This window comes from Ammodytes marinus (assembly GCF_949987685.1).
Source record: "Ammodytes marinus genome assembly, chromosome: 16".
Classification (NCBI taxonomy): domain Eukaryota; kingdom Metazoa; phylum Chordata; class Actinopteri; order Uranoscopiformes; family Ammodytidae; genus Ammodytes; species Ammodytes marinus.
Genome location: NC_137220.1, coordinates 3,222,618 through 3,362,633, shown reverse-complemented (window position 1 = coordinate 3,362,633; position 140,016 = coordinate 3,222,618). Strand labels below are relative to the sequence as shown.

Here is a 140,016-nt window from a genome sequence, read left to right as displayed (position 1 = left end):
TGTGTGGACTTTTGAGACTGCCCTGAGGTCGCTGGTTTCACAAATGTGTTTTTTTCAACCAGGAACTACCTATAGCCAATCGGATGTCTTCCTCGTTTTCAGCCAATCACATGAGCGCAGTCTCACAAGGGTCCGTTTACGCCCAGAGACAGAGGACGGTACGGTACTGCACGACTGAATGAGCTCAACCTCAATGCATTATTTTTAAAACTGCCGTGGAGTTGTTTTGCTGCAGTGGACCACGTTTTTGGTGAATCATAAACGAGTCACCAAAAATTCCAGCATTTGCAGCGTCCATTTCTCCAAAGAATAGTTTAGTAACTGTTATGGTTACGATGCTGGACCCAAGAGCAGACAGAGACAAAGTAAGATTTAAATAAAAAGGTTTATTTTAACGAGGTGGGGAGCAGGTGGTGAATGGGGAATCCAGGGGTAGTGCAGCAGGTAGGTAGACTGGAGGTAGTGATCCGGGTAACTGCAGGCAGAGGAAAACACAAGTTAAGAAGGATCACAGAACTACACTAGAAACTAGAACGAGCGAGTTACTATCAACTGGAGCCAGGCGTGAATAGTTACCACTGTAGTGAATGATAACGATCTGGCGACGACAGCAGGGAAACCAGGAGTAGATGTAGGTGAGTTGATTGGTGATGAGAACCAGGTGTGGAGACAGACAGGGGGAGTGGGAGTGGCAGAAGGAGGAGGAGCGCACAGCAGCCAGCTGTGATCACGACAGTACCCCCTCCTCAATGGACGCCTCTTGGCGGCCTAGGCCAATCTGGATGGGCCCGGTCTCCTTGACCACCTGGGGAAGAGGTTCAGGCTCAGAGAGGGGAACGTGGGGCTGAGGCTCAGGGTCCGTCACTGGAAACGAGGGCTCGGAATCCCAGACAGGAAACTGGAGATGAGGCTCTTGGTCCTTGACCACTTGGGGATGAGGCTCAGGGTTGAAGTCAGGATACCGGGGATCATAATAAGGCTCCCTCGAGTGGCGCTCAGGAAGAGGCTCGCGGTCCCAGAAAGTCACCTGGAGATGAGGCTCCGAGTCCTTGACCACCTGGGGATGAGGCTCCGTCTCCTTGACCACCTGGGGAGCAGGCCCGGTCTCCTTGACCACCTGGGGAAGAGGTTCAGAGTCCTTGACCACATCCGGATGAGGCTCGGAATCCTCCAACACCTGGGGATGAGGCTCTGGCTCATAGAGGGGAAACTGGGAATACACAGGGGGCCCCACGGGCACCGGGGAATCGTCGGACACCTGGGGATGAGGCTCTGTGCCCCAGAGGGGAATCGGAGAATATGGTTTATGCTCCAAGAGGGGATGAGGTACCGGCTTCTGGACGGGATACTGCGGATAAGGCACAGGGCGCTGGACGGGATACTGCGGATAAGGCACAGGGCGCTGGACGGGCACATGGAGATCAGGTAAAGGCTCCTGGAAGGAATACTGGGGATGAAGTACAGGGTGCTTGACAGGCACCTGGGGATGGACTGTGTGGCCATTAGAGGCCCGAGCATCAACCGTGCAGGCCAGCTTGAGGCAGGAAGGAGAGAGGATAGTGTCAGGGAGGACCGGTGTGTTCACAGCGGTGAATTGACGAGAGAGGGCGTCAGGCTTGACGTTGCGGGACCCGGGCCGGTAAATGAGGGTGAAATTGAAACGTCCAAAAAACAAGGCCCACTGGGCCTGACGGGAATTTAGGCGCTTGGCCGTCTGAATGTAAGACAAATTCTTGTGGTCGGTCCAAACCACAAACGGCTGTTCTGCCCCCACCAGCCAGTACTGCCATTCCTCCAACGCCAGTTTAACAGCCAGCAGTTCTCTGTCACCCAGCTCATAGTTACGCTCAGCAGGAACCAGCCGGCGAGAGAAAAAAGCGCAGGGGTGAATCTTCTCATCAGAAGCTGAGCGCTGGGACAGGACCGCCCCCACCCCAGTGTCAGATGCATCAACCTCCACGATGAACTGCCTGGAGGGGTCCGGTTGGATAAGGATGGGAGCAGACGAGAAAAGCCTTTTAAGGTCAGAGAAGGCAGCGTCCGCCTCAGGCGTCCAGGCAAATGGGAGGGCAGGAGAGGTGAGACGGGTGAGAGGGGCTGCAACCCTGCCGTAGTCACAGATGAACCTCCGGAAAAAATTGGCAAATCCCAGAAACTGCTGCAGTTTCTTGCGGGAATCAGGGATGGGCCAGTCTGTCACTGCCCTGACCTTCTCCATGTCCTCCCTCTCAGGACGGGACAAGTTAAACAGGTGACTAATGGGCAAAGGGGCGCCGGGGAGGAGATCAGTGGCACAGTCATAGGAGCGATGAGGAGGCAGGGTGAGCGCACAACACTTACTAAAGACCTCTCCCAGGTCATGATAATGTGAGGGAACCAAGGAGAGGTCGGGGGGTTCCTGTGGCAAAGGAACACCTCCCTCTGCTGGAGACAGAGCAGATTGTAAGCAGGTGGAATGGCAAAAAGTGCTCCAACTCACCACCTTGCCAGAAGACCAGTCAAATTGGGGATTGTGCCGCTTGAGCCAGGGGTTACCCAGCACCAGGGGAGTGAGGGGAGACAGGATGACATGAAACTGAAGAATCTCGTGGTGATTACCAGAAACAATTAACTCAAGGGGCTTGGTACGGTGAGTAATAAGGGCCAGGTGGCGGCCATCTAAGGCGTTAACAGTTAAGGGAGAGGGTAATTGTTCCAAACCCATGCCAACCTGAGACGCGAAACCGGCGTCAATGAAGTTCTCCTCCGCTCCAGAATCCACCAGGGCTGACACAGGAAAGGGATGACCGAGGGACAGGAGAGTGGCATCCAGCAGTGAGCGAGAACAGTGAGGAACGGGGACGGAGGAGGCGTGGCACAGCAGGGCCCCGAGTCTCACGGCAGAGCCCTGCCCCTCGGGCAGGGACGGACAGGTGGAGATGAGATGCCCGGGCAGCGCACAGTACAGACACACTCCGGTCTTAATCCGATGACGCCGCTCTGCCTGGGTGAGACGTGTGACCCCCAGCTGCATGGGTTCCTCTTCAGTGACAGCATGCGTCACGGGAGCAGAGAGGGCAGTTTCAGGGAAGTGTGGAGAATGGGAAGCAGCGGATGCCGGGGGCACGGAGCTGACTGTCTTCTCCCTACGCCGCTCGCGTAGGCGATTATCCAGCCGGATAGAGAGGGAAATCATTTCATCGAGAGTGTCCGCTTCCTCCCTAGTAGCCAGCTCATCCTTGATTGTCTCACTGAGACCGGAAAGAAAAAGCCCACGTAGTGACTTGTCGTTCCAGCCTGACCTGGCGGCATAGGTCCTGAACTCAACGGAGAACTCAGCTACACTGCGGGAGCCCTGACGTAATGAAATAAGCCGTTTGGCGGCGTCCCCCCCCTCTACTGGGTGATCAAAAACTTTCCTCATTTCAGCTACAAAAAGGTCAAAATTGTCATTAACTGGGGAATCACTGTCCCATAATGCTGAAGCCCACGCTAGTGCATTACCCTTAAGTGACCCCATAATGTAAGCGATCTTCGCCTTTTCAGTGGGGTAGGTGAGAGGCTGCTGACTGAAAACTAGGGAACACTGGATCAAAAAGGCTCTGCACGTACCCATGTCTCCAGAATAGCGCTCCGGCGCAGGAATGAAGGGCTCACGAGCTCGTGGCAGGTGTGACGGGAGAGTGGGAGCAGGCGGAGGTGCCGCTGGTAGTGGAAGCGCTGTGATGTGGGAGGCCAGTAAGTCCAATTGCGCACCCAACTGAGTAACTCGAGTAGCGAGATTCTTAAAGGCTTCCATAGCGTCCCAGAGGGCTTTGCTGTGCTCCGCAACCCGAGAGCCTTGGGCGGCGAGAGCTCCGCGGATAAAGTCCATGTCCGCTGGGTCCATTTTGGCCAGATCGTTCTGTTATGGTTACGATGCTGGACCCAAGAGCAGACAGAGACAAAGTAAGATTTAAATAAAAAGGTTTATTTTAACGAGGTGGGGAGCAGGTGGTGAATGGGGAATCCAGGGGTAGTGCAGCAGGTAGGTAGACTGGAGGTAGTGATCCGGGTAACTGCAGGCAGAGGAAAACACAAGTTAAGAAGGATCACAGAACTACACTAGAAACTAGAACGAGCGAGTTACTATCAACTGGAGCCAGGCGTGAATAGTTACCACTGTAGTGAATGATAACGATCTGGCGACGACAGCAGGGAAACCAGGAGTAGATGTAGGTGAGTTGATTGGTGATGAGAACCAGGTGTGGAGACAGACAGGGGGAGTGGGAGTGGCAGAAGGAGGAGGAGCGCACAGCAGCCAGCTGTGATCACGACAGTAACTTTGGCTAGAAGGCTGCTGGCTTTGCAGAGCGGCTATGTCTAGCTGATGCCTGCTGGAGCTGCCTTTCTTTCCTTCAGACTTCACCGACCCCGTGCTGATTGCCGATCATGTAAGTCACTTATCAGCTTAGCTGTACATTACATTTTACTGTCTCATTAGCTTTAGTTATGCTACTACAGTGTATTTCACTTGTGTGTGTTGCTAACATTTAGCCCTAGGCCCAGTGTTTGAAGCTAACGTTGTTATCATAGTAGCCTACTACCAAATGTTTATTTTTAGCATGTCATGCTAGCTACCTTGATGACAATCACACAAAATATAACCACTGAATTAAGAATTATATTATACCCTAACAGAATATCTCTGTATTACAGCATTACAGTCAGCCTGTGCCAGAGTGAATGCCAGTGTGTTGAGGGCTAATGCGACATTGAGCCTGAACCTCTCATCTCAACCCGGGACCCTGGAAGACAGACGATGTGACCTACACCTGCAGTACCATGGAGAAGAAAAGGAACAGAGGTATGATGAAGAATCTACTCATGCTAATGTAGTTAAAGATATCCTAAACTGCATATAACTCTCTGTATATTCTATTTGATTATTTCACTTAATAAGCTTATTGGGTGAACAAGCACACTGCATTTATTCTTCTCATAAGGACTGTTTTCTTCAGTGTCATCATTGTAAATATATTCAATTTCTTCTTAAAAGCAGAAACAAGGTTTTACTCAAAGACATCTCGAAGTGCATCTTCACAATCTCACAAAAGTATTCATACCCCTTATACCTTTCCACATGGATAAATCACACGTACATTTATTTTATTGGGATTTCATGTAATAAACCAACACAGCATTGCTTATAATTGTGATGTGATGATACATAGTTTTACATTTTTTATATTTAAATAAATAAAAAAAACTGAAAAGTGTGGCTTGTAAAATAAATTCAAGTGGTCTGAATACTTTTGCAACCCACTGTAGATCATTTGACAACAGTTAGCCAGGTCTGTGTGTGTTAACCATAAGCAAACCTTTACCTATTTTCTGTCACTGTGCTTTTGTGTTGCAGTTATCAAGAACTGGACGAGAAAGGACAAAGTGTTTTTGTGGAAGTGTCCTGCTCAAAGACCTACTGACTTCAAACTCTTTAAATAAAGCCTCACATATTTTCATTCAACACTGTGTGCATGTGTATTTATGCATTTTAAAATAATTATTTTAATTATAATATAATTGAAGTGTAATAAATGATGACGCATTTTCAAATAGTAGATACAGTATTATTGAAGAATGATGGATATTGAGTTATCTAGTAAGCTGCTTTCCCTCTCAAAGGCAGGGTTCCATAATGTTCCCTATATATACGTAGAGCAGCTTCTAAGGCATAAGGGTTGAGAAACATTTGGTTCAAGGCCTTGAAGAAGCGTCCTGCACCTTGGATGCTCCAGAAGCACCTCGTTCCTGACCTGGAGAAAGTATTATTGTAAAGGGACATGCACTGGTACAGCAACAATGTTTTTCATAGTAAAAGTAATTTAGTTTATGCTCCTTCAGCCAAGGTAAGCCATCACAGAATATAGATAGAGATTTGAGAGGTATAATACATTTATTATTTACTGCACACCAATGTTACAAACTGCGACATACAATTTCTAATAGTTACTGTCGTCGTCTGGCACTCTCCACGGGAACACCTGCAAGTACAATATGTTGTTTGTTAATTGTTTATTGAGCATTTATTATACATACACTATAAGATTAGCATATGTATTCATAAGTACCTGATCTGCATCCAAAGTATGAAAATGAGACAACCAGAGGACACTCCTGGACAACACCTTGAAGACTTCCAAGTTGGAGGTCTGGTACAGTGGGCTGAGCTTCAAGATGTCTTTGAGTAAAACTTTGTTTCTGCTTTTAAGAAGAAATTGAATATATTTACAATGATGACACTGAAGAAAACAGTCCTTATGAGAAGAATAAATGCAGTGTGCTTGTTCACCCAATAAGCTTATTAAGTGAAATAATCAAATAGAATATACAGAGAGTTATATGCAGTTTATGACATCTTTAACTACATTAGCATGAGTAGATTCTTCATCATACCTCTGTTCCTTTTCTTCTCCATGGTACTGCAGGTGTAGGTCACATCGTCTGTCTTCCAGGGTCCCGGGTTGAGATGAGAGGTTCAGGCTCAATGTCGCATTAGCCCTCAACACACTGGCATTCACTCTGGCACAGGCTGACTGTAATGCTGTAATACAGAGATATTCTGTTAGGGTATAATATAATTCTTAATTCAGTGGTTATATTTTGTGTGATTGTCATCAAGGTAGCTAGCATGACATGCTAAAAATAAACATTTGGTAGTAGGCTACTATGATAACAACGTTAGCTACGTTAGCTTCAAACACTGGGCCTAGGGCTAAATGTTAGCAACACACACAAGTGAAATACACTGTAGTAGCATAACTAAAGCTAATGAGACAGTAAAATGTAATGTACAGCTAAGCTGATAAGTGACTTACATGATCGGCAATCAGCACGGGGTCGGTGAAGTCTGAAGGAAAGAAAGGCAGCTCCAGCAGGCATCAGCTAGACATAGCCGCTCTGCAAAGCCAGCAGCCTTCTAGCCAAAGTTACTAAACTCTTCTTTGGAGAAATGGACGCTGCAAATGCTGGAATTTTTGGTGACTCGTTTATGATTCACCAAAAACGTGGTCCACTGCAGCAAAACAACTCCATGGCAGTTTTAAAAATAATGCATTGAGGTTGAGCTCATTCAGTCGTGCCGTACCGTACCGTCCTCTGTCTCTGGGCGTAAACGGACCCTTGTGAGACTGCGCTCATGTGATTGGCTGAAAACGAGGAAGACATCCGATTGGCTATAGGTAGTTCCTGGTTGAAAAAAACACATTTGTGAAACCAGCGACCTCAGGGCAGTCTCAAAAGTCCACACACAAATACAGACCAATTCACACATGAATGCAAGGAAGTTCACAAATTAAAAGCATTTTGTAAATTCAAATGTAACAGTTTGTATATAAATGTAATAACATCCAAACACATTTTTGATGAAAATTGCAAATCTTTTTTAAATTAATATATTTATGGATTTATATAACATTTATTTAAAACAATACACATTTGTGTGTGGATCGGAAATGTGTTTGTGAAACGTTTTTCTTATAGATGGATTTATTTTACATTTATATATGACGGTTTTCATTTGTGTGTGCATTGAAATGTATTTGTGAGAAGAGAGTCATTTATATATAAATCACAAAATACAAGTGTGAATCCTTCTCTGTGCATTCATTAATATTGAGACTGAATTCATTCCATAGAAAACAAAGAGCCGAAAAAAACTCTTACTGCAAATAAGGAGAGTGGAATGTTGTCAGAAAATTGGGCTACTGAATTGATTAATTTATTTTACAGATCGTTCTCGCAGTGCGTAACGTGACATTATAAAGCAATTAAAGGTTGAACTCGGATTTAAACAGTACACCATTTAGCCTAGTTGAATGATAATCCTACACTTAATAATCTGATTTAAATCTGACACTGTCCCCTAATGAATAGCATAACCTATGTGGAAAACCACTGTAGTTTTGGACCACATCAAAATTAATACAATTTTGATTTTGATTTAGGCTAATAGCCCTTTATTTGCATCTTATAAATACCATTAAAATAAATAGCCTAGATACAAAACATGTAGTCTGTATTTTCCGGACAAATATGAATCTACTGTGAGAAGCTTAACCTGCGAGTCTGCAGCGATGTCCGAACTGTGACAGCTGTCACCTGTCACGTCCCAACTGTAATCGCTACTGATGAAAAGAAAGAAGCCCACAGTGAAATAATGTTGCAAACTGTGATTTTATAGAACGCTTCATTAAGAGCCAGTGTGTGTAGATCGCCAGGTAAAGTCATTTGAGGTGAGAGCGAGTGGCGCTGCATAGGTCTAGGCTATTTTAAATGTTCTGCATCAATAACTGTATGTGGCAAAAAGCCGCAGCGCGATGTTACAATTCACTATAATGTAAGCCTTATGCCACGGCCTCGTTTTGTTCATTTACTTACTGATCAATAAGTTTACTGATTTAACTAGTTTACTCAGTGAGAAGTATCGCTCAGACAATATAGTCAGGTCCGCGGGATTTCAAAATGTGTAGTTTCCTTAAAGGGCAGCGCTCAAAGAGCCGAATTTAAGCTTGAACTCTGCAACAAAAACTCTGGGCAGGTTAGCCGTGCAGCCTCTGTTACCACGGTGATCTAGCCAGGTAGAAAGAGAGCCACCTTTCGTGATACTGAAAATGCTGGCTTTAGACCGCTTTAGACTCAACAGACCTCGCTCAGCCCTTAATCTCGCTTCGTAGTATACCCCCCTGGTGTCCGTACTGCTTTTGGGTCCAACCTCGAGCAATCACAACATCTAGACCCTTTTTACTTTTGTCCCAGCTGGCACAACTCACCCCACTCTCCCCTATATACTATATATTCTTCTGAACATTTTTCATTTTATCGAGGGAAAAAAAATAAGAAAAAAATATTTATACTCATTAGAACAGTTTGGTAAATTCCGTCTCCTATAATGGCTAACTAAGTAACTCCTTTCTCCTGTCACACACACACACACACACACACACACACACACACACACACACACACACACACACACACACACAAAACACTTGTTACACCTACATGTGTCACTTTGTAGTTTGGTTTATTTGAAGCTATAGTACTGACGTGATTCTTGTTGTTCTGAGTTTGTACCTTCAGGGTTAAATTCACTTACTGAAAGTATCTTTGGATAAAAGCTTCAGCTAAATCAAATGTAATGTAATATTTCTAGACCCTTTTTACATTTATTAAGGACCTTTTCCCCGTGTATTTACTTTCAGTTTTACATAGTGTCTGGGAAAGATTGAAGATAAAACAAATAAACAACAGTCATCTTTTAACCCTTTCATTGCCTGGATCATCAGTTTAGCGACATGTCACTGGTGTAGAGCCACACACAGGGCAGAATAGTCTGCATTGCCTTTTTGCATTTTAATCCTGGCCATAAAATATGATAAAACATTCATATATAATTATTATTATTATTATCATTATTATAATAATAATAATAATAATAATAATAATAATAATAATTTATTATTATTATTATTATTATTATTATTATTATTATTATTATTATTATTATTATTATTATTATTATTATTATTATTATTATTTGTAAGTGACGTTGCAAAATACGTTTTCTTTCAATATGCACAATTAATAATCAATACTTTAATTTCATGTAATAAATAAATAGATAATAATACATGTTGGGTTAAAAGGTTAAAATGTTAATATAATGTAACTAAAACCAATGTGTAATGTGTAACCTGAATATTAGAATGTGTTTATGTGCTGCAAGCGCACGGAACTAATGTTTTTGTTCCTAGTTTGTGGGGCGGCAGTGGCGAAGTGGGTAGGGAGATCGCCTCTGGAGTGCAGGGTCGGAGGCTCGATCCCCCGTCTCCCCGCCACATGTCGAAGTGTCCCTGAGCAAGACACTGAACCCCAAATTGCTCCCGATGGTTCAGAGAGCGCCTTGCATGGCAGCTACTGCCATCGGTGTGTGAATGTGGTAAGAAATGTAAAGCGCTTTGGGGCTGAGAAAATCGGCTAGAAGGCGCTATATAAGTCAAGTCCATTTACCATTTAGTTTCCCTACGTCATTATTGTTGATCGAAGTTGATGCAAGGGAGGACCAAGCGTGTGTGAATGTCGCTCGTTAAGAGCAGCGATATTGTAACAAGTTGTCTCTGAAGCTAAAGCAGACGGCCAAGATATAAGGACAGTTAAAAGAACTTTCAACAAACCTCTTTTCACAACAAGCGGCCAGCGAGGTATTTTATTGTCATTTTTAATGCACTTTATTTCCTGTTTTATGCATGTCTTTTTCACGTGCCAATTAGTGTCATATTTCTGTGTTTATTTCATGCTTATGTAACTGCTGTATAGTTTGCTGATTTCTGTATTGTGTTTATTTGTGATAGTTTCACGGCGTAAAGGAGTAAAGAATCACGAGAACTGCGTGATCATTGTTTGGAGGCAACGTGTCAATAAAGTTCGCCCGTTTCAAAGAAGCCGACCTGTGTCTGTGTGTCGTGACGAGAGCTACATCATCATTATTAGGGGGCCAAGCCCGAGCGGGCTGGGACCGCTGTATGCAAAGCAACGCGGTTCCCAAGCCCTGCGGGGCAGGGAACCCTATTGTTTTAGTGGCGATTATTATTAGGGGGCCAAGCCCGAGCAGGAGCTGGGACCGCGTTTTGCACAGCAACGCGGTTCCCAAGCCCTGCGGGGCAGGGAACCCTATTGTTTTTGTAAGGATTATTAGGGGGCCAACCCTGAGCAGGAGCTGGGACCGCGTTTTGCACAGCAACGCGGTTCCCAAGCCCTGCGGGGCAGGGAACCCTAATGTTTTTGTAAGGATTATTAGGGGGCCAAGCCCGAGCAGGAGCTGGGACCGCTGTATGCAAAGCAACGCGGTTCCCAAGCCCTGCTGGGCAGGGAACCCTATTGTTTTAGTGGCGATTGTTATTATTAGGGGGCCAAGCCCGAGCAGGAGCTGGGACCGCGTTTTGCAGAGCAACGCGGTTCCCAAGCCCTGCTGGGCAGGGAACCCTATTGTTTTAGTAAGGATTTTTTTTATTATTTGTACCTCCCTAAAAGCGTGTCCACAGCCCAAACCGTAAAGGGTGCAGACATGCCAATTGCATGACTAGATCCAGGTCCGTCCGGACTACGACGACAAAAAAAATCAGACATGCCGGCCACTAGGTGGCGCTACAACAAAGGAAAAAGCGTTTGGGGTCATAACTCCCACACCGAACGTCCCACAGTGAAAAACTTTATATCCACATATTCACTGGAGTCAGCTGCATCATTTGGCATAGGCCACGCCCATTTGCGATGATATAGATTTTTTGCAAAATCGCGAAAACTGCAAAACTGACTTTTCGCTACTCCTCCCACAATTTTTGGACAATTGACACCAAAGTTTGCACAGAACATCTACCGACCCACACGGAAAGAAATCATGCTAAAGCATTTTGATCCGACCATGGATAGAGAAACGGTAGCGTTTTAAATATTTGTTGATTAGCTACGTTTTACGTAGAAATTCATAAATCTAAAATCATAAATTGGATCAAGTCCAAATTTTAGACATATGTTGGGGCTACCCTTAATTGCGTTCAGTAAAAAATTTGGAGAATTTTGCCATAAGGGGGCGCCATAAATTAGGAAATTTTATATCTCCTAATTGGCCAATGGAATTTTCTTAAAACTCACGGGAAACCATCAAGGGGCATACACGAGTCTATATAAAAAATATGGCCAAGAAATATTAATGTGTAAGGGACTTTTTAATAAAATGAGATTTTTTTTTTTTCCATCAAAGAAAAAAGGCGGGATGCTAATCTCAGCTAGCATGTCCATTGACATTACATTGTGCAATTAGCTCCGGCCGCCATTTTAATCTGCTTTTGCTCATAACTCGCCAACCGAACATCCCACAGTCAAAAACTTTACATCCACAGATTCTGTGAAGTGAGCGGCCGGCGCGGCGGTTGACGACGAGTTGCGTCGGAGGCTTGGCCCCCGGTAAAAACTGCTTGCAGTTCTAGTTATTATCATACTTACCTCCCTAAAACTGTGTCCACAGCCCAAACCGTAAAGGGTGCAGACATGCCAATTGCATGACTAGATCCAGGTCCGTCCGGACTACGCAGACAAAAAAATTCAGACATGTCGGCCACTAGGTGGCGCTACAACAAACCGTACGCGTTTTGGGCCATAACTCCCAAACCGAACCTCCCACAGTCAAACACTTTATATCCACAGATTCACTGGAGTCAGCTGCATCTTTTGGCATAGGCCACGCCCATTTGCGATATTACAGATTTTTTGCAAAATCGCGAAAACTGAAAAACTGATTTTCCGTTACTCCTCCCACAATTTTTGCACAATTGACACCAACCTTTGCACAAAACATCTACCGACCCACACGGAAAAAACTTGTGCGAAAGAATTTTGATACAACCTTCGATGACGAAATGGTAGCGCTTTGAATATTTGAAAATTAGCTAACTTGTACTACCTTGTTCGTAAATATTCATAAATCCAAAACTGTACATCATATCGAGTCCAAATTTTAGACGTACGTTGGTGCTATCCTTATTAGCGTTCATAAAAAAAATTGGAAAATCTCGCCATAAGGAGGCACCAAAAACACAAAAAGTTTATATCTCCTCATCCACTATAGCCTATTTCTATGCTAGTTCTTAGCTTTTTGGTCTGTAACTCCCAAACCGAACATCCCACATTCAAAAACTTTACATCCCCTGTTTCCGTGAAGAGAGGGGCCGGCGCCGCGGACGACGCCGCCGGATCCCGAGTCGCGTGGGACGCTTGGCCCCGGTAAAAACTGCTTGCATTTTTCAAATTAACAGTATAATCCTGTCAATTTTAGTGACAGTCAAATAATGTTAATTTAACAGTAAGAAAATGGCAACCCTGCTGCCAGTTGATTACTGTTTTTACTGAAAAAACAGGTTCATACAGTTTTCTTCATTAACAGCATAATCCTGTCAATTTTATTGACAGTCATATAATGTTAATTTAACAGTCAGAAAATGGCAACCCTGGGGGCGCCCTTAGCTCAGTTGGTAGGGCGTCCCCCTCCCGGGCCGGGCCCAGCAGCAGACCCGGGTTCGATTCCAGCCCGCGGTCGTTCTCTGCATGTCACTCCCCTCTCTGCCCCATTTCAACTCTGTCTCTGCACTGTCAATAAAAGCATAAAGATGCCCAAAAAATATCTAAAAAAAAAAAAAAAAATGGCAACCCTGCTGCCAGTTGATTAATGTTTTTTTACAGGGAAATTTCTTACAGTGCACAGCCCGGCTGAAGACAGAGCAGCGCTGCACACTGATGAAGGTCACGGCTCAAAGTTCGGTAAGTGGAGCTCTGATTGGTTGGAATGTTCAGAGTGACATCAGTGATTGTTGCTGTTGGAGAAACGGTTGAATAGATTAATTTGAGCCGCTTTCAAACACAAACGTTATTTGGGAAACTCTCCTGGGGCCTATTGCATAAAACTAGGATAAGGGATTAACCTAGGATTTTTCGGTTATCCTGGCTTGCGTTAGCCATGATCCGGTTGCATAAAAGCGGAGGGACATAAATTACCATGGAGATTTATCCTTTACGTTTGGCCTGGTCCCGACCAGGCTAAACGTAAAGGATAAACTTATTCTGTTGCCTGATTGGCTCAGTCAGCTGTCACTCCGATCTGAAATCAAGGTGTTTAACAGTTATTCCATGACCTTCTGTGTACTGCTTTATTTGCATTAGCCTGTTTTACGGTACCACATAAAAGACTGCATTGTCATTTTGTTAAATAGTTCTTATTTTTTATTTTATTTAACCTGAACCATTTATAATTAACTTAATTATAATTACATTAAGATGCAATGATTATAATAATTTATGTGATACTCTGTTCATATTGCAGGCTATATTTATACAATTGATCATCGATGGCAGATGACGTTGCATATGTGGGTCAAATAAATTCATCTAAAACAAAATTCAATATCAATGAAAACATTTTTTTTTTCTGTAATTGAATTCAAAAAGTGAAACTTAAATATATTCTAGAAATTCATTACACATGAAGTGAAATTAATCTAGAATAAGCATACTTTTCAGGAGGTCGACATTTCTGTATTATAAATCCTTTTTCTGATTGGTTGTAAGTAATATTCTAATATTTTGAGATACTGGATTTTTTTATTCCATGATCAATCAATCATCCAAAAAAAAAGGCCTGACATATTTCACTTTGTGTAATGAATCTATGAAAGTTTCACTTTTTGAATGGACTTTCCATGATATTACATTTGTTATATGCACCTGCAGACTGCTCATTGTCAACTATTTTATCATAAAACAATGCAGGGACATCAAGATGAGTTAGCAGAGAATACATCTGCTGTATGAAATGAACTGCCCCCTCACTTACGGTTTAAACTAGCAAGGCATTGTGGGAAAATGGGCCGTCTTTTCCATTTTTCCATCAGTAAATCTGTGTTCGATCTCTGGGTCTACTTCTGAAAGCTGTGGGCTGGCACTTAACAGAATGGGTACGTTCCAATACCCGTTCATCAGGCCCTCGTTCACTTGCCCTAGGCACTTGCCCTCGGGGGAATCCCCGCTGCCATCTTAAGTGTCGTTCCAATAGTCTGGAAACTGAAGTGAACTTCGTGAGATAGACCCTCGGAGGGCTGAGTGATCAAGTCAACATGGATGGTCACTCCGAGGTGGATATCACCCACAGTGCATTGCAGTTCGTCTTCTTCTTCTTCTCCTTTTATTTTCCGGTAGACTGTATGCTTTTAGGGACATCGCGGCCACCCGCAGGACAAATATATATAAATATATTCCAAAACGCCTCAATTAGGCTATCCTATTTCCATACGAACAATCCAGTGAATGTATTGCAGTTTACACATTGCTGCTATAACACCGATGGCTGCCAATTAGAGGACTATTTAAAACAAATGTTTTTGGTTGAAAGTATAAATAAGAAAATATGTCGGAGCAAACTATTTACATGTGTAAGTAACAATATCTTGATAATCTGAGTTACCGTGTCGAAATTCAATGTTTGTTATGCTATGGAAATGGCTTTCTGCAACATAGGCTACTTTAGCAGAATGTTATAATTCTGTATTATTTGCATTCAGATTTACCTATGTAACTGACGGTCCATTGCGACTACAAGGGCAAGTGGGCAAGTGGGTTCCATTTAAATCCTCCGCTCCTCCCCCGCCCAGTCTCCCTCCGCTCTCCAAGTTCCCTCCGTGCAACGTATGCTGTTACGTCATGCCAAGGGCTGAGGGTAAATGAACAAGGGGAAGTGCAATTACTATTGGAATGCAGGGAATGACTTACACCTGGCTTGACAAAGCGGGCCCTTTTGATCCTGGATTGGCGTTTATGCAACTGACTAATCCAAAGTGCCCAGGCTAGACTTTGTCAAGGCTGGCTTTATCAATCATCCTGGATATCTTTATTCCACTTTTATGCAATAGGCCCCTGTGTGGGATTGAATGTTGATGCTGTGATTATAAGATGAGCTCAGTCTGATCTGGGGTCAGAGGTTTAAAGGTGCCAACACACTGCACATCGCCGCGTGGCGAGTTTACATAGAAAGTCAATGTATTTCGAGCGCCGCCGCGCGAATCGGCGGCCGGCGGCGAGCGGTTCACGCGGCGCGGCCAGGGACGGCGCGGCCGCTGCAGAAGTTGCAAATATTGAACTTTTCGCCGCCGGCCGCGCCGCGATAGCCAATCAGCGTTGAGCTCCTCCCGACGTCACTCGGGTGAGTCTGCTGAGCTACAAGACACGTGAAACCTGGCTGGCGGTGCTGTCGGGAAAGGAGGGATGAAGGGAAAAAAGAAGGAAAAGACAGAGAGAGAAAGAGAGGGAGAAAGTTCCAACACATCGATAAAATGTATGACAGCAGTTTAATGAGACACCTTTTAGTAATAGGAGCAAGGAATAGACTCACATTATAGAAGAGAGAAGGAGAGAAAGCCAGGGAAGACTACTGCAGATGAGTGAATATGCAGAGACAATGCAAACTAAATACGACAACTGACACTTCCAAACATTTCCCTAAACATCACAACAATATCAGAGGTATTATGAAAACAAATCTGGAAAAAGGGAAAATCTGTTTGGGTTTTCTCTAGGCTACATGTTGATATGCCGGCGTGAATGTGTAGCCTATATGCACGGCCATGGATACATATGTGCGTGTGTGTGTGTGGGCGGGTTGTGTGTGTATGTGTGTGTGGGCGCATGCGGGTGTGTTTACGAAGCTTGGGTGGCAGGTGGCGGGGAGAAATGTGTGAGAGGTGCAGTGAGACCAATACAAGGGCCGATGGCAGAGATGATGAAGGCAGAATACTTCAGAGACGCTCCCAACAAAAACAAATCAGTGAGGATGACGACGATGATGAGAGAGATGTAATTAGCGGGAAGGAACTGGGTGTGCACATTCAATGAGTCATCGGGCGGCGGCCGGCGGCGGACACAAATGAGCCAAAATGATCACGCGGCGCGGAACCTGCGATTCGCGCGGCCAACCGCCACGCCGCGGTGTGCAGTGTGTTAGCACCTTAACCCTCGTAATGTACTCCCGACAGACTTACACCCATGGTCCTCTGGGGTCATATTGACCCCAAACGGTTTGGTATTTTTTTAAAGCCTAAAGTATAAATTGTCAATTAATTTTGTGTTACACCTTTAGTCTGACTTGAGTCCAACCCATTACCACAAATATTTCCCTTAGTTTTGGAATTTTAGGCCAACGGACCTTGTTTGCATAAAAATATACAATTTCTTCGAGTTGAAATAAAAAAAATAAAAAAAAAATCCCTAACTTGATTTTGACTATATGACTCATTAGAGAGTGGCTTATGTCAAAGGTTAGTGAAAAAACTGTTTTTGAATCACTTAGATTTTTTTAATAGGAGCAAATACAAACACCCATGGTCCTCTGGGGTCATATTGACCCCGCCCAGTTCGGCTGTTTTTTAAAGCCTATAAAGTATAAATTATCAATTAATTTTGTGTTACACCTTTAGTCTGACTTGAGTCCAACCCATTACCACAAATATTTCCCTTAGTTTTTTAATTTAGGGCCAACAGACTTGTTTATATAAAAGTATGCATTTTTGGATTTAGACAGTCAAACCAGGCAGGGTCAGTTCTCGTCTGGTTTGACTGTTTCTAAGGCAAAAAGCATAAATAATCACTAACCTCAGTTTTTCAGATTTATACTCAACTTTATCCTCACTCTTTATCTGACATAATAAACATCACAACACAACATTACAACATGTAAAACTTTGCAAAAATGTACTTTTTAGACGTGAGTCACCCTCGATTTGTCCCTCAGTTTCATGCGAGGCCGGTAGTTATGGAGTGATCTTTGCTGATTCACTTCATTGCATTTTGTTGAACTTGGTTCAAAATGAGCTCACAAGCCTCTAAGGTAAAGCCTGCTGCCTACTGATCATGCTGCCTGTCTCAGACTAAGGTTTGAAATGGTGCAGAGTCTGCCAGAAACGATCTGTTTATGTGTTTTGTTTTCCTAACCATTGCTTGACCCCACACATCAAAGGCACAGGTGTTGGTTCTGTTTGTGTGTGTCTGTGTGTGTTTTTTTGGGGGGGGAGTGCTCATGTGTGCGTGTGTGTGTGCGTGTGCGTGTGTGTGTGTGTGTGTGAGCTCGTGGGTGTGTGCTCATGTACAGGTATGTGCATATGTGTGTGTGGGTGTGTGTGTGTGTATGTCTGTGTGTGTGTGGGTCTGTGTGTGTGTGGGTCTGTGTGTGTGTGTGTGTGTGTGTATGCTCGTGTGTGTGTGTGTGTGTGTGTGTGTGTGTGTGTGTGTGTGTATGTGTGTGTGTAGGTGTGTGTGTGTGTGTGTGTTTGTGTGTGTGTGTGTAGGTGTGTGTGTGTGTGTGTGTGGATGTCGTTAGAAGAAGGGGGGGGCGGGTATTTCCTCTGTTAGAAGCAGTATAGTGTGACATTTTGCCCCATTGCACCATTGTGTGCTGCGGGGTCATATTGACCCCAGAGTACAACAGGTGTTATAAAATTCAATAAAACACCCATAATTTTATGAAAACACTTCAAATGTATAGGAATCATCAAAAGCATAGTATTGAACAACCCCTATAATTTTCAGACCATTTGGTGAATGACAAACATGTTTTCCCCTCAAAAGAAATGTCTTGTGGGGTCAAATTGACCCCAGTACAATAGGAGGGTTTTAATACTGTCAGGACTTTAATACGCTGTATGACGTTTAGACTTGGATATTCAAATTATTATATTATAATGCAGCTTTTAAATCCATCAGATTATGTTTAAAGGCTGCTGTAGATCACACCCAAATACCATCACCGAAGCCTCAGGGGAATAACAGGGCGTTGTTATTGTTCTAATTAAAAGTCTCAGATAATCTAGTTGGGACTAATTCCTGTCGGGACACGTTGCTGCAGGTTCTCTAAAGCTGCTGCACAGTATCAACTTCACATTTGTCGTTATTATCCTCAAACTGCACAGACTTTGTAATTAATTAGTGATAATATTCAATCAATATAGTTATATATAGGCAGGCAGGCAGGCAGGCAGGCAGACAGACAGACAGACAGACAGACAGACAGACACTGACACACAGTCCCTTTAACATGGGTTCAGTTTTAATTTGACTAGAGCGAGATGCATCAACAGACAGAACAGACAGACTAGAGCGAGATGCATCAACAGACAGAACAGACAGACTAGAGCGAGATGCATCAACAGACAGAACAGACAGACTAGAGCGAGATGCATCAACAGACAGAACAGACAGACTAGAGCGAGATGCATCAACAGACAGAACAGGTGTGTTGTTCACTGACTGACACAGTCATGGATTGTTTGTTTTTTGTCTCCATTTCCGTGACGTGCAGGAATGTTTTATCATCCATCCAAATTTAGAAAGATTGACCACAAGATGAACACGCCCCGTACCACAGGTATGTGGCTCTGCATTCTAGATCAGAGCAAAAAAGTATATGAAGAAGAATTTTCCTCTCCCGACACAAACACCTGTCAGACGTCGCCACAGCAAAGGTAACAATTCATTTTCCTTTATTTATTCTCGAAAGATCAATTATTTTACAATGACGTCAAGTCAATTACAGATACACAATATACAATGAGAATACACAACAAGCTTACAAAGAGACAACAACAATTAAAACATTCAGATCAATTGAATAAAGCAGAACAATAGCCTAATTAAAACAGTTACAAGTGGAGTGGGGCTGATTCAAAATAATAACTTTAAATTGGTTAACAGTTATGAGTGTATTTATTTTAATTTGATGTTGTAGGCTGTTCCAGGAGTCAGGGGCACTGTGGCTAAAAGCAGTTTTACCAAGGTCAGACCGGGCGTATGGAACATATAACATGAGCATTTCAGTTGAGCGGGTTTGATAAAGCCCATCTGAAATATGCAGCATTGTTGTCAAATAGAGTGGTAGCTTTCCGGTCAGGGCTTTATATATAAAAATATGCCAATGTGCATCACGTCTCTCTTTAAGACACTGTTAGAAATTAAGACTAACTTTTACTGTTCCGTAAAATAACAGCAAATGACCGTAATTTAACAGACTGCCTTTTATATTAACAGTTAAATGCTGTTTTTATAAATAACAGGTTAATGCTGTTGAAATCCTGCTGTAAATGTACAGCAATTGTTAAAAGTGCAGCTTAACTTCTTTCATATTTCCATAATTCAATAAAGGTGAGACACTGCAGGTGAATAGGGAGAAATGTTTAACTTATAGATTTTATCAGGAAACTTTGCCAGTTGATTACTGACATTAAAACAGTCTTTTTTTGTATTTAAACTTTTGTTCAGAAATGTTTTGATGAATATACAAATTATGGCTTCAAGCGATTACATTTTTTTATCAAATTCATTACAGATATATGACACTTTTATGCCTGTTTGTAATATAAACAGCTGTATATCCTACAGTTAATTTCCCTCTCTCTCTCTCTCTCTCTCTCTCTCTCTCTCTCTCTCTCTCTCTCTCTCTCTCTCTCTCTCTCGTAACTTCTGTCTCTTCCCCTCAGCCAGGTTTCTACACAAAATAAAATTAGGAACTAGTTTTCTACCTAGAACCACAAAAAAACAAACAGGCTAGTGATGTCTGTCTATCTATATAAACATTCATATTAAAGTGTCAGTTACAGTTTTGATGTTTTTCTCACATTAACTTTATAAAAATTGGCAAAAATATCCATGAAAAAACACTATTTGATCACTCCATGAAGTCATCCATCTTGGATGTCTCAATTGAAGGCTATAGGGTTAATGTCAGAAGTTATCACAGAACATATTTTGGATACAGCCTTTATTAATGTTATGAATACAAAATATTCTAGTGCATTTTCAGCATGTTTTTAAAGAGAAAGTTGATTCAATAATTCACAGGACAAATAAACAAGGTTGAAACCAATCTTTACTTAATACAAGTCAAAGTTTGACCATGAATCACTTGTTAATTAGGGGGCCAAGCCCGAGCAGGAGCTGGGACCGCGTTTTGCACAGCAACGCGGTTCCCAAGCCCTGCGGGGCAGGGAACCCTATTGTTTTAGTGGCGATTATTATTATTAGGGGAACAAGCCCGAGCAGGAGCTGGGACCGCGTTTTGCACAGCAACGCGGTTCCCAAGCCCTGCGGGGCAGGGAACCCTATTGTTTTTGTAAGGATTATTATTAGGGGGCCAAGCCCGAGCAGGAGCTGGGACCGCGTTTTGCACAGCAACGCGGTTCCCAAGCCCTGCGGGGCAGGGAACCCTATTGTTTTAGTGGCGATTGTTATTAGGGGGCCAAGCCCGAGCAGGCTGGGACCGCGTTTTGCACAGCAACGCGGTTCAGCCCGAGCAGGCTGGGACCGCGTTTTGCACAGCAACGCGGTTCCCAAGCCCTGCGGGGCAGGGAACCCTATTGTTTTTGTAAGGATTATTATTCTTATTATTTGTCGCCGCTAGAACTGCGTCCACAGCCCAAACCGTAAAGGGTGCAGACATGCCAATTGCATGACTAGATCCAGGTCCGTGAAATCTCAGCATACAACAAAATTCAGACATGCCGGCCACTAGGTGGCGCTACAACGAAGTAAAACGCGTTTGGGGTCATAACTCCCACACCGAACGTCCCACAGTCAAAAACTTTATATCCACAGATGCACTGGAGTCAGCTGCATCATTTGGCATAGGCCACGCCCATTTGCGATATTATAGGTTTTTTGCAAAATCGCGAAAACTGCAAAACTGACTTTTCGCTACTCCTCACACAATTTTTGGACAATTGACACCAAAGTTTGCACAGAACATCTACCAACCCACACGGAAAAAACTTGTTCAAAGGAATTTTGATACGACCATCGATAACGAAACGGTAGCGTTTTAAATATTTGTTGATTAGCTACGTTTTACGAAGAAATTCATAAATCCAAAATCATAAGTCGGATCAAGTCCAAATTTTAGACATATGTTGGGGCTACCCTGAATTGCGTACAATAAGAAATTTGGAGAATTGTGCCATAAGGGGGCGCCATAAATTAGGAAATTTTATATCTCCTAATTGGCCAGAGGAATTTTCTTAAAACTCACGGGAAACCATCAAGGGGCATACCCAAGTCTATATGAAAAATATGGCCAAGAAATAGTAATGTTTAAGGGACTTTTTAATAAAATTAGATTTTTTTTTTTCGTCAAAGAAAAAAGGCGGGAATGTTAGCATGACCATTGACATTACATTGTGCAATTAGCTCCGGCGGCCATTTTGTCAAGGCTGACAATCTTCTTTTGCTCATAACTCGCCAACCAAACATCGCACATTAAAAAACTTGACATCCACTTGTTCTGTGAATTGAGCTGCATCGTTCCACCGTGGCACTTTTGCGAAATTCATCCGTAAACAGCGATACCTATACAACTCCCGCACCGAACATCCCACGGTCAAAAACTTTACATCCGCAGATTCTGTGGAGTGAGCGGCCGGCGCGGCGGTTGACGACGAGTTGCGTCGGAGGCTTGGCCCCCGGTAAAAAATGCTTGCAGTTCTAGTTATTATTATTCTTATTTGTCGCCGCTAGAACTGCGTGCACAGCCCAAACCGTAAAGGGTGCAGACATGCCAATTGCATGACTAGATCCAGGTCCGTGAAATCTCAGCATACAACAAAATTCAGACATGCCGGCCACTAGGTGGCGCTACAACAAAGGAAAACGCGTTTGGGGTCATAACTCCCACACCAAACGTCCCACAGTCAAAAACTTTATATCCACAGATGCACTGGAGTCAGCTGCATCATTTGGCATAGGCCACGCCCATTTGCGATATTATAGATTTTTCGCAAAATCGCGAAAACTGCAAAACTGACTTTTCGTTACTCCTCCCACAATTTTTGGATAATCGACACCAAAGTTTGCACAGAACATCTACCGACCCACACGGTAAAAACTTGTGTAAAAGAATTTTGATCCGACCATGGATAACGAAACGGTAGCGTTTGAAATATTTGTTGATTAGCTACGTTTTACGTAGAAATTCATAAATCCAAAATCATAAGTCGGATCAAGTCCAAATTTTAGACATATGTTGGGACTACCCTTAATTGCGTTCAATAAAAAAATTGGAAAATTTCGCCATAAGGGGGCGCCATAAATTAGGAAATTTCATATCTCCTAATTGGCCAGAGGAAATTTCTTAAAACTCACGGGAAAGCATCAAGGGGCATACACGAGTCTATATAAAAAATATGGCCAAGAAATATTAATGTGTAAGGGACTTTTTAATAAAATTAGATTTATTTTTTTCCGTCAAAGAAAAAAGGCGGGAATGTTAGCATGTCCATTGACATTACATTGTGCAATTAGCTCCGGCGGCCATTTTGTCAAGGCTGACAATCTACTTTTGCTCATAACTCGCCAACCACACATCGCACATTAAAAAACTTGACATCCACTTGTTCTGTGAATTGAGCTGCATCGTTCCACCGTGGCAGTTTCGCGAAATTCATCCATACACAGCGATACCTATACAACTCCCACACCGAACATCCCACGGTCAAAAACTTTACATCCGCAGATTCTGTGAAGTGAGCGGCCGGCGCAGCGGTTGACGACGAGTTGCGTCGGAGGCTTGGCCCCCGGTAAAAACTGCTTGCAGTTCTAGTTATACTTACCCCCCTAAAACTGTGTCCACAGCCCAAACCGTAAAGGGTGCAGACATGCCAATTGCATGACTAGATCCAGGTCCGTCCGGACTACGCAGACAAAAAAATTCAGACATGCCGGCCACTAGGTGGCGCTATATCAAGGAAAACGTCGTAGCTCCCACACCGAACATCCCACAGTCAAAAACTTTATATCCACAGATTCACTGGAGTCAGCTGCATCTTTTGGCATAGGCCACGCCCATTTCCGTGTATATAGATTTTTCGCAAAATCGCGAAAACTGCAAAACTGATTTTTCGCTACTCCTCCCACAATTTTTGGACAATTGACACCAAACTTTGCACAGAACATCTACCAACCCACACGGTAAAAACTTGTGCAAAAGAATTTTGATACGACCTTCGATGACGAAACGGTAGCGCTTTGAATATTTGAAAATTAGCTAACTGTTACTTCCTTGTACGAATGTACGTAAATATTCATAAATCCAAAACTATACATCGGATCAAGTCCACATTTTAGACATATGTTGATGCAACCCTTAGTGGCGTTCAAAAAAATAATCGGAAAGTTTTGCCATAAGGGGGCGCCATAAACGGGAAAAGTTGTTCTCCTGTAACTAGCCGCTTAAAACTCAAGTAATATTATCAAGGGGCATACCCGAGTCTATATAAAAAATAGGGCCAAGAAATAGTAATGTGTAAGGGACTCCCACGGTCAAAAACTTAACATCCACAGATTCTGTGAAGTGAGCGGCCGGCGCGGCGGTTGACGACGAGTTGCGTCGGAGGCTTGGCCCCCGGTCAAAACTGCTTGCAGTTCTAGTTAGGGGGCCAAGCCCGAGCAGGAGCTGGGACCGCGTTTTGCACAGCAACGCGGTTCCCAAGCCCTGCGGGGCAGGGAACCCTATTGTTTTTGTAAGGATTATTATTATTAGGGGGCCAAGCCCGAGCAGGAGCTGGGACCGCGTTTTGCACAGCAACGCGGTTCCCTAGCCCTGCGGGGCAGGGAACCCTATTGTTTTTGTAAGGATTATTAGGGGGCCAAGCCCGAGCAGGAGCTGGGACCGCGTTTTGCACAGCAACGCGGTTCCCAAGCCCTGCGGGGCAGGGAACCCTATTGTTTTAGTGGCGATTGTTATTATTAGGGGGCCAAGCCCGAGCAGGAGCTGGGACCGCGTTTTGCACAGCAACGCGGTTCCCAAGCCCTGCGGGGCAGGGAACCCTATTGTTTTAGTGGCGATTATTAGGGGGCCAAGCCCGAGCAGGAGCTGGGACCGCGTTTTGCACAGCAACGCGGTTCCCAAGCCCTGCGGGGCAGGGAACCCTATTGTTTTTGTAAGGATTTTTTTTATTATTATACTTACCCGCCTGAAAGTGTGTCCACAGCCCAAACCGTAAAGGGTGCAGACATGCCAATTGCATGACTAGATCCAGGTCCGCCCGGACTACGCATACGACAAAAATTCAGACATGCCGGCCACTAGGTGGCGCTACAACGAAGGAAAACGCGTTTAGGGTCATAACTCCCACACCGAACGTCCCACAGTCAAAAACTTTATATCCACATATGCACTGGAGTCAGCTGCATCATTTGGCATAGGCCACGCCCATTTGCGATATTATAGATTTTTTGCAAAATCGCGAAAACTGCAAAACATATTTTTCGCTACTCCTCCCACAATTTTTGGACAATTGACACCAAAGTTTGCACAGAACATCTACCGACCCACACGGAAAAGATTTTTTCGAAAGAATTTTGATCCGACCATCGATAACGAAACGGTAGCGCTTTGAATATTTGTTGATTAGCTACGTTTTACGAAAAAATTCATAAATCCAAAATCATAAGTCGGATCAAGTTCAAATTTTAGACATATGTTGGGGCTACCCTTAATTGCGTTCAATAAAAAATTTGGAGAATTTTGCCATAAGGGGGCGCCATAAATTAGGAAATTTTATATCTCCTAATTGGCCAGAGGAATTTTCTTAAAACTCACGGGAAACCATCAAGGGGCATACCCAAGTCTATATGAAAAATATGGCCAAGAAATAGTAATGTTTAAAGGACTTTTTAATAAAATTAGATATTTTTTTTTCCGTCAAAGAAAAAAGGCGGGAATGTTAGCATGTCCATTGACATTACATTGTGCAATTAGCTCCGGCGGCCATTTTGTCAAGGCTGACAATCTTCTTTTGCTCATAACTCGCCAACCACACATCGCACATTAAAAAACTTGACATCCACTTGTTCTGTGAATTGAGCTGCATCGTTCCACCGTGGCACTTTCGCGAAATTCATCCGTAAACAGCGATAACTATACAACTCCCGCACCGAACATCCCACGGTCAAAAACTTTACATCCGCGGATTCTGCGGAGTGAGCGGCCGGCGCGGCGGTTGACGACGAGTTGCGTCGGAGGCTTGGCCCCCGGTAAAAACTGCTTGCAGTTCTAGTTATTATTTGTACCTCCCTAAAACTGCGTGCACAGCCCAAACCGTAAAGGGTGCAGACATGCCAATTGCATGACTAGATCCAGGTCCGTCCGGACTACGCATACGACAAAAATTCAGACATGCCGGCCACTAGGTGGCGCTACAACGAAGGAAAACGCGTTTGGGGTCATAACTCCCACACCGAACGTCCCACAGTCAAAAACTTTATATCCACAGATTCACTGGAGTCAGCTGCATCATTTGGCATAGGCCACGCCCATTTGCGATATTACAAATTTTTCGCAAAATCGTGAAAACTGCAAAACTGACTTTTCGCTACTCCTCCCACAATTTTTGGACAATTGACACCAAAGTTTGCACAGAACATCTACCGACCCACACGGAAAAAAATCATTCGAAAGAATTTTGATCCGACCATCGATAACGAAACGGTAGCGTTTTAAATATTTGTTGATTAGCTACGTTTTACGTAGAAATTCATAAATCCAAAATCATAAGTCGGATCAAGTCCAAATTTTAGACATATGTCGGGGCTACCCTTAATTGCGTTCAATAAAAAATTCGGAAATTTTCGCCATAAGGGGGCGCCATAAATTAGGAAATTTCATATCTCCTAATTGGCCAGAGGAATTTTCTTAAAACTCACGGGAAACTATCAAGGGGCATACACGAGTCTATATAAAAAATATGGCCAAGAAATATTAATGTGTAAGGGACTTTTTAATAAAATTAGATATTTTTTTTTCCATCAAAGAAAAAAGGCGGGATGCTAATCTCAGCTAGCATGTCCATTGACATTACATTGTGCAATTAGCTCCAGCGGCCATTTTGTCAAGGCTGACAATCTGCTCTTGCTCATAACTCGCCAACCAAACATCGCACATTAAAAAACTTGACATCCACTTGTTCTGTGAATTGAGCTGCATCGTTCCACCGTGGCAGTTTCGCCAAATTCATCCATAAACAGCGATACCTATACAACTCCCGCACCGAACATCCCACGGTCAAAAACTTTACATCCACAGATTCCGTGAAGTGAGCGGCCGGCGCGGCGGTTGACGACGAGTTGCGTCGGAGGCTTGGCCCCCGGTAAAAACTGCTTGCAGTTCTAGTTCTCATTGTATCCTCCTTGACAAGATATATTACTTATTAACTGTTAAAAAGTGTTTAATAAAGGACTTATTAACCTTAAAGAGGACCTATTATACTACTTTTCTGGTCTTAATTTCTTGTTTTACACTGCTATAGAGCAACCTGACACGAATCACATCACAAACAACTATGTAGATTTTCGGGAAGCTCTTTCTCTTATTTTGGCGATCCAGCACGTCCTGTCAACACTTGAGTGTGTGTGCTTCGGCAATCTCCGCTCCCTCCGCCTGTGCATCGGCCATCTCCGCTACCCTCCCCCCCTCCTGCAAACCCCACTCCGTTGTGATTGGTTACCTTCCTTCCGGAACACTTTCAGTGGCGGGAAGCGCGAGCATGGACCTATAAGGGCGCGAGGCAGACGCGAACAGGGAAGTGACAGCATCACCATACATGGAAACATTGTGGTGACTTCACAAAGTTACATGCGACGTCACAAAGTTACAAAGGGTAGACTGCTTTGAAGACGTGACTTCTCGACTGGCTAGAATAGTGTTTAGTGCTCTGCACAGCCACCCCAGACGGTCAGCAGGGAATACGTCGAAATGCATGTAAGTCATTATTTGATAATTTAGTATGGTTAAGCATGACTATGAATCATCATAACAACGTTTATAGGTCATAAAAGTCAAAAAGCATCATAGGTCCTCTTTAATAAGCATTGTTCATAGAGCATAGTTAACTGTTATTAATTGATTAATAAAGATGTGTTTACCTTCATAAAGCAACAAACAATGCTTAGTAAAGGTTTAACAATGACATAATAGGCAAGTTAGTAAGACTCAATAAATAGGTTTGTAACGCTTTCATTAACAGCTATCAGAAACTCATAAGAGTTTTATTAATGATATTAAGCAATCAATAAATAGTTAAGAAGTGTCTTATAAGTGCTTATAAAAGTCTTATAATCACACTGTCAACATGTTTATTATGTTATTATTAACACTTATATATAGTCTTATTAACACAAATTAATGTTAATAAGCATCTAATAAGGTCCTTATTACCTATTTACTAAGGCTTATAACAAGAACCTTAATATAAAGCGTTACCCTTTTCTTTACTGACATGATGCTGTGGGGTCACGCAGGTGTATGGTGTCTTTTCTTCCTGGCTGCCGTTATCCAGGTCAGTTTGATAATATTCAAATCTCAATTCAACCTCAGATAAGAGACTCTAAATGCACTCTACACTGTAAGCCCGGACAAGTAGAGTTTACTCAAACTTTCCAGTAAACCGGTTGCCTTAAAAAAGTAAGTAATGTAAAACTAAAACTTGAGTTGATTGCAATTGTTATTTTAAGTTCAATACAATAAATGCAAAGTTGATTTAAATTAAAATCTTTTGTAGTATTAATTGCTTTGCACAGTAACTTCACTTGAATTCTTAAGTTTGTGTGAATATTATTTTTAAGTTCAATAGATTATATGCAAATTTCATTTAAATTAAAATCTCTTGTAGTATCAATTGATTTACCCAATTTCTCCACTTAACATTTTAAGTTTGGGAGTAATATTTGTATTTATACTTTAAATGATTGATTTGTTAAAGAAAAAAGTACACAAAAGTACATTCTTATTTAGATTGATTTAAATCCAACCATATTCTTGGAAATAAAACTTAAAATTCAAGGAACATTATCTTTAGCTGGATGTACCGTGCTGATCTGCTAATATCACTGGATTCACTTCAGGGGTGTCGGCTAAAACACCACTTAAGGCCAAAAACGTCAGACTATGAAGCATGAAACAATGAGAGGAGGAGGAAGGATTTATCCGCTGTTTATTTCCTTCTTTAACATGCACAGCAGCATACAGATCCCAGGAAAATAACAATAGCAATATTCGGCTCATGATGACACGCTAAACAGCTGTTGCAACCGGCGAATCGCGGCCGTTTAATAACGTGCATAAATTATAATTTATAGAGATCGGGAAACTCAATGCACTTACTCACAAGGGCGATGCAAAAGAACTCGGGGAGAGCACGTTTCAACCGTGGATTGATAGATGGTTACTGCGGGAACGTGCACGCTCACACAACAGAGAGAGAAAGAAAAATAAACTTCCCTAAACAGGCGCTCCGGCTGACTGACGTGATGGCGCTAACTGACAGTTAAAATGTCATCCACACTGAATAAAACACATCAAAACAATATAAGCCGTTATTTTAAACAGCGTTATTCCCAACTCTAAACATGTTACTATAAAAGTGTAAGCCCTCAAGCTCGAAAACACCCCTGCCCCCTATCACATTCCTTCCAAGGTTGAGCATTACATGCTGGATGAAGTGGAAAGTGTTCTTCATGTACTTAGGATAGTCCAGGTGAAGGGCATAAATCAGTCCGAAAAGGGCACAGAAGTCTTGAGGAAGGTTGGCCAGATCTTCCACTACACTCCCCTCCAAGACGACTCCTACTCCGGAAGGGTTGAGTTGAGGATGTTCTTGATCGACGCTGAGGATCCCCACTGGAGTTTGGCTGTAGGAGTCATTGTCGTCCACATCCTAACAAGAAACAGATTCACAGGGAGAAGACATAGTGAGCTAATGCTGTGTTTTTCACCTAAAAGTACCTCTGAATGTTTATAATGAAAAGCTTTGTACAATATAAATGGCACTGAAAATTATTATTAAAACAATACTGGTCTTAAACGGACCTTTTGTCAACTGCCATAGTTGGATATGTACATTAAAATGAATGATTTTGTAGCTTGGCAGCCAAGGAGCTATTACCAAGCTTCAGTTGACATGAGTGCAACTTTTAACCACTGACAGTACGGGGTGTGTGTGTGTATGTGTACATGTGGATAAATATTAAAAGGGAGTCATACAACATAAGTTTCTGGGAGAGGTTTTTCAGAACTTGGACTTAAAAGTGGGTTAGCTCTCCTTAGCTGCCAATCTACCAAACCATATTCGATGGCACACTAGCTAGAAAATGATTTGACAGACACACAAAGTAAAAGACAGAAGCAAGAATCCAAGATCAAAATGATGTCCAATGTTAATTTGAGCTCATTTTCAAAAGTCAAATCTTTCCAGTTTCAGCTATGTCATAAATAAACAACGCAGATACACGAAAATCTTTGTTAAAATGCGTTTGTCCATAAAAAACAAGTCTAAGTCTGGGAAATACTGAAAGCCAATTAAATGATTCTGAGAATTAATAAACAAGTCCTCATTAACAAACTAAATTAAATGTACAACAATTACTTACAGAGCAGGTCTTGAAAAAGGCAGAAGGATCATCCCCCAAGATGACAGGTAATCCCCGAAGGCAAAGGCACCTGATATCCGTTGGATGTGTTGTCTAGAAGATAGTGAACAGTACAACACAGTTTGCTGGGATATTCACATGTATTTATCAAATAAATTCCAGAACTGACATACCATCTTTTATGGCTAAATTGTGCATTTTCAGGACTGCAAGTATAGAAGAGTACAATAGCAGATGTTAAAAAAAATAAGGAGAGGAGATAAGAGGAAATAAAAAACTGTGGAGAAAAGAGAAGAAGAGAGAAAAGACTGAATAGATAGGAGCAAGGATGAACAGAGAGAGTAGTCAAATGAACCCACCTTTGTCTAACTAAAGAGTTGAGTCAAAAGCTGTCCGGTGGAACCTTTCTTCTTCCTGAAGAGGTCCATCAGGCCCGGAGAGAAATGGTCACGTGCATCAAAGAAGTTTTTTTCCCCACCACTCTGTTGAAGGAATCAATTAATTTTCCTTTTCTAAAATGTATTTGCTTTCGATGTAATCCAACTGTGGCACAGTAAGCTTAAAACTTTTACTCCGACTAAAAAAATACATACAAATACTGAGTATAACTGTTAAATGCACAGCTGACATACCTTTAACTGCTTAGATCAATTTGGGGAGTTTGGGATGTCACCCTCTGTTTGAGCCTGAATAGGAGGTAGTTAAGAAGAACACAAACATTTTAGGCAACTATTCAAAAGTACACACTATCATCAATACACCTCAAATGTTGTTTTAAGTGCAGGTGAAAGATATGAGGCCTTAACCACACAGTGCCCAGTAATGAAATATGGATATCAAGGACAGCAAGGAATGACAACATTTTGGGTCAAAGCTAAACTCGTATTAAATGCTCTACCATAATACTTTTTTCCACACATAACATGTGAGAAAGTAAAATGTTGACAACATCCCTTTGAATTAAAGACATTGACCATCAGAAAGTAAAAAAAGGGGAAAATAGGCATAGCAGAACACATCATAGTAATTGACAAGTAGGCTAATCTATATGCACAAAAATAATATGTTTTACTGAAATCTCAGTTACAAATACATTGTATGAACTAAAAAGGCGAATTATCTGCAGATCAAGTCGATTTAATCTATTATTGAAAGCTGATGGCGACAGAAACTGTCAGCGTTAAGAGAGATGGGAGATGAGCTTCACGTTCAGAGCTTTGATAAAAAGGACCGTCGAGCTGACGGTGACTCAGTGGAGCGGAGCGGGGACTGACTTTACTTTAGGGGGGAGAGGGGCTCGGAGACGGACGCTCTGCAATGACCGAGGTTGCGCTGAAGTTAAGGCGGATCGCGCTGCTTCAATATAGTGCATAAATTGAAAACGACGAAGACTATTCAGCTATAAAAAAAAAATAAAAAAAAAATAAATGAGAATCTCTCAAGTCACACAATTGTATGGTTTAAGTAATTGTGTCGCAGCAATTTGCTGTATTCATTTTCCACAGACAAATGTAAAAAGCTGGTAGGCCTACTTAGGACACACAATCATATAAATCACATAACTAATACTATCTATAACCATTTTAAGGTAGACCTACGTTTGTTTTACTCATTTTAAGCTATTCCGACACACGTGATTAAGGGCCTGCATCATCTGCACGTGGATATACACAGCGCTACAGCATGACATTTTTTTTTAAATAAATGCTGGGGGAAACACTCCATATTCTGCATTAATATTAGGTTACTTTTGAATCTTCTGGCACATGTTTATCAAAATTACGTTATCAAAGTTGAGTTGAGCTCCGACCATGATGCTAAACTATTTAACAGCATGGTTGGCTATCAGCAACAGTTGCAAGTAAGCTAACTAGCTCCGCGACTAGCAGTGAGCTAACGTAGGCCTAAACCTCGTGCATTAGGCTATTACAACAAGATAGCAACACGGTTTGCACAGGGATAAAATAGTTACTCACCACAGCAGTGTGCAGAGAACAAGAAGCACGATAAGTCCGATGAAAATAACCGTAGCCTCTAAAGCGAGGACCAGCTGCACCACCTCCTGCCCAACCATGTTCCGTAGAGTGAGAGTCACGTAGCACGGCCAAGTACGTGACGACCGATCTGCGCATGTCCGAATGTTTGAAAAAATAGGCTCCATCTCAACAGACTGTCTAAAACTTAAAAATTCAGGTGACCATGACTAAAACTTTAAAATGTCAAGCCATTCAACTTAAAATCATTCACACATACAACTATGTCTACAAAAAAGTACAATATACTAACATGTATTAGTTATGCAATAAAACTCAAATCATTAAGTACATTCTAATAAATATTTTACGTAGATATAACATCCGGGCTAACAGTGTATCAACTGTTCTTTGTCTTTTCTGTTACTAAGAAAAGAATACGGATCTGAAGATTTTTTCAAATAGGAATATAGTTATGTTTACACAAACTCTTTGCACAAAGTGCTGAATGCCTAACACACACACACACACACACACACACACACAGTGCTGAGTCAGATCCTCTAACCGTCTTTTGCATGACGATGTACTGTACTCCCACAGTGGCTTTGATGCAGGGTTTACCAGCAGGGTTCTTCACAGTGTAGGTCCCTGTGCACAAATATGCAGGTCATTAACACACACGGACATACCAAAGAATCATATAAACATTACATTGCATTGGTCACATTTAGGTATATGTTATCTTTAACAAACACTATTTGACAGTAAGACTGTAAACCAAATTGATTTTATCTTTAAATGAAAGTATTACCTCATGGGAATACAACTAGCTTCATGTTGGGTATATGTTTGACTTTTTGCTGCATTTATCTGACTCTGTTTTATGATATTGAATTGTGTGTACTAGCTCTTCAAACAAGCTATTTTTTAACTTTCCTTTATCACAGTATATGTTTGAAAAAAAATCCTTTAGAGACCTACTGTATATTGTATTAGCTATTTCCTCTATAACTACAGAAACAATGACTTTGTAAGAATAATTTACTTCAGAAAGTGCCAATATATTTTCACACCACTTGTGCTCCTTTACTGCAGCTATTCATGACTTGTGTTCTTCTTTGTAAAATAGATGGACAAATAACGCTGTTTGTTTTTTGTTCTTTTTTCATATGTTTGTTATGAATGTAGTTCTGGTTCTGGTGTTTACCTATTGGAGGTGCGGCTTCAGAGCGCTGTAAAGTGACCGACTGGTAGATGTGGGGCAGACCAGGTGAATGTAACTAACAGGGAGCACAGAGCAGGAGGGAGTGGCCGGGTCTGAAATGACATGAGAGTTAGAAAGGAAACCAGGAAAACAGACATATGAAAACAAACTAAATACTGGCTGAAGTTGTGACACCATCATACTACAGACTTGGACTTTACCTGCCATGGAGGACCCTACTGAAATAATACTTCATTATTCGATTACGCAATAAGGAAATACTGAACTTTTATTGTGTTACAGTGTTCAACTTGGGAAGTAAGTGATGTTTTTTTGTGAAACAATCTTTTCCCATTGCTCCAGAGTCCAATCTTTAGTCCCAATCCCTTGAGTTCTCTTCACATTTTCTCTCGTGGAAATACTCGTACTTTCACTTTTAAACATAGCTGTGAGTTCTACTCTTGTTTTTTATGATTTGATTTTACCAAACGTTTAAGTTTTCTTGATCATTCAAAAATAAATTCTGACCACATTTCTTCCTTGAAGATGATGGTTCACCAGGATTTAATAATGCGTTGGACTGTTCTCAACCCAATTTTAGTAGTTTCAGCTTCTCCTTAGTTGTTTTCTTTGTTCGATGCAGGCCAATAATCTGACCCTTCTGAAACAGAGTAACATATTTTCCACTACCACAGGATATGTCTTCCGACATGGTTGTTAAAGAAATAAGAAGCTATTCACTGCATCAATTAGGGTTGAATAACTTGTTGGCAACTGAAACATATTCATCACTGCAGTTTTTGACCGATGGAGGGCTCTTGCATATTTGCTTAGTTAAATCCAGTTGGTGACTTTTTTTTGCTGGGCAGTGTATATGGCTCTTCCATTCTTTGACTGGGACTTTTATTTCAAACCCAGACTTTTCTTTTCCCTGATGAAGCCAATGTGTCATCTTGCACATAACAAGATCTTTATTTAGTTGACAGCTGAAATCCCTCACGTCCAAGGGGCTGCTCGTGGTGTAGTGGTCAGAGTGTCCCCATCGTGCATCGATTTTCTGGCTAACCTGCTCCAGCAATTTTGAAACAACACAGAAAACTAACGCCTTTTGGTTAAGCTGCCAATACTATTTTCTCTGTATTTTTTTCTCATTTCAGATTAGAGAGAGCAAGCACAGAAGAGGTGACAATTATCCAAACCTGAAGAAGATGAGACGTAGAGCATTGTGCTCCTAGCTCCATCAGGGGCCCTTTTAACCTCTCTGTAAGCTGCACTGTGTGAGTCCACCAGTAGGCTCACTCCAACCGATCCACCAGCTCAGATAACTCTCTTACTGTTGGCAACCACATGTTTAAGGTGACTGTATGAGCAGCTACTCCAGCAGACGCAACTTTCTGTGACCCTGAACACCATGCAGTGGACCATCAAGCACTGGCTCTTATGGACCCATTTGGCCGGCCTCCTGACTGTGCTCTTCTTCTTCATCATCATCACCCACCAGCAGGATTGGTTGCCTGGACCTAGTGGACCCCCGAAGAACCAGAGCAGCTCCCTGAGGAGCCTGTGGTGGGGAACCCCAAAGCCTCTGCTCAACATCAGTTCTAAGCAGGTGGATGGGTTTGCTGGCGAGGCAGCTGGAGGAGGAGGAGCCACGGTGGGAGTAACTGGGCTTGGGCACGCCATGAGCACTAAAAACAGTTTACAGAAGCAGATGGGTGTGGGAGGGCCGTACCGCTACATCCTGAACGAGCCCTTAAAGTGCAGAAACAGCACACCCTTCCTCATCCTCCTTATCACTTCAGAAGAAGGAGGGGTAGAGGCCCGCAACGCCATCCGACAGACATGGGCAAATGAGACCATAGCAAAGGGCCCGGGGTTTGTCCGTCTTTTCCTCCTCGGCACAAGAAAGATCTCAGGCACCTACAAGCCTAGCAGCATAGAGAATGAGAGCCATGTTTACCACGACATCATCCAACAGGACTATCAGGACACCTATAATAACCTGACCATCAAAACCCTGATGGGGATGTACTGGGTTACCACGTATTGCCCGAACGCCTCATATGTGATGAAGACAGACACTGACATGTTTGTTAATACTGAGTATCTTATCCAGAATCTGCTGAAGCCTGACCTGCCTCCCAAGCAAAAGTACTTCACTGGCGTTCTCATGAACAGCAATGGACCAATTCGAAACAAAAAAAGCAAGTGGTACATGCCACCAGAGCTGTACCCAGGTGAGCGCTACCCACCATTCTGCTCGGGCACAGGGTACGTGTTCTCTGGGGATCTGGCCAAGCTGATATACCGGACCTCTCTCAGCATACCCATGCTGCACTTGGAGGACGTTTATGTGGGGATCTGTCTGGCGAATCTGCAGATTGAATTAACGCCATCTCCCAATAATCCTTTTAACAGTTGGCGAGTGCCTTACTCCAGTTGTGGGTACAGAAACCTGGTCACATCCCATCGGATCTCCCCCAATGACATCATCAAGTATTGGAATGACATGCAGAGAAACAAGAACAACATGTGTTAAGATAAAGGGGTTTCAAAGAGAGAGGCCTCCTTCATGCATCCTGTGACGAGTACCCTGATCCACAAAGGGAAGATGGTCTGCAGCAGTTGGGGGATGGTGAAATCAGACCATACACTATTTGGGGAAATTAGTTTATGTAAATTCAGGTGCCAACCAAAGTCTGGTATTTCATGCTATTGTTAATGCGTAGTACATTATAATGCCTCACTACAAATAAAGTAAAATAAGAAATTGTTTAATAAAAATACATTTAAAAAAGACAATTGTGTTTTCAGAGACAAGGGAAAATGCACATGCATTACGATGAAAATTGCATTAAAAGTGTATTTTCTCTCAGATGGCATTATTTAAATAACAAAACAGCTTTATAGAAGACAAATAATGTGAAATGTTTCACTGATGGTGGTTTCTAATTTAAATGTATTTATTTTTTGCTTGGGATCTCCAGTGACCCTGTCAGTAGTCCATGTTTGTAAAATACGTCGGTAGAAAGAGGGTTAAGGATAGTTTTACTGAACAATGTTTTAAACACTCTGTCTTCATTTCATAAATGTGGCATTCCATTTAACTTCTTCTAATTGCTAATTTAAGTTTCACACATTCGAAAGTGAAGTTTTATGATTTAAGCAAGCACAGAGATAGGATCCTACCGCAGACACAGGGAGGACAGTTGAATGAAGTGGTTTTGTTGAAGAAATTGACTTAAATGAGGCCTGTGTCGGCACTTTACAGTAAATAGCATTGTAGACGGCAAATCGTTTACTAAGTGAAGATGATGTGACCGCGCTTCTCCGAAGTGTAGTTGGCGTGACCGCAGTTTTTTCGCGCAGTTGTCTAGTGACTTACTCTGACGTATTGTCCAGTCCGCCACATATTACACTCGGGATTTTTCGGAAGTTAGAGGGGCAAGAAGCAGGGGAGAATTCCCATCCGTCAGTGATGGGTGACCATTTAACTCGGGGCGTTACCTTATAAAAATTAATCACTTCCTCTTTAATTGAAAATGTTTAGAATTTTTTGGGATGTTTCAATACATAACTCAAAAATATATTTTACATTGGTTATGTCATTTTGTGAAGTTTTAATGCAAAATCATTACATATTGTACCTTTAATGTAATTATTTTCATTCAGTTATTTGTTTTTATTTATTATATTCCCACTACAAAATATATTAATATTACAGGAATGCTGAACAACATGAACAACAACAGTCTAAGATGACAATTGTATTATGACCAGCATGGTATTTTATTTACTTATTTAATTGATCGCACTTTATATTTCTGTCATATTTGACACATTTTACACTGTTGAGAGTCAGTTCTCCATTTATAAACATGCACTTTGCATATTTTATACATATTTACATATATTTGTGTATTTGTAGACACCTGTGCTTGTGTGTATTGTCTGCCAGGTAGCAACGCTGTGTTTTTGTTTGTTTTTGTTTGTTTTATGTTTGGACATGGCCTTGTCCTTTGTAATGCTGCTGCTCTATGTGCCTTCAATTGCCCCCTGGGGACAAATAAAGTTTTTTTGAATTTGAATTTGAATTTGAATTTGAATAACTACTTTGATGAGACCTGCAATAAAGTATTTTTATAAAAAATAACAGGAGTGAATAAAAACAGACACGTGATGCTATTCTAAGGATGAATGCTAGTACATGTTCATGTTGTATTATGTAGGGTGGCTGACAGTGTTGTTTCTTCTTGTTGGCAGTTTGCAAGGTACCATAATATCAGATTGTATAGGTAACACCTGTACAGCTCGATTCTTCTTTAGGATTCAACACTTAATTAATTAACACACTTTCTGTTTCATTTCACTGAACAAAACACATGGAATTAGTTTGTGGTTATCTTTACACAATACACTAAGGAATGTTGCCCTACTCTATAGCCAACTTCTACAAAGTAAGTTACTGATAATAACCTTCAACAGTGTAAAATTAGCCATCACTGATAGCAGCCAAATGTACTGTCTAATATGTTTCTTTGTTTACCTGCTTCCTACGGGCACTGCACTAGTACATCAAATACACAACAACAGGTGAAGAGAAGAAAAAAAAAATTAAACATTTACATAGTGGTGAAGAGTGGCAGCAATTAAAATGAAATTAAATTGGTGAAAGTACAATATAGCCTAATTAAAACAGTTACAGGTAGAGTTTGGCAGATTTAAGATAGTTTGTTTAAATTGATTAAAGGATATGAAGGTATTTAGTTTAATTTGTTGCTGTAAGTTGTTCCAGGAGTCGGGGGCACTGAAGCTAAAAGCTGTCTTTCCCAGCTCAGACCGGGCTTGTGGGACATAAAGCATGAGCATGTCAGTGGAGCGGGTCTGATAAAGCCCATCTGAAATTTGCAACATTTCTGTTAAATAACGAGGAAGCTTACCGGTCAAGGCTTTGTAAATAAAAATATACCAATGTGCATCACGTCTCTCTTTAAGGGAGTACCACCCAACCTTTTCATATAAAAGACAATGGTGTGTGTCATAAGCATCTCCTGTGATGAATCTTAAAGCAGAGTGAAAAACAGAGTCTAGGAGTTTAAGACATGAATGAGATGCATGCCGGTAAACCACATCACCGTAATCAAGGACAGACATAAAAACTGCCTCAATAATCCTTTTCCTACTAAATAAAGGGAAGGTGGTTTTGTTCCTATGTCGTAGTCGACAAACAAGATTTTTTATATGGAAATTAAAAGTGAGTTTATCATCTAACCAGATTCCGAGATGATATATATATATATATATATATATATATATATATATAGTATGATGGGACATATAAGTAAAATGGCCTCACCTTTCTTTACTTGACCCATGTGAAACTCCTGAAAAAACTGATAATTACATAACAATCAGCTGATAAAGAGTTGCTAATAAATGGAATTTGTTACTAAACAGAGGCGAGCTTGTCTTTTCCTCTGTTATGCTAAACTAAACTAACTGCTGCTGGATGGAAGAGCGCTAGCGTATCAGTCATGTACTATAGCTCTCATGCAGAAAGTTGAATCATAGCCTATAATACTTGAATATTCCTATGAGTTCTTCAGAGGTCAAATAATTCAATAATGAAAATGAAACAAAACATTAAAATAAGTGGAAGGTTTAAAGAAAATAAGCAAAACTTTTTGTGCTAAAAATTATGTGTTTATTATTTTTACCTTTTTCAGATGTGACACCGTGTGGGACCCACCTAAGCATTTCAAGATGTATATGTAACCACTAGAGGGAAGTATTATGCTTCTAAAAACCAGCTCTTGTCTACATGTTCACACTATCACAAGTATGTGTTTCTTTACAATCTCAAACATATCTGTAATGTAATATAATGCATAATGCATAATAATAATAACAACAATAATAATAATAATAATAATAATAATAATAATAATAATAATAATAATAATAATAATAATAATAAATTGTATTTATATAGCGCTCTTCTCTCACTCAGCGCTTTACAAAACAAACATAAACAAACAAAAAGAACATGTAGAGTTGGGTTGGTGGGTGAACTATTAAGTGCAACATAGCCAATGATCAGTCCGGGAAGTGTGTGGGATTAAGGCATGTTGTCATCAGTTTGACTGGTGTGCTGACCTCATCGTACTTGTTCTGAACAAGACAGAACAACACACAATGTCTGCATGAGACATCTGTAACATATAGGGGAGAACGGGGGAATCTGAGGCATCGGGTAATGTGAGCCACCCCCTGTATCTAGGCAACGGAAAACATTTGTGGTCATGTGAGATATATGTTTTCAAGCCCCTCTCATTTCCCCATGGCCCTGAAAGAGAGGACCTCATGGTGCTGTGGTAAGCATGTTTTTTTTTCACCAAAATAGGTATTTTGCATGTAAAAGTAAATTTTCTTGCTGTCAACTTAATCAACTGTTGTGCCAAAGCAAATGTATTCACGTAGAAAAACTTCTATCATACGTGTTGATGAACTGCCAACATATGAAACCATGTGATGATATTAGCTAAAGATTAGCCTGAAATGCTAAGAGAGGTAGTTTCTTCTCAAATTGTGGTGGTGGGGGAAAGTGAGCCAAATGCTGTGGGGGAAAGTGAGCCACTGTCTCACTTTCCCCCACCATGAGGCACAAGTTAAGTTTAGTCTTAAACATATTTTAATGTAATATTACATGACATATGTTTTATTTTAATGTCATACACATTGTAGAAAAGCCATCATGCCAAGGAAATACACCAGGAAGACGACCTGGGGCAACCACATGGAAAGAGCACCTTCTCATCTTTCCCTGTAACCTTCAGGGCTGGAATGTAGAGTAGGCCTAGTTGTAGAGTATAACAGGCTGATGTTATAATCCAGTTGGGTCTTCTCCTGTGTTCTGAGTCCCAGACTGTTCTTGCTCGTTCTGATTTTCCTATATGCTTTGACCCCCAGACACTAGCTGGCTCTAAGGGTACTGTGTTCTGACCCCCAGACTGTGTTCTAATCTAACTGGTTCTATCTTTCATTTGAATCTTATTAAAACCTTTTGAATTATAATATGTTGTATTTGATTTTGTTCAAAGTTACTTTCAAGTGTTTAGAAAATGTGCTTTGCTTAATCGACCAAACCCCATCATTCTTTTACTAGTCCGACATTAGTTCTGGAATGTGTGGCTAGCTTTCAGGATTCTTACTGTTACAATATGTGTTGTTAAGGTAGTTTCAGAGTGGAAAAAGTAAGTGGATCAGTTTACCCCACAGCTGGGGTAAAGTGAGCCACATGACAACTTTTTTTAAAACAATCATATTTTCACTGCCCTTTGTCTTGAAAAAATTCTGCCAATGCCCATTTCTAGGAAACATCCTGAATTAATGGGAAATGTGTAAATTTGAGTGATAAATCATTTTAGCTAGCTTAGAGGGGAGCAAGTGTAAAAAGTGGCTCAGATTACCCCGTTCCCCCCTATATTGAGAGTGACATCTGAGCAGCAGTTCACCTCATTTAACAGAGGAGCTGTGGGGAAATCAGAGTGGATAAGGCTAAAGGTCGGCAGGGACAAAGTACAAGCTAAAACACACAAATCACACACACAAACACACACACACATGCAACGTCCCCTAAAAAAGTACTGTTAAGGATTTTTTTGCTAGCTTACAGTGAGTGTCCATCAAGTCTACTTATTGTGGTTTCATCTGTGTATGTGACCATGAAGTAGGAGATGTTTGCCTATTCAAAGTCACTCATAAGGAAGTTGGTAAATCTTCTTACTTGCTCTCTTTTCGCTCTGATACTGACTGTTGTATTGACTTGACAAGTAGGAGTGCAAACAAAAGAGCAAACATTTACTCTCCTTTCCCGACTGAGCGCTTTAAGCATTAACGTGTGTGTGTGTGTGTGTGTGTGTGTGTGTGTGTGTGTCCTCTGTACCCTCCTGTCCTCTGTGTCTATCAGTGTGTCATCATCTCTCTCAGGATTCACAGTTTGAGGAAAACTAAACTCAGCAGTCCATCGACAGCAGGCCACTCCATCTGCAGAAACCGTAAGTGCTAAATGTTTAATTTGTTTTTGAAGATTTGACAATAATAACCATTCTTGTTTTTTTTAAATAAGGAATTTGATATTGATCCGGCAAACACTGCCAGAGTTAGGAGGCCATGTGGACATGCAATGCACTCTCATTGCACTGATAAAGTGTTCATTTTCTGGTTTACCTGATTTACCATAAGTAGCAGAGCAGAGCCAACATCCATCAGCATCAGACCATGAGGAGCCGATAGGGGCTGTGTGTGCTGGGCCTGCTGTGCCTCCACAGCTCAGTATTTGGGCAGGTAAGGAGAAGGAAAATCAAACATTCCAATGTCTGACTGGTTTTCTGGTTTACGATTTAGATTATACTGTGAGAACAGATGATGATTATGCTGCAAAGGGTTAAAGCAGGGCTGGAAGAAGTATTTAGGTCCTTTACTTAAATTGTAGTAGTAATAACGCACTATAAAAATACTCCACTACAAGTAAAACTTTACTAAAGTAGCAGGACAGCGTTATCTACAAAAATGTAAACCAAAAGTACTCATACATAACTGGCAAGTTACCGTCCTATAACAATTACATAATTTTATATAATTAAAGATGCAGGATCATGTAAAAAGCATTTTAGCTTACACACTGCAACATGGTGTATAACATATGTGTAATAACAAAGTGCTGCCTAAGTGGGGTTAACTAGTGACTACTTATAAAAATGCATCATATTTTGCAGTATGCATATTTATTCTATGGAGAGGATTTTTTTTTATAAATAGTAACTTGTTAGTTTACAAGTTGTATTGAGTAGAATAACCATAATTCCCATTGTATAAAGTGGTAGGATGTTTATTTGTGTAAATAATTGTTTCTGACTTTTCACCACTGCAGCAATGTTTGTGTATTTTTACAGCTTTCAGAGAAAAAATAAAAAATAATAATCCCAAGCAGTAAGGCAGAACTAATTTTGGGCATAATTGCGTTCAATAAAAAAATTGGACATTTTCGCCATAAGGGGGCGCCATAAATTAGGAAATTTCATATCTCCTAATTGGCCGGAGGAAATTTCTTAAAACTCACGGGAAACCATCAAGGGGCATACACGAGTATATATAAAAAATATGGCCAAGAAATATTAATGTGTAAGGGACTTTTTAATAAAATTAGATATTTTTTTTTTCCATCAAAGAAAAAAGGCGGGATGCTAATCTCAGCTAGCATGTCCATTGACATTACATTGTGCAATTAGCTCCGGCAGCCATTTTGTCAAGGCTGACAATCTGCTTTTGCTCATAACTCTCCAAAAAAAGGCGGGATGCTAATCTCAGCTAGCATGTCCATTGACATTACATTGTGCAATTAGCTCCGGCAGCCATTTTGTCAAGGCTGACAATCTGCTTTTGCTCATAACTCTCCAACCAAACATCGCACATTAAAAAACTTGACATCCACTTGTTCTGTGAATTGAGCTGCATCGTTCCACCGTGGCAGTTTTGCCAAATTCATCCATAAACAGCGATACCTATACAACTCCCGCACCGAACATCCCACGGTCAAAAACTTTACATCCACATATTCCGTGAAGTGAGCGGCCGGCGCGGCGGTTGACGACGAGTCGCGTCGGAGGCTTGGCCCCCGGTAAAAACTGCTTGCAGTTCTAGTTAGGGGGCCAAGCCCGAGCAGGAGCTGGGACCGCGTTTTGCACAGCAACGCGGTTCCCAAGCCCTGCGGGGCAGGGAACCCTATTGTTTTAGTGGCGATTATTATTATTAGGGGGCCAAGCCCGAGCAGGAGCTGGGACCGCGTTTTGCACAGCAACGCGGTTCCCAAGCCCTGCGGGGCAGGGAACCCTATTGTTTTTGTAAGGATTATTATTATTTGTCGCCGCTAGAACTGCGTGCACAGCCCAAACCGTAAAGGGTGCAGACATGCCAATTGCATGACTAGATCCAGGTCCGTGAATTCTCAGCATACAAAAAAATTCAGACATGCCGGCCACTAGGTGGCGCTATATCAAGGAAAACGTCGTAGCTCCCACACCGAACATCCCACAGTCAAAAACTTTATATCCACAGATTCACTGGAGTCAGCTGCATCTTTTGGCATAGGCCACGCCCATTTCCGTGTATATAGATTTTTCGCAAAATCGCGAAAACTGCTAAACTGATTTTTCGCTACTCCTCCCATATTTCTTGGACAATTGACACCAAACTTTGCACAGAACATCTACCGACCCACACGGAAAAGATTTTTTTGAAAGAATTTTGATCCGACCATCGATAACGAAACGGTAGCGCTTTGAATATTTAGTGATTAGCTACGTTTTACGTAGAAATTCATAAATCCAAAATCATAAGTCGGATCAAGTCCAAATTTTAGACATATGTTGGGGCTACCCTTAATTGCGTTCAATAAAAAAGTTGGTCATTTTCGCCATAAGGGGGCGCCATAAATTAGGAAATTTCATATCTCCTAATTGGCCAGAGGAAATTTCTTAAAACTCACGGGAAAGCATCAAGGGGCATACACGAGTCTATATAAAAAATATGGCCAAGAAATAGTAATGTTTAAGGGACTTTTTAATAAAATTAGATTTTTTTTTTTCCGTCAAAGAAAAAAGGCGGGAATGTTAGCATGTCCATTGACATTACATTGTGCAATTAGCTCCGGCAGCCATTTTGTCAAGGCTGACAATTTACTTTTGCTCATAACTTGCCAACCAAACATCGCACATTAAAAAACTTGACATCCACTTGTTCTGTGAATTGAGCTGCATCGTTCCACCGTGGCAGTTTCGCGAAATTCATCCATAAACAGCGATACCTATTGACGACGAGTTGCGTCGGAGGCTTGGCCCCCGGTAAAAACTGCTTGCAGTTCTAGTTAGGGGGCCAAGCCCGAGCAGGAGCTGGGACCGCGTTTTGCACAGCAACGCGGTTCCCAAGCCCTGCGGGGCAGGGAACCCTATTGTTTTTGTAAGGATTATTATTAGGGGGCCAAGCCCGAGCAGGAGCTGGGACCGCGTTTTGCACAGCAACGCGGTTCCCAAGCCCTGCGGGGCAGGGAACCCTATTGTTTTTGTAAGGATTATTAGGGGGCCAAGCCCGAGCAGGAGCTGGGACCGCGTTTTGCACAGCAACGCGGTTCCCAAGCCCTGCGGGGCAGGGAACCCTATTGTTTTTGTAAGGATTATTAGGGGGCCAAGCCCGAGCAGGAGCTGGGACCGCGTTTTGCACAGCAACGCGGTTCCCAAGCCCTGCGGGGCAGGGAACCCTATTGTTTTTGTAAGGATTATTATTAGGGGGCCAAGCCCGAGCAGGAGCTGGGACCGCGTTTTGCACAGCAACGCGGTTCCCAAGCCCTGCGGGGCAGGGAACCCTATTATTTTAGTGGCGATTATTATTAGGGGGCCAAGCCCGAGCAGGAGCTGGGACCGCGTTTTGCACAGCAACGCGGTTCCCAAGCCCTGCGGGGCAGGGAACCCTATTGTTTTAGTGGCGATTATTATTAGGGGGCCAAGCCCGAGCAGGCTGGGACCGCTGTATGCAAAGCAACGCGGTTCCCAAGCCCTGCGGGGCAGGGAACCCTATTGTTTTTGTAAGGATTGTTATTATTAGGGGGCCAAGCCCGAGCAGGAGCTGGGACCGCGTTTTGCACAGCAACGCGGTTCCCAAGCCCTGCGGGGCAGGGAACCCTATTGTTTTAGTGGCGATTATTAGGGGGCCAAGCCCGAGCAGGAGCTGGGACCGCGTTTTGCACAGCAACGCGGTTCCCAAGCCCTGCGGGGCAGGGAACCCTATTGTTTTAGTGGCGATTATTATTATTAGGGGGCCAAGCCCGAGCAGGAGCTGGGACCGCTGTATGCAAAGCAACGCGGTTCCCAAGCCCTGCTGGGCAGGGAACCCTATTGTTTTTGTAAGGATTTTTTTTATTATTATACTTACCCGCCTGAAAGTGTGTCCACAGCCCAAACCGTAAAGGGTGCAGACATGCCAATTGCATGACTAGATCCAGGTTCGTCCGGACTACGCATCCCAAAAAATTCAGACTAGCCGGCCACTAGGTGGCGCTACACCAAGGAAAACGCGTTTGGGGTCATAACTCCCACACCGAACGTCCCACAGTCAAAAACTTTATATCCACAGATGCACTGGAGTCAGCTGCATCATTTGGCATAGGCCACGCCCATTTGCGATATTATAGATTTTTCGCAAAATCGCGAAAACTGAAAAACATATTTTTCGCTACTCCTCCCACAATTTTTGGACAATTGACACCAAACTTTGCACAGAACATCTACCGACCCACACGGAAAGAAATTATCACACAGAATTTTGATCCGACCATCGATAACGAAACGGTAGCGCTTTGAATATTTGTTGATTAGCTACGTTTTACGTAGAAATTCATAAATCCAAAATCATAAGTCGGATCAAGTCCAAATTCTAGAAATATGTTGGGGCTACCCTTAATTGCGTTCAATAAAAAATTTGGAGAATTTTTCCATAAGGGGGCGCCATAAATTAGGAAATTTTATATCTCCTAATTGGCCAAAGGAATTTTCTTAAAACTCACGGGAAACCATCAAGGGGCATACCCGAGTCTATATAAAAAATATGGCCAAGAAATAGTAATGTTTAAGGGACTTTTTAATAAAATTTTAAAAAAAAAATTCCGTCAAAGAAAAAAGGCGGGAATGTTAGCATGTCCATTGACATTACATTGTGCAATTAGCTCCGGCAGCCATTTTAATCTGCTTTTGCTCATAACTCTCCAACCAAACATCGCACATTAAAAAACTTGACATCCACTTGTTCTGTGAATTGAGCTGCATCGTTCCACCGTGGCAGTTTCGCGAAATTCATCCGTAAACAGCGATACCTATACAACTCCCACACCGAACATCCCACGGTCAAAAACTTTACATCCACAGATTCCGCGAAGTGAGCGGCCGGCGCGGCGGTTGACGACGAGTTGCGTCGGAGGCTTGGCCCCCGGTAAAAACTGCTTGCAGTTCTAGTTATTATTATTCTTATTTGTCGCCGCTAGAACTGCGTGCACAGCCCAAACCGTAAAGGGTGCAGACATGCCAATTGCATGACTAGATCCAGGTCCGTGAATTTTCAGCATACAAAAAAATTCAGACATGCCGGCCACTAGGTGGCGCTACAACAAAGGAAAACGCGTTTGGGGTCATAACTCCCACACCGAACGTCCCACAGTCAAAAACTTTATATCCACAGATGCACTGGAGTCAGCTGCATCATTTGGCATAGGCCACGCCCATTTGCGATACTATAGATTTTTCGCAAAATCGCGAAAACTGTAAAACATATTTTTCCCCACTCCTCCCACAATTTTTGGACAATCGACACCAAACTTTGCACAGAACATCTACCGACCCACACGGAAATAAATCTTGCTAAAGCATTTTGATCCGACCATGGATAACGAAACGGTAGCGTTTTAAATATTTCTTGATTAGCTACGTTTTACGAAAAAATTCATAAATCCAAAATCATAAGTCGGATCAAGTCCAAATTTTAGACATATGTTGGGGCTACCCTTAATTGCGTTCAATAAAAAATTCGGAAATTTTCGCCATAAGGGGGCGCCATAAATTAGGAAATTTTATATCTACTAATTGGCCAGAGGAAATTTCTTAAAACTCACGGGAAACCATCAAGGGGCATACACGAGTCTATATAAAAAATATGGCCAAGAAATATTAATGTGTAAGGGACTTTTTAATAAAATTAGATTTTTTTTTTTCCGTCAAAGAAAAAAGGCGGGAATGTTAGCATGTCCATTGACATTACATTGTGCAATTAGCTCCGGCGGCCATTTTGTCAAGGCTGACAATCTGCTTTTGCTCATAACTCGCCAACCACACATCGCACATTAAAAAACTTGACATCCACTTGTTCTGTGAATTGAGCTGCATCGTTCCACCGTGGCACTTTCGCGAAATTCATCCGTAAACAGCGATACCTATACAACTCCCACACCGAACATCCCACGGTCAAAAACTTTACATCGGCAGATTCTGCGAAGTGAGCGGCCGGCGCGGCGGTTGACGACGAGTTGCGTCGGAGGCTTGGCCCCCGGTAAAAACTGCTTGCAGTTCTAGTTATTATTATTCTTATTTGTCGCCGCTAGAACTGCGTGCACAGCCCAAACCGTAAAGGGTGCAGACATGCCAATTGCATGACTAGATCCAGGTCCGTGAATTTTCAGCATACAAAAAAATTCAGACATGCCGGCCACTAGGTGGCGCTACAACAAAGGAAAACGCGTTTGGGGTCATAACTCCCACACCGAACGTCCCACCGTCAAAAACTTTATATCCACATATGCACTGGAGTCAGCTGCATCATTTGGCATAGGCCACGCCCATTTGCGATATTATAGATTTTTTGCAAAATCGTGAAAACTGCAAAACATATTTTTCGCTACTCCTCCCACAATTTTTGGACAATTGACACCAAAGTTTGCACAGAACATCTACCGACCCACACGGAAAAAAAAATTGTAAAAGAATTTTGATCGGACCATGGATAACGAAACAATAGCGTTTTAAATATTTGTTGATTAGCTACGTTTTACGAAAAAATTCATAAATCCAAAATCATAAGTCGGATCAAGTCCAAATTTTAGACATATGTTGGGGCTACCCTAAATTGCATTCAATAAAAAATTCGGAAATTTTCGCCATAAGGGGGCGCCATAAATTAGGAAATTTTTTATCTCCTAATTGGCCAGAGGAATTTTCTTAAAACTCACGGGAAACCATCAAGGGGCATACACGAGTCTATATTAAAAATATGGCCAAGAAATATTAATGTTTAAGGGACTTTTTAATAAAATTAGATTTTTTTTGTTTTCCATCAAAGAAAAAAGGCGGGATGCTAATCTCAGCTAGCATGTCCATTGACATTACATTGTGCAATTAGCTCCGGCCGCCATTTTAATCTGCTTTTGCTCATAACTCGCCAACCAAACATCCTACATTAAAAAACTTGACATCCACTTGTTCTGTGAATTGAGCTGCATCGTTCCACCGTGGCAGTTTTGCCAAATTCATCCGTAAACAGCGATACCTATACGACTCCCGCACCGAACATCCCACGGTCAAAAACTTTACATCCACGGATTCCGCAAAGTGAGCGGCCGGCGCGGCGGTTGACGACGAGTTGCGTCGGAGGCTTGGCCCCCGGTAAAAACTGCTTGCAGTTCTAGTTTATTATTATACTTACCCGCCTGAAAGTGTGTCCACAGCCCAAACCGTAAAGGGTGCAGACATGCCAATTGCATGACTAGATCCAGGTCCGTCCGGACTACGCATACAACAAAATTCAGACATGCCGGCCACTAGGTGGCGCTACACCAAAGAAAACGCGTTTGGGGCCATAACAACCCACACCGAACGTCCCACAGTCAAAAACATTATATCCACATATTCACTGGAGTCAGCTGCATCATTTGGCATAGGCCACGCCCATTTGCGATATTATAGATTTTTTGCAAAATCGCGAAAACTGAAAAACATATTTTTCGCTACTCCTCCCACAATTTTTGGACAATTGACACCAAAGTTTGCACAGAACATCTACCGACCCACACGGTAAAAACTTGTGTAAAAGAATTTTGATCCGACCATGGATAACGAAATGGTAGCGTTTTAAATATTTGTTGATTAGCTACGTTTTACGTAGAAATTCATAAATCCAAAATCATAAATCGGATCAAGTCCAAATGTTAGACACATGTTGGGGCTACCCTTAATTGCGTTCAATAAAAAAATTGGACATTTTCGCCATAAGGGGGCGCCATAAATTAGGAAATTTTATATCTCCTAATTGGCCAGAGGAATTTTCTTAAAACTCACGGGAAACCATCAAGGGGCTTACCCGAGTCTATATAAAAAATATGGCCAAGAAATATTAATGTGTAAGGGACTTTTTAATAAAATTTGATTTTTTTTTTTCCATCAAAGAAAAAAGGCGGGATGCTAATCTCAGCTAGCATGTCCATTGACATTACATTGTGCAATTAGCTCCGGCCGCCATTTTGTCAAGGCTGACAATCTGCTTTTGCTCATAACTCTACAACCAAACATCGCACATAAAAAAACTTGACATCCACTTGTTCTGTGAATTGAGCTGCATCGTTCCACCGTGGCACTTTTGCCAAATTCATCCATAAACAGCGATACCTATACAACTCCCACACCGAACATCCCACGGTCAAAAACTTTACATCCACGGATTCTGCGAAGTGAGCGGCCGGCGCGGCGGTTGACGACGAGTTGAGTCGGAGGCTTGGCCCCCGGTAAAAACTGCTTGCAGTTCTAGTTAGGGGGCCAAGCCCGAGCAGGAGCTGGGACCGCGTTTTGCAGAGCAACGCGGTTCCCAAGCCCTGCTGGGCAGGGAACCCTATTGTTTTAGTAAGGATTTTTTTTATTATTTGTACCTCCCTAAAAGCGTGTCCACAGCCCAAACCGTAAAGGGTGCAGACATGCCAATTGCATGACTAGATCCAAGTCCGTCCGGACTACGACGACAAAAAAAAATCAGACATGCCGGCCACTAGGTGGCGCTACAACAAAGGAAAAAGCGTTTGGGGTCATAACTCCCACACCGAACGTCCCACAGTGAAAAACTTTATATCCACATATTCACTGGAGTCAGCTGCATCATTCGGCATAGGCCACGCCCATTTGCGATATTATAGATTTTTTGCAAAATCGCGAAAACTGCAAAACTTACTTTTCGCTACTCCTCCCACAATTTTTGGACAATTGACACCAAAGTTTGCACAGAACATCTACCGACCCACACGGAAAAAACTTGTGTAAAAGAATTTTGATCCGACCATGGATAACAAAACGGTAGCGTTTTAAATATTTGTTGATTAGCTACGATTTACGTAGAAATTCATGAATCCAAAATCATAAATCGGATCAAGTCCAAATTTTAGACATATGTTGGGGCTACCATTAATTGCGTTCAATAAAAAATTTGGAGAATTTCGCCATAAGGGGGCGCCATAAATTAGGAAAATTTATATCTCCTAATTGGCCAAAGGAATTTTCTTAAAACTCACGGGAAACCATCAAGGGGCATACACGAGTCTATATAAAAAATATGGCCAAGAAATATTAATGTGTAAGGGACTTTTTAATAAAATTTGATTTTTTTTTTTTCCGTCAAAGAGATTTGGCGCAATGCTAATCTCAGCTACCATGTCCATTGACATTACATTGTGCAATTAGCTCCGGCCGCCATTTTGTCAAGGCTGACAATCTGCTTTTGCTCATAACTCGCCAACCAAACATCGCACATTAAAAAACTTGACATCCACTTGTTCTGTGAATTGAGCTGCATCGTTCCACCGTGGCAGTTTTGCAAAATTCATCCATAAACAGCGATACCTATACAACTCCCACACCGAACATCCCACGGTCAAAAACTTTACATCCACAGACGACGAGTTGCGTCGGAGGCTTGGCCCCCGGTCAAAACTGCTTGCAGTTCTAGTTAGGGGGCCAAGCCCGAGCAGGAGCTGGGACCGCGTTTTGCACAGCAACGCGGTTCCCAAGCCCTGCGGGGCAGGGAACCCTATTGTTTTTGTGGCGATTATTATTAGGGGGCCAAGCCCGAGCAGGAGCTGGGACCGCGTTTTGCACAGCAACGCGGTTCCCAAGCCCTGCGGGGCAGGGAACCCTATTGTTTTAGTGGCGATTATTTTTATTAGGGGGCCAAGCCCGAGCAGGCTGGGACCGCTGTATGCAAAGCAACGCGGTTCCCAAGCCCTGCGGGGCAGGGAACCCTATTGTTTTTGTAAGGATTATTATTAGGGGGCCAAGCCCGAGCAGGAGCTGGGACCGCGTTTTGCACAGCAACGCGGTTCCCAAGCCCTGCGGGGCAGGGAACCCTATTGTTTTTGTAAGGATTTTTTTTATTATTAGGGGGCCAAGCCCGAGCAGGAGCTGGGACCGCGTTTTGCACAGCAACGCGGTTCCCAAGCCCTGCGGGGCAGGGAACCCTATTGTTTTTGTGGCGATTATTAGGGGGCCAAGCCCGAGCAGGAGCTGGGACCGCGTTTTGCACAGCAACGCGGTTCCCAAGCCCTGCGGGGCAGGGAACCCTATTGTTTTTGTGGCGATTATTAGGGGGCCAAGCCCGAGCAGGAGCTGGGACCGCGTTTTGCACAGCAACGCGGTTCCCAAGCCCTGCGGGGCAGGGAACCCTATTGTTTTTGTGGCGATTATTATTATTATTATTATTATTATACTTACCTCCCTAAAACTGCGTGCACAGCCCAAACCGTAAAGGGTGCAGACATGCCAATTGCATGACTAGATCCAGGTCCGTCCGGACTACGCATACGACAAAAATTCAGACATGCCGGCCACTAGGTGGCGCTACAACGAAGGAAAACGCTTTTTGGGTCATAACTCCCACACCGAACCTCCCACAGTCAAAAACTTTATATCCACAGATTCACTGGAGTCAGCTGCATCATTTGGCATAGGCCACGCCCATTTGCGATATTATAGATTTTTCGCAAAATCGCGAAAACTGCAAAACTGACTTTTCGTTACTCCTCCCACAATTTTTGGACAATCGACACCAAAGTTTGCACAGAACATCTACCGACCCACACGGAAAAGATTTTTTCGAAAGAATTTTGATCCGACCATCGATAACGAAACGGTAGCGCTTTAAATATTTGTTGATTAGCTACGTTTTACGAAAAAATTCATAAATCCCGTGGCACGGCGCTTGACGACGAGTTGCGTCGGAGGCTTGGCCCCCGGTAAAAACTGCTTGCAGTTCTAGTTATTCTTATTATTATTTGTCGCCGCTAGAACTGCGTGCACAGCCCAAACCGTAAAGGGTGCAGACATGCCAATTGCATGACTAGATCCAGGTCCGTGAAATCTCAGCATACAAAAAAATTCAGACATGCCGGCCACTAGGTGGCGCTACAACGAAGGAAAACGCGTTTGGGGTCATAACTCCCACACCGAACGTCCCACAGTCAAAAACTTTATATCCACAGATGCACTGGAGTCCGCTGCATCATTTGGCATAGGCCACGCCCATTTGCGATATTATAGATTTTTCGCAAAATCGCGAAAACTGCAAAACATATTTTTCGCTACTCCTCCCACAATTTTTGGACAATCGACACCAAACTTTGCACAGAACATCTACCGACCCACACGGGAAAAAATCAAGTAAAAGAATTTTGATCCGACTATGGATAACGAAACGGTAGCGCTTTGAATATTTGTTGATTAGCTACGTTTTACGTAGAAATTCATAAATCCAAATTCATAAGTCGGATCAAGTCCAAATTTTAGACATATGTTGGGGCTACCCTTAATTGCGTTCAATAAAAAATTTGGAGAATTTCGCCATAAGGGGGCGCCATAAATTAGGAAATTTTATATCTCCTAATTGGCCAGAGGAAAATTCTTAAAAGTCACGGGAAACCATCAAGGGGCATACACGAGTCTATATAAAAAATATGGCCAAGAAATATTAATGTTTAAGGGACTTTTTAATAAAATTAGATTTTTTTTTTTTCCGTCAAAGAAAAAAGGCGGGAATGTTAGCATGTCCATTGACATTAAATTGTGCAATTAGCTCCGGCGGCCATTTTGTCAAGGCTGACAATCTGCTTTTGCTCATAACTCGCCAACCACACATCGCACATTAAAAAACTTGACATCCACTTGTTCTGTGAATTGAGCTGCATCGTTCCACCGTGGCACTTTCGCGAAATTCATCCGTAAACAGCGATACCTATACAACTCCCGCACCGAACATCCCACGGTCAAAAACTTTACATCCGCAGATTCTGCGGAGTGAGCGGCCGGCGCGGTGGTTGACGACGAGTTGCGTCGGAGGCTTGGCCCCCGGTAAAAACTGCTTGCAGTTCTAGTTATTATTGGTGTGAATGCTGAAAGCATTCACAGCTTTGATATTCACCGCATTTATTATTATTATTCCGCCCGCTTTTCATGCACGTCCATATCTTCAACATGCTTCATTCCACAAACTTCCTTCAACTATCCTCATATTCAGCCCATTTTCCACATGTGTGCTTTCATTCAAAAATTTCAAAAAAATTAATAACTTCATAATTAATAGCAATTAAACAAAAATTATTTAACATTGAAGCGGATAGGAGCAGCATTCCAAACCGCTAAAACTTCTTCTGCTTTGAAACCTATCTCCTCCCGCATTTTTTCAGCTAGAGACTCCATTCAAACGTTAAACAATTCACATTAATTACAGCTATTAAACACTTATTCAACTTTTTAAAATCTTCAACTGTCTTTGAACAAACACAGTTTTAGTTTTAAGCTTTTTTCAACCTCTTTCTAAATTTATAATGGGATCCGGATGGGACGGAATGTTCAGAGGCAGAGTGGGGAAACCAACTGTTACAGTGTAGAACTGGTGTAAAAATACACCAAAACCTTCCACTTAACTGCCTCTCACTCCCACAAATTAAACCCTACGTGGATAATTTTTACATCAAAATGTAGGACATATTCTGCCGGTCGCATAGATGTGACTACTGAAGCAATCGGACTTACACAATGGGAGGTCTGGGCTTCCAAGCTAAATGGTGTCCAACCAACTGCCGCCTTGATAACTGAGACATGACATTTCTGGAGAAAGGCAGACTGTACCACACCTTTGAAATGCTCTGGTTCTCATATTCTTCACATTACAGACATAATCTTCACACTGTGTCTTCATCAGATTCTTCTGGTTCTAACAATAAAATAATTTTGTCAGTTAGACTCAGGGTCCGCTAGTTAGAGGCAGCGGTTTGAGGTGACGTTTTGGATGAAATGACCTCTCTGAGGCCTCTAAAAGGTGGGATTTCTGCCTGATCACAGACCCTCAATAAGACATACACTCACCTTGGTGACTCACTCTGCCCATTAAAGGGCAATTTCACTTTTTTTTCTTGATTCTTTTTTTCTTTTTTCCGCTTTATTAGACAGTTCGTAGAGGCACAGTTGAAATGGGGCAAACACTCTGCTCTTTGAAGGCCTATTTCACACATACATTGTTTTTCATGTCTTTCAATTGTAATTTTATCTAGACATTTTTAAATATTCAACATCATTCCTATTAGAGTTAAACAATTCACTACTGTTCATATTTAAGACTGTTTCTTACTTTTCCACATCTTCATACTCCTTTAGCTGATTCATATAAATTCAAGCCATCAAGGTAGTTTAGCTCCAAGTCTATTCAATTACTATTTCATAGTTTTAAGATTTGTATCCATGTCTTTCAACTTCTTCATAACTTCAGCAAGAAATGTTATTCAAACCTCTATATATTCAACTTTTCAACTCCTTTTAAGGATTCAAATTGTCCCATGTTCGTCTTGCATGGGAGCACATTTCCATAATTCACAATTTTTTCATAAAATTCATAACTTCAGAGATATTTAAAGGTTTATTACACCCAAAAAAGACATATTCTGCCGGTCGCATAGATGTGACTACTGAAGCAATCGAACCTACACAATGGAAGTTTTGGGCTTCCAAGCTAAATGGTGTCCAACCAACTGCTGCATATCAGTGTATTACAGGACCAAAATAACTGAAGACACTGTCATCAACTGTTGCCATAGAAACCAGTAACATCCCATGTGAAACTGTGTGTGTGTTTGTGTGAGTGAGAGAGTCCGTGTGTGTGTGTGTGTGTGTGTGTGTGTGTGTGTGTGTGTGTGTGTGTGTGTGTGTGTGTGTGTGTGTGTGTGTGTGAGTGAGAGAGTGTGAATGTGAAGAGACGTGCAGTGAGGTTTATGGCTGGTGAGGCACTGTCTTTTTTTAATCCTAATGTTTTTTGGGCTTTGGGGTGAAGAGGAGAGATATGGCACAGTTCTAAATGAAATAGTAATTTATTTACTTGATTAAATATGCAATAATATCTAATATTAATTGCATAGTTTGTCTTGCTGCAGTTATACCATTGTGTAGGCTATTTGAAATAGATAATTAAAAAAAAAACTCATCTCCTTTTAAACTTATTTTACACAAGTATGACCTTTATAAACTTCGACTTTATAAACCTTTAGTTTTTCCACTTTTGTTCAACTTTTCAATACAATATTTTGTATTCATAATTTTTTTTTTCATGTCTTTCAATTATAATTTGATCTAGACATTTTTAAATATTCAACAACATTCCTATTAGAGTTCAACAATTCACTACTGTTCATACTTAAGACTATAATTACTTTTCCACATCTTCATAGTCCTTTAGCTGATTCATATACATTCTCTCTCTAGGTCGTCCTCAGGCAGCAGTTTAGACTTATGCGTTCATTTAAAACCTCTGTCTGTGTGATCTGGTTGGGGACAGAAGTGTCTGTACGTGTGTAGATTAGCAGCTGTTTACACTTGACACTGATTAGCTCTCTGTCACCATGGTGACACCATTGGCACGTGCACCTGTCTTTGACTCAAAACTCCAATCCCTTAAAGCCTGTTACATACTCCGCGAGAAGAAAGAACAAAGTTCTCGGTGACAGAGTTGCGAGAAGAAAATGACGTTCGAGACCTCCCCGGAGTAAGACATTTTTAGAATTTAAAGTGCAGGTAAACTTTGCACACATGTCAATCATGACTCAAAGATGACCTCATATGATTGTAGAGAACCAACATTCCAAATAATACACATTTTTTTATACATTGTATTATTCACCTATGCTGCAGTGTCTAATTTTTTCACTGTAATATTTGGCAAAACTGTCATAGTAGCCATTCAGCTATATGTAGGTGAAGTAGTCTGAAAATATTTTTTCATCACTTTGCTCCCCCCTGCCTCTGTGTGCTGCCCCCTAAAATTGCCACCGCTCACGTTAATTTTGACCAATCAGAGCAGGCTCAGATACTCCGTTCTTATTGGCTGTGGGACTGTCTGTTCACTTGGCAACGACGTTGATGCGTCAGTTGCGTGAGCGTTCACGACCCTAGCAGTCTGAAACTACTGTTTGGCCCTACTAAGGCAGACAGCGAATAGCAATGTCTTCACCAACGAACTATCTATACTATACTATCTATGCAACGAACCCTCAATTTACCATTCCCCGGATACCAACAACTAACACGGTGGGAGGACAGTGTGTACACAGAGACTGAGAAACACCGAGGAGGAAATGTAGTCGGGCGGCTGTTGCTGTATGAAGCCGAGACGTGTGGAAAGTGAGCCAGGAGAATGGGCTTCCTTTGGCTGTGCTTTAGCTGATAAACCAAGTTAGCACCGGTCGGATAGCATTAGTTAACTCACCCGGTTGACGCGTTAGCCAGAAGCTAGCTCCGCCTGCACGGGACTCCCGTGGCTCCTCTCCGCACTGTATTCCACATTTTTCAAACATTCTATTGTTCAACCATTCTGTTCATTCAGATATATTCATCCTTCGTTCTTCATCAACATTCAGCAGTGAAGTTTATTCAGCAGCAGCGCAGCATTCACACCGCAATTTCTTCAGGAATTGCATTTCTAGTTATTATACTTACCTCCCTAAAACTGTGTCCACAGCCCAAACCGTAAAGGGTGCAGACATGCCAATTGCATGACTAGATCCAGGTCCGTCCGGACTACGCATACAAAAAAATTCAGACATGCCGGCCACTAGGTGGCGCTACACCAAAGAAAACGCGTTTGGGGTCATAACTCCCACACCGAACGTCCCACAGTCAAAAACTTTATATCCACAGATGCACTGGAGTCAGTTGCATCATTTGGCATAGGCCACGCCCATTTGCGATATTATAGATTTTTCGCAAAATCGCGAAAAATGCAAAACTGATTTTTCGCTACTCCTCCCACAATTTTTGGACAATCGACACCAAAGTTTGCACAGAACATCTACCGACCCACACGGTAAAAACTTATGTAAAAGAATTTTGATCCGACCATGGATAACGAAACGGTAGCGTTTTAAATATTTGTTGATTAGCTACGTTTTACGAAAAAATTCATAAATCCAAAATCATAAGTCGGATCAAGTCCAAATTTTAGACATATGTTGGGGCTACCCTTAATTGCGTTCAATAAAAAAATTGGACATTTTCGCCATAAGGGGGCGCCATAAATTAGGAAATTTTATATCTCCTAATTGGCCAGACGAAATTTCTTAAAACTCACAGGAAACCATCAAGGGGCATACATGAGTCTACATTAAAAATATGGCCAAGAAATATTAATGTTTAAGGGACTTTTTAATAAAATTAGATTTTTTTTTTTCCGTCAAAGAAAAAAGGCGGGAATGTTAGCATGTCCATTGACATTACATTGTGCAATTAGCTCCGGCGGCCATTTTGTCAAGGCTGACCATCTACTTTTGCTCATAACTCGCCAACCACACATCGCACATTAAAAAACTTGACATGCACTTGTTCTGTGAATTGAGCTGCATCGTTCCACCGTGGCAGTTTCGCGAAATTCATCCATAAACAGCGATACCTATTGACGACGAGTTGCGTCGGAGGCTTGGCCCCCGGTAAAAACTGCTTGCAGTTCTAGTTATACTTACCCTGCTGAAAGTGTGTCCACAGCCCAAACCGTAAAGGGTGCAGACATGCCAATTGCATGACTAGATCCAAGTCCGTCCGGACTACGCAGACAAAAATATTCAGACATGCCGGCCACTAGGTGGCTCTACACCAAAGAAAACGCGTTTGGGGCCATAACTCCCACACCGAAACTCCCACAGTCAAAAACTTTATATGCACAGATTCACTGGAGTCAGCTGCATCTTTTGGCATAGGCCACGCCCATTTCCGTATATATAGATTTTTCGCAAAATCGCGAAAACTGCTAAACTGATTTTTCGCTACTCCTCCCACAATTTTTGGACAATTGACACCAAACTTTGCACAGAACATCTACCGACCCACACGGTAAAAACTTGTGCAAAAGAGTTTTGATACGACCATCGATAACGAAACGGTCGCGCTTTGAATATTTGAAAATTAGCTATCTGTTACTTCCTTGTACGTAAATATTCATAAATCCAAAGCTATACATCGGATCAAGTCCAAATTTTAGACATATGTTGGGGCTACCCTTAATTGCGTTCAATAAAAAAATTTGACATTTTCGCCATAAGGGGGCGCAATAAATTAGGAAATTTCATATCTCCTAATTGGCCAGAGGAATTTTCTTAAAACTCACGGGAAACCATCAAGGGGCATACACGAGTCTATATAAAAAATATGGCCAAGAAATATTGATGTGTAAGGGACTTTTTAATAAAATTAGATTTTTTTTTTTCCATCAAAGAAAAAAGGCGGGATGCTAATCTCAGCTAGCATGTCCATTGACATTACATTGTGCAATTAGCTCCGGCCGCCATTTTAATCTGCTTTTGCTCATAACTCGCCAACCGAACATCCCACGGTCAAAAACTTTACATCCACAGATTCTGCGAAGTGAGCGGCCGGCGCGGCGGTTGACGACGAGTCGTGTCGGAGGCTTGGCCCCCGGTAAAAACTGCTTGCAGTTCTAGTTATTATTTGTAGTCACCTAAAACTGTGTCCACAGCCCAAACCGTAAAGGGTGCAGACATGCCAATTGCATGACTAGATCCAGGTCCGGGCCGTGTACGCATACAAAAAAATTCAGACATGCCGGCCACTAGTTGGCGCTATAACAAAGGAAAACGCGTTTGGGGTCATAACTCCCACACCGAACGTCCCACAGTCTAAAACTTTATATCCACATATGCACTGGAGTCAGCTGCATCATTTGGCATAGGCCACGCCCATTTGCGATATTATAAATTTTTCGCAAAATCGCGAAAACTGAAAAACATATTTTTCGCTACTCCTCCCACAATTTTTGGACAATCGACACCAAAGTTTGCACAGAACATCTACCGACCCACACGGTAAAAACTTGTGTAAAAGAATTTTGATCCGACCATGGATAACGAAACGGTAGCGTTTTAAATATTTGTTGATTAGCTACGTTTTACGAAAAAATTCATAAATCCAAAATCATAAGTCGGATCAAGTCCAAATTTTAGACATATGTTGGGGCTACCCTTAATTGCGTTCAATAAAAAAATTGGACATTTTTGCCATAAGGGGGCGCCATAAATTAGGAAATTTCATATCTCCTAATTGGCCAGAGAAAATTTCTTAAAACTCACGGGAAACCATCAAGGGGCATACACGAGTCTATATAAAAAATATGGCCAACAAATATTAATGTGTAAGGGACTTTTTAATAAAATTAGATATTTTTTTTTTCCATCAAAGAAAAAAGGCGGGATGCTAATCTCAGCTAGCATGTCCATTGACATTACATTGTGCAATTAGCTCCGGCCGCCATTTTTTCAAGGCTGACAATCTGCTTTTGCTCATAACTCGCCAACCAAACATCGCACATTAAAAAACTTGACATCCACTTGTTCTGTGAATTGAGCTGCATCGTTCCACCGTGGCTTTTTTTGCAAAATCATCCATAAACAATGATACCTATACAACTCCCACACCAAACATCCCACGGTCAAAAACTTTACATCCACATATTCCGTGAAGTGAGCGGCCGGCGCAGCGGTTGACGACGAGTTGCGTCGGAGGCTTGGCCCCCGGTCAAAACTGCTTGCAGTTCTAGTTTTTATTACATTTATAATTTATACACAATAGCTAAAATGGGGAAGAAAGGGGGTTTAAGTGACTTTGAACATAGCATGGTTGATGGTCAACGGCAGGATGGATCCATGCTTTCATGTTGTTTATGCGAAATTCTGACCCTACCATCTGAACTTGGCAACTGAAATCGAGGCTCATCAGACCAGGCAAGATTTTTCCAATTTTCTATTGTCCAATTTTGATGAGCCTGTGTGAATTGTAGCCTCAGTTTCTTGTTCTTAGCTGACAGGAGTGGCACCCGGTGGGGTCTTCTGCTGCTGTAGCCCATCTGCTTCAAGGTTGGTCGTGTTGTGCGTTCAGAGATGGTATTCTGCATACCCTGGTTGTAACGAGTGGTTATTTGAGTTACTTTACCTTTCTATCATCTCAAACCAGCCTGCACATCTTCCTCTGACATCAACAAGGCATTTTCAACTACACAACTGCCGCTCACTGGATATTTTTTCTTTTTCGGACCATTCTCTGAAAACCCTATAGATGGTTGAGTGAAAATCCCAGTAAATCAGCAGTTTCTGAAATACTCACACCAGCCTGTCTGGCACCCTCGACATTGCAATGTTCAATGTCACTTAAACACCCTTTCTTCCCCATTCTGTTGCTCGATTTTAACTTCAATAAGTTGTCCTCTCCAGGTCTACATGGCTAAATGCATTGAGTTGCTGCCATGTGATTGGCTGATAAGTTGTATGTGTTAACAAGAAATGTAACCGCTCTACCTAATATAGTGGCCGGTTAGAGAGTGTGTGAGTGTGTGTGTGTGTGTGTGTGTGTGTGTGAATATACAGTATATAAAAATAAAAACTTATTTAATTTGATATGAAATGTAGCAGGCATTACATTTTAAATTTCAAATAAACTTCAAATTCTTTTTGAAGGTGTAGTAAGTAGATCACACCCATATACTATTACACAACACCTTTGTTAACAATGGTCTATAATTTATTTGCATGACGTTTACTTGGATGTGTAAGCCAAAAAATCTTTAGTCTCTGGGTGCGGTCCATCACCACGTTCCAATACACTGAACACAGCATACCGTGACGATCGAAAGTCTTTCAAAGCAACCATGTAAAAGGTACACTAGATAGGGCTTATTCCTGTCAGGTGACAGGTCATGTGAAGTATATGTTGTTGTAGGTTCACTAAACCCGCTGCACATTAACATTTATCTGATATATAAACGGCCCAGACTTTGTAATTAATGAATCTATTGCTATTTATCACAGATACAATTCAAATAAATAAAATCTGTTCCACTTTCATGTAGCCCAAAAAGTTATTCCCACGTATCTTTATGGGACAGTGTCAGACCTAAATGCAAATTCTGAGTAGGACTATAGTGTTTAAACAAAGTATAATATACTGTATATTTAGTGTTTAAATCCGTAAGGGAGAGTGAGTGGCAAAATAATGTAATAATTTAGCAATTGTCTGACAGCACTTGACTCTTGCCTTATTATGCAGCAATAGTTTTGCTTTCAGCAGCGATATCTTTTTTAAATTCTTCAAAGCTGACAACCTGTTCTTCCTAAGGGAAGAAAGCGGCACTCACACAAACACAGGGTTGAAAGCTCTAAACTGGGTTTCCAGATTAAACAGTATACTGTGTTCATTTGTATTTATAAAATTCTTAGAATACTTTCTGGTACTTGAGGTCTTTGCTTTGTTAATAATGGTATAGAGTATCAAACAACCATTTAAAAAAACTGTTAATTCCAGCAAAAAGGTACTAAAAGCCTTATTAACGAAGCACTGGGTGACAGGATTGGGTACAGCAGTCTAAAGTGTTTCATCATAGAGCTGTGAAACGGTTGTTTTACCTCAAACAGAGCCAGTCCGAAGGGCCGGTCCAGGTAGCCGTTAGACTCTACCACTGCTTTACGATGACGGCCGTCTAGATCTACTCTGGAGATACTTCTCGTTCCCTGGTCAGCCCAGTACAGCAGCTGGCGTGGCATATCTAGGGGGGAAAATCACACCAAAACAAGACCTGCATTATGTACAGCAACACTGAGGCCACTTTACTTCTGCTGGAAGGGCAAAAGATACATGCGTTATTTTTTTTTTAAGGGAGCCAAGGGGTTTTCCACATTTTGAAACTAAACTTAAGAATTTCGAAAGATCATGCCGATTTTAAATACCTTCTGCAAGTTCAACAGAGATCTTGAACTCTCTCATTAATTACTTATCCATCTACTATATATATCAGATATATATATCAGAACATACCCAGAGAGAGGCCGACAGGGTGGCGTATTGAGCTGGTGACCAGAGCCGTCCTGTTCCGACCGTCCAAACTAGACCTCTCAATCTTTGTGGCGCTGCCACACTGAGCCCAAAAGAGAAGCCTGAGAAAACAGTTATTCAGAGTGTGCTTTTTATTATCTTCAAGATGTCAAAACAAAGGTTGCTTTTGCTTTGCTTTTACAAATAAACAGATATGTGAAATGAATAGGCCCCAGCCCATATGTATTTGACTTTAGGTTGACATGTATTTGAGTTGATTAAAAAAAATTAAATTAAAAATAAAATAGCTCTCTTCATTGAGCAGCTGCGAGCTATTGTAGGAATTTGCAACATATTTATGTTATATTAAAATAAGTTAGCAAGGTTAATGGGTTAAGCATAACTGCCTCACAACACATACAGGTCAGCACTCAGAACAGGATGACCTTTTAGGCCACAAACTGCAACAACAACTGTTGCAGACACAGCAGAATATAGAACATGATTGCAAGACCTGGCCCGGACAGACTATCATTTGATTCTATTTAGAAGCACACTATTGCTAATAAGGCTTGATATAAGATCTGTCACACACAAGCACTCACACACACACATCCACACACCCCCACACACACACACTCACATACACACACCCACACACACACACACTCACACACACACACCCCCACCCCACACACACACACACACACACACCCACACACACACACGCACAGACCCACACACAGACACACACACACACACAGACCCACACACAGACACACACACACACACATACACACACACAGACACACAGACACACAGATAGTATAAAGCCGAAGGGCTTTCACAAGATCGGGGCCTTTGCGCCCGGGGGGCGCCTTTACGCCCGAGGAAGAAAACTGCTGTTGGGATTTCCCCTACCCCCAAAGTTGAGGCTAGATAACTAGGATAGGGTGAGATAAGATCTGAACTATTGTAATGAATAAGTACCTTTGTGTTTATAGTAGAAGTTGTCTACTAAGCTGATATCCTGTTATGTCAACCTTTGAATAAAGAATCCTGTTAGACCGATCTCCTTCTCCTCCGTGTCTATCTCAAAGCCTGTTGAGATGTCTCCTTCTCTCTCAAGTAATATCAAATGTAGTGAAACAATGGGCCCCTCGGCCACGGTAATGATCACATTGTTTCCACTACATAAATGGCGTTGTCGTAACGGAAGACCTTCAGAAGTTGCAGCAGACAGACAACGGCGGCATCTGGGTAATGTATTGTTGCCCTTTGTCACTACCTGTCATCTGTTGTTTTTCTTTGAAGTCTGTTAAACTTGCGTGCTTGTATAAGGAAAGCGGAATCATAGACTTGCAAGTATAAAATATCTGCTAGTCGTTATAACTGAATCTTGGCTTTTCTGTGGATTGTTAAGAAACTTGTTGGGTTAAAAAAGAAATGGTTGTGTTGTTTTAGTTGGCTGGCCACTCTTGCTGTTTGGTTCCGTGTTTTGACATTCCATTGTGTAATGAATATCGCTGCAGTGTGATGTGCTTCCCGTTGAGGAATAGGAAAAAAAATAATAAGAGTTTTGAGGATACCTGTCGATGAGTTTGGGGCCCGTCCATGAGCACACGAACCTCTGACTGGTACAGAGAGATCCGTTTTCCACGGTGGACATTACGTCAAGAAAGGCATTATTTACACCCGTAATGTCTTTAAAAATAAATAAATTATACAATTCGGGAGAGAGACATTTGCTGTTCTAATAAATGACAGTGTTACTGCGTCAAAGAAGTTCCAGTTAAAGTCTGGGATAGCTTTAACGTATTAAAAGTAAGCAGCATATATCTGGTTCTTGTCTATCGAGATTTCAATTGATCAAGGTCTTCTCTCCATATAGACATTTACACAGAGTCTAGGACGTTGATTACCGACAGGTGAAGGGTTTTGCGCTTTAAATGTGATTAAAAATACAATATTAAGAGTTGAAAATTAAGGAGAATAATATAATTTGAAAAAGGAATAACAAGTAAAACTATTGTATGCTGTTGTTGCGTTGATTTTTGTATTATGGTACAGCTGTTTGTGTTGCCATATCGTTGAGCAAAGAGTGGCACTGAGTTGTGTGCAGGGCTGTTTATTTTTGTGGCTGGTTGCCAGATTAAAGGAAAAAGCAGTCAGAAAAGTGTTGATTACATTTTGTTGTGGGGGACCGAGCCCACCAGGCAGTATTTTCTCCTCGTTAAAGAACCCCCCCCGCCCCCCTCCCTCTTGCTCTCGCCGGCCAAGCTGAAGCCTGTGTATCATATTCACATGCAGGCCAGGCTATTATTAGCTGCCTGCAGCTGAGGGAGAGACTGAACAGTAGCTCTGATTTTTCATCTTAAAATCTGTAAGAGAGCATTAAAGTAAATAAATTGATTAGGAAATAAAATCTAATGGTACATTCTTTGATTTGGCTTAACATAAGAATTGGGTTTGTACTGAAAATAAAGCATCTAAGTTAAATTGCCTGTGTTTTAAGACACTGGAGATATGATAAAATGAAACATCTAAGTTAAATTGCCTGTGCCCTTAAGACACTGAAGAGACATATGAGATAATAAAAAATAAAAGAAGAGGTGACATGTGTTTAGTAAGAATTAAACTAAGAAAAAGATTTGGGTTTATTAAACTGTGTGAGTACAGGGGTTAAGTGAACAAAGTTAGCATAAGTATTATTGGAACTGTGAAAATACCTTACAGGGGTTTCAGTGATATACGGAAAATAGAGACAGTGAAGTTCTTTCCACTGATATGTAACCATTTGTTTCTCAATTGGGATTTGAAAGCTGTTAGAAGCGTTAAATTACCTTGTCACCTGTTATTTGAAACATAGTTCTCTGAAACATGTGTGGAAACGTGAGTGTACGTTGTTCATGTGATTGAAAGAGGATGAATATGTCTGTTTTGTTTGTAAAAATGTTCAATGTTTAAGTGAAAATGATCTCTTAATTCTAGTAAGAGTCATGGAAGTGGAATTTGCCACATTTATTTCCAAAAAGAACCAAAACAGAATCTTTGATTTTGTAGGTCTAATAAAGAGCTAGATTGAATTGTTAGAAAAGGGTTAGACCTGTTGAAATTTACTAAAAAGAATTAAGTTAATAAGTGATTTTAATTAAGGTTTACATCTGAGTAGGCTAAAAAGTGTGCTCTCAGTTACAGTAAACAACAGTAAATCCTGTGGTTTTTGGGGTAAGTAATAAAATCTTTTGAATAACATCGTGAGTAATTTAAGAGTAAGAGATTTTGTGAGCAACAGTTTTGAAGGTTTGAGAATCCCTTGGTTCTATTTTAAATGTGTAACATTTCTTTTTTCTCTTCCAGAAGCTGTTTTAACTGAGATAGTGCACTGGAAAGAAATGATTACAGTACACTAAAAAAGTAAAGGTTTAGCATTGGGTTGAAGAGTTAGATAAACAAATAAATCCCCTTTTTAGAAAATATTCACTATCTAAAGATGATCTAAAGTCTATTCTAAGAGAAATTATTATGCTTGCAATTGGTTTTGGGGCACTAAAATTCGAAGGTTGTCACAGGTCACAGTACTGTTTCTCTGCCCAAAGAAGAAGAGAAGAACACAAAATGTATTTAATATCAAGAAAGAAGGAGAGAAAGTATAAAGACGAAAAAACAAGTTGCCTGGCATTACCGATGCCGCAAAAAGACAATTTACAAAAAATATTTGAAAAACAGATGGACTAAGATGCAGAAGACACTTAGCCTGAAGCTCTGCTCAGCTCAGAGCAGTTTCCAGTTTCAGTTTTGGTCCTGGAGCCAACAGTCTGACTGGAGCCAACGCATACCGGCAGGGTTCGCTCTGCCAATGCGAGAGTGAACTACAAAGATGGAGGCGTGTATGCACGTGGCTAAGTAACACCGTGCCAAAAGTGACATTCAATGCCCTGTGTGTGGACTACAGGATGGGAGGGAATACAAGGATGGCAAGTAATATGTGCCATAATGACATTTCCTGACTTCTGCCTTGTGTTCTAGGAAAGAAAGAAAGACACTGAAGCGGCGATGTGATGGGTTTCCTTTGCTTCTGAACTGAAAAAGTGGACATTCCATCTGTAAAAAAGGAGGGTGGAATCAACTGCTCCACTTAAAAAAAAGAAAAGTGCAAGCAGGGCTGTAAACTAACTTTTTGGCTCACCTGCCAAGGGGGCCGGTAGATGAAAGAATCTACCGGCCAAGTACATTTTTTACCGGCCAAATAATAAATTGCCTCTTTTTGTTGCATATATACATCTGTTTCAGTACTTTTCATTGAGATAACAGTATTGTATAGCAGTACATGCTTAGAAAAGAGGCCAAAGTAATATTTAGAAATACATTTTAATATTATATTAATTTAGTTTCATTCATTTCATTTCAAACATTGCACATTTAAAACTTTAACAGTGCAAAACTGTGACAAAGGAAACACTCATTTAGGGCTGCAACTAACGATTATTTTAATAATCGATTAATCGGTCGATTATTTTTTCGATTAATCGATGAATCGGATTAAAAAAAACAGTGCACACTGAAGTGTCAAAACACCAGGTTATTGCTCCAATGTCCCGGAACTATTAAAAGTAATATTAAATGATAAAAAATGAATAATAAACCTAACTGGGATAACACAAAAAAAACATACAATGTATGATATACATTTATACAGTATAAGGGATGTCCATGGTAAACCAGTCGACCGATAAGATTTTTAACCAGTAAATACTAACGGTTGAAACAATTAAATCATCTTAATTTCTCTCAGATGACAGGAGATCATTAATTTTTATGGATAGTGATACCATTTGAGACTCCTTAACGATTCAAGTCTTTATTGATATCACTATTGATACTTTTCTATTATTTTGTTGAAATAGAACTTGTATTATTGCTTTAATTGCTGATATGATCATAGCTCAAGATAGGACATTAAACAGGTCATAATTCCATCTTTACTATCTATTTTATATTGGTGGGAAAATCGCCAAAATCTAAAATTTCTTTTTTTTTGTGTTGCATTTGAACACATCAATCATATTACTGAGCCGGCCTGAACACATCACAGTTGACATGTTTGCTACTTTTTTTAAGATAACTAGCTCTATATCCTTCCGATTTTAACATGGATTTAAAAACTGGATTACTATTTTTAACTGACGGGACTTTCTACACCGTTCGGTTGTGTGATTACTGCCGCTGCTTTGAATGACTGTTGATGCGCCGATGCCGACTCTCCGAGCCCGTCTGCACACAGTCTGCAGCAGCAGCAGCTGACAGAGTTTTTTTGGACTAGACGGATACTGAGTTGAAGGAGTTTTTTTAAACCCAAATACAGCAAAGGTACAACACTTTTATATAGGCCTGCAGTCCAGTGTTAGATATGACCAAAAAAATACAAGCTGTGGCCGCTCACACTATAGCTTTCTAGCACCGCTTCACGTGCGGAAGGCTCGCTGTGGGTGTGCATGAACCTGTCGGCGGCTGGATGTAAACAGTGCCGCGCCTGCAAGTGATTTATTAATCGCGCGACTCAACGAATCCATGACCAAATTCGTTGCCAACGCTTTTACTAATCGATTTTATCGATTCGTTGTTGCAGCCCTACACTCATTACTTATTACTCATCAGAACTAAAAATGGGACCAATCCGATCCAGTATCTATTTAGAGCTCCATTGCTGCGCTCGAACTGCTTTTGCTGCGCCAAAACTTTTAAAGAGCGGCGTTCTTCACATTCTATGGCGGTGACGCGCACGCTACGTTTCTTCGGGGGAACTTATTTTCTACAGCGGTGACGTCGGGGGAGCTACTTCAGTGTGACACACAACAAATCACCAGTTTAGCTTGACGTTTGCTACCGTCATAATTGATCAGTTTACAGCTACTACAATGTTTTGTTCTATCATGCATAATTTATCGCAAGAGCACGACCATCGGGACAAACTTTTACCCGCCCCAGTGGCATGTATCCCTCCAAAATTAAGTCGCCAGGGGAATATTTTGGTCGCATTTGGCGAGTGGCGACCGCTAGTTTACAGCCCTGAGTGCAAGCACTTAAATTGTGACAATTTTCTGATTAATGGTGTTTCCCCTAAATTTAGATTTGTGCAAGCAAGCAAGCAAATGAAATAGGTCTGCTTTGGACATAAACTAATCTAGTTATGCCTTTAAGACAACATAAGATTTTGTAAAAAGAAGTATGTAAGATTAAAAGTTTAAAGGACTATTTTGATAACTAATAGGTTTCCTCTTTTATGCATTGAAGAAAAGCATGTTTAGGGTTATTTCCAAATAAAAAATACTACAACTAGGGTTTACCGTTTTCAAATCAATAAAAGATTGTGTTGTTGCTTTCTCAGCCAAAAAGAAAGAAAGCATGACCAGAGGTTTAACACTTTAATGTTTTTGTTCGGAAAGAGATTAGTGTTTTAAATATTCCCAAGTAAAGAAGTTTAAAGATAACAAAGTTAATGAAGTTAATAAAGAATAGATATTCCCAAGTAAAAAAGTTTAAAGATAACAAAGTTAATAAAGGATACATTTTCCCAAGTGAACTTGTATTAAGGATAAATAATGAATAATTGTTGATTTAGTAGGGTTTTGAACCAATCTCATTCTCACACTTTCGGAATACCTGAGTTTTTTTTTAAGGGTTGCTCTGTACATTTTACCGATTCAAGAAATTGGATTTTTTGAAAAAGGGTTAGCATTCTAAATTTATAAACCGTTTTGGGGTTTTGTTGATAAGAGGGCTGGGAGAAAGCCACACGTTTGTTTGTTCCTGTTTGAATACAATTGCTCACACAAAGTGAGCATCTTATTTTTAGCTGAATTTTTAACTTGATGTGCTCCTTTTTGTGTTTCAAATAGGAATTTGAAAAAGGAGGGAGAGGTTTAAGAAAGCACATTAAATTAAAAATAATAGAAGTACATGTTAAAGACTTTAAGAAAGCACATTAATTAAAATAATATAGGTACAGGTTAAAAAAGAAAGGTAATAATTACAATATTATGATAAGGCCACATAGAGAAAACACTACACAAGCAAAGTAAGTTTAAAAAGAGAGGATGATCAAAATACTTAATATCCATTTAAGTTAATAAGTAAGTTATAAGTAATTTATTTAGGGTTCAGGATCAACACTCTATTAAAATAAAGTAAGAACAAAACATACTTGTAGTGTTGTTGTTAATGTCATAATCCATAGCTGTTCCAAAAAGTATTACTGCACAGTTGACATCAAGTGTGTTTAGATTACACATATGTGTATTGATACAGTAAACCTAGGTTACAGAATTAAGTAAGACAAACACAAACTCCCCATAACGGAGAAGTTATTTAGAAGTTTGTGTCAGGTAGGATTCTTTTCCCTATCTGTCTTTTCTCTGTCTATATCTATCTCTCCGATGGCCTCGATAAAAACAAGGTGCAGAACCTGATTCCTGCTGTGAACGATTGGGGAAATATCGTGCTGAAATCTGATGCTAAGCTACGCTCTCAACTCGTGCTATCAGCGTGATGTCACTGCCGTGTCCAAGTCGTGATGTCACAGGACAACTGACAGCCGAAACCGAGGGGGGTCGTTTTCGCCTCTATACAGCCCAACCCAATCCCAGCCAGAAACCGAGGGTCTTTCGTCCCATCCAACTCGTCCCATCCAGCTTGTCCAGACAACTCCACAGCCAGCAGGAGGGTGCCACCTGTCGCTGGAGGAGCAACTCGACACCGGTCGACGAGAAGTCCCTTCCAGCGTCGCCAACAACAGAGAATCGAGATGCAGTCGTCAATGTCGTCATCTGGAAATTCGAGAGGGGTTCGCTCTCGTCTCCCCTTCAAAACGGATCCAGTTGCACAGTCATCGATTCCCAGCACCACTGCAGGGTGCACTGGGATTTCCCCACAGCCTCCCCATAGTCGAAATGGGGGGGGGGCTGTTGCGTTTGTGCCTTTCCGCACAGAAAGAATTGCCTGTTTAAGCAATTCTAAACATATGCTCGTGTCGGTTCTCGCAAAGGCGCGGGTGTTTTGCGGGACTGGCCAAATCAGTCCGAAGAACGAAGACTGAAAGACAATTGTGAAAGTCATTATATGCTGTTCAATTATTGTTATTGTTGTTGAATTTTAAGAGGGTCTAATAGGTTTTATTAAGTTTCATACTATATAGTTAACAGTGGCCACTGTAGTTTTTATTTTGTTAAAGTTTTTTATTATTGATTTTTGTTGAGTTTGAAGGTTTTGCATTTACCATGCCCTAGGTTTGAATGTTGAAATTCTCTTTTGAGCGTTGCTATGAAGCAACGAAGGAGGGCAGTGTAGGAATTTGCAACATATTTATGTTATATTAAAATAAGTTAGCAAGGTTAATGGGTTAAGCATAACTGCCTCACAACACATACAGGTCAGCACTCAGAACAGGATGACCTTTTAGGCCACAAACTGCAACAACAACTGTTGCAGACACAGCAGAATATAGAACATGATTGCAAGACCTGGCCCGGACAGACTATCATTTGATTCTATTTAGAAGCACACTATTGCTAATAAGGCTTGATATAAGATCTGTCACACACAAGCACTCACACACACACACCCACACACCCCCACACACACACACTCACATACACACACCCACACACACACACACTCACACACACACACCCCCACCCCACACACACACACACACACACACCCACACACACACACGCACAGACCCACACACAGACACACACACACACACACAGACCCACACACAGACACACACACACACACATACACACACACAGACACACAGACACACAGATAGTATAAAGCCGAAGGGCTTTCACAAGATCGGGGCCTTTGCGCCCGGGGGGCGCCTTTACGCCCGAGGAAGAAAACTGCTGTTGGGATTTCCCCTACCCCCAAAGTTGAGGCTAGATAACTAGGATAGGGTGAGATAAGATCTGAACTATTGTAATGAATAAGTACCTTTGTGTTTATAGTAGAAGTTGTCTACTAAGCTGATATCCTGTTATGTCAACCTTTGAATAAAGAATCCTGTTAGACCGATCTCCTTCTCCTCCGTGTCTATCTCAAAGCCTGTTGAGATGTCTCCTTCTCTCTCAAGTAATATCAAATGTAGTGAAACAAATGGCCCACTCGGCCACGGTCAACACCACATGATTACACTACACTATAAATAAAGTTCTCACTGTAAGTGTAATCGAGTTATCTCATACAAACCTGCAGGATCTGTCATTTGAAGAGAAGGAGGTAACAATATATCATAATTTCTAAATTTCTTTGCAAGACCTGCTGACGTGAGTACAATAAACCTCTTTGACGATGCTGTTAACCATTAATCTAATAGGTGTGGTAAACGCCTGGGCCCTCTTACCCTTGAAGTGGATCAACAGCTACTGCAGATGGTTGGTCCAGTCTGGTGATAAGCGGACGCTGTGCCGAACCGTCCAGCAGGCCGACGCTAACAGAACCGCTCTCCATACTAGTCCAGTAGAGGAGCTTCAGTGTCAGCCAGGCCTGACACTGAACCTTCCACTTTCAGCACCAAAACCCAATGGTGTGGACTTCCATCCATGGAGACCCTGACAAATATGCAGGTGGAAAGGAAAAGGAATAATAAAAAGGTGGGGATTTGTGGATGTTAACATAACATTTAATTTCATTTATTTATTTACGGCTCACGGCCATAGCACATGGCATAGAGCACATCAAATCAAATCATTACAAAACAAAACAAAACAATGGTGCACGGCAAGGACAAAAACAAAAACATTACTTAAAAAATGGCACCGGGATTACCATCCACCCTCGAAATTATCACTGAAAAATTGGCAGAAGGTGGAAACTAGAATTCCTGATGGTTTTATCTTATATTTTCAAACTGATAGACACGATACCTGAAAGCTGTTCATATGTTAATTTGGACAAAAAAATTATTCCTATTTTTCACTTTCCGTAAATGTTATCTTGTGCATAACATGCTCTCAGGAATACAGATGAAAAGGGCATGAAGCTAAAGGAGCGTCTGATATTACTTGCATAACACTCCAAGAACATTGTGCATTGTGGGTAATGTAGCCACCAGGTTTTGACCTTTAAAAAAAAGTTAAATAATAAAAAAAAGATGATTTCTCTAAATAAAAAATTATTAATTAAACTGTCCGACAGTGTTATTAATACTACACTAAATTGTGGAGTATAACTTCAAAACCCTGACATATCCCAACACAGACACCATCATGGATTTGAGACGTGTACGGTGTTCTATTAACACTGTGGGTTGTTGTCTGCAGAAGTGGACAAGTTACCTGTATATGGAGCCTCGTCCTTGCCGAGCCCAGTACAGTGTGCGGTTAGTGGCCAGTACTGCCACTTGTCATGGCCCTGAGAAATGTTGAGCTAGTTCACTGTACTCATTACCCAAGATGCTCAATCGTTGCAGTCCTTTAGAAGAGGTGAAAACCAGTTGAGCCACAATTCCTGGGAAAACAGAATTTCATTATTATAAAAATTATAAAATGACGCATTACACACATACGTGGGATAGCATCAGAGGTACAAATATTTAACCCTGACACACACAAAAATTGTTTTGGACATATTTCTCCATGCTTGTTTTCACATGTATCAAGTGACAATGATACATGTTATTTTGGCAAATGGAAGCTGCCGAACCTGTCAGCCAAGGCAAGGCTAATGTAAAACAGGGGGGTTATCAGTGGAAGTGGACACATTTATTTGGCACCTGTACCAAAAGTCAGGTATCATATCAGTTTTACATAGAAAAATCCAATGATACCCAACATACAATTATTTGCTTATACAATGGGAAGGACAACACCCATATCAATTCACAATCAAATTTAAACAAAGGCTTGATCAACAAGCGATACTGTTCCCACCATAAAGCGTTCGCATAGAGTGCAGAGTGACCTGAAGCACGAAGAGAAATGTAATGCCATTATAAATATGAAATATGAAATATTTGGTACCTGCCCATCCTGCGTCACATAGAATTAGACAACAGAAATGGGTGCAGTGCACTGGAATGTCATGGCATGAATGGCATGGCAGGTATTGCGTAACTCCTTCCAATAGCTACAAACCCACACTGTAATTAGTAACTTCAGTGATAATAGAAAAAGTCAGACAAGAAACTGACGTGTTGATCCGTTTATCAAGTTGGGGACATGGAGACAAACAGCTCAATCAGTCCCAGTCTGGTATCCAAGTTAATGTTTATCATAAGCTGGACAGAGGTTTTACCCAGGAGAAATTGCATGTAGTTGAAGTTTATTATTTTGGGAATATTTTAGTTTTGAACCAAAACAGGGCAGTTATCCATTTTTTTAGACATACTGTATGTGTCAACAGAAATGTTCCTGTAGTCTCTGGCCAAAAAACTGTGATATGAATGTTATCCTCATGCCCTACAAATACAAATACAAATACAAAAAATAAAAAGCAGGAAGTCTGGGATCACACCGAGGATCTCTGTGGTGAAGTTAAACACCATCTAAAACATCTATGTTGTCAGCGGCTGGTTACTAGATACATAGATGTTTTATTTTGCTCACCATTGGCCTGGCACTCTCCTGTTACTGGATTCATCTGGTAGTCTTTGTGGCAGTCGCAGGTGAGGCTGTTGTTTGTGTGAACGCACAGCTGATCACACACATCACTCTCCAGGCACATGTCCACATCTAAGATTATAAGGACGCACGCATAGGTGAAGAGTAGTTTTCAATGGAACATAATAGGAATGTGTTCAAAAATAGTGCACATGTAAGCCCAGCTGCTGTTAAAATATAGCAAACATGGTTTACGGTCTATTTGATGCGTAAATATGATGCAAGATAATAATAATAATACATTTTATTTATATAGCGCTTTTCTCTCACTCAGAGCGCTTTACAAAACACAACAATAAACAAACAAAAAGAACATGTAGAGTTGATGGGGCTTGGGTTGGTGGGTGAACTAGGGGTAGGCGGAGGAGAAGAGATGGGTCTTGAGGTGGGACTGGAAGATGGTGAGGGACTCAGAGTCACGGATATGTTGGGGGAGGCTGTTCCTGCCCTGGAGAAAGCTCCGTCGCCAAGGCTGCGGAGTTTTGATGTGTGGAAATTAAACCAACCCGTTTAATAGCCAACCCAAAAATCCTCCATCACACAGTGAGGGCGTTTTGTGTGATCGGTCAGGAGTGGACAAAGCTTTTATAACCGGTGATGTAAAACTCAAATGCAGAAGCTGTTAGCAGGGTTGGAGCTGCTCCGTCAGGCTGCCACTCACCCTCACACTGGCTGTCATCCACCAGCCTCATGTTGTCAGGGCAGACACAGAGAAAACCTTGCTGATGGTCCACACACGTGTGAGAGCAGCCTCCATTGTTGACCAGACACTCGTTCTGACCTGCAAAAACAAACATTAGCAGTGGGCGAAGACAGGCAGGTAATGAAGCAGTTCAGGTGTTATGGAAGCCCAGGTTGCTTTGATAGAGGCCTTCAGCTCCTCTGTATTGTTGGGTCTGGTCTCATCTTCCTCTTGACAGTGGACCAACACCAGCAGATGACACGGTGCCCCAAATCAACACTGACTATTGAAACTTGACAGTGCTCTTCAAGCAACTTGGATTTTGTGCCTCTCCACTCTTCCTCTAGACTGTGGGACCTTGATTTCCAAATGAAAAGCAACATTTTATTTGGATCAGTGATGATTTGAGGTATCAAGTAATTTGTTGCTGTTGGTCCACTGTGTTAACAAGTCCAAAGTCACCACAGCCATCTAACAGAAGATTTTAGAGCACTTCATGCTTCTGTCTGCTGACAAGATTTATGGAAATGCGGATTTCCTTTTCCAGCAAGACTTGGCACCTGCCCACAGTGCCAGAAACCACTAGTAACTGGTTGACTGACCATTGTATTACTCTACTGGATTGACTACGCAACTCTCCTGACCTGAACTCCATAGAGAATCTATGGGTTATTGTCAAGAGGAAGATGAGACACACCAGACCCAACACTACAGATGAGCTGAAGGCCTCTATCAAAGCAACCTGGGCTTCATAACACCTCAGCAGTGCCACAGGCTGATCGTCACCATGCTATGCCGCATTAATGCAATAATTCCTGCAAAATAATAAGACCCCAGACCAACTATATAGGAGATGAATGGATGAATTTTTTGATTGGCCTTATGGAATATTCTAATATTTTGAGATGCTGGATTTTTGATCTTCATGAGCTGTAAGCCGGAAAAATGCCTGAAATATATCACTATGTCTAATACATCTAGAATATATGGAACTTTCACTTTTTGAATGAAATTACTGAAATAAATCAACTATTTGGTCATATTCTAATTTATTGAGCAGCACCTGTACATAGATTTATTAGAAAACTTCTCAGTTTAAATGGCAGTGGCAAATGATAGAGGACGCACATTAGTTGATGACCCTGGCACACAGATAGAAGAAGCCCGAGGGTCTGTGTACCAAGATCCCAGAAAGACTTTGCAGCAGAGGCCTGTAAAGGCACTTCTCCATAGTGGCTTTACAGCCCTCTGCTGGCTGGTGAGTAAAACCTCAGTATTAAAGCCCTTTAATGTGGCCATTCATTGTCATGATGAAACAGAAAAGCCCTTTCCCCTAAACTGTTGCCACAAGGTCGGAGGGGTTTATGTGCTGTAGAATTAAAATGTACTTTATTCGGGACAACCTTAGACCAAAGGCATGTGGACAGCGTCTGCTATACTTGCCGGTGCACTCCACTGATTTTTCTCGAAATGTCTTCTTTCAAGGGCACATCGCATCACTCACCACAGTTCTCCTCGTCACTGCCATCGGAGCAGTCTGTGGAGCCGTCACACCTCCAGGTCTGACGGACGCACTGCCCGTCTCCACACTGAAATTCAGACATGGCACATGTGGGAGCAGGGTTCTCAACTTTTGGAAATTGTTTAGAGTGAGACAGAAGCGGATTTCCCATGCGAGCGCGCGAGCAAAATATTTTTTTGTGTTTATTTATTAATTTAAAGCATAATAATGGTTTAAATGGACCAGTGTAATGACCTATAATAACCATAAACACCTACAGTGCTTTTTACAGTAGGATATATAAGGAGACTGAGGTGGGAACCCTGGACCTTGTAGGGGGGTCCGGGGGAATGCTCCCCCGGAAGAAAAAAATGCAACCTTTTAAAGTAAAATTCATCAATCTGGTGCACTTTGAGAAGAAAATTGCATGCAACCAGGCCCAGGGCCCAAGGGCTCAGGGGGGCCCTAAGCTCAGTCACTCATGTCAATAACAGGGTCCAAAAAGGAATCACCTAAAATAAGGAAAGAAATCATCATGGCCCCTCAACTAGTAGGTGAAAAATAGAAAAGCAAGAGCAAAACAAAAGCATTGTTAGCTCTGTCTTAGGGGCTTCATGAGGGGGCCTTGAAGGCCCCCTCACACATACAGTAATAAGCTTTCTATGTGTAAATTCTATACTGTTCATAAATAGTAGCTATCCACCCTTTATCTGTTGAATAGGGATAAGGAGGAGTGGGGGGGGGGGGACTTTAAGAGTCTGGGCCCATGGGCCAATTATCTCATAATCCGTCTATGCACCAAATGGTTTCCACAATCTTTTTTTTATTTTCGTGGGGAGCATGCACAAGCATTATTTATATATATACAAAAAAAGTGGGGGGCCCCACACTGGGTCTTGAAACGGGCCCCGACATCGTTGAGACCGCCCCTGCCCGCTTGCTGCGCCTTCTCTCTGCCCGGCCCCGCTCGCCTCTCCATTGAATGCATTAGTTGGCGCAACAAACGCCATGGCCCGTGTGAAACGGCCTTAACTACTGAACGAAGGAAAATCAAATGAGGTTTTGGCATTTACCCCCATAAAACGGGACAAATTGTGTCCCGGCCGAGAATTATTTTTTCCCGAGACAGCTGGTGAAAAAAGAGAACAATTCTGGGAAAAACGGGAAGGGTGGCAACACTAGGTGACGGTCAGGATTTATCGAAGCTATGTAAAAAAAAATGTTTGGAGTTATAATTTGCGTGAGAAATGCAAGGTGTGGCGTGGAGCGTGTGAATTGCCTGAAATGCGTGTCTCACTCTCATTGCGTGAGCGTTGAGAACCCTGTGGGAGAAGTGTGCGGGCGAGGCAGGCCACAACTCCTCAGACTCGTCCCTCCTGTCTCTGCAGTCTGCCTGTCCGTCACACAGCCTCTCCCTGGACAGACAGGCATCCGGCGGCCCGCAGGAGAACAACCCCGCCGCGCTGCAGTTCAGGCAGGGAGACTCGTCGCTGCCGTCGCCACAGTCGTCCACGCCGTCGCATAGCAAATGCAGGGATAAGCAGCGTCTACAGCGGCAGGCAAATTCACCTTTCTCACACCACTGGCCATCTGTGAATGGGAGAAGAGTCACAATATCAGCAATAATTAAGCCTGTTAAGAGTCTTGGAGTTAGGAGGCGCCACCACAAAGATAATATGAAGGGCTTCGACATAAGAATGTTTACGGCAAATAATTCAGGTTTCAGTTTGTAATACCGGTATATGTGATGTTTCAGAGAAACTCATAAGAGCAACAAAAAAAGTTTAATAGTTTGTGACGTTACAAAATATTTAACTTTTGTTGGTCTTTTGAGTTTTTTTCAATTAGTCAACCTGGCTGAAATTTCATTGCATCATTTCCTCCTTTATTTGATCCACTTGCTCTATTGCCATTTGTCCCACAGTAAAACCAGAGCTTCTCATGTGTCTCTAACCTCTAAGCAACACTGTCAATATTCAAACCAGCTGGCATTACTCCCAGTCCCAACATCAATGTTAATGTTTAATCACTTTCAATCCTTTTAAAATACTTCGGCCTCTAGGTTTATTTCCAATGCAAAACAGTATGCAGATTGTGGGACATGCTGAACCACCAAATCCCTCTGGAATTTACAGTCTCTAATAAGAATTATGAAATAATACTCTGAAGTGGTAATTCTCATGCACAGTGCAAGATAATGAGTGGATTTTGAGGCGGCGCATAAAGATTGACATTAGTTTAATCAAATCAAGGCTTTGTTAGGAAGTTTCACATTTACCAGTGCAAAAAAAGGTGGAATAAAAATAACTTTGCTTTTAAAGCCAGTTATAATCAGCTGATTGTATGTTGAACAACAAGTGTAAGTAAACGGGCATAGGTATTAAACACAGTTATTAACTGAACCCGTTGACATCCAATGTGTTGTTAAAGCCACAGCCAGCATGGATTTGGCTTTGTATGTGGATATAGTGCACTGTTTTAGAGGTGTATGTTGCCCAAAAGAAAGCCTAAAGCCAGCGTGCATGTGTATCGTTTGGGATGGGGATCCTGCTGTCTACACACTGCACTCACCACAGCGGTGTTCATCTGATCCGTCCTCACAGTGTGTGTGTCCATCGCACACACTCAGTCTTGGGATGCATGAGCCGTCGCCACACCTGAACTCCAGCGGCTCGTGGCAGGCGGGCAGAGAGTGACCTGCAGCACCTGAAACAAATGCAGACAGTTTACAATCATTGTGCATAATGTCAGTGAGGTGAGATGACAAGTCAAAATCATAATAGAGGACTAAATACTATCATGTCATCAATAGGGATGGGGGGATACTATAGATTATTGTGAACACTGATTATTCTATTTAAACACATAGCATATGCCAAACAAGCTAATTATTTAAAAATAAAAATTCTTACAGCAAAACTTTCATCTTCTCAGTTTTTTGTCAGAGTTATTTTGTAAACTACACTATGCTATGTCATTTGATGACATAAAGCATACAACTTTTCCATAAATGGACCAAACAAACTTTTCCCCAGCATATTATATGTCATAAAACGACGAAAACTGCATACAATCAAAATGCATTCCCATCAAACCAAAGCGGTGCAAAGTATGCCATCAATTATCTCATCTTTTTGTTTTACTATATTCAATTCAAGCAAGTGTATTATTCACCTTGCTCAGTGTGAACCGCAAAGGAGGAGGAGTCAAATGACATCCATGTGTTTTTATTTTTCTAGTTTTCTGTCATTTCAGTATAATTATTCAATGTATCTGATGCAACTCAGCTTCCCGCAACATTAGCCTATATATTTGTTAACCAACAGTAAAGCAAGAAAAACATAAACAAGTCAAAGAGCAAATTCGCTGCTGTTTGCATGGTAAACAGACTTCATTCAAACCGACCGGGGGCTCTCTGCTCCTCGGTGTTCTGATAACGTTTTAAAACGAGCAGCTCTCTCAATACAACCCCACGCAAAAACAATTCAAACATCTTACCCCAAACACAGCAACACTTCAGAGTTGCAATCAAAAGAAATAACCCTCCAAGGTGTCCCATACTCAACGGCTGTATCTCGATTCAGGGGTTGCGGTCTCCGAAGGCTGCATTTGAAGACCGATTGCGTCATAGCGGCGCGCAAAGGTTGTTCCATTTGCAAGGCTCCTCATATGCGGCCGAGAAATGCAGCCTTCGTTTCACGGTTTTGAAGGCTGCATCAGATGTATCCTTCGCAGCCCAACATATCCCATGATTCATTGCTTTTTTTTCAGAGACGGCATACAATAAAATAAAAAATAACAAAACAGCAACGTGTTGCTCCATCTTCTTAACTTTTCTCTTCCTTTCTTTTTTTCTTGTACTTGCAACTTCTTTTTCTTTTTTCCTCCGTTGACAAGGCTGTTTCCGTTGGCAGCTATCAGGGTTGCTAGGCAGCACAGGAGCGGCGAGTCGTCACGCAAGGTAACGGCTTGTTACGCAAACCGGAAATGCTCGTAAACGGAGACCTGCGGAGACCGTCCCGTTTAACAACGCTCGTTCGGCCTTCGAATCAGCCATCACAGGCTATAGCCTTCATAGACCGCGAGACCGCGTCCTACCAAGGAGGCGGTCTCTGTAATGGGATACAGCCAACGAATGTCCTCATTATAGCACATAAAGTATGATCGAAAACTTGCATAACCTTAACCCTTGCATTTCGCTCTAATTACCTTTGAGCATGTCATCTTGGTCTCATTTGAGATTCTCAATTAATATTATATCCTAGTGTGTGCAGTAATAATTATGGAAAAATTAATAGGGGTGCACTGATTGCAATTTAGAAAAAAATATCTAACCTGCCAATTGCAATTTTTTGCTGATTCAGAATTATTATTATAATGTCCTTCTGTTAATTAAAACCAAACTTTAAAACATTAAACATAGCCTATTAAATAAATAAGTATACATATTGGTACAATTTAGGATAAATTAAATAGGTTGTTGTGAATGTGTTGGGAGTAGCTTTTCAGTGGCTTATTTAAAACTTTGTTTAAATAGACTAGGCTACTGTTGACTGCTCGCTGCAGCTGAAGGAGTTGCCTTTCAAGCTAGAAAAAAGCGCGAACTTCCTGTTCTTACCGGCTTCAAAATAAAAGTCAACTCACGTTTGGCTAGTAACAGGCTTTTAATGTGAAGGCACACAGGAAATGTTCTTTGTACACGCGCTAACTTAACTGCGGTAATGTGCCGTCTCCTTCCGGTAATTGCCGTTGGTGAAGTTCTTATACCTAGAATCGCTGCACGAGCACAGATCAGGACACATATCTTTAACCAGCCAAAGTGGAGGGTGGACTCAATAACTTACTTTCCTAAGACTCATTTACCCGCAGTGTTAATGTAGAGCCCTCTAAGCAGTGTTGTGCATCTCTCCTCTGTGTTTCAAAGACAGCCTCTCCTCACAACCTGTCGCACGAGTGCGAATGGATTTGTATTCATCATCGCACGTGATCAATTTCAGTAGCAAATGCGATCAAAACTGTCGCACTGTACAGCCCTGAATGTATATTATATGTTATTCTTAAACATTTTGGAGAAAAAAAACATGCAAGAATCAAATCTCCCACACAGCAACACTCAAAGTTTATTTGCACATTGTGTTCTACACAATTCACAGTAAATGTGCCAAAAATCAGACGCAGAGATCTTACAAGGGCAAAAAATTTCGGCTCTGTGCGCGCTCGCATCTTCGGTCTCTCTGCCCAGTGTGCCCACCATAGACGTCGATTACGGGGGGATGGGGGGTACATGTACCCTTCACTTTTCGTCAAGACTCATTTTGTCCCCCCCACTTTTTAAGCCGGACATGGAGTGCGTCCAGCCGTATTAAAACAGCGTCAAGGTCTCTCTCTCTCTCTATCTCTCTCTCTCTCTCTCTCTCTCTCTCTCTCTCTCTCTCTCTCTCTCTCTGTGCGCGCGCGACCGTGATTGGCCGCCGCCTATCCTTGTTTGGATGGATGCGTGTTGTGAATTGAGAACTGTCGGCTCATGGTGTGAGCCTCTCGCCTCTCTTTTTCGCCTTCTCTCTGTTTAAACCTAAACAGATAAGCGTAGAAGCGGCACTAGTAGGCTTAGACCGTAAACTTTTTTTAAATAGCACAACAGCAGTGGATACCAACGACAAAACAGTGAACATGCTCCGAAGTCTCCGCTAGTTTGCACACCAGAGAAGACTGATGCATTTCAATCAGCAGCAGAGAGACAACGGCGAGTGGCTTTAAATGTCCCGTTGTGAAGTGTAAACTGTAGGGATTACCATCCTCTGTGCCCACTAATGACTGTAAATGTAGCGGACACTAACAGCAGCTTGTGTCGCGGCACATGGATACTGACGATGTTGTTTATCAAGAAGTAATTGAAGCTGATCATGGCTATGCTACTAGCTAGGTTGCCATGGAGACCGAGGCGGAGTAATATTGTTGTGCGACAGTCCAGCCGTGCTTCGGCTCGATTTTGAGCACGGTCAAAATGCCTTCGACCAATCAGATTGCTCAGTCGGAACTACCTTCCCAAGCTCCTTTTGTTTACGTCATGTTTGGTTGGGCTACGGGGAGCAGCTAGTGGCTCATATGTCCGCTGCTTTTTGAAAATGCTTTTTTCATCAAATGTGTCAGACATCAGTGTTTTGTATACATTGTATTCATTAGTGAGCGGGTATGCCGTCTTTCAGAACCGTTCATTACCTGCACTAAAGAGAAAAAAAGATGTTTCCTCATTGTCCCCCCCACTTTTGAAAATGCACTCCAGAATGCCTGTTTGTCCCCCCCACTTGTTTAGCCAAATCGACGTCCATGGTGCCCACCTAAAATTTCTACAGGCCCACCCTAATCTGACTGTCTAGAACCGGGCCTGATTATCAATACTCTTCAGTGGCAGCCCTGCTGAGGCCATGTGTGAAACATGGACGCATAAAAATAAACATTTAATAAAGATTAATTATTTTTGTTTTGTCTTCTCCAGGCTGGTGGAGAAGAAGAGGAGGGAAAGACTGAAGCTGGGAACACACCGCATTGGCCGCCTGCGGCGGTTGGCCGCGTGAACGCAGGAGGCTCGCCGCTTGGTCATATTGGGCCATGTTCACCGCAGTCGCCGCCACGGCCAACCGCCGCCTCATCGTAGGCGGCGGTTGGCTGCGTGACCGCAGGAGGCTCGCCGCTTGATCATATTGGGCCATATATTCCTGACGCCGACGCCGAAATCAGACCTGTCACACTTACGGTGCAACAACAACAATAACATGGTCCAGCTGTGCCAAAAAATACAGATGTAGGTTCACTGTGTAACCAGCGGCAGTCTTGTCACAAATATCATTAAAACAGCCTGAACACGCACCCCGATCGCAAATACACACACATTAACAGCAATTCAGCAACATACTAAACACATTAACAACAGCAGTGTGTGCTCAGCAGCACAAATAAAGGCAGACATCAGCCTACCTGAAAGTGAAAGTGTGCCGGCTGACGGAGGACAACACCGGTGCTTCGCTGTACTATATGGAATTCCACACGGACACTGCCATCAACTTTGGGTTCATATTATCCTCAGGAGCAGCACACAGCTGGGTGAGTTTCACTATGCTAACCGGCGCTACCTTGGCTAAAGTACAACCAACAGCTAAACAGATGCAAAAACATATTTGCAGAATGTAATGGAAGCCCAATGTCCTCACTCCACACGCCCACCTCGTCTTGCAGACCACCGCCACCGGGCAATCTCAACGCTGATTGGCTGTGGAGGCGCGGCGCCCGGCGGCGCTGCAGAAAAAGATGAAAATTTTCATCTTTTTCTGCGGCGCCGTGCTCGCCGCACAAGCCTTCGATTCACGCTCCTTCGATGACACAATTTCTATGCGCCGCTAATGGCCGCCGCGCAAGCCCCCGCCGCCGGCCGCTGGCCGCCGATTATTGGGTGGACGCGCGGCCACGCGCTAGTACATTGACTTTGTATGTAATCTCGCCGCGCGGCCAGTGCGGTGTGTTCCCAGCTTGAGGCAGCAGGTGTCAGTAAAGCGCAGCTAATCCTCCCATCCACCAGACAGCGCTAAACTGCAACACACATGGTGCCGGACACTCACTGACTCCAGTCAGCCAATGTGCAGTGACAGGTTGCGTTCCGAATCGCATACTCTTTCTTTTTTCTATTCTACATACTACATCTGATACGTGGTACATGGTGCAAATTGCACTGAATTGTTGAACCATGTACAGATACACAATCTGCAGCCAGATGTTCTTGCAGGTCTTTGGAGGTGATCTTTGGGTTGTGTGCAACCATTCTTGCAATCCGCCGCATATGCCGCTCTTGTACTTTTCTTGGTCTGCTAGACCTGGGTTTAACTGCAACTGTGCCTGTGTCCTTCCATTCCCTGACAACGTTCCTTACAGTAGAAATTGACAATTGAAACCTTTGGGAAAAGCTTCTTGTAGCCTTCCCCTAAACCATGATAATGAATAATCTTTGTTTTTCAGATCTTTTGGGAGCAGTTGTGATGATCCCATTCTGTCTCACTTCAGCAGAGAGTCAAAGAGAAGTGCAACTTGCATTTAGGCACCTAACATACATTTTCTCATGATTAATCAGACATTTCTATGAGGTTCAAGGCTTAACAACATAATCCAACCAACTTTGTGTTTAAATTCATCAGTTTTACATGCTGTTACAGGCATTAAAATCAACAAAACCACAAGGGTACCCATATTTTTGCACAGCCAGTTTTTCACATTTTATTTTATTTCATACAACCAAATACTGCTTTTCAAAAAATCTTTGTTTGGAAACCATCCCAGTACTTAGCTGTTCCTGGTAAATTAAAGACATACCACTTTTATATTTTTTTTGTGAAAGCAGAGTCAATTATAATGCCGGCTGAGAGGGGTTCCCAAACTTTTTCATATGATTGTATTACAGGCATATGGACGTGAAAGGGTAATTTTTTGCAGAATCAAAATCTATTTAGTCAAAGGTTTTTGCGTTGGTGTTTGTGGTGCAGAACAGTGAAAATATGCAAAATAGGACAAATTACAAAGAATGCAAATGTAAAATAGAAATAGAAATGTACAATACAAATATGTACAATACATGTTTTTTTTCAAAAGACAAGAATATATGCTTTAAGTCAGTGTGAATGGTAGTAGGCCTAATACACTTGATTGTATAATTTACCTTACAATTGTGACATATAGGTAGCAAATACTGTATAAGTACAATAGGAACCAGGAAATGAGTCTACACTGTGATGGATGTTTGAAAAAGACAGTTTTTTACTGTTCACCATAGTTTCCTCATAACAAAACCTGTCTGATCATCTAACTGCTTGTGTTTAGTAATATCACTGAGATTTGAATGTGTAAAATGTAATCAAGTAGAAATATTGTCCAAAACTTCCCAAAATGGGACGCAAGCTATAATGAACTAGAATAATTGTTTTAAAATGTGAAATTATGGATTACGTTCTGTGTGTTGAGGTGATATTCCATCTGATGGCTGGTGTGGAGGGAAAGACTCAGAGAGGCGTGTTGACCCCAATGCCCTGCCCACACACGCTTCCCCCACTGCTGGATATGTCCGGGCTGATGCTGGTGCCGTACCAACTGAAGGAGGACCGCGGCTGGGCTGTAGACCTGGACGAGCTGCACCGAGCTTTGAACAGTGCCAGGGGGCGCTGTGAGCCCATGGCCATTTATATAAGCAATCCAGGAAACCCCACAGGTAAAAAATTAAAATAGTAATTAAAAAAACATGTAATTACATTAACCTACATACCAACATATTTAACATACATGGGTTTTACCGACGGACTACAGGAAGAAACAACCATGGTATCAAAAGGTAATAGTCACCCGTTGGAAAGGACTGTTCTACCAGGACAGCGTGTATGGAGGGGACAGAGAGTTTATTTCCTATAAGAAAGTCCTGTTTGAGATGGACAAAAGCTTCTCAGAGAGTGGAATTGGTCTCCTTCCACTCTATATCCAGCCCCTGCATGGGAGAGTGAGTCTTGCATCTTTTACTCACCCATGGTTGTAATTATAATGTTTTTGGGGGCACACACATCCCCCACCCTATTCCATTTCCCCAAAAAATGTACCTCCACTTCACCAGCCACCATCATTAGTACTATCAGTTTTAGCATTACACTCTACTATAGAGTGTAGGGCACAGTGTAGGTTTATGTGTAGTCAAATCGGTTTGGGGAAAATGGGCCAATTTTCAAGTGCTAATCAATCCACTATCATCACTAAGATATCTAGAAAATTTGGATTCCCCGATGTTCATGTCTACAGCCTCGAACTTATCCAACAACATAGTGTGAGCTTGCATCCGTGTTAATTTTGGCAGCATTTTAAGAATTTATTATTTTCTCCTCTTGTTTTTTTAATATTTTTTTGTATCTGTTTCTTTTCGTAGTGGCCTAAAGCCTATGAATGTGGGAGTGTATTCCTCATGTTGTGGGGACATTTTTCTGTTTACACAGTGATATTATGGGGACGTACTGTACCTTCCTTTTGGGGACAAAATGGAAGTCCCAACAATAACATGACATTTTAGGTTGAAGACTTGCTTTAAGGTAAGGGTAGACCTTGGTTTAGGTTAAGGTTAGGGTAACGGTTATGGTAAGGGTTAGGCAAGGAGTGGTTATGGTTAGGGCAAGTCTCCAGGAAATGAATAATGTCCCCACAACATGAGATATACCTGTGTGTGTGTGTGTGTGTGTGTGTGTGTGTGTGTGTGTGTGTGTGTGTGTGTGTGTGTGTGTGTGTGTGTGTGTGTGTGTGTGTGTGTGTGTGTGTGTGTGTGTGTGTGTGCGTGCGTGTGTGTGCGCGAGTGTTTGTGTGTGCTTGTGTGTGTAATCAACAGCAAACCTGAACCAGTAGATGTGACTGTAACCCTGAAACATCTGTATCTGTGCTCCAGGTGTGGCCTAAGGGCAGGATACATGGAGTTGATTAACATGGACCCAGACGTGATGCATTTCATTGACATCTTGCTGGATACCTATATCAGCACTCCAGTGACAGGACAACTCGCTCTGGACATCATGGTCAACCCACCCAAGTCTGGAGACGCCTCCTACGATACTTACACACAGGTCACAAACGTCTGCCATGCTATTTTGGACACATGTATATCAGAATGTCTGGGCAGTACATGTCCCCGTCAAATGTTGTATTAACCTAAAAGTCATATCTCTGCTGTTATTTGATTTCTTTTTTAAAGGAGGTTCTTCTCACTCGGGCCACTTTGTCCCACAATGCTCGGCGTGTTCAGGAGTTTCTGAATGATCTACCAGGGATGAGCTGTCAGCCAGCGATGGGTGGAATCTACCTTTATCCACATGTGCATTTACCAACTGAAATTACAGAGCAGGCAGAGGTGGGGAAATATCACCAAAACCTTCCAACCAACAATATCACATCAAGAAAAACAATGAAAAGAAAATGTATAAAAGAGACACGCACAAATCAAGGAATCTGAGACCAAAATAGATATAGTGCAACAACAACAACAAAAAGACCTGTAGAGTTAAAGTAAAGGTTATATGAAATTGACTTTAGAAAAAGTAAATGTAAATAAGATAATACTGTAATATGGAAATATTTAAAAATATACAAAATTTACATTATTTTTTTACATTTTTGGTTACCCAAAGTTTACTGCTTATCTTTGTTCAATTTAAGCTCATGCACTTTACTTGAACTGCTTTACTTTCAATAGAACTGGAAGAATGGGGTTGTTCTAGCACATTGGACCAATAGTTAAGATGCAATATGTCCGGATTTAAATCATAAGTTATAAGAAGGTGTGAACATTACATTAAAAACACATGTCACAGTACGAACAGGTGTAAACGTTTGTTACCAGATGCAAACAGTTGACAGAAGGGACATGGGTCGAGTAATCATGCCAGTCAAATCAATAATAAATTACTGAAATATTACACATCTCTGTTTTCAGATGTTACAGATGGAGGCAGATGTTCTCTATTGTCAGATGCTGCTGGAAGAAGAAGGTGTGTTTGTAGGAGCAGGATGTGAGCACGGTGAAACAACTGGCCAACACCGTCTGAGGTGAGAGACAAGTTTTCCACATCTCTCATAGGTTGCTTTGTACTTAAAAATAGAGAGACTGCACTGAGTGTTCTTTCTCTTCGCTTAGGCTATGTATCCTTGTTCCCCCTAACACCCTGGATGGGGTCCTGATTCGCCTCGGGTCCTTTCACCTTCGTCTCCTGGACAAACCTCTTCTTCATAGGCAGAATCATACTTAGAAGAGAATGTTTGTGCATTAAAGGGACATTGCTTTGAAGTTGATTGGTTGAGCAGCATTTATGCAACTGCCACAATGGGAAGAAGCCCATCAGGTCAGACGAGTTCCATGACTTCTGTTGATTAAATAAACATTCATGTCTCTAAAGTTTCAACCTGCAGATTAGGTAATACTTAGGTCAGCTGCTACACAGTTTGTCTTCCCCGACAACCGTTGTACTTCACAGATTCATTCCTATTTAGGCATAACGTGTGCAAAAAAGAAATGCACAGCTCTGGAAAAAAAATTAAGGGACCACTTCACTGTTTTCTTACATCAGCATTTTAATTCATGTGAATGTGGTTGAAATTTGAAACCAAGCAACCAGCAAGGCAAAGGGCTGCAGCAACACAGCAACAACAACACAACATGTGTTGGGTTCAGGTAGTTGTCAAGATTGTAATGTTTTGGTGAACATAGATTAAATAGCTGATTAAATAGAAATAGAAAACTTGGGGACATATAGACAGTTTTCATAAAGTTTAAGCTCTGTAAAATGTGCAAGCAATTGCATGTGATTTTTCAAAGTTCGGAAGGTGAATAATAGACCTGCACAAACTCAACCTTCGGGCATGAACCCTCAATGATTAATAGATTAAGCATTACGAAATCACTCTTTCTGGTGTAAACATTTCAGTTTCAAGCTGCTTTAATGGAAGCATTACTTTTAAGGCCTATAGTTCACTAGGAGTTCAGTAGATGAGCTCAGCCACTTGTTGTAGAATGTTATCTACCCTTGAAACTCCCCTTTTCCTTGAAGATTTAATTCCCGGCTCACTTTTTTAATCTATCCTGTTCCTAGCTCACTATATTAGTTTCACCTTGATGTTGGCTAAAACTGAATTCTATTCTGCAGTTGAACTGATGTAGTAATGAGGTTTGCAAGTGAATGTTTGATCATTATCTGCCTAACACTTTACAATAAGGTACACAAATTTACACAAAAAAAACAATTTTAGTATCTACATAAGTTTTTTTGTGTGTTACCTACTACATACGTTTTTGTGTGTGTGTGTTACATACTATATAGGTTTTTTTTAGTGTTCTCTACTACATAAGTTTTTTTTTGGTGTTTCCTACTACATACTTTTCTTTTTTGGGTGGGTGCTTGGATTCTTTGTGATCTTGTTGGTATAGGTCATCCAGTGCTTAAAGCGCCGTCTCTGGGGTTCAGTAAAGATGAAATATGAAGTAGAGTGAATCCTGGATGACTGCTAGAGTTCCAAGTCACTCAGTATCCTTGTGTTTTCACGTGAAGATTCTGGGAAAAGATCCTCTGTCGACACTGGAATATATAGCCTTTGGATAACATGTGACAACCGAACCCAAAGAGAATGAGATGACCAACCCCAACTGGAATGTCTTGCTAGCATCAAGGCTTGCAACCATCTAACAACTCTTAAGCTAGTCAACAACAATCTAAACTATAGCTTTCCCTTCACACTTTTCAAGGGTAACAAGTGATTTGTTATAACCCACTGTGTAAAAGCCTAGAAGAAAAATACTGAGGACCTAAATATTTACAATTTGACTTGAAAAACACAAAAAGTCCTCACCTCAAATTCAGCTGTCTTACTCCAAACAGGACTATGTAGTTGATCTCTGATCCCAATTCTGGACATTTCCATACCAACATTTCAGAGACAGCGCCTTCTGGTCCCGAGATATAACGGATGTGACAACCAACCCGTGTGACAACTAACCCCGTTCTACCCTACTACAATTTTTCTTTACGTCATTGTAAAGTGTTTCCCGGCAAGAAAAATCACAACACTGCAAACAGGTTTTCTAAACTCGTCAAGCAGGTTTTAGAGCCAATGTCATGCGTTGGTGTGTTTCAAAGTAGAACAGATTGACAGAAGAAAGGCCGAGATGAGTTGTGTGCAGAAAGTGAACTCCAGGGTGCTGGGGATCAGAGCCCCATCTGGTCTGCAGGCCCTGGCTGCACGAATCACAGAGGAGATCAAACAGGTGAGGCGCAGGTGCAATAATACACCTGAACTAATCTGAGCTTTATGTGATTCTGTATAACTGTTTGAGTTAAGGAGGAGTTATTAGGACAAGATGACTGCCGATTATTATGAGATGGTCTATAAAAGAAATGATCCTTCATGACAAAGATTGTTCTGAAGCTGTTTCTCTGAAGCTATTAGCAGTGACTGAAGACGTATTCAGGTCCTATACTCGAGTAAAAGAACCAATTCTACAATTTAAAAAAAGTAATCGCTAGGACCAGCAGGTTAGAACTGGCACAGTCACTCTTTGAGTTTGCATGTGCACTAGTGGGCCTATCCTTGTTTTAACATGGAACATACAAAACCCAGTAATTCATATCTCTGTTTACAATATCACTAAAGTATTTAGATTTCTGATGATCTGAAAGCAGGTGGGTCTGGATTGCTCAACATCTCAGCCACTATGTTATGTATCAAATGATGATCAAAGGGTGGATCAGGTGTTTACATGCCATAATATATTGGTTTCTATCGGGGAGCATATCGAGGTTTCTCGAAAAGCATCAAAAAATGTTGCTAAATCTTGTTTTTACCAGATTGCGATAATCTTCAAAATCAGAACATTTAAACAACTGTTGATCTCCATAAAGTTTTACATGCTTTATCTTTTCTCATCTCGGTTACTGTAAAATACTTTACTCGGGTATCCAGGGCTATCAGCAAGGGCTCCCTCCATCATCTCCAGTTGGTCAGAAATGCTGCTGCTTGACTTACCAACACAAAGATGCATGAGCACATTCTCCCTGTGCATGCCACCCTACACTAGCTCCCATTTACTTTTAAAAATAATTCAACATTTTATTGCTTAATTTGAACGCTTATAACCAATTTGACAATCAAGATCTGCAGATGGAGCCCTGCTGGTTATCCCGAGGTCAGTGCGAGTGAAAAAGGTGATCTGAGTTCATATCACTTACTCATATATGTCATAAATCCATAGATTATTTTAAATTGTTTCTTAAAACTTTTTATTTGCTTCTTAAAACTTTTTATTTGTAAAATTTGTATTTATTCAATACATTTTGATATATTATCTTTTTTTGTTATTTATTCTTTTATCTTATATACTATATTTTCCTGTTTATATAACGTCTGTGCTTAGCCTTTGTCTACTTGTTTTCTTATAGGAAACTGGTTTGGTTTTGTTTTCCTTTGTTGAAGTACTTTGTAACACTTTTAAGAACACTTGTTAGTTGGACTACATGTGAAATGCAGTTGGACTAGATATGAAATGCAGAAAGGTGTGTCAGACTGCAGGACAGCTAAGAGGTTTTAGGGTAGAGAGATGGGACACACACTTTCAATGTATTTTTGGAGATGATGAAAGAGAGAAGACATGAGAGGACGATATAATGAGGAGGTTCACTTGGAGCATTTGAACTATAGTCTCCAGTATTGTGATTGAAGTTGATGCTGCCATGATCAGTGGTGGAAATGGCCAGGTTTTACCGTGGGAACCCTAGATTACTTGATCGCAGTGTGTCAGCCTTGGGGACTTCTAGCAGTGCACTCGCAGAACTACACTGTGGAACCAAACCTAACCGGAACTAATTTATACAATAGAAGAAAAACCTTTTCAGACTATCATTGAAACCAGAGGCTCTGTAGGAATCATATAAAACAAGACTGTAACCCAGACTGTGTTTTTTCTCAGGGAACGCTTAAACCATTCAAGAGGGTGATTGATCTCAGCTCAAACGATCCCCACAGGGCAGAAATGGCCCCCATCTCATTTGTTCGCCAGGTTGGTGTTGTATATTTAGTGTTTGTGTGTTTATCTATCTGCTTTACTGTATTTCTGCGCCCCTGTGAACAATGTGAAAGGTACATACTGACCCTGTGGTTTTCTCAGGTCTTGGCAGCATGCCTGTACCCTGAGATCATCAAAGAAAACAGCCTTCCCCTGGACGTCAGGCAGAGGGCACGGGAGCTTCTGGGGGCCTGTCTTGGAGGGAGTGTGGGTTAGAATGAATTTTTCCTTTTTCACACATTTGGAAACATTTGGCTTAATATATAAATCCTATAATCCATTTGACTGGCACCTCTTGTAATTGACAGGTTCGTACTCTGCAACCCCCTATGGTATACCTCATGTCATCAAAAGCATTGCTGAGTTCATCACGGGGCGAGATGGTGGAGTGAAGTCACACTCAGAAAACATCATCTTCAGTAGTGGATCCCAGAAGACGTTGGAGGTAGGAGCATTATTAGGTGTACAGTAATTATCCTTTATAAATGAACATCATCTAACCAACTTAAATCACAGCAACATGTAAGGCCTCCACACACATCCTGTCCCAAAAGATAGGGCCTTTAGAAGCAGCGCTGCAGCAGCTGCAGCTGCTGAGACGTTCCATGTGTGGCCGAAAAAAGCGTGAGAGAGGCAGCAGTAACGGAAGGCGACGCGCTCAAGAGGTAGAGGCCGTTAGGGTGTATTCACACCTGCCGTGTTTAGATCGGTTGAAACGAACTCAGGTGCACTTCCGCCTTTGGTGCGCATCTTGCAGGTAGGTGTGAATACAGCAATCGCACTCGGGGGCGGAGCAAACAAGCGTTCCGAGACTCACTTGAAGAGCTGGTCTCGGTGCGCATCCAAACGCATTCTGCTGCAGTTTGTTTGTGGTGTGAATTCGGCCGGACTCGATCCGACCCAATTGCAGGAAGCACTGTGCCTTTTCTTTCTTTTCTTTTTTAATAAAACCGCTGTCAGCTTCACATTATGGGAAAGTGTTGTTGTCGCCATTGTTAGGAAGATTAGTTGTCGTTTGACCGGGAGCCCCGAGCGAATAGGCCTATATTACATTTGATAGAGACGCACAAACATGCTGATATGTTCAGTGATCAGATGAAGGAGAGGGGAGCGTCTCCCGCACAGTGACAACAGGTTCACGCTGCGCTTTGCATGAAGTGTGTGTTTTTATTTTTCTTCCCATGTGAACGGGAACGTCAATACTATCCTGTGTCTATACAGGTCCTTCTCATATAATTAGCATATTGTGATAAAGTTCAATATTTTCTGTAATGTACTGATAAACATTAGACTTTCATATATTTTAGATTCATTACACACAACTGAAGTAGTTCAAGCCTTTTATTGTTTTAATATTGATGATTTTGGCAAAAAAGTAAAGAAAAACCAAAAATCCCTATCTCAAAAAATTAGCATATTTCATCCGACCAATAAAAGAAAAGTGTTTTTAATACAAAAAAGTCAACCTTCAAATAATTATGTTCAGTTATGCACTCAATACTTGGTCGGGAATCCTTTCGCAGAAATAACTGCTTCAATGCGGCGTGGCATGGAGGCAATCAGCCTGTGGCACTGCTGAGGTGTTATGGAGGCCCAGGATGCTTCGATAGCGGCCTTAAGCTCATCCACAGTGTTGGGTCTGGTGTCTCTCAACTTCCTCTTCACAATATCCCACAGATTCTCTATGGGGTTCAGGTCAGGAGAGTTGGCAGGCCAATTGAGCACAGTAATACCATGGTCAGTAAACCATTTACCAGTGGTTTTGGCACTGTGAGCAGGTGCCAGGTCTTGTTGAAAAATGAAATCTTCATCTCCATAAAGCTTTTCAGCAGATGGAAGCATGAAGTGCTCCAAAATCTCCTGATAGCTAGCTGCATTGACCCTGCCTTTGATAAAACACAGTGGACCAACACCAGCAGCTGACATGGCACCCCAGACCATCACTGACTGTGGGTACTTGACACTGGACTTCAGGCATTTTGGCATTTCCTTCTCCCCAGTCTTCCTCCAGACTCTGGCACCTTGATTTCCGAATGACATGCAAAATTTGCTTTCATCCGAAAAAAGTACTTTGGACCACTGAGCAACAGTCCAGTGCTGCTTCTCTGTAGCCCAGGTCAGGCGATTCTGCCGCTGTTTCTGGTTCAAAAGTGGCTTGACCTGGGGAATGCGACACCTGTAGCCCATTTCCTGCACACGCCTGTGCACGGTGGCTCTGGATGTTTCTACTCCAGACTCAGTCCACTGCTTCCGCAGGTCCCCCAAGGTCTGGAATCGGCCCTTCTCCACAATCCTCCTCAGGGTCCGGTCACCTCTTCTGGTTGTGCAGCGTTTTCTGCCACACTTTTTCCTTCCCACAGACTTCCCACTGAGGTGCCTTGATACAGCACTCTGGGAACAGCCTATTCGCTCAGAAATGTCTTTCTGTGTCTTACCCTCTTGCTTGAGGGTGTCAATGATGGCCTTCTGGACAGCAGTCAGGTCGGCAGTCTGACCCATGATTGCGGTTTTGAGTAATGAACCAGGCTGGGAGTTTTTAAAAGCCTCAGGAATCTTTTGCAGGTGTTTAGAGTTAATTAGTTGATACAGATGATTAGGTTAAGAGCTCGTTTAGAGTACCTTTTCATGATATGCAAATTTTTTTAGATAGGAATTTGGGGTTTTCATGAGCTGTATGCCAAAATCATCAGTATTAAAACAACAAAAGACCTGAAATATTTCAGTTGGTGTGCAATGAATCTAAAATATATGAAAGTTCAATTATTATCATTACATTATGGAAAATAATCAACTTTATCACAATATGCTAATTATATGAGAAGGACCTGTATATGTGAGGTCACACCTTTCTGAGTGTGACCTCACATACATATATATGTATATATGTTAAGATGGTTTTCAATCTGATGGCCGATGTGGAGGGAAAGACTCAGAGAGGTGTGTTGACCCCGATGCCCTGCCCACACACGCTTCCCCCACTGCTGGATATGTCCGGGCTGACGCTGGTGCCGTACCAACTGAAGGAGGACCGCGGCTGGGCTGTAGACCTGGACGAGCTGCACCGAGCTTTGAACAGTGCCAGGGGGCGCTGTGAGCCCATGGCCATTTATATAAGCAATCCAGGAAACCCCACAGGTAAAATAAATAAATAAATAAAAACATGCAGTCACTACATTTGCTCATCTTCTTATCCACTTTTATTTCTCCTCAGGTCATGTGCAAGACAGGAAGACAATGAAGGAAGTGATTTGTTTTGCTGCGACCGAAGGCCTCGTCCTTTTGGCTGAAGAGGTTAGTACAAGCTATAAGTAAAGGGACATCTCAATGACATTTGCTCTCATCAATTTTCAAATCAAAAATATATTTTAAGTGTTGTCTTGCACCATTCAGGTCTACCAGGACAGCGTGTATGGAGGGGACAGAGAGTTTATTTCCTATAAGAAAGTCCTGTTTGAGATGGACAAAAGCTTCTCAGAGACAGTGGAGTTGGTCTCCTTCCACTCTATATCCAGCCCCTGCATGGGAGAGTGAGTATCACATGAGCTATTGCTGCCCTATAATGACACATTTTATGAAGCTGAACTTACAATTTATCTGGCTTTGAAAGCACTGAGCTCACACAAACATGAAAGATAATTACATATCTTGTACCTTTTCGTAAGGTAAAAAAGATATACCAAGCTATAACACAAACAGACACTGTGTGCTCGACTCATTGTACTCTGCGCTCAACTTGTATTTAGATGTGGTCTGAGAGGAGGATACATGGAGGTAATCAACATGGATCCAGCAGTGTTTCAGCATTTAAAACAATTACAGGCCACGTCCAGCCCTACGATTCTACCACAGCTCGCTTTGGATGTCATGGTTAATCCACCAACACTGGGAGATCCTTCCTATGAAACATACTCACAGGTAAACTACTTATCAGTTGGTGGGCCTGGGCGATTGTCATTGTCTACTGACTTAATATAGTCAATAATGGTCAGCTTTGAAAGAAACTCTGGTCCAGAAGCGCCTACAATTACATTTACGGCCATTTTAAACAACAGCGTAACTCAAAAGTTCAAGATTACAGCTTTAAAAGAGTCAGGAGGATAATTGAAAAACGGTTAACCAGATTTTGTTACTGTATTAATAATGATTTATTTTGACATATTTGGAAATATATACTATATATATAATGGTTTGGAATAAAACATTTGGGGGGGAATTTTTGCTCAAGATGTTTTTTTTTACTACTTTCCCATAAATTGTTCAACTTCCAATACATTAAATATATATACACTCAACAAAAATATAAACGCAAAGCAGAAGTGCTCACTATCACACATTTAGACAGATTTGTGAAAAATGTTTGAGAGAAATGGTAATATTGTGTATCTGGAATGAATTTTAGATCTTTAAGTCCATCTCATGAAAAATGGGAGCAAAAACAAAAGTGTTGCGTTTATATTTTTGTTGAGTGTATATATATATATATATATATATATATATATATATATATATATATATATATATATCTGACATACTTAATCCATTGTTGTCTATTATTGTTTGTATTTTGAATCAAATCCTTAACATTTACAATTAATAACAATTCAATTAAACTAATAAATAGAATAGTCCAACCTTTTTGCTGGAAGACAATAAAATTCTCTTTGTAGAATAATTCTAATACATTGTATTTTGATGTTGAATTCTGAACCATACTTGTGCTTTTTTTCTTCACATGCTTATAAGTTATAGTTTTGACACATTTTTGATTCCATAATGTTATAACTGTTGTAAAAAAAAATTTAAAAAAGAAAAAGAAATCTGATGGCAGTATCTTAAAGTTACAGAACTTAAATGATTGTCTGAAAAATAGCAACATTACTTAAAGTTGCACTAACCTAAAACTACTGGAAGAAACAACCGTCATAGCAAAATGTGAACTTATTTTTTCTCAAATCATGATCAGTTAATTAATCAATGTAAAAAAAATATATTTTTTAGGAAAGTTAAAAAATAATAATCATATTCACATATCTAACCTTGCAATGTACTTAACATTTCGCACTGTTTCAGTTTGAACAAAAATAACAACAACAACAACAACAAAAGCTGCTCAGTCATATGGTTATTCCAAAAGGCCTGCATAAGATATATATTTTTTACAAGTTTTTACAGTAAAGTGGTATACTTGTTTGTCCTTTGTTCTCAATCAAAAGGAGATTCGTCACACTCTGACTACTCTGTCCCACAATGCCCTGCGTGCTTGTGAGTTCCTGAACAATGTACCAGGCATGAGCTGTCAACCAGGAGCGGCAGGGATCTTTCTTTATCCATGTCTGCATTTACCACCTCAGATGATAGAGGAAGCGAAGGTCAGAAAATTGTGGAGAAAAAAATCTCAATTGGACCTGAAGTCCCGAGGTTCTACTAGAGTTAGGGTTTCATTTTTTGCTATTATTATTTTCTCATGTTGTTTTAATCAAAAATGGTTATAAACCAAAAGGAAAAAGTGCATATCTTCAGTTGCAGCCAATTAAGAAAAACACATACCAACTAAGCCCTTAGCTTAGTCACTCCCCTCTCTGCCCCATTTCACCTCTGTCTCTTCTCACTATCAATAAAGCATAAAAAATGCCAAAAAATATCTTAAAAAAAACAATTTTATTTTTCGTCCATAGGTCCAAATCCTCAGCTATAAATGTGAATATAGTATGTGTTTTTAATGAGGTCAACAACATATTTATTCACACACACACACACACACACACACACACACACACACACACACACACACACACACACACACACACACACACACACACACACACACACACACACACACACTGTGATCAGGTAATAAAGGCACTCAATTATTATTTTTCAAGTTAAACTCCATTATATGGTAAATTAATTATGTATTGGTTAGAAATCAAAATGATTTCGTCTTTTTTTCAGTCCTTATTTTTAAACAATTTGCCGACTGTTGTTAAGGTTAGGGTTGGCCCTTAGGTCACAGTTGAGGTATCCACAACTGATTAGAGCTGCTGGCATTGATTTCAGGGGCTGGGTGTGGAGGCAGATGTGCTCTACTGTCAGAGGTTAGTGGAAGAGGAAGGTCTATGTTTGGGAGCCGGCTGTGAGAATGGACAAGAGGATCAAAACTATCACGTCAGGTAAGAAACAACGCTGGATGTGTGAGTTGAGTTTTAGAAGTTCAGCGAGGACATTATTGAAAATACGGGACATTTCTGAAAAGGGGGATGTTTGGGGTAAAAATGGCCATTTTTGGAAATTTTTGTGCAAACTCAAACCACCTATGTTTTTAAATATGTCTGAACAGTCAAATATTTCCTCTGATGATCACAAATGACCTGTAACAGCAAACGAAACCATTAATGAAGATAATGCTATTTTTATAGTATTACTGTAATTCCTCTGCACAGGACCAAATTCTTGCCAAATAAAGATATTGTTTAGTACTTTTTATCTTAAAGGCGTTATTCATTTCATGTTTGTGTACTATGAGTCCCCTCAGCTCCTGCCTGAGCACGAGTCAATGTGTAATACCTGTTGACCACTATTTAGCACATCACAAAAGCAAAGCATCACAAAAGCAAAGTAAAGTGTCAGGTAATTTGTCTAAAAGCTCAGGTGCAGACATATGTACATGTAAATGCTGTGTTTCATTTCCCTCGCAGGCTGTGTGTTTTGGCTCCTCCTGCCACCCTGGATGAGGTCTTGACACAGCTTTGTTCTTTCAACCAGCGCCTTCTAGACACTTTTCCCTGAGAGAAATTGTCAAGGACCCAGAGTTTCTGGAAAAATACCAACAATAACATGGTTTTCTCTTTAACAGTGTTTGTTTTTCTTCTTTCTTTTTACTGCAAATGTTCTAAACTAATTCTGTCAATAAAATTAATCCTTTATATGTTGATCCTGTAAACATGTGCATAGCAGTTGGGCGGAAAGTGTTACTGACTTCCCAGGGCCCAAATTAGTGGGGGAATCTCAAAAAGCCTGAAGTGAAAAACTTTTTTTTATAATTATTTTTATTTTATAATGACTTGGTGTCAGAAATATTCTATATAAATGAGAATAAATTAGTTGAGTCGCAGTGTTGGGCTCAATTCATTGTAACACTAAAAACTTTCAAAATGGTTCAAAGAAGAAATGGAAGAAAAATGTGTATGTCTATGAATTACAGTTTTTTTCAATCACTAAACCACTGTGGGCCCAACTGGAGCGACATGTGCAAACTCTAACAACACTATGCACAGCAGCGGTTCATGTGGACCAAACTCTATCTCGTTTTTCATTGCTTAAACACAAATTTCAAAACTCTACACACTTATCTCATGGCCTAACCACAGCCTGCACAACACTGTGGATTTCTAGCACTTGGTTTAAATGCTAACACACTGATTTCACAACTGTAAACCACACATTCAAAACAGAATGGATATCAGCCTAGTACATTTAGTAGTAGCAGTAGTAATTATTTTTTATTTTCGGTCCATGACCACAAGACACAACACAAACAAGATAAACAAATTTCCTTAAAAGCATCAATGGCCGAAAAAGGTTATAGGACGAAGCCGAGGCTTATTATGCCTACCCTCTTTACATACTGCTATAAAATGTACAATGTATCACAAAAACAAAATATAACATAACATAACATAATACAATACAATACAATACAACATAACACAAACATAATACAATCAATACAATATAATACAATTCAACACAATATACTATACTATAATATAATATAACATAATACAATACAATGCAATATAATATACTATAACATAATACAATATAATATTTGAAAAAAAGCAAAAAAAAAAAAAAAGCAATAGCCTAAAAATATAAAACAATGCAACTTATAGTTTAGTTGTAATTAAGTTATTATAATGAATTACACAGTTATAGTTTGATTATACTCAGTGGCGTGCACAGGTAGACCTGAAGTGGTGCTGAAGCACCTGCCCTTTTCCCCTGGCCCAATCAAGTGCCCTTTTGAAAAAAATAAAAATAAAAATCTGAAAGTTCTTTTTTTTTTTTTTACAGTGTATGTGGCCCATGCCGAAATTATCATCTATAAATGCTCAACGATTAAAAACTTTGACAATAATGCCCCAATAAATATGCCTCCCTCCTCCTCCGCACACACTTCCTTTGTCAACGTGAACGTGCAGAGTGGACACAAACGGAGGCGCGTTGCCGCAGCAGTTCACAGCTACTGCACACACACACACCTACTCCCCGGCCTGCCCTGCCCCACCAGCGAGGTAACACATACATTATGGAGTCAAGAGTGTATTGTTTGCCCCCTAAGCCTCAGTTGCCAAGCTATAACTTGCATTTATTTGTCTCTGTTATAAAGTAGCCTCTATCATCCAGCGCCACACAGCTGAGCATAAATTAGCCGACTGTCCTGCTTAACAAGCTAGCCCAAAAAAAAAATAGATATGACGTGATGAACACAACTAATGTCGGCGGAGTTTGTCATTGGTACAGCATGTGAATCTATCAGTATGCTGAATATTTAGTGTTGTTTAGGTTTACTTTAGGCTATATAATTAACACTTCACTTGCAGTAATTTATTTGCTAAATGACAAACAGGCAATTCCCAATTCCCAATTGCCTGCAGAAAAAGTAGCCTTGTGCCTTGTTGTAATGTAACCAAGCAGTCTTATTCATATGGTTGGTTGGTCTCTTTTTATTTACAAATTGCAGTATAATGCCTAGAAAGGAGAGATTAAAAAAGGAAAAAGAAAGGGATCTACAGCAGGCAGCACAGGGGAGCAGCTCTCTGCTCTTCTGGATGAAAGCATCCACCAGCAGCAAGGAGGAAGATGAAGATGAAAGGTCAGAGTCAAGACCAGAGTCATGTTAACTGTTCAGGGCATTTTAAAGCTCAGATTTCAATGTTGAACTGTTCCTCAAATGTTATTGAAATATCTTTAGCTGTCCACACATCTTATTTTAACTACGCAAAGTGGGTTGGTGGGACTAAATCAGTCATGCAGCTATATAAGCTAATTATATTATGTTGTCCCAACCATAAGTTATTTCTATGTTACAAGACTTGCAGTAATCTTGTATTTACCTTAATAGGATATTATTAGTACGGAGATCAGGGGCCTAACGAAGACTTCAAAGAGAGAATTCGGGATAAGGGATTATTTTAAAAAATCCGAAGCTGTAACATGTAAATATTTTCTTTCTGCTTTTTGGTAATTCTGTGTCTCCAAATTATTCCAGAAAATAGTAGGGGAGAACGGGGTAATTTGTCACATGGGTTGGATGTCACATTCGTTATATCTCGCCACCAGAGCGCGCTAGCTCTGAAATGTTGATATAAAAAAGGTCCAGAACTGGGATCAAAGGTCACATACATAGACTTCCTTGGAGGAAGACAGCTGCATTTCAGGTGAGAGGATGTTTTGTGTTTTTCATGTCAAATTCAAAATATTTTGCTCCTCAGTATTTTTCTTCTAGGCTTTTGCACAATGGGTTTATAACAAAACACTTGTTACCTTCAGAAAGTGTGAAGGGTAAACTATAGTTTAGATTGTGGTTAGCAAGCTAATTAGTTGTCAGATGGTTGTTGGCCTTGATGCTAGCAAGAAATTCAAGTTGGGGTTGGTCGTCAAATTTTTTGGGGGGTTGGTTGTCACATGTTATCTCAAGGCTGCAGCCAGAAAAGGAACCCAATAACGAAATAAATTGTCAAGCTGTATCCTCACTGACACCCCAGAGAAGGAAAGAATAGAGCAGGAAAAGGCAGCTAGCAAGCAAAAGAAAAAAGGGCAACAAAATCAAAACAACCCAGTGCATCCCAAACTAGATCAGCTGCCAAGGCTACAGAACGTTATGTAGGCCTATTTGTCAACTTGACAATGCAATTAAACATTCAAATTTGGTTCTGCCTCCTTGCCTTCTTTTTAAGATTTTTCCCATTAAGATAACATTGTGACAAACAACCCCATAGTGTGTGACAACCGACCCCTTGATGGGGTTGGTTGTCACAATGTGTCAGAGTGTCTTTGATGGTAAATTACTTCTTCATTACAATAAGTTGGAAAAAAAGAGAGACACACATTTCTAGCCAACACCTTAAGCTTCAATTTAATGTAGGAATGGCTATTGACAGATGTTTTGGTGATGAGCAATTCTCACTAGAGTAAAAAGTGTGCCTACTTACCCCGTTCTCCCCTACTGAATAGCCCACATTGACACAGGTGATTTAGCCTTAGCTTTCTTCTCAAAGTGCACCAGATTGATGAATTTTACTTTAAAAGGTTAACATTTTTCTTCCGGGGGAAAATTCCCCCGGACCCCCCTAGAAGGTCCAGGGTCCAAACACAGTCTCCCAAATTCCTTTGAGAAACACTGTATGTGTGGCCGGGTATTAAAAGTAATTAGGCCAGGGGGGGATTTTGTACAAGTACCCTTAAAATTATTTGGTCATTCATCGATAGAATATATTGTGCCCTTTTTTTTGTTGCACTGAGCACCTGCCCCCCAAAATGTCTGTGCACGCCACTGATTATACTTATGCATTACTATATACTTTCCATAGATTCTATTCCATATTTCATAGTGCACAGTGTTACCATATAAATATATATCAACATTTTACTGTGGGCTCCCTCTATATGCGAGTGCAATACATTTCCTTGTATTGATTTCCACAGTTAGTTTGATTATAGTTAGTTAGTATTATTACGTTTAGAGTTATTGATAAAAAAGAAGAAGAAGAAGAAAAGAAAAACAACAACAAATAAACAAAAACAAAAGGAAGCAAAAAAAAGGGATAAATTAAAATTAAAAATATAAGTATATATACACGTTTCCTCCATACATAAAAAAGCATGTACATAGCTGTCAGATTCACAGCAGCAATATTGGTATTGCTCCTAGTATTGATGTCATAATAATGTTTTATATATTATCTTGGTTTTGAATTATTATTATTTTTTTTAGTAGAGCTGCACGTTTTTAGTTCGCAGTCTAATTGGTTCCATAGGTTGATACCTTTAACGGAAATGCACCTGCTTTTGGTGTTTGTTCTTGCCCTTGTACTTTTAAACATATGTGAACCTCTTAATTTGTAATGAACCTCTTTAGCCCCAAACAGCTCCTGGATGCAGTGCAGAAGTGCTCTGTGATGTGCCTTGTACATTACAACTGCCGTTCTGAGGACAGCTAGATCTTCTAATTTCAAGGCGTGGAGTTTAATGAAAAGAGGATTTGTTGTTGCATAATAGTTATTATGATTTACAATTCTTATGGCTTTTTTTGCATTAAGAAAATTTGGTTGATGTTTGTTTTATATGCGTTACCCCATACCTCAACACAGTAAGTAAAGTAAGGAAGAATGAGGGAGCAATATGATATATAGTGAGTTCTGATTTAAAACATTTTTCATTTTATACAATATTGCAGTGGTTTTTGATATTTTTGATTTTATATTATTTATCTGTGGTTTCCAGTTAAAGGTCACATATTATGCTAAATGCACTTTTTAAATGTGTTCCAACATATCCATGGGTCCACGGTGTGCCTAGAGACTGCCAAAATATCAAAAAAAATAACAATCTCTCCTTTTCTCACTCTCCCCCTTTCTGAAACCCCCACCCCTCCCCCCCCCCCAATATACTCCGTTCATAATTCTCACGGTTTATGACGTCATAAACTGCACAGCCACATCCCCATATTTTCTTTATATGTCCATGCTTACCCCCCACATTAGTAACCAGAAATGTCCACCGTGCAGTAGTCTATGATAACCCCACCCCCCCATTTCTTATTGGTCCACGGCCCCGAGATCCTCTAGAAAAATTTCCGAGCGACAGCCATGTTGCTTTCCCCGCTAAGCGACAAGATGCCCATAGTAGCCTACAGCCTGAATGTTACATACACCAACACAGAATGCTTTTGCTCATACTCCACTAATTTATCTTAACCACAGCAGTCTATGCCTCGTTTTTAATAACACAACGGATAGGAAGCTACTTGTGGGTTTTTTTCAAACAGTGAAACTGAAAGAAATGTTTGTATTGGTATTTTTGCCTGACTGGTGTATAGCTATTTAGCTTTGGGACAAGCATTCAGCTTTTGCTCATAAAAACATAATTATATTACCCACACCAGTCTGGAAATGCCTCGTTTTTAACAGGACAAAGGATTGGAACTTAATAGTGTGGAAGTCAAATTTGAAGATATTTTTTTCACTGATTTGTGTGGTATTTTTAGCCGGTAGCTTCCGAGCTAGCTTCGAGACAAGCATTCAGCTTTTGCTCATAAAAACATAATTCTATTACCCACACCAGTCTGGAAATGCCTCGTTTTTAACAGGACAAAGGATTGGAACTTAATAGTGTGGAAGTCAACTTTGAAGATATTTTTTTCGCTGATTTTAGTGGTATTTTTAGTTTATTTTATCGTCTGAGTCTTATTTTTAGCGTTATCGCCCATGTAGCTTCGGTTGTAGCACCAAGTTTTGCTCATAACACACTGTTTATATTCCCCACAGCAGTCTGAAAATGACTCGTTTTTAACATGACAAAGGATGGGAAGATATTCCTGTAGAAATCAAACTTTGAAGCTACTGTTTTCACTGGTTTTAATCATGTCAGGTCATGTCAAACTGTTCAAAGTATGGCTTAGCTCTGGCCGGGTAAACACTGTGTTCGCAGTCACGCAGTGTCTCTCTAGTATCGCGAGAGCACGGCAGAGACGGTGGGAGAGCCCCATGGACATATAAAGAAAGCCCGGCAGAGAGGTGGGAGGGGCCAGCCAGATCGCACAAATATAGGTCATCCTGAGACCAGAGGACAATCAGGGTATAGAGGCTTGCTACAATAAATTATCTGAACGGGTTTTTCAGCAAACATCTAAAAAAATAAGTATTAGGGACTACTTAGACCATATAAAATTGACAGCAAAGTGCATAATATGTGAGCTTTAAGTTTATGATCAATTATGGTTCCCAAAAATGTATTTTCATTGACACGCTCAATTTCAACATCATTGATCTTGAGTTTAGACTGTTTGTTAATTTTCTTATTGCCAAAGATAATAAATTTTGTTTTTTTTAGGTTCAAAGACAGCTTATTAATGTCAAACCACTTCTTTAGAATTGTTCATTTGTTTTCCACTGCATTCAGGAGCTGCTCTATGTCTTTTCCAGAGCAGTACAAACTGGTGTCATCAGCAAACAAAACACACTTTAGTAATTTCGAGATATCACATAAATCATTAAAGAGATCCTATTATACTACTTTTCTGGTCTTAATTTCTTGTTAAAAACTGCTATAGAGCAACCTGGCACGAATCACATCACAAAAAACTATGTAGATTTTCGGGACACTCTTCCTCAGGCTCTTACCCTAGCGAGCACAGCAGTCTCTCTCTACACACTGCTTTGAGCTTCTCCGCCCCTCCCCCCCTGCTGCAAACCCCACTCCGTTGTGATTGGTTACCTTCCTTCCAGCAGAGGGAAATTTCCAGGAAGGTGGGGGCATGCAGCCGGAGCTTGCCTGAGCGGCAGCATTACCATACATGGAAACTTGACAGAAACGACCCGAGCGTGACAGAGAAAACCCGGAAATTTGAACAAGTTCGGCTCGACCGGCTGCCATAGTTTTTAGTGCTCTGCATAGCCACCCCAGACGGTCAGCAGGGAATACGTCGAAATGCATGTACGTAATTATTTGATACTCTAGTATGGTTAAACATGACTATAAATCATTATAACAACGTTTATAGGTCATAAAAGTCGAAAAGTATCATAGGTCCTCTTTAATGTACATAATAAATAGTTTAGGGCCCAGCAAAGAGCCTTGTGGGACCCCATGCGTTACTTTTTGCAAGTCAGAGTCGACATTATACATATGTACATACTGATCTCTATCGTCAAGGTAACTTTTAAGCCAGTTGTGAGCAATGCCTCTTACACCATATCTTTCCATTTTCTTTAAGAGTAAACCATGGTCAATTGTGTCGAAAGCCTTCTTTAGGTCGATAAAAACCCCCTACATTTCAAACACTGCTGATTGCAATTTCAACTGAAATGCTAAGAAGGTTTCTTGTTTTAGGCTTGTTAGTGAACATACTGTATATACAGTATAGGGAAAGCTCAAAAATACTTTTTTTTTGGAAATGGATAAAGGAAGTGTGGATGTGTGGATTTTTTCGATTGCTAAACCACAGTGGGCACAACTGTAGCTCAATGTGCAAAACTCTAGTCTGCACTACCAACAGTCACTGGAGCTGAACAGTTTGATGAAAGGGTGAAATTCTTTCACATGTTTTTTTAGGAAAACGAAAAGAAATTAAAATCAGAAGTTTGCTTCAATAGATACACATTTTGTATATTTTATTGAAAACATTTCCAAATTTAATATTTATCTGTGTAAATATTCTATAATTGTAATACAGAAATCAATTCCTGTAATGTTGTCATTTACTGTAAGGATGCAACTCTAAGATTATTACAGATGCAACTTCAGTGTAGCCTTACTGTATTTCATCAGACATTACAGCTCTGTCTTCCTCCACACATCCACATTCTCACTGCCACTCTTCTCCCTCCTGTCTTCATTGGTCCATTTACAAAAAAATATATATTGTTGAGCTTTCCCTTTATACTGTAGGGGAGAACGGGGGAATCTGAGGCATCGGGTAATGTGAGCCACCCCCTGTATCTAGGCAACGGAAAACATTTGTGGTCATGTGAGATATATGTTTTCAAGCCCCTCTCATTTCCCCATGGCGCTGAAAGAGAGGACCTCATGGTGCTGTGGAAAGCATGTTTTTTTCACCAAAATAGGTATTTTGCATGTAAAAGTAAATGTTCTTGCTGTCAACTTAATCATCTGTTGTGCCAAAGCAAATGTATTCACGTAGAAAAACTTCTATCATACGTGTTGATGAACTACCAACATATGAAACCATGTGATGCTGATAACTGAAGATTAGCCTGAAATGCTAAGAGAGGTAGTTTTTTCTGAAATTGTGGTGGTGGGGGAAAGTGAGCCAAATGCTGTGGGGGAGAGTGAGCCACTGTCTCACTTTCCCCCACCATGAGGCACAAGTTAAGTTTAGTCTTAAATATATTTTAATGTAATATTACATGACATATGTTTTATTTTAATGTCATACACATTGTAGAAAAGCCATCATGCCAAGGAAATACACCAGGAAGACGACCCAGGGCAACCACACGGAAAGAGCACCTTCTCATCTTTCCCTGTAACCTTCAGGGCTAGAATGTAGAGTAGGCCTTGTTGTAGAGTATGACAGGCTGATGTTATAATCCAATTGGGTCTTCTCCTGTGTTCTGAGTCCCAGGCTGTTCTCGCTGGCTCTGATTTTCCTATGCTTTGACCCCCAGACACTAGCTGGCTCTAAGGGTCCTGTCTTCTGACCCCCAGACTGTGTTCTAATCTAACTGGTTCTATCTTTCATTTGAATCTTATTAAAACCATTTGAATTATAGTATGTTGAATTTGATTTTGTTCAGAGTTACTTTCAAGTGTTTAGTAAATTTGCTTTGCTTAATTGACCAAACCCCATCATTCTTTTACTAGTCTGACATTAGTTATGGAATGTGTGGCTAGCTTTCAGGATTCTTACTGTTACAATATGTGTTGTTATGGTAGTTTCAGAGTGGAAAAAGTAAGTGGATCAGTTTACCCCACAGCTGGGGTAAAGTGAGCCACATGACAACTTTTTTTAAAACAATCATATTTTCACTGCCCTTTGTCTTGAAAAAATTCTGCTAATGCCCATTTCTAGGAAACATCCTGAGAAATGGGCACATTGGAAATGTGTAAATTTGAGTGATAAATCTTTTTAGCTTGCTTAGAGGGGAGAAAATGTAAAAAGTGGCTCAGATTACCCCGTTCTCCCCTATATGTTCACTAACAAGTCTAAAACAAGACACCTTCTTATTGTTTCAGTTGAAATTGCAATCTGCAGTGTTTGAAATGCACTAGGCATTCATTCTGTTTTGAATGTGTGGTTTACAGTTGTGGCAGTAGTGTGTTAGCGTTTGAAAAAAAGTGCTGGAAATCCACAGTGATGTGCAGGTTGTGGTTAAGCCATGAGATAGGTGTGTAGAGTTTTGAAAATTGTGTTTAATCAATGAAAAACGAGCTAGAGTTTGGCCCGAATGAACCGCTGCTCTGCATACTGTTGTTATAGTTTTGCACATGTCGCTCCAGTTGTGCCCACTGTGGTTTAGCAATCGAAAAAAACTGTAAGAATACATTGAACTGTAATTTCTGATGAAATACAGTAAGGGCAACACTGATAGACCCTGTTGTGAATCATGGTCTCTCATTGAGAGAGGCAGGGTTGAGGGTGCAACACAATCTGCAAGATCTAAAGTTGCATCTGTAATACGTATTTTCCAGCAAACAAAAACGTAAGAGTTGCAACCTTTACAGTAAATGACAGCATTACAGGAATTGATTTCTGTATTACAATTATAGAATATTAACACAGATAAATACATTTGGAAATGTCATCAATAAAATATAAAATAAAAAGATGTATCTATTGTAGCAAACTTCTGATTTTCATTTATTTTTGTTTACCTAAACATAACTGGTATGTTATAAAATAAACAATTTCATGTGAACTAATTTCACTTTTTCCTCAAAGAAAATATAACGTTATTTGTGTGAAGTAACTAAAATTATTCAAAACTGTAAAGATTAAAAGTTTGTAATTTGTGTATTGGGTTTGATGCTAGTGTATATACTCTGAGTGTGTTCTGAGTGACAGTGTGTGTTATCTCAATGACGCTTTATAGTGTTTGCTGCACTGAGCCTATTTTGCAGGTGAAGTGAACTGTTCAGCTCCAGTGAGTGTTGGTAGTGCAGACTGTAGTTAGAGTTTTGCACATTGAGCTACAGTTGTGCCCACTGTGTGTTAGTGATAAAAAAACTGTAATGAATTCATTATTTGATTAATGTATATTTATTCACGTCATTCCATTAAGCCCATCCCTCATGAAATTACATTACACCAACAAAAGAAATTCATCCACAGCTTCTGGACCAATTACATCTTGAGGTGGAGGCCAGTCTACGTCTTTTTACTTGAAAAGTTTACAAACCTTTTTCTGTAAGCAGTGTCACAGCTTATTTCTCAATTAGATTTATTTTGTTCTTTTTATTCACTCTCTTTCTCTCTCTTTCTGTCTCTCTCTGGAACCAAAACATACATTATTTTTACATTAATGTAAAATCTTTAGTCTTAAGAAACCCTGAGGTAAACAAACATGTCAGGTAAAGCTGATTATCCCTACTGTTTTTGGTTGAACAAGAATAAGAAGCAAAGATCCATTGGATCTAGCCAAAGCCTGATGCAGAGCACTTTCAAAAAACAAGAAAGTCATACCTGAACTCTCAACCTAAGAGCAGGTACAGGAAACAAAGTGTCAACAAGCTCTGTCGCCACCTGTATGTTACAGTTTGGTGCTGCTTTCCCCACATTGCAGATTGGGGTCATGTACTCTGTGCCACATAAGATACAGATCAGCTGAAAGAAATCTGTGCACCAGTAAAACGTCTTTATAAAAGCATGGATCGTAGCCATCCAGTTTTTTGGAGGGAACATGCAGTCCTGCCGTCATAACTCCCATATGGTGTATAGGACCAAGTTCTGCTTTGGCCATACACATTCCTATGTAAACATCGTCAATGGGGAGAATGGTAATGGACTGGGACATGTTGTATGTGACCATAGCTGAATAGCCAGACAAGAGGAAGCCCCCACCACCACAGTAGGGAGGGTACGAGTTTGATTCATGAACCTGAACAGGGATATAATACTTGCTCCCTTCATCTCTGATAGGCCCCACCCACTGGATCAGGTGGCCAGTAAAAAGGTGCTTGCTTCCATCATTATCTTTGAGGTTTTGGAGATACTCCACCATGTTGTCTGTGTGGGCAAAGACGTCATCGTCACCGTTTAGCAGGAAGCGAGCGTTCGGACAGTTTCTTTCCATCCATTCCAGGAAGAGAATCTGCTTCATGGTGAGGTTGTACAATGTGTCCTTAAAGTCCCATTGGAGGATGTCGTTGTACTCACGTTGCTCCACCTCAAGTAATTCGTTCGATCTCTCTTTCTCAAAACCAGAACCTGTGGTTCCTGAGATGAAGATCCTTCTGATCCACACACCGTTATGAAGCCTCTCTTTGGCCCAGGTTGTGCGCAGCACCTCTCGGCGGTCATAGTTCCCTGGGGAACTTTTAATGACCAGCAGTAGGAAGACTTCTGCTGACTTATCAGCTCCTCCACATTTGTCGGGAAGGTCCAGTAGCATGGGGAAATGGCGACAGTGTTTATGGTAGAGAAAGTCTTGAATGTGCTGAGGAAGAGAGCTGAAGCCTGTGACATTAGCAGCAGATACGTTTTGTTCACATCTTGGCCAGGAGTATACATAGGAGTTCTTAGTGGTGGTTTGGTTAATCATTTGACTGTTAGCATCGTTGACAGTTATTGCGGGCGTGAAAGTTTTATGGCAAAAATATTCTTTAAAGAGATGGAGCACCAACAGACCAAGAGTTATCACCACCAAGAAAGAGTTGATGTTTCTCCTCCTTGAAACTCTGCAGAGACAAAAACAAAACAATTATTTTCATAATAATAATTATTATTATCATTATTATTAATTATTTTTAAAAAAGTATTAATTATTTAAAAAAAATCTCAGATACATACAACTGCTGGTGAAGAAACATACATGATAAGATGATGTGGTATTATGGGTTGTTGGTGTTTAGTTTGGAGCAGTTCAAATAATCCTTTCAACCCTTATTAAAATGAACTACATTTCAACTTAGCCTATATGGAATGGTTTCAAAACCAATCTTCTACATTTAAATGAAATAGTCAAACAAAGCAATGGGTTTTCCATTCAAAGCTCTGACTTAAAAGTTGTGAATTTGTGCATGCATTAGTTAAATGAGCGCATGTCTATTTGGTTCAAATTCAATGAGTAAATTGTGTAAGGGTAAATATCAGTGATGATGTACCATCAACCTTTTAGCAATCTGTGCTGGCAGCAAGGGATGGGTACTGAGGTCATGAAATGTGCTGTTCAAGGCGTTAAGAATCGTTTTGTTGGGTTTTATGAAAAAAGCAGCTCAAACATTACATTTTATTCAGTTAAAGCGTGTATCCCAAACTCAGAACAGCAAGGATCACGAACATACATTGGCGTTAAATAAGCCAAACTACAAAGTGCCAACCGTAGGTGCAATTTATTTAATTTTTTAATTTTGACCATTATGACCATCTTCTTAGCCAAGAAGAGGTGTGTCTTTAGCATGCAAGGGAAGATGTGTAGACTTTTTGCTGTCCTGATGTCAATGATGATGTTCGAATTTATTCATTTTAAGTACCAGTAGTCTAATAGTGTCAACCTATCATTTGAAACATTTCTCCTTACCTCATAATTCAATTTTGCAGTGTTGCTTATTGATCAGGAATCTATAAAGAAAGACGTGGTTAGAGGGAACAAAGTAAAACTGCAACATGGCCAACATGGAAACAAATCAGTAATAATAATCCAGTGATACAGACTGACACTGTCAACAAAGCCTTCAGTTTCTATTCTTTTGAGATATTCTTTGATGTAATCCTTTATTTACTGCAGTCACTTTTTGTCCTTACAACCTTCACCTTACATGAAAGTGGAAACAAAGATAGTATCAATTTAGAAACAGCTGTGGCAGGTAAAGTAGATTTACTCAAGAAATGTAGAAAAGTATAATTCTGAAGTAGTCCGAGTAAATCTCTTTCATGTTACTTTATACGTCTACTACGCAACACTTGACTGGAAATACTGAACATTTTGTTCCGCTTCATTTATTTGACGGATATGGTTTCTTGTCAGATTTGTATTTTATAGATAAAAGAAGATATAATAAGATTGCAGTGTCTGGTTGTGGCCACGTGTGACTTTTCAGATGTCTATGAGTTTTTGCCATGGCCAAAAAGGGACATTTCCCCTCGACCCGTCTGGATTATCTTGTGATTAAACATTGAACAGCCACACCAGTTTAATCCTTGCAAAATCTTTTTTTCACAACTTTTGAGGCTCGTTCATGCATATGGCATCACACTTGGCAAAGGCAAGTGTTTTCTGAACAATTTTGGAATTTCAATCTCGGCTCGTATATTAACCCTATAATGCACTTTGTAACCTAATTTACTCCTTTGGCCCATTAAAACTACCCTTTTTGATTCCCCCCACCCCTGCCAATAGATGATAGAAGATTTTTAGGGGGCCAAGCCCGAGTAGGGCCTGGGACCGCGTTTTGCAGAGCAACGCGGTTCCATAGCCCTGCTGGGCAGGGAACCCAATTGTTTTTGCTGGGCCTTTTATTATTAGGGGGCCAAGCCCGAGAAGGGCAAGGGACCGCGGAATGCAGAGCATCGCGGTTCCATGACAATGCGGGGCATGGAACCCTATTGATTTAGTAGGAATTATTCTTATTATTATTAGGGGGCCAAGCCCGAGAAGGGCAAGGGACCGCGTTATGCAGAGCAACGCGGTTCCCAAGCCCTGCTGGGCAGGGAACCCTATTGATTTAGTAGGAATTATTATTCTTATGCTTATTATTAGGGGGCCAAGCCCGAGAAGGGCAAGGGACCGCGGAATGCAGAGCATCGCGGTTCCATGACAATGCGGGGCATGGAACCCTATTGATTTAGTAGGAATTATTAGGGGGCCAAGCCCGAGTAGGGCTGGGACCGCGTTTTGCAGAGCAACGCGGTTCCCAAGCCCTGCGGGGCAGGGAACCCTATTGTTCTTGTAGGGATTATTAGGGGGCCAAGCCCGAGTAGGGCCTGGGACCGCGTTTTACAGAGCAACGCGGTTCCATAGCCCTGCTGGGCAGGGAACCCTATTGTTTTTGCTGGGCCTTTTATTATTAGGGGGCCAAGCCCGAGAAGGGCAAGGGACCGCGTTATGCAGAGCAACGCGGTTCCCAAGCCCTGCTGGGCAGGGAACCCTATTGATTTAGTAGGAATTATTATTAGGGGGCCAAGCCCGAGAAGGGCAAGGGACCGCGTTATGCAGAGCAACGCGGTTCCCAAGCCCTGCTGGGCAGGGAACCCTATTGATTTAGTAGGAATTATTAGGGGGCCAAGCCCGAGTAGGGCTGGGACCGCGTTTTGCAGAGCAACGCGGTTCCCAAGCCCTGCGGGGCAGGGAACCCTATTGTTCTTGTAGGGATTATTAGGGGGCCAAGCCCGAGAAGGGCCTGGGACCGCGTTTTGCAGAGCAACGCGGTTCCCAAGCCCTGCTGGGCAGGGAACCCTATTGTTCTTGTAGGGATTATTAGGGGGCCAAGCCCGAGTAGGGCTGGGACCGCGTTTTGCAGAGCAACGCGGTTCCCAAGCCCTGCGGGGCAGGGAACCCTATTGTTTTTGTTGGGCCTTTTATTAGGGGGCCAAGCCCGAGTAGGGCTGGGACCGCGTTTTGCAGAGCAACGCGGTTCCCAAGCCCTGCGGGGCAGGGAACCCTATTGTTCTTGTAGGGATTATTAGGGGGCCAAGCCCGAGTAGGGCTGGGACCGCGTTTTGCAGAGCAACGCGGTTCCCAAGCCCTGCGGGGCAGGGAACCCTATTGTTCTTGCTGGGACTTTTATTAGGGGGCCAAGCCCGAGTAGGGCTGGGACCGCGTTTTGCAGAGCAACGCGGTTCCCAAGCCCTGCGGGGCAGGGAACCCTATTGATCTTGTAGGGATTATTCCTATTCTTATTATTCTTCTCCACATAAAAGTGGTGCTGCAGCCCAAACCATAAAGGGTTGGGACATGCCACTTGCAGGGCTCATCCAAGTCCGTACCCCGTACGCAGACAAAAAAATTCAAACATCCCGGCCACTAGGTGGCGCTACAGCATAGGAAAAACATGTTTTGGGCTATAACTTCCGCACCGAAAGTCCGACAGTCAAAAACCTTATATCCACAGATGCCCACAAGTCAGCTGCATCTTTTGAGATAGGCCACGCCCATTTGCGTATATATACATTTTTCGCTACATCGCGAAAACTGTGTCAGTCACCAAAACATACTCCTCCTACAGTTTTCGCCCGATTTGGACGAAACCAAAAGCATTATGCTCTACTGACTCCCCCGAGCAAAAGTTGGTCAAATAGTTTTTCTACGACCATTGGAAGACCAAACGGTAGCGCTTTGAAGATTTGCGAAAATCCGTAAAAAAAAAAAAAAAGAGGGATTTTCTTGAAACTCAAGGGAGACTATCATGGGGCATACTTGAGTCTATCGAAGAAATATGGGCAAGAAATTCCTTTGTGGGCCGGACTTATTAAAAAAAAGAGTTTTTCAATTTTTTTGCCTGTTTTCGCCATTTCCTAAGTCTTTAGGCGGGAAAATGGGAAAATTCAAAAAAGTGTCTTTACAATGGAGAGGTTGACAATTTGATTTTGCTATAACTCCCCAACCAAACATCGCACATTCAAAAACTTGACATCCACTTGTTCGGTACATTGAGCCGCATCTTTCTATCCAACGTAATTTTGCGAATGTCATCCATAGGGGGCGCCAAAACCACAAAAAGCAAAGAAAACGCGTTTGGGGCTATAACTTCCACACCGAACATCCCACAGTCAAACACTTTATATCCACAGATGCCCACAAGTCAGCTGCATCTTTTGAGATAGGCCACGCCCATTTGCATATGGGATTTTCTTTCGCTACATCGCAAAAACTGTGTCAGTCACCAAAACACACTCCTCCTACAGTTTTTGTCCGATTTTGACGAAACCAAAAGCATTATGCTCTACCGACTCCCACGAGCAAATGTTGTGTATATAATTTTTCTACGACCATCGGAAGACCAAACGGTAGCGCTTTAAAGATTTGCACATTAGCTACCTTTAACCAAACTGCTCCTAAATCCAAAACGATTTATCCTATTAACACCAAACTTCACACATGTGTTTGTCCTATGGTTCTCAGGCTGGTTCTACTTTTTCCTTAAATTGCTCCAAAAGGGGGCGCCAAAAACACACTTGAGCATCTTTCTCTGCCATTATTTTTGCCTTTTGGTCTATAACTCCCAAACCAAACATCCCACATTCAAAAACTTTACATCCCCGGATTCCGTGAAGCGAGGGGCCGGCGCCGCGGACGACGACGCCCGATCCCGAGTCGCGTGGGAGGCTTGGCCCCCGTTCACAACTGCTTGCAGTTCTAGTTATTCTTTATTCTTCCATGCGTAAAAGTGGTGCTGCAGCCCAAACCGTTAAGGGTTTGGACATGCCACTTGCATGGCTTATCCAGGTCCATGGTACGTACGCAGACAAAAAAATTCAGACATGCCGGCCACTAGGTGGCGCTATAACAGCAGAAAAACGCATTAGGGGCTATAACTCCCGCACCGAAAGTCCGACAGTCAAAAACTTTATATCCACAGATGCCCACAAGTCAGCTGCATCTTTTGAGATAGGCCACGCCCATTTGCGTATATATACATTTTTCGCCACATCGCAAAAACTGTGTCGGTCACCAAAACATACTCCTCTTACAGTTTTCGCCCGATTTGGACGAAACCAAAAGCATTATGCTCTACCGACTCCCACGAGCAAAAGTTGGTCAAATAATTTTTCTACGACCATCGGAAGACCAAACGGTAGCGCTTTAAAGATTTGCGAAAATCCGTTAAAAAAAAAAAAAAGAGGGATTTTCTTGAAACTCAAGGGAGACTATCATGGGGCATACCTGAGCCTATGGCAAAAATATGGGAAATAAATTTTTATGTGGGCCGGACTTATTAAAAAAAAGAGTTTTTAATTTTTTTTGCCTGTTTTCGCCATTTTCTAAGTCTTTAGGCGGGAAAATGGGAAAATTCAAAAAAGTGTCTTTACAATGGAGAGGTTGACAATTTCATTTTGCTATAACTCCCCAACCAAACATCGCACATTCAAAAACTTGACATCCACTTGTTCGGTACATTGAGCAACATCTTTCTATCAAACACAGTTTTGCAAATGTCATCCATAGGGGGCGCCAAAACCACAAAAAGCAAAGAAAACGCGTTTGGGGCTATAACTTCCACACCAAACATCCCACAGTCAAACACTTTATATCCACAGATGCCCACAAGTCAGTTGCATCTTTCTACATAACACAGTTTTGCGAATGTCATCCATAGGAGGCACCAAAACCGCAAAAAGCAAAGAAAACGCGTTTGGGGCTATAACTCCCACGCCGAACATCCCACATTCAAAAACTTTACATCCCCGGATTCCGTGAAGCGAGGGGCCGGCGCTGCGGACGACGACGCCCGATCCCGAGTCGCGTGGGAGGCTTGGCCCCCGTTCACAACTGCTTGCAGTTCTAGTTCTTTCTTATTATTCTTCCACCTGTAGAACTGGTGCTGCAGCCCAAACCGTAAAGGGTTGGGACATGCCACTTGCAGGGCTTATCCAGGTCCATGCCTGGTACGAAGACAAAAAAATTCTGACATCCCGGCCACTAGGTGGCGCTACAACAAAGGAAAACGCCTTTGGGGCTTTAACTTCCGCACCGAAAGTCCGACAGTCAAAAACTTTATATCCACAGATGCCCACAAGTTAGTTGCATCTTTTGAGATAGGCCACGCCCATTTGCGTATATATACATTTTTTGCTACATCGCAAAAACTGTGTCAGTCACCAAAACATACTCCTCCTACAGTTTTCGCCCGATTTGGACGAAACCAAAAGCATTATGCTCTACTGACTCCGACGAGCAAAAGTTGGTCAAATAATTTTTCTACGACCATCGGAAGACCAAACGGTAGCGCTTTAAAGATTCGCGCAAATCCGTAAAAAAAAAAAAAAAAAGGGATTTTCCTGAAACTCAAGGGAGACTATCATGGGGCATACCTGAGCCTATGGCCAAAATATGGGCAAGAAACTCCTATTTGGGCGGGACTTATTAAAAAGAAGAGTTTTTCAAATGTTTTGCCTGTTTTCGCCATTTTCTAAGTCTTTAGGCGGGAAAATGGGAAAATTCAAAAAAGTGTCTTTACAATGGAGAGGTTGACAATTTGATTTTGCTATAACTCCCCAACCGAACATCGCACATTCAAAAACTTGACATCCACTTGTTTGGTACATTGAGCTGCATCTTTCTATCTAACGTAGTTTTGCGAATGTCATCCATAGGGGGCGCCAAAACCACAAAAAGCAAAGAAAACGCGTTTGGGGCTATAACTCATACACCGAAAGTCTGACAGTCAAAAACTTTATATCCACAGATGCCCACAAGTCAGCTGCATGTTTTGAGATAGGCCACGCCCATTTGCGTATGGGATTTCTTTCCGCTAGATCGCAAAAACTGTGTCAGTCACCAAAACACATTCCTCCTACAGTTTTTGCCCGATTTGGACGAAACCAAAAGCATTATGCTCTACCGACTCCCACGAGCAAAAGTTGTATAAATAATTTTTCTACGACCATCGGAAGACCAAACGGTAGCGCTTTAAAGATTTGCACATTAGCTACCTTGTACCAAACTGCTCCTAAATCCAAAACGATTCATCCTATTAACACCAAACTTCACACATGTGTTTGTCCTATGGTTGGTTCTACTTTTTTCTTAATTTGCTCCAAAAGGGGGCGCCAAAAACACACTTGAGCATCTTTCTTTTTGCTTTTTGCCTTTCGGTCTATAACTCCCAAACCGAACATCCCACATTCAAAAACTTTACATCCCCGGATTCCGTGAAGCGAGGGGCCGGCGCCGCGGACGACGACGCCCGATCCCGAGTCGCGTGGGAGGCTTGGCCCCCGTTCACAACTGCTTGCAGTTCTAGTTATTATTCTTCCACCTGTAAAAGTGGTGCTGCAGCCCAAACCGTAAAGGGTTGGGACATGCCACTTGCAGGGCTCATCCAGGTCCGTGCCTGGTACGCAGACAAAAAAATTCAGACATCCCGGCCACTAGGTGGCGCTACAACAAAGGAAAAGGCGTTTTGGGCTATAACTTCCGCACCGAAAGTCCGACAATCAAAAACTTTATATCCACAGATGCCCACAAGTCAGTTGCATCTTTTGAGATAGGCCACGCCCATTTGCGATAGGATAGATTTTTTGCTACATCGCAAAAACTGTGTCAGTCACCAAAACATACTCCTCCTACAGTTTTCGCCCGATTTGGACGAAACCAAAAGCATTATGCTCTACCAACTCCCACGAGCAAAAGTTGGTCAAATAATTTCTCTACGACCATCGGAAGACTAAACGGTAGCGCTTTAAAGATTTGCAAAAATCCGTTAAAAAAAAAAAAAAAAGGGATTTTCTTGAAACTCAAGGGAGACTATCATGGGGCATACCTGGGTCTATAAAAAAAATATGGCCAAGAAATTCCTATGTATGCCGGACTTATTAAACAAATGACTTTTTCACTTTTACTTCCTGTTTCGAAGTGTTTTGGCGGGAAAATTTAAAAAAGTGTCTTTACAATGGAGAGGTTGACAGTTCGATTTTGCTTTAACTCCCCAACCGAACATCGCACATTCAAAAACTTGACATCCACTTGTTTGGTACATTGAGCTGCATCTTTCTATCTAACGTAGTTTTGCGAATGTCATCCATAGGGGGCGCCAAAACCACAAAAAGCAAAGAAAACGCGTTTGGGCCTATAACTTCCACACCGAACATCCCAGAGTCAAAACCTTTATATCCACAGATGCCCACAAGTCAGCTGCATCTTTTGAGATAGGCCACGCCCATTTGCGTATATATAAATTTTTCGCTACATCGCAAAAACTGTGTCAGTCTCCAAAACATACTCCTCCTACAGTTTTCGCCCGATTTGGACGAAACCAAAAGCATTATACTCTACCGACTCCCACGAGCAAAAGTAGCATACATAATTTTTCTACGACCATCGGAAGACCAAACGGTAGCGCTTTAAAGATTTGCAAAAATCCCTTGGAAAAAAAAAAAAAAAAGGGATTTTCTTGAAACTCCAGGGAGACTATTAATGGGGCATACCTGAGTCTATAAAAAAATATGGCCAAAAAATTCCTATGTATGCCGGACTTATTAAGAAAAATTTGTTAAATGAGTTTTCCACTGTTCACTGTTTGTGTTAAATGTGTTTTTACTGTTTATGCAATTTACAAAGTATTTTGGTGGGAAGCAACTATACAGTGGAGAGGCTGACAATCTGCTACTTGCAGAAAGTATATAGAGTGTGTATTTTAACAAGATCTTGTTCATTAGTTGTAGATATTGTTGGTATAGAGTAGAGAAGGTCTATCTCATGAAGCCAACTGTGTTGCTCTACATGATATCTCCATTTAATTGTCTTCTGTGTTGTTTAATGATGGATTGGATTTATATAGCGCTTTTCAAGGCACTCAAAGACGCTTTACAGGGTTCCAGGTTCCATTCATTCACACACAGTCATACTGGTGGTGGTAAACTACCATAGTAGCCACAGCTTCCCTGGGGCAGACTGACGGAAGCGTGGCTGCTATTCAGCGCCTACGGCCCCTGTGACCACCACCTCAAACATACAGCAGTCATACACATTCACACGAGGCAAGGTGGGTGAAGTGTCTTGCCCAAGGACACAACAACCATGACACAGGTGGCAGAGTGGGGATCGAACCGCCAACCCTTGTATCATTGGCCAACCCGCTTAACCACCTGAGCCACAGACGCCCCAACAACTAGCAAGGCCTTCATTTACTGAACAGTGCTAGCTAGGAGGTTGATAATTTTTATTTTAATAGCCAAGCAGTAGGCTAGCCTACTAAAACACAGGCTGCACAAATTACACCAGGTTAATACTGAACATAACCCTACAGTGTAATGTAATAGAATGATTTTAACCAAAGCATTTTACATCTTGATTCTTCCAGGCCAGAATAGCTGGAGTGAGAGAGGAGAAAAAGGAGAAGACAATACTTCAGAGAGCAGAGGGTCGGAGCAGAATAATGCCACAGAAAGAAAAGTGAAGGAGAAAAAGGGAAAACTAGAACTGCAAGCAGTTGTGGACGGGGGCCAAGCCGTCCCGTGCGACTCGGGATCGGGCGTCGTCGTCCGCGGCGCCGGCCCCTCGCTTCACGGAATCCGGGGATGTAAAGTTTTTGAATGTGGGATGTTCGGTTCAGGAGTTATAGACCAAAAGGCGAAGAAATGGCAGAGAAAGATGCTGAAGTGTGTTTTTAGCGGCCCCTTTTGGAGCAATTTAAGGAGAAAGTAGAACCAACAATAGGACAAACACATGTGTGAAGTTTGGTGTCAATAGGATGAATCGTTTTGGATTTAGGAGCAGTTTGGTACAAGGTAGCTAATGTGCAAATGTTGAAAGTGCTACCGTTTGGTCTTCCGACGGTCGTAGAGAAATTATTTAGTCAACTTTTGTTCGTGGGAGTCCATAGAGCATAATGCTTTTGGTTTCGTCCGAATCGGATAAAAACTGTAGGAGGTGTGTGTTTTGGTGACTGACACAGTTTTTGCGATGTAGCGAAAAAACATCCCACCCGCAAATGTGCGTGGCCTATCTGAAAAGATGCAGCTGACTTGCGGGCATCTGTGGATGTAAAGTTTTGGACTGTGGGATGTTCGGTGTGGAAGTTATAGCCCCAAACGCGTTTTATTTGCGTTTTGTGGTTTTGGCGCCCCCTGTGGATGACATTCGCAAAACTGCGTTAGATAGAAAGATGTAGCTCAATGTACCAAAGAAGTGGATGTCAAGTTTTTGAATGTGCGATGTTTGGTTGCGGAGTTATGAGCAAAATCAAATTGTCTACCTCTCCACGTTTTTGAATTTTCCCGCCAAATAGTTCGAAACAAGAAGTGAAAGTGCAAAACTAATTTGTTGAATAAATCCGGCATACATAGGAATTTCTTGGCCAGATTTTTTTTATAGACTCAGGTATGCCCCATGATAGTCTCCCTTGAGTTTCAAGAAAATTCCCTTTTTTTTTTTTTCGGGGGGATTTGCGCGAATGTTTGAAGCGCTACCGTTTGGTCTTCCGATGGTCGTAGAAAAATTCTTTATCTTACTTTTGCTCGTGGGAGTCGGTAGAGCATAATGCTTTTGGTTTCGTCCAAATCGGGCGAAAACTGTAGGAGGAGTATGTTTTGGTGACTGACACAGTTTTTGCGATGTAGCGAAAAATTTATATATACGCAAATGGGCGTGGCCTATCCCAAAAGATGCAGCTGACTGGTGGGCATCTGTGGATATAAAGTTTTTGACTGTCGGACTTTCGGTGCGGAAGTTATAGCCCAAAACGCGTTTTCCTTTGTTGTAGCGCCACCTAGTGGCCGGGATGTCTGAATTTTTTTGTATGCTGAGAGACCGGGGCTCTGAACTAGTGATGCAAGTGGCATGTCCCAACCCTTTACGGTTTAGGCTGCAGCACCACTTTAAAACATGGAAGAATAATAATAACTAGAACTGCAAGCAGTTGTGAACGGGGGCCATCCACGCGACTCGGGATCGGGCGTGTTCGTCCGCGGCGCCGGCCCCTCGCTTCACGGAATCCGGGGATGTAAAGTTTTTGAATGTGCGATGTTCGGTGTGGGAGTTATAGGCCCAAACGCGTTTTCTTTGCTTTTTGTGGTTTTGGCGCCCCCTATGGATGACATTCGCAAAACTGTGTTTGATATAAAGATGCAGCTCAATGTACCGAACAAGTGGATGTTAAATTTTTCAATGTGCGATGTTTGGTTGGGGAGTTATGAGCAAAATGAAATTGTGAACCTCTCCATTGTAAAGAGACTTTTTTGAATTTTCCCATTTTCCCGCCGAAAGACTTAGGAAATGGCGAAAAAAGGCCAAAAAATTGAAAAACTGTTTTTTTTAATAAGTCCGGCATACATAGGAATTTCTTGGCCATATTTTTCGTATAGACTCAAGTACCACCCATGATAGTCTCCCTTGAGTTTCAAGAAAATGCCTTTATTTTATTTTTTTAAGGAATTTTCGCAAATCTTTAAAGCGCTACCGTTTGGTCTTCCGATGGTCGTAGAAAAATTATTTGACTTACTTTTGCTCGTGGGAGACGGTAGAGCATAATGCTTTTGGTTTCGTCCAAATCGGGCGAAAACTGTAGGAGGAGTATGTTTTGGAGACTGACACAGTTTTTGCGATGTAGCGAAAAATGTATATATACGCAAATGGGCGTGGCCTATCTCAAAAGATGCAGCTGACTTGTGGGCATCTGTGGATATAAAGTTTTTGACTGTCGGACTTTCGGTGCGGAAGTTATAGCCCAAAACGCCTTTTCCTTTGTTGTAGCGCCACCTAGTGGCCGGGATGTCTGAATTTTTGTGTCTGCGTACGGGGTACGGACCTGGATATGCCATGGAAGTGGCATGTCCCTACCCTTTACGGTTTGGGCTGCAGCACCACTTTTATGTGGAGAAGAATAATAAGAACTAGAACTGCAAGCAGTTGTGAACGGGGGCCAAGCCTCCCACGCGACTCGGGATTGGGCGTCGTCGTCCGCGGCGCCGGCCCCTCGCTTCACGGAATCCGGGGATGTAAAGTTTTTGAATGTGGGATGTTCGGTGTGGGAGTTATAGCCCCAAACGCGTTTTCTTTGCTTTTTGCGGTTTTGGTGCCCCCTATGGATGACATTCGCAAAACTGTGTTATGTAGAAAGATGCAGCTGACTTGCGGGCATCTGTGGATGTAAAGTTTTTGACTGTGGGATGTTCGGTGTGGAAGTTATAGGCCCAAACGCGTTTCCTTTGCTTTTTGTGGTTTTGGCGCCCCCTATGGATGACATTCGCGAAACTGCGTTAGATAGAAAGATGCAGCTCAGTGTACCAAAGAAGTGGATGTCAAGTTTGTGAATGTGCGATGTTTGGTTGGGGAGTTATGAGTAAAATCAAATTGTCAACCTCTCCACGTTTTTGAATTTTCCCGCCAAATAGTTCGAAACAGGAAGTGAAAGTGCAAAACTAATTTGTTTAATAAATCCGGCATACATAGGAATTTCTTGCCCATATTTTTTGTATAGACTCAGGTACGCCCCATGATAGTGTCCCTTGAGTTTCAAGAAAATCCCTTTATTTTATTTTTTTAAGGAATTTTCGCAAATCTTTAAAGCGCTACCGTTTGGTCTTCCGATGGTCGTAGAAAAATTATTTGACTTACTTTTGCTCGTGGGAGTCGGTAGAGCATGATGCTTTTGGTTTCGTCCAAATCGGGCAAAAACTGTAGGAGGAGTATGTTTTGGTGACTGACACAGTTTTCGCGATGTAGCGAAAAATGTATATATACGCAAATGGGCGTGGCCTATCTCAAAAGATGCAGCTGACTTGTGGGCATCTGTGGATATAAAGTTTTTGACTGTCGGACTTTCGGTGTGGGAGTTATAGCCCCAAACATGTTTTTTTATTGTTGTAGCGCCACCTAGTGGCTGGCATGTCTGAATTTTTTTGTCTGCGTACCAGGCACGGACCTGGATAAGCCCTGCAAGTGGCATGTCCCAACCCTTTACGGTTTGGGCTGCAGCACCACTTTTACGTAAGGAAAAATAATAATAACTAGAACTGCAAGCAGTTGTGGACGGGGGCCAAGCCGTCCCGCGCGACTCGGGATCGGGCGTCGTCGTCCGCGGCGCCGGCCCCTCGCTTCACGGAATCCGGGGATGTAAAGTTTTTGAAAGTGGGATGTTCGGTTTGGGAGTTATAGACCGAAAGGTGTGTGTTTTGGTGACTGACACAGTTTTTGCGATGTAGTGAAAAAAATTCCCACCCGCAAATGGGCGTGGCCTATCCCAAAAGATGCAGCTGACTTGTGGGCATCTGTGGATATAAAGTTTTTGACTGTGGGATGTTCGGTGTGGAAGTTATAGCCCCAAACGCCTTTTCTTTGCTTTTTGTGGTTTTGGCGCCCCCTATGGATGACATTCGCAAAACTGCGTTAGATAGAAAGATGCAGCTCAATGTACCAAACAAGTGGATGTCAAGTTTTTGAATGTGCGATGTTTGGTTGGGGAGTTATGAGCAAATTGAAAATGTCAACCTCTCCACTTTTTTGAATTTTCCCGCCAAATAGTTCGAAACAGGAAGTAAAAGTGCAAAACTAATTTGTTTAATAAGTCCGGCATACATAGGAATTTCTTGGCCATATTTTTCGTATAGACTCAGGTATGCCCCATGATAGTCTCCCTTGAGTTTCAAGGAAATCCCCTTTTTTTTTTTTTTTTAAGGGATTTACGCGAATGTTTGAAGCGCTACCGTCTCGTCTTCCGATGGTCGTAGAAAAATTATTTTTAATAACTTTTGCTCGTGGGAGTCGGTAGAGCATAATGCTTTTGGTTTCGTCCAAATCGGATAAAAACTGTAGGAGGAGTGTGTTTTGGTGACTGACACGGTTTTTGCGATGTAGCGAAAAAAAAGCCCATACGCAAATGGGCGTGGCCTATCTCAAAAGATGCAGCTGACTTGTGGGCATCTGTGGATGTAAAGTTTTTGACTGTCAGACTTTTGGTGTGGAAGTTATAGCCCCAAACGCGTTTTATTTGCGTTTTGTGGTTTTGGCGCCCCCTATGGATGACTTTCGCAAAACTGCGTTAGATAGAAAGATGCAGCTCAATGTACCAAACAAGTGGATGTCAAGTTTTTGAATGTGCGATGTTTGGTTGGGGAGTTATGAGCAAAATCAAATTGTCAACCTCTCCACTTATTTGAATTTTCCCGCCAAATAGTTCGAAACAGGAAGTGAAAGTGCAAAAGTAATTTGTGTAATAAATCCGGCATACATAGGAATTTCTTGGCCAGGTTTTTGGTATAGACTCAGGTATGCCCCATGATAGTGTCCCTTGAGTTTCAAGAAAATCCCTTTTCTTTTTTTTTTCGGGGGGATTTGCGCGAATGTTTGAAGCGCTACCGTTTGGTCTTCCGATGGTCGTAGAAAAATTCTTTATCTAACTTTTGCTCGTGGGAGTCGGTAGAGCATAATGCTTTTGGTTTCGTCCAAATCGGGCAAAAACTGTAGGAGGAGTGTGTTTTGGTGACTGACACAGTTTTTGCGATGTAGCAATTCATCTATATACACGCAAATGGGCGTGGCCTATCCCAAAAGATGCAGCTGACTTGTGGGCATCTGTGGATATAAAGTTTTTGAATGTCGGACTTTCGGTGTGGAAGTTATAGCCCCAAACGCGTTGTCCTTTGCTGTAGCGCCACCTAGTGGTTGGCATGTCTGAATTTTTGTGTCTGCGTACCAGGCACGGACCTGGATAAGCCCGACAAGTGGCATGTCTTCACACTTTCTGGTTTGGGCTGCTGCACCACTTCTGCGCGACTCCAAATAATAAGCATAATAATAATAATTCCTACTAAATCAATAGGGTTCCCTGCCCAGCAGGGCTTGGGAACCGCGTTGCTCTGCATAACGCGGTCCCTTGCCCTTCTCGGGCTTGGCCCCCTAATAATCCCTACAAGAACAATAGGGTTCCCTGCCCCGCAGGGCTTGGGAACCGCGTTGCTCTGCAAAACGCGGTCCCAGCCCTACTCGGGCTTGGCCCCCTAATAATCCCAGCAAGATCAATAGGGTTCCCAGCCCTACTCGGGCTTGGCCCCCTAACTAGAACTGCAAGCAGTTGTGGACGGGGGCCAAGCCGTCCCGTGCGACTCGGGATCGGGCGTCGTCGTCCGCGGCGCCGGCCCCTCGCTTCACGGAATCCGGGGATGTAAAGTTTTTGAATGTGGGATGTTCGGTTCAGGAGTTATAGACCAAAAGGCGAAGAAATGGCAGAGAAAGATGCTGAAGTGTGTTTTTGGCGGCCCCTTTTGGAGCAATTTAAGGAGAAAGTAGAACCAACAATAGGACAAACACATGTGTGAAGTTTGGTGTCAATAGGATGAATCGTTTTGGATTTAGGAGCAGTTTGGTACAAGGTAGCTAATGTGCAAATGTTGAAAGTGCTACCGTTTGGTCTTACGACGGTCGTAGAGAAATTATTTAGTCAACTTTTGTTCGTGGGAGTCCATAGAGCATAATGCTTTTGGTTTCGTCCGAATCGGATAAAAACTGTAGGAGGTGTGTGTTTTGGTGACTGACACAGTTTTGGCGATGTAGCGAAAAAAAATCCCACCCGCAAATGTGCGTGGCCTATCTCAAAAGATGCAGCTGACTTGCGGGCATCTGTGGATGTAAAGTTTTGGTCTGTGGGATGTTCGGTGTGGAAGTTATAGCCCCAAACGCGTTTTATTTGCGTTTTGTGGTTTTGGCGCCCCCTGTGGATGACATTCGCAAAACTGCGTTAGATAGAAAGATGTAGCTCAAAGTACCAAAGAAGTGGATGTCAAGTTTTTGAATGTGCGATGTTTGGTTGCGGAGTTATGAGCAAAATCAAATTGTCTACCTCTCCACGTTTTTGAATTTTCCCGCCAAATAGTTCGAAACAGGAAGTGAAAGTGCAAAACTAATTTGTTGAATAAATCCGGCATACATAGGAATTTCTTGGCCAGATTTTTTTTATAGACTCAGGAATGCCCCATGATAGTCTCCCTTGAGTTTCAAGAAAATTCCCTTTTTTTTTTTTTTCGGGGGGATTTGCGCGAATGTTTGAAGCGCTACCGTTTGGTCTTCCGATGGTCGTAGAAAAATTCTTTATCTTACTTTTGCTCGTGGGAGTCGGTAGAGCATAATGCTTTTGGTTTCGTCCAAATCGGGCGAAAACTGTAGGAGGAGTATGTTTTGGTGACTGACACAGTTTTTGCGATGTAGCGAAAAATTTATATATACGCAAATGGGCGTGGCCTATCTCAAAAGATGCAGCTGACTTGTGGGCATCTGTGGATATAAAGTTTTTGACTGTCGGACTTTCGGTGCGGAAGTTATAGCCCAAAACGCGTTTTCCTTTGTTGTAGCGCCACCTAGTGGCCGGGATGTCTGAATTTTTTTGTATGCTGAGAGACCGGGGCTCTGAACTAGTGATGCAAGTGGCATGTCCCAACCCTTTACGGTTTGGGCTGCAGCACCACTTTAAAACATGGAAGAATAATAATAACTAGAACTGCAAGCAGTTGTGAACGGGGGCCAAGCCTCCCACGCGACTCGGGATTGGACGTCGTCGTCCGCAGCGCCGGCCCCTCGCTTCACGGAATCCGGGGATGTAAAGTTTTTGAATGTGGGATGTTCGGTGTGGGAGTTATAGCCCCAAACGCGTTTTCTTTGCTTTTTGCGGTTTTGGTGCCCCCTATGGATGACATTCGCAAAACTGTGTTATGTAGAAAGATGCAGCTGACTTGTGGGCATCTGTGGATATAAAGTGTTTGACTGTGGGATGTTTGGTGTGGAAGTTATAGCCCCAAACGCGTTTTCTTTGCTTTTTGTGGTTTGGCGCCCCCTATGGATGACATTTGCAAAACTGTGTTTGATAGAAAGATGTTGCTCAATGTACCGAAGAAGTGGATGTCAAGTTTTTGAATGTGCGATGTTTGGTTGGGGAGTTATAGCAAAATCAAATTGTCAACCTCTCCATTGTAAAGACAGTTTTTTGAATTTTCCCATTTTCCCGCCTAAAGACTTAGGAAATGGCGAAAACAGGCAAAAAAATTGAAAAACTATTTTTTTTAATAAGTCCGGCCCACATAGGAATTTCTTGCCCATATTTTTGCCATAGGCTCAGGTATGCCCCATGATAGTCTCCCTTCAGTTTCAAGAAAATCCCTTTTTTTTTTTTTTTAAGGATTTTTCGCGAATTTTTAAAGCGCTACCGTTTGGTCTTCCGATGGTCGTAGAAAAATTATTTGACCAACTTTTGCTCGTGGGAGTCGGTAGAGCATAATGCTTTTGGTTTCGTCCAAATCGGGCGAAAACTGTAGGAGGAGTATGTTTTGGTGACTGACACAGTTTTTGCGATGTAGCGAAAAATTTATATATACGCAAATGGGCGTGGCCTATTCCAAAAGATGCAGCTGACTTGTGGGCATCTGTGGATATAAAGTTTTTGACTGTCGGACTTTCGGTGTGGAAGTTATAGCCCAAAACGTGTTTTCCTTTGTTGTAGCGCCACCTAGTGGCCGGCATGTCTGAATTTTTTTGTCTGCGTACCAGGCACGGACCTGGATCTAGTGATGCAAGTGGCATGTCCCAACCCTTTACGGTTTGGGCTGCAGCACCATTTTAAATAAAAAGAAGAAGAAATGTTCCATATCGAAAAATTGAATCTTTAAAGCGCTAGCGTTTGGTCTTCCGATGGTCTTAGAAAAATTATTTGACCAACTTTTGCTCGTGGGAGTCGGTAGAGCATAATGCTTTTGGTTTCGTCCAAATCGGGCGAAAACTGTAGGAGGAGTATGTTTTGGTGACTGACACAGTTTTTGCGATGTAGCGAAAAATGTATATATACGCAAATGGGCGTGGCCTATCTCAGAAGATGCAGCTGACTTGTGGGCATCTGTGGATATAAAGTTTTTGACTGTCGGACTTTCGGTGTGGAAGTTATACACGTTTTCCTTTTTTTATAGCGCCACCTAGTGGCCGGCATGTCTGATTTTTTATGTCTGCGTACCAGGCATGGACCTTGATCTAGTCATGCAAGTGGCATGTCCCAACCCTTTACGGTTTGGGCTGCAGCACCACTTTTACGTAAGGAATAATAGGAAGAATAAAAGGCCCAACAAGATCAATAGGGTTCCCTGCCCCGCAGGGCTTGGGAACCGCGTTGCTCTGCAAAACGCGGTCCCAGCCCTACTCGGGCTTGGCCCCCTAATAATAACTAGAACTGCAAGCAGTTGTGGACGGGGGCCAAGCCGTCCCGCGCGACTCGGGATCGGGCGTCGTCGTCCGCGGTGCCGGCCCCTCGCTTCACGGAATCCGGGGATGTGAAGTTTTTGACTGTGGGATGTTCGGTGTGGAAGTTATAGCCCCTACCGGGTTTTCCTTGCTTTTTGTGGTTTTGGCGCCCTCTATGGATGACATTCGCAAAACTGCGTTAGATAGAAAGATGCAGCTCAATGTACCAAACAAGTGGATGTCAAGTTTTTTAATGTGCGATGTGTGGTTGGCGAGTTATGAGCAAAAGCAGATTGTCAGCCTTGACAAAATGGCGGCCGGAGCTAATTGCACAATGTAATGTCAATGGACATGCTAGCATTCCCGCCTTTTTTCTTTGACGGAAAAAAAAAAATCTAATTGTATTAAAAAGTCCCTTAAACATTACTATTTCTTGGCCATATTTTTTATATAGACTCGGGTATGCCCCTTGATGGTTTCCCGTGAGTTTTAAGAAAATTCCTTTGGCCAATTAGCAGATATAAAATTTCCTCGTTTATGGCGCCCCCTTATGGCGAAATTCTCAAAAAAATGTATTGAACGCAATTAAGGGTAGCCCCAACATATGTTTAGAATTTGGACTTGATCCGACTTATGATTTTGGATTTATAAATTTTTACGTAAAACGTAGCTAATCAAGAAATATTTAAAGCGCTACCGTTTGGTCTTCCGATGGTCGTAGCAAATTTCTTTATCCAACTTTTGCTCGTGGGAGTCGGTAGAGCATAATGCTTTTGGTTTCGTCCGAATCGGATAAAAACTGTAGGAGGAGTATGTTTTGGTGACTGACACAGTTTTTGCGATGTAGCAAAAAATCTTTCTCTACGCAAATGGGCGTGGCCTATCCCAAAAGATGCAGCTGACTTGTGGGCATCTGTGGATATAAAGTTTTTGACTGTCGGACTTTTGGTGTGTAAGTTATAGCCCCAAACGCGTTGTCCTTTGCTGTAGCGCCACCTAGTGGTTGGCATGTCTGAATTTTTGTGTCTGCGTACCAGGCACGGACCTGGATAAGCCCGACAAGTGGCATGTCTTCACACTTTCTGGTTTGGGCTGCAGCACCACTTCTACACGACTCCAAATAATAATAATAAGAATAATTCCTACTAAATCAATAGGGTTCCCTGCCCAGCAGGGCTTGGGAACCGCGTTGCTCTGCATAACGCGGTCCCTTGCCCTTCTCGGGCTTGGCCCCCTAATAATAATCCCAGCAAGATCAATAGGGTTCCCTGCCCAGCAGGGCTTGGGAACCGCGTTGCTCTGCATAACGCGGTCCCTTGCCCTTCTCGGGCTTGGCCCCCTAACTAGAACTGCAAGCAGTTGTGAACGGGGGCCAAGCCTCCCACGCGACTCGGGATCGGGCGTCGTCGTCCGCGGCGCCGGCCCCTCGCTTCACGGAATCCGGAGATGTAAAGTTTTTGAATGTGCGATGTTCGGTGTGGGAGTTATAGCCCCAAACGCGTTTTCTTTGCTTTTTGTGGTTTTGGCGCCCCCTATGGATGACATTCGCAAAACTACGTTAGATAGAAAGATGCAGCTCAATGTACCAAACAAGTGGATGTCAAGTTTTTGAATGTGCGATGTTCGGTTGGGGAGTTATAGCAAAATCAAATTGTCAACCTCTCCATTGTAAAGACACTTTTTTGAATTTTCCCATTTTCCCACCTAAAGACTTAGAAAATGGCGAAAACAGGCAAAAAATTTGAAAAACTCTTTTTTTTAATAAGTCCGGCCCACATAGGAATTTATTGCCCATATTTTTGCCATAGGCTCAGGTATGCCCCATGATAGTCTCCCTTGAGTTTCAAGTAAATCCGCTTTTTTTTTTTTTTTAAGGAATTTTCGCGAATCTTTAAAGCGCTACCGTTTGGTCTTCCGATGGTCGTAGAAAAATTATTTGACCAACTTTTGCTCGTGGGAGTTGGTAGAGCATAATGCTTTTGGTTTCGTCCAAATCGGGCGAAAACTGTAGGAGGAGTATGTTTTGGTGACTGACACAGTTTTTGCGATGTAGCAAAAAATTTATCTTATCGCAAATGGGCGTGGCCTATCTCAAAAGATGCAGCTGACTTGTGGGCATCTGTGGATATAAAGTTTTTGACTGTCGGACTTTCGGTGCGGAAGTTATAGCCCAAAACGCGTTTTCCTTTGTTGTAGCGCCACCTAGTGGCTTGGATGTCTGAATGTTTTTGTCTGCGTACCAGGCACGGACCTGGATAAGCCCTGCAAGTGGCATGTCCCAACCCTTTACAGTTTGGGCTGCAGCACCACTTTTACGCGGAGAAGAAAAAGAATAACTAGAACTGCAAGCAGTTGTGAACGGGGGCCAAGCCTCCCACGCGACTCGGGATCGGGCGTCGTCGTCCGCGGCGCCGGCAACTCGCTTCACGGAATCCGGGGATGTAAAGTTTTTGAATGTGCGATGTTCGGTGTGGGAGTTATAGGCCCAAACGCGTTTTCTTTGCTTTTTGTGGTTTTGGCGCCCCCTATGGATGACATTCGCAAAACTGTGTCTGATAGAAAGATGCAGCTCAATGTACCGAACAAGTGGATGTTAAATTTTTCAATGTGCGATGTTCGGTTGGGGAGTTATGAGCAAAATGAAATTGTGAACCTCTCCATTGTAAAGACAGTTTTTTGAATTTTCCCATTTTCCCGCCGAAAGACTTAGGAAATGGCGAAAAGAGGCAAAAAAATTGAAAAACTCTTTTTTTTAATAAGTCCGGCATACATAGGAATTTCTTGGCCATATTGTTTTTATAGACTCAGGTATGCCCCATGATAGTCTCCCTTGAGTTTCAAGAAAATCCCTTTTTTTTTTTTTTTCAAGGGATTTTCGCAAATCTTTAAAGCGCTACCGTTTGGTCTTCCGATGGTCGTAGAAAAATTATTTGACCAACTTTTGCTCGTGGGAGTTGGTAGAGCATAATGCTTTTGGTTTCGTCCAAATCGGGCAAAAACTGTAGGAGGAGTATGTTTTGGTGACTGACACAGTTTTTGCGATGTAGCAAAAAATGTATATATACGCAAATGGGCGTGGCCTATCTCAAAAGATGCAGCTGACTTGTGGGCATCTGTGGATATAAAGTTTTTGACTGTCGGACTTTCGGTGCAGAAGTTATAGCCCAAAACGCCTTTTCCTTTGTTGTAGCGCCACCTAGTGGCTGACATGTCTGAATTTTTGTGTCTGCGTACCAGGCATGGACCTGGATAAGCCATGCAAGTGGCATGTCCCAACCCTTTACGGTTTGGGCTGCAGCACCAGTTCTAGACGACACCAAATAATCCCAGCAAGATCAATAGGGTTCCCTGCCCCGCAGGGCTTGGGAACCGCGTTGCTCTGCAAAACGCGGTCCCAGCCCTTCTCGGGCTTGGCCCCCTAACTAGAACTGCAAGCAGTTGTGAACGGGGGCCAAGCCTCCCACGCGACTCGGGATTGGACGTCGTCGTCCGCAGCGCCGGCCCCTCGCTTCACGGAATCCGGGGATGTAAAGTTTTTGAATGTGGGATGTTCGGTGTGGGAGTTATAGCCCCAAACGCGTTTTCTTTGCTTTTTGCGGTTTTGGTGCCCCCTATGGATGACATTCGCAAAACTGTGTTATGTAGAAAGATGCAGCTGACTTGTGGGCATCTGTGGATATAAAGTGTTTGACTGTGGGATGTTTGGTGTGGAAGTTATAGCCCCAAACGCGTTTTCTTTGCTTTTTGTGGTTTGGCGCCCCCTATGGATGACATTTGCAAAACTGTGTTTGATAGAAAGATGTTGCTCAATGTACCGAAGAAGTGGATGTCAAGTTTTTGAATGTGCGATGTTTGGTTGGGGAGTTATAGCAAAATCAAATTGTCAACCTCTCCATTGTAAAGACAGTTTTTTGAATTTTCCCATTTTCCCGCCTAAAGACTTAGGAAATGGCGAAAACAGGCAAAAAAATTGAAAAACTATTTTTTTTAATAAGTCCGGCCCACATAGGAATTTCTTGCCCATATTTTTGCCATAGGCTCAGGTATGCCCCATGATAGTCTCCCTTCAGTTTCAAGAAAATCCCTTTTTTTTTTTTTTTAAGGATTTTTCGCGAATTTTTAAAGCGCTACCGTTTGGTCTTCCGATGGTCGTAGAAAAATTATTTGACCAACTTTTGCTCGTGGGAGTCGGTAGAGCATAATGCTTTTGGTTTCGTCCAAATCGGGCGAAAACTGTAGGAGGAGTATGTTTTGGTGACTGACACAGTTTTTGCGATGTAGCGAAAAATGTATATATACGCAAATGGGCGTGGCCTATTCCAAAAGATGCAGCTGACTTGTGGGCATCTGTGGATATAAAGTTTTTGACTGTCGGACTTTCGGTGTGGAAGTTATAGCCCAAAACGTGTTTTCCTTTGTTGTAGCGCCACCTAGTGGCCGGCATGTCTGAATTTTTTTGTCTGCGTACCAGGCATGGACCTGGATAAGTCATGCAAGTGGCATGTCCCAACCCTTTACGGTTTAGGCTGCAGCACCATTTTAAATAAAAAGATGAATAAATGTTCCATATCGAAAAATTGAATCTTTAAAGCGCTAGCGTTTGGTCTTCCGATGGTCGTAGAAAAATTATGCAAGTGGCATGTCCCTACCCTTTACGGTTTGGGCTGCAGCACCAGTTTTACGCGGAGAAGAATAAGAACTAGAACTGCAAGCAGTTGTGAACGGGGGCCAAGCCTCCCACTTGACTTGGGATCGGGCGTCATCGTCCGCGGCGCCGGCCCCTCGCTTCACGGAATCCGGAGATGTAAAGTTTTTGAATGTGCGATGTTCGGTGTGGGAGTTATAGCCCCAAACGCGTTTTCTTTGCTTTTTGTGGTTTTGGTGCCCCCTATGGATGACATTCGCAAAACTGTGTTATACAGAAAGATGCAGCTCAATGTACCGAACAAGTGGATGTCAAGTTTTTGAATGTGTGATGTTTGGTGTGGGAGTTATAGCCCCACACGCGTTTTCTTTGCTTTTTGTGGTTTTGGCGCCCCCTATGGATGACATCCGCCAAACTATGTTAGATGGAAAGATGCAGCTTAATGTACCGAACAAGTGGATTTGGGAGTTATAGACCAAAAGGCAAAACAATTGCAGAGAAAGATGCTCAAGTGGATAAGGAGATGTATACTTTTTGTGTTTTTGGCGCCCCCTTTTGGCGAAATTTTTCAATTTTTTTTGACGATGTTCATTAGGACAGTACGACCATATTTCTAAAATATTGTCTTGATACGATATATAGTTTTGGATTTATGATCACTTACGTACAAGGTATTACAAGGAAGCTAATCGGTGAATCTTTAAAGCGCTACCGTTTGGTCTTCCGATGGTCGTAGAAAAATTATTTGACCAACTTTTGCTCGTGGGAGTCATTAGAAAATAATGCTTTTGGTTTCGTCCAAATCAGGCGAAAACTGTAGGAGGAGTATGTTTTGGTGACTGACACAGTTTTTGCGACGTAGCAAAAAATCTATCGTATCGCAAATGGGCGTGGCCTATCTCAAAAGATGCAGCTGAGTTGTGGGCATCTGTGGATATAAAGTTTTTGACTGTCGGACATTCTGTGGGGGAGTTAAAGCCTCAAACGCGTTTTCCGTTGTTGTAGCGCCACCTAGTGGCCGGGATGTCTGAATTTTTTCGTCTGTGTACCAGGCACGGACCTGGATCTAGTCATGCAAGTGGCATGTCCCAGCCCTTTACGGTTTGGGCTGCAGCACCATTTTAAATAAAAAGAAGAAGAAATGTTCCATATCGAAAAATCGAATCTTTAAAGCGCTATAACTAGATGGTCTTCCGATAGTCGTAGAAAAATTATTTGACCAACTTTTGCTCGTGGGAGTCAGTAGAGCATAATGCTTTTGGTTTCGTCCGAATCGGGCGAAAACTGTAGGAGGAGTATGTTTTGGTGACTGACACAGTTTTTGCGATGTAGCGAAAAATCTATATATACGCAAATGGGCGTGGCCTATCTCAAAAGATTCAGCTGACTTGTGGGCATCTGTGGATATAAAGTTTTTGACTGTCGGACTTTCGGTGTGGAAGTTATACACGTTTTCTTTTTTTTGTAGCGCCACCTAGTGGCCGGCATGTCTGAATTTTTTTGTCTGCGTACCAGGCACGGACCTGGATCTAGTCATGCAAGTGGCATGTCCCTACCCTTTACGGTTTGGGCTGCAGCACCAGTTCTAGACGACACCAAATAATCCCAGCAAGATCAATAGGGTTCCCTGCCCCGCAGGGCTTGGGAACCGCGTTGCTCTGCAAAACGCGGTCCCAGCCCTTCTCGGGCTTGGCCCCCTAATAATCCCTACAAGAACAATAGGGTTCCCTGCCCCGCAGGGCTTGGGAACCGCGTTGCTCTGCAAAACGCGGTCCCAGCCCTACTCGGGCTTGGCCCCCTAATAACTAGAACTGCGAGCAGTTGTGAACGGGGGCCAAGCCTCCCACGCGACTCGGGATCGGGCGTCGTCGTCCGCGGCACCGGCCCCTCGCTTCACGGAATCCGGGGATGTAAAGTTTTTGAATGTGGGATGTTTGGTTTGGGAGTTATAGACCAAAAGGCAAAAAAATCGCAGAGAAAGATGCTCAAGTGTGTTTTTGGCGACCCCTTTTGGAGCAATTTAATGAAAAAGTAGAACCAACCTGAGAACCATAGGACAAACACATGTGTGAAGTTTGGTGTTAATAGGATGAATCGTTTTGGATTTAGGAGCAGTTTGGTACAAGGTAGCTAATGTGCAAATCTTTAAAGCGCTACCACTTGGTCTTCTTATGGTCGTAGAAAAATTCTTTACACAGCTTTTGCTCATGGGAGTCGGTAGAGCATAATGCTTTTGGTTTCGTCCAAATCGGGCGAAAACTGTAGGAGGAGTGTGTTTTGGTGACTGACACAGTTTTTGCGATGTAGCGAAAAAAAATCCCATATGCAAATGGGCGTGGCCTATGTAAAATGATGCAGCTGACTTGTGTGAATCTATGGATAAAGAGTTCTTGACTGTGGGATGTTCGGTGTGGAAGTTATAGCCCCAAACGCGTTTTCTTTGCTTTTAGTGGTTTTGGCGCCCCCTATGGATGACATTCGCAAAACTTTGTTAGATAGAAAGATGCAGCTCAATGTACCAAACAAGTGGATGTCAAGTTTTTGAATGTGCAATGTTTGGTTGGGGAGTTATGAGCAAAATGAAATTGTGAACCTCTCCATTGTAAAGACACTTTTTTGAATTTTCCCATTTTCCCGCCTAAAGACTTAGAAAATGGCGAAAACAGGCAAAAAAAATTAAAAACTCTTTTTTTTAATAAGTCCGGCCCACATAGGAATTTCTTGCCCATATTTTTGCCATAGGCTCAAGTATGCCCTATGATAGTCTCCCTTCAGTTTCAAGAAAATCCACTTTTTTTTTTTTTTTAAGGAATTTTCGTGAATCTTTAAAGTGCTACTGTTTGGTCTTACGATGGTCGTAGAAAAAATATTTATCCTAATTTTGCTCGTGGGAGTCGGTAGAGCATAATGCTTTTGGTTTCGTCGAAATCGGGCGAAAACTGTAGGAGGAGTATGTTTTGGTGACTGACACAGTTTTTGCGATGTAGCAAAAAATTTATATATACGCAAATGGGCGTGGCCTATCTCACATGATGCAGCTGACTTGTGGGCATCTGTGGATATAAAGTTTTTGACTGTCGGACTTTCGGTGCGGAAGTTATAGCCCAAAACGCCTTTTCCTTTGTTGTAGCGCCACCTAGTGGCCGGCATGTCTGAATTTTTTTGTCTGCGTACGGGGTACGGACCTGGATATGCCCTGGAAGTGGCATGTCCCAACCCTTTACGGTTTGGGCTGCAGCAACATTTTAAATAAAAAGAAGAAGAAATGTTCCAAATTGAAAAATCGAATCTTTAAATCGCTACCATTTGGTCTTCCGATGGTCGTAGAAAAATTCTTTATCCTACTTTTTCTTGTGGGAGTCGGTAGAGCATAATGCTTTTGGTTTCGTCCAAATCGAGCGAAAACTGTAGGAGGAGTATGTTTTGGTGACTGACACAGTTTTTGCGATGTAGCGAAAAATATATATATACGCAAATGGGCGTGGCCTATCTCAAAAGATTCAGCTGACTTCTGGGCATCTGTGGATATAAAGTTTTTGACTGTCGGATTTTCGGTGTGGAAGTTATACACGTTTTCCTTTTTTTGTAGCGCCACCTAGTGGCCGGTATGTCTGAATTTTTTTGTCTGCGTACCAGGCACGGACCTGGATCTAGTCATGCAAGTGGCATGTCCCTACCCTCTACGGTTTGGGCTGCAGCACCAGTTTTACGCGGAGAAAAATAGGAATAATAATAACTAGAACTGCAAGCAGTTGTGAACGGGGGCCAAGCCTCCCACGCGACTCGGGATCGGGCGTCGTCGTCCGCGGCGCCGGCCCCTCGCTTCACGGAATCCGGAGATGTAAAGTTTTTGAATGTGCGATGTTCGGTGTGGGAGTTATAGCCCCAAACGCGTTTTCTTTGCTTTTTGTGGTTTTGGTGCCCCCTATGGATGACATTCGCAAAACTGTGTTATACAGAAAGATGCAGCTCAATGTACCGAACAAGTGGATGTCAAGTTTTTGAATGTGTGATGTTTGGTGTGGGAGTTATAGCCCCACACGCGTTTTCTTTGCTTTTTGTGGTTTTGGCGCCCCCTATGGATGACATCCGCCAAACTATGTTAGATGGAAAGATGCAGCTTAATGTACCGAACAAGTGGATTTGGGAGTTATAGACCAAAAGGCAAAACAATTGCAGAGAAAGATGCTCAAGTGGATAAGGAGATGTATACTTTTTGTGTTTTTGGCGCCCCCTTTTGGCGAAATTTTTCAATTTTTTTTGACGATGTTCATTAGGACAGTACGACCATATTTCTAAAATATTGTCTTGATACGATATATAGTTTTGGATTTATGATCACTTACGTACAAGGTATTACAAGGAAGCTAATCGGTGAATCTTTAAAGCGCTACCGTTTGGTCTTCCGATGGTCGTAGAAAAATTATTTGACCAACTTTTGCTCGTGGGAGTCATTAGAGCATAATGCTTTTGGTTTCGTCCAAATCAGGCGAAAACTGTAGGAGGAGTATGTTTTGGTGACTGACACAGTTTTTGCGACGTAGCAAAAAATCTATCGTATCGCAAATGGGCGTGGCCTATCTCAAAAGATGCAGCTGAGTTGTGGGCATCTGTGGATATAAAGTTTTTGACTGTCGGACGTTCTGTGGGGGAGTTAAAGCCTCAAACGCGTTTTCCGTTGTTGTAGCGCCACCTAGTGGCCGGGATGTCTGAATTTTTTCGTCTGTGTACCAGGCACGGACCTGGATCTAGTCATGCAAGTGGCATGTCCCAGCCCTTTACGGTTTGGGCTGCAGCACCATTTTAAATAAAAAGAAGAAGAAATGTTCCATATCGAAAAATCGAATCTTTAAAGCGCTAGCGTTTGGTCTTCCGATAGTCGTAGAAAAATTATTTGACCAACTTTTGCTCGTGGGAGTCAGTAGAGCATAATGCTTTTGGTTTCGTCCGAATCGGGCGAAAACTGTAGGAGGAGTATGTTTTGGTGACTGACACAGTTTTTGCGATGTAGCGAAAAATCTATATATACGCAAATGGGCGTGGCCTATCTCAAAAGATTCAGCTGACTTGTGGGCATCTGTGGATATAAAGTTTTTGACTGTCGGACTTTCGGTGTGGAAGTTATACACGTTTTCTTTTTTTTGTAGCGCCACCTAGTGGCCGGCATGTCTGAATTTTTTTGTCTGCGTACCAGGCACGGACCTGGATCTAGTCATGCAAGTGGCATGTCCCTACCCTTTACGGTTTGGGCTGCAGCACCAGTTCTAGACGACACCAAATAATCCCAGCAAGATCAATAGGGTTCCCTGCCCCGCAGGGCTTGGGAACCGCGTTGCTCTGCAAAACGCGGTCCCAGCCCTTCTCGGGCTTGGCCCCCTAACTAGAACTGCAAGCAGTTTTTACCGGGGGCCAAGCCTCCGACGCAACTCGTCGTCAAGCGCCGCTTCTGCCGCTCACTTCGCGGAATCCGTGGATGTAAAGTTTTTGACCGTGGGATGTTCGGTGCGGGAGTTGTATAGGTATCGCTGTTTACGGATGAATTTGGCGAAAGTGCCACGGTGGAACGATGCAGCTCAATTCAAAGAACAAGTGCATGTCAAGTTTTTTAATGTGCGATGTGTGGTTGGCGAGTTATGAGCAAAAGTAGATTGTCAGCCTTGACAAAATGGCCGCCGGAGCTAATTGCACAATGTAATGTCAATGGACATGCTAACATTCCCGCCTTTTTTCTTTGACGGAAAAAAAAAAATCTAATTTTATTAAAAAGTCCCTTAAACATTACTATTTCTTGGCCATATTTTTTATATAGACTCGTGTATGCCCCTTGATGGTTTCCCGTGAGTTTTAAGAAAATTCCTTTGGCCAATTAGGAGATATACAATTTCCTAATTTATGGCGCCCCCTTATGGCGAAAATGTCCAATTTTTTTATTGAACGCAATTAAGGGTAGCCCCAACATATGTCTAAAATTTGGACTTGATCCGACTTATGATTTTGGATTTATGAATTTCTACGTAAAACGTAGCTAATCAACAAATATTCAAAGCGCTACCGTTTCGTTATCGATGGTCGGATCAAAATTCTGTGTGATAATTTCTTTCCGTGTGGGTCGGTAGATGTTCTGTGCAAAGTTTGGTGTCAATTGTCCAAAAATTGTGGGAGGAGTAGCGAAAAATATGTTTTTCAGTTTTCACGATTTTGCGAAAAATCTATAATATCGCAAATGGGCGTGGCCTATGCCAAATGATGCAGCTGACTCCAGTGCATCTGTGGATATAAAGTTTTTGACTGTGGGACGTTCGGTGTGGGAGTTATGACCCCAAACGCGTTTTCCTTGGTGTAGCGCCACCTAGTGGCCGGCATGTCTGAATTTTTTTGTAGGCCGGGAGGCCGGGGGTCTGAACTAGTCATGCAAGTGCCATGTCCCAACCCTTTACGGTTTGGGCTGCAGCACCACTTTTACTCGGAGAAAAATTAAAATAATAATCCTTACAAAAACAATAGGGTTCCCTGCCCCGCAGGGCTTGGGAACCGCGTTGCTGTGCAAAACGCGGTCCCAGCTCCTGCTCGGGCTTGGCCCCCTAATAATCCTTACAAAAACAATAGGGTTCCCTGCCCCGCAGGGCTTGGGAACCGCGTTGCTGTGCAAAACGCGGTCCCAGCTCCTGCTCGGGCTTGGCCCCCTAATAATCCTTACAAAAACAATAGGGTTCCCTGCCCCGCAGGGCTTGGGAACCGCGTTGCTGTGCAAAACGCGGTCCCAGCTCCTGCTCGGGCTTGGCTCCCTAATAATCGCCACTAAAACAATAGGGTTCCCTGCCCCGCAGGGCTTGGGAACCGCGTTGCTTTGCATACAGCGGTCCCAGCCTGCTCGGGCTTGGCCCCCTAATAATCCTTACAAAAACAATAGGGTTCCCTGCCCCGCAGGGCTTGGGAACCGCGTTGCTGTGCAAAACGCGGCCCCAGCT

At 41.9% G+C, this 140,016-nt stretch overlaps 4 protein-coding genes and 1 pseudogene across 5 annotated transcripts; 3 read left to right on the top strand and 2 right to left on the bottom strand.

Moving 5' to 3' along the window:
- The first annotated feature begins 19,054 nt into the window (after positions 1-19,054).
- Positions 19,055-37,125, top strand: LOC307263251 (beta-1,3-galactosyltransferase 2-like). The gene is made up of 2 exons (XM_080044367.1): positions 19,055-19,073; positions 34,356-37,125. The coding sequence occupies exon 2, from the start codon at positions 34,610-34,612 to the stop codon at positions 35,735-35,737; it is 1,128 nt and encodes a 375-aa protein (XP_079900493.1). The 5' UTR covers positions 19,055-19,073; positions 34,356-34,609; the 3' UTR covers positions 35,738-37,125.
- Positions 37,126-39,294: 2,169 nt separating this feature from the next.
- Positions 39,295-79,237, bottom strand: LOC307262973 (low-density lipoprotein receptor-like; the record flags this gene model as incomplete). Its single annotated transcript, XM_080043993.1, is given in 12 exon segments — positions 39,295-39,369; positions 61,769-61,908; positions 62,178-62,296; positions 71,581-71,712; positions 71,714-71,788; positions 72,620-72,686; positions 73,784-73,909; positions 74,499-74,618; positions 76,024-76,144; positions 77,318-77,610; positions 78,592-78,726; positions 79,195-79,237. Coding segments are annotated over 12 exon segments (1,446 nt in total).
- Positions 79,238-84,999: 5,762 nt separating this feature from the next.
- LOC307262972 (alanine aminotransferase 2-like) lies at positions 85,000-87,827 on the top strand (annotated as a pseudogene). The gene is made up of 6 exons: positions 85,000-85,283; positions 85,363-85,549; positions 86,474-86,648; positions 86,777-86,932; positions 87,515-87,627; positions 87,716-87,827. The product of its transcript is annotated as an alanine aminotransferase 2-like (transcript).
- Positions 87,828-89,730: 1,903 nt separating this feature from the next.
- Positions 89,731-98,529, top strand: LOC307263274 (alanine aminotransferase 2-like). Its single transcript, XM_080044397.1, has 11 exons — positions 89,731-89,836; positions 91,535-91,624; positions 91,733-91,841; positions 91,939-92,075; positions 94,522-94,765; positions 94,842-94,921; positions 95,021-95,157; positions 95,374-95,545; positions 96,844-96,999; positions 97,688-97,800; positions 98,326-98,529. Exons 1-11 carry the CDS (start codon positions 89,738-89,740, stop codon positions 98,414-98,416), a joined length of 1,428 nt encoding a protein of 475 aa, XP_079900523.1. The 5' UTR covers positions 89,731-89,737; the 3' UTR covers positions 98,417-98,529.
- A 10,107-nt stretch (positions 98,530-108,636) lies between these two features.
- On the bottom strand, positions 108,637-111,153 carry LOC307262824 (N-acetyllactosaminide beta-1,3-N-acetylglucosaminyltransferase 3-like). The gene is made up of 2 exons (XM_080043818.1): positions 111,112-111,153; positions 108,637-110,269 (listed from the first exon to the last, which is right to left on the bottom strand). Exons 1-2 carry the CDS (start codon positions 111,114-111,116, stop codon positions 109,123-109,125), a joined length of 1,152 nt encoding a protein of 383 aa, XP_079899944.1. The 5' UTR covers positions 111,117-111,153; the 3' UTR covers positions 108,637-109,122.
- Positions 111,154-140,016: the final 28,863 nt, after the last annotated feature.

Coding starts and splice junctions, on each gene's coding strand:
- LOC307263251 (XM_080044367.1), top strand. CDS start 34,610: ATGCAGTGGACCATCAAGCACTGGCTCTTATGGACCCATTTGGCCGGC.
- LOC307263274 (XM_080044397.1), top strand. CDS start 89,738: ATGAGTTGTGTGCAGAAAGTGAACTCCAGGGTGCTGGGGATCAGAGCC. Junction 89,837..91,534: donor TCACAGAGGAGATCAAACAG/GTGAGGCGCAGG, acceptor GTTTTTTCTCAG/GGAACGCTTAAACCATTCAA. Junction 94,766..94,841: donor CAATCCAGGAAACCCCACAG/GTAAAATAAATA, acceptor ATTTCTCCTCAG/GTCATGTGCAAGACAGGAAG.